This window comes from Amblyomma maculatum, chromosome 9 (genome assembly GCF_055883805.1).
Source record: "Amblyomma maculatum isolate TAMU_Amacu chromosome 9, ASM5588380v1, whole genome shotgun sequence".
NCBI classification, from domain to species: Eukaryota; Metazoa; Arthropoda; class Arachnida; order Ixodida; family Ixodidae; genus Amblyomma; species Amblyomma maculatum.
In genome coordinates, this window is record NC_139352.1 from 94,728,679 (window position 1) to 94,861,440 (window position 132,762).

At 44.8% G+C, this 132,762-nt stretch overlaps 2 protein-coding genes across 2 annotated transcripts; one reads left to right on the forward strand and one right to left on the reverse strand.

Annotated features, from left to right (window-relative positions):
• The first annotated feature begins 6,246 nt into the window (after positions 1–6,246).
• Positions 6,247–80,746, forward strand: LOC146179763 (putative sodium-dependent multivitamin transporter). The gene is made up of 16 exons (XM_084580272.1): positions 6,247–6,624; positions 9,484–9,549; positions 10,934–10,985; positions 17,195–17,262; positions 22,335–22,492; positions 33,651–33,791; positions 35,044–35,173; positions 41,306–41,394; positions 41,471–41,580; positions 45,188–45,255; positions 51,679–51,765; positions 56,792–57,000; positions 68,176–68,282; positions 69,954–70,036; positions 76,821–76,970; positions 80,687–80,746. The coding sequence occupies exons 1-16, from the start codon at positions 6,247–6,249 to the stop codon at positions 80,744–80,746; spliced, it is 1,956 nt and encodes a 651-aa protein (XP_084436398.1).
• Positions 80,747–113,883: 33,137 nt separating this feature from the next.
• On the reverse strand, positions 113,884–116,836 carry LOC146179764 (uncharacterized). The gene is made up of 3 exons (XM_084580273.1): positions 116,829–116,836; positions 116,360–116,484; positions 113,884–115,495 (listed from the first exon to the last, which is right to left on the reverse strand). The coding sequence occupies exons 1-3, from the start codon at positions 116,834–116,836 to the stop codon at positions 114,774–114,776; spliced, it is 855 nt and encodes a 284-aa protein (XP_084436399.1). The 3' UTR covers positions 113,884–114,773.
• Positions 116,837–132,762: the final 15,926 nt, after the last annotated feature.

Sequence of the window (132,762 nt, forward strand, 5' to 3'; positions counted from 1 at the left end):
ATCTCCGCTTGGCGTGCACGTAGCGCCATCATGCGTGTGGCGCACGGAATAAGATAGACAGGGCATGGCCTCCGAGATCTTCATCGCGTCTGCTCGGATCGGTATCGACATTGCCGACGAACTACGACTGCAACTTGAGGCCCGCGCGTTTCGGCAAGGTGGCTGGCAGCGCTTCTTCGTCCCAGAATCACGCTTCAGAACAAGTAATTACCAAACAGTCGTGCTTTGGACAAGTTAACGAGTTTTATCATGTGAACTACGTCTTTGTGTCACTCAAAAGCGCGGCAAGCAAATGAGGACGGTGCGAACGGGGCGCGATAACGCTATCGCGTTCCATTCCTAAAGGCGAAGCTTAAGCGTCCTCCAAATTTTTTTCTTCGCTTTCGTCTTTTCCACAATTTGATCAGGATAAAAAAATGTCTTCACGTACCCATTTTACTCATCCCACAATGCATCGTGCTGGTGTAGTCGTTAGGGCGCTCGACTGCAGTGCCCAAGGATGCGGGATCAAATCGCGGCCATGGCGCCCGCTTTTCGATGAAGGCAAAAGTCAAGGTGCCCCTGAGCGGTGCGATGTCAGTGCACGTTAAAGGACCCAGGTGTGGGAAATTTCCAGAGCTCTCTACTACGACGTCTCTCATAACCTGAGTCGCTTTAGGACGTTAAACTTTACAAACCAACCAATTAATCAAACTAATGCTTCGTGCAGGCTTATTCGTGCTTCGTGCCGCAATTTGATCGAAACACAAGCAAGGATGAAAATGAATGTCTCATTGCTCTTACGGTTTTACTTCGGGTGATTTCAGTTTCACTGATGATATTAAGTGAGCTTTAGTGGCTGCAATTGATCTGTGTGTCAAACCCTATGAGGTTGAGTCAAATGTCGTTCCAGCGAGAACAGTAGTGAGAGATGATGGTTTGAAATAGTGCAAACTACGTGCGCCTTGCACGGGTGCAGCCATTGCAAACCTCTTGTTAAGTTGGCATTTTTATAGAGATAGCTTGCAAGGATTCCTTCACCAGAAACAACAACATTGTCGTCGGTGTCGGTGTTGCGAGCGAAACATCACAAGCGTGGCGCTTGCCGACGATAGCTGGCAGTTGACATGGCCGCACTCTGAATAGACATAGGGTAGCCCAACGTTACGTTTATAGGAGCTGCGAAATTAGGCCTCTGCTTTTATATGGGATGGTGATATCAGAAGCAGGCTGCCAGTACCCTTCCATTCACGTTACCTCTAGGCTACGCAGGCACATTGTACATACGTCTTTGTTAACGCTGGAATTTATGTGGGGGGTCATAGCCTACAATATTGCTCCATATTATTAAAGGAGGACGTTAAGTTAACCGCATAATTTTCTTTTTTTTCAACTGCTTTTTCTTGAGCCCAGAGGACCTCAGTAGACCTTATGCAAAAGTGCTGGCATCTACCGGAGCAAAACCGAAATGAGTAATTGGCCCCATGTTGGAGGATCGTGTTCGAGTGATTGCCTGGTGCGGAACTTATGAGCGGCTATTTCGGTTTCGCAGTGCTTTTATTTTGAAGATTAGGAGAGAAATAATGGCTGACATGTGATCCGTAGACCTTTCAGGATTGTCCACGTTTCCGAGTGACTTCGCAGGTACCAATCATGCATTGAAAATGCTAACGGAGAGGCACCACGGCTGCGAGGATATTCGCAGTGGTGTCGTACGTTCAAGACGAGGAAGTGCATTGGGGCAGGATTATCTTTTAATTCTGAAATGTCGGACTTACAGCGTTCTTTTTGCCTCGATGATTATGTCTTTGAGGTTCAGATAATGTTCCGCACCCGCAATGCGCTTAGAACGCCATATCACGATCACACACTCGGTTGCGAGTATACACTTTGTTGAAACTTGCCGACTGCTAGTGCGTTTAAGGCTGATCAAAGACGTAGTGCCTCTGAGCCAGAGGATGCAGTCGGTATCTCGGACAAAGCGGCCAAGTATTTATGGAAGTGAAAATTAAATCGCCTGTGTGTCGATATTTTAGTGCTGTTGAAGATCCCAAGGTGCTCCAAATTATTCCGCAGCCCTCTACTACTGCGAGGTTGATCACCTGGTGCTGTTTGGACGCGCTAGAAAACGAATGGACTGACAATTTGCATTTCTGCGTGGATTTCGATGTCAGGATAGCTGGTGATAGGCAGAGTGACAACCTAACAATACTGCCGGTGTTGCACTGTGGGTGCACACCGCAGAGTGTTCAATTCTGCTTGGAAGATTCAATCTGCGCACAATACGCGGGAAGACCGATCAACCGCCAGTGGTAAAAGACGAATTTACATGGCTTACTTCATGCGCAGGGCTATCTGCAGGATAAAACAATTAGTTGTAGTTTAGCTCTAGTTAACCCTAGCTGAATTGCGAGAGCGACGGCGGGAGCTTCTTTTGCCTGCTGCGTTATTCCCCTATCACTCCATATCAGTGTAAGGTGGGGACACTTAAGCTCATCATTTAAGGGTATGATGGGAGAGCGTAAGCTACCAGCGCACATGTAAAGTCACGCTTCAGTCAAGCCGTATAAGCCTGCTTGCGTGTCTTAGAGGTAAAGAGAATGAAAACGGTTCTGGCAGGCTGATTCTGATATCACCCCCCCCCCCCCATATGAAAGGAGCTACCCGAGTTGGCAGCTCCTACCTGTGGCATAGGGGCAACGTGAATTCAAATGTCATGGCAGGGTGATTTATTTGTGAGGAGACTGTAGCCGCGCCTCTTTACAGCATAGCTGCGGCCACCCGTGGTCTCGCTTTGGCGGTCGTAGTATTGGTTTCGCAATTAAAACTCGGCACATGAATTCGAAGTGCCAGGCGCAAAAGTAGTACCGCGTGAGATACTACTAGCTGACTGGCGGAGTGTACCGTAACGTCTAGCATACCACGGAGTGCTCCTTGGCAAATTGAAAGCTAAGCAAATAGCTCACATTTGGCCTTATAGAATTATAGAACCTTAACTATAATTACCCCCGGAGAAGAACTCAACATCTGGTAGCGGTTTCCCGCTGACCAAATATCGTGATCCCAGTGAGAAAAACCTACCGAGGCACCTCAGTCTCTTGCGCTGGTAATGCATAATATTACATTTTACAGTTTCGCTTCCATAGCGTGATTTTTTAACAGAGTTAGATAAAGGCTAGCCCTTTTAACGCGTGGTTTTGTCATTTTGAAATCATTTACGCGTAGTTTAGCGTTTCATTCTAGATTCTGCTCCTCGATGCCTTTTTAGTTACATATAGCTGTATGTTTTAGCCTAAAGTTAATCACATTTAACTGCTAAATGTTTACGAACTAAAACTACAATTAGTGTATTGTAGTTGTACTCAATATAAGCTATCCAGCACTATATACTTGATGTTCAAGTGTGAAGCTCAATTTAGCCATATATACCTAACAGTATTTAATTAAGGTATACAATCAGTGCAGTGAGATTGTACTCGACATATGCTATCCAACGATATATGACATATTGCTGTAGCACAAATTTCAATTTATTCCATTTAACTAATTAGCGGAAAGTATTTGAGACCTAAATTTAGTGGCGTGAAATTACACTCGACATAAACATATCAAATATACACCACTTATGGCTGTTATACTGAATATAAGCTACATAGCCACTGCTGACACATTCCGTATTGATTCCATACATGGCGCCCATGAGCTAAGTAATAGTGCTCATTAATTCAAATGTTTAGGGAGCTGGCAATTTATTCCAATTAACTAATTAGCGGCAGTTACTTGAGACCTAAATTTAAGGAAGTGAAATCATACTCGACATAAGCTAATAAAATATATAACACTTGTGGCTGTTATACTGAACATAAGCTACGTAGCCACTGCTGGCACATTCCGTACTGATTTAATACATGGCGCCCATGAGCTAAGTAATAGTGCTCATTAATAAAAATGTTTAGGAAGCTGGCACTGTATTCCAAATAACTAATTAGCGGCAGTTATTTGAGACCTAAATTTAAGGAAGTGAAATCATACTCCACATAAGCTAATCAAATATATAACACTTGTGGCTGTTGTAATGAACATAAGCTACACAGCCACTGCTGACACATTCCGTACTGATTTAATACATGGCGCCCATGAGCTAAGTAATAGTGCTCATTAATAAAAATGTTTAGGGAGCTGGCACTGTATTCCAATTAACTAATTAGCGGCAGTTATTTGAGACCTAAATTTAAGGAAGTGAAATCATACTCGACATAAGCTAATCAAATATATAACACTTGTGGGTGTTATACTGAACATAAGCTACGCAGCCACTGCTGACACATTCCGTACTGATTCCATACATGGCGCCCATGAGCTAATAGCGCTCAATAATAAAAAACTTTAGGGAGCTGGCACTCTGACGTTTGCTTGATTGTCCTTAGCTTCTTTTTGTGTACACACTAAGGTACAGAGCAATATTCTGATACGTTAAGTAAATGATAAATGCCAACTTGCGCGTTGCTAATCCTGTACTGCCATATACTGCTGTAGGTATCCACAATCCTCTAACATGGCGAAAAAGTGCGAGGTCACCGAAAGGGGCGCCACTTTTAACTTAAGATCTTTACCATTTAAGTTTTTCACATGTCAACAGCACATGGGGTGTCGTTTGTGGTTTCCGTAAGCCTTCCAAGGCTTGCATTTGATGCAAGGCGCTTTAGGATGCCTCCAACGGTGTCACAAATGCTCTTGTCTTCGGATTTGGAGAAACATTTCCCACTTTCGTGGGAGATAAAAGTTATCTGAATCATGAGATAAGTCAATAAAATTATTTTTATCGTTAAATTGGGATGAGGCGCCATCAGAGTAGCGCATATTTTTCACTGTGGGTAGATTTGTCTTTAATTTTGTCTCATGCGTATTCAGCCACTGCGATTAAGCCGTCGCGACAGAAATGGTGTAGCCCTAGGACGATTTTGATTTTCCCTCCTGCTACACACAGGCTTCGTTGACGATTCATAAAATAGCACTCTTATCTTTTAATGTTCCCTACAGCGCGCTATCAGATCAGCGTGTGAATTTCTCCGGGCAACGATGACTTGAGGTGCAGGGTGATTTTCAAATTTTTATCGCCTAAATTAAGAAACACTCAGATTAAAATTGATGAGCAAGTTATAAATTCAGCTACTTATCAATTCAGCTACAATATATATTTATTGCTAGAACCGCCTCTGTACGACATTTGTGTCCACAAATTCTGCACCGCCCAATTTTAAAGTCGAACTTCTTTCTGAAATATACTGTGTCGTACTATAATTTGAACCAATTATATGTGACAGTATATATTGTAGAAAAGCGGCAACACATTTGACGTGGCTCGCTAACGTTGAAAGAGGGCATGAAAAATCGTAAAGACGGTGTTTTTGCGAAAAACATAGAAATAAAACAATATAAACCATGGCGCTAGAATTCTGTTTCACTGCGTACAAAAACCGCAATTCTTATTCATTATCTGTTAAAAAGTTCACAAGCGTAAAAGTTAAACATTTGAGTTTTGCAATTTATAGTCAGACCAAGTTTCACACTCTTCTGAGATATTCGGAGGGCTGTCGTATGACCAGGAACGTTTTTCGCCAAAGTTATTAGTGGAAAAAAACTTCAGATCGAAGGATATCGAGCGCAAGCTCTGGCACGTTTGGCATGACATGATCCACTATTAAGAAGCTGTAAGTTCAGAGCAATCGTTATTTCTTGCAGCTAGATATATACGGGCATTTCCTGCGATGCAGAACTTAGTGAACATTACAAGATGCTGTATATAAACGCCACTTAAAAATTGTGTAAAGTAAAATTTAACTACAAGCACTCTATTCATCAGGACTTTGAGAGTGAATATTCAGTATAATAAATGATATTACAAATGAAACTCAGACTGTTTCAAAAATTTATGTGTTCTGACACATAATATAGTCCCAGGGGCATGAAATATTATTGCAGGCGCATCATAAATCCACTTTCCAGCGATGATATATTTCACCATTCGCCATAGCACGCAAAGCTGTGGAACGGCTTATGTGGGCTTGTCTCACCTATGAGGAATACTGCTTTTTTTTTTTAAACCTGAATCTAGCCTACGTGCAAGTCATTCCCTAATCATGTTCTGTTACGTTTCCCCGCTCTTCAAATGCAGTGCCTCTTCAGTGAATGCAGCACCTGGTCCGTCGAGGGTGCGTGTTTTGTACTATCAAATTGTTAGGAGGAGAAGGAACGAGTGCTTTAGGAATGTCGCTACAAGTGGCCGACTATGCCATCTTCTGCTCTCTCACGACGCTAAGCCTAGCACTAGGACTTTACTATTCAATACGCAAGGCTTATCAAGCAGGCCACCGAAGCCTTCAGGAACAGCCTGCTTCTGTCACTACGCAATCACGGCAAGAAGAGGTGTTCTTGGGCAGCCGAAGCCTTCCCACCTGGTCTCTTGCGTTGTCCATGCTGGCATCAGGGGCATCTGGAGTGGGAGTCGTGAGCATGGCAGCGCATCAGTACGCCTATGGCATGCACTTCCTCTGGGACAACGTGGCTATAGCGATGACGACGCCGTGCATCGTCTGCTTCTTTCTACCAGTGCTTTATCGGCTAAGAGTGACTTCAGTATTTGAGGTAAGCTTTGTGGGGATGAGTTTGATACAAAGCCTCAAAATTTTGTGATGTTTCAGTGAAGCCTCGAGCAACGACAGCAGATATTAGAGACCTTTATTTTACTACTGCCGCATACCGCGGCCGTCTACCGCTACAGCGCGCTGTCCGCACAGTACGCGCTGATTGGTCCCTGCGTGCGGAGACCGCCGGAATTTGTCAGAAACGTGGCGCCATCTGCCGGTCTCGGGGTTATCTGCACAAGCGAACTGACGCTCGCGCGGTAGCGGTAGATGGTAACGGTAAGCGGTAGCGCTAAGCTAAACATATCTATTATGAGGGTGGTGCAAACGTGTTCTGGTCAATTTGTTTTACTTTATGCCTCATATTAAAATAGATTTCCACCCGTTGGAGTAAGTCGTCATGCCCACAAGCCGCAGCACCGTCGTAATCGATGGCAATTTTGGACTTGAGTCGGTTCCCAGGGGCCAGTTTTCTTGACATAGACGCGCCAGACATAAGGTTTCTATTTCTTTCCATTTACCATAATGAGAACACTGTGCAAAGGAACATGAACACCTTTGTTTCTTCATTAGTGATGTTTAACGTAAAAACAAAATTAGAAAGTTCTTAAGCTTCGCTTAAGAGTAAGCGCGACTGCACAGTTAATACCAAATTTTCATTTCGTTCATTAAAAAAATATTGAATACCTTTTAGAGTAATACAAATTGTAGAATAATTATTACTGCAACTTTATTACATACCCCAAACCTATATTAGTAAGTCATACCAGTGCATCATACGCATTATACCGCGTTAAATAGGTGACCTTATAACAAGTGTCGTATCGTAGACCCTTCGTGTCCTATGCGTGGTAAGACCACAGGGGCATGCAGTGGGACTGGATTCCAACCTGAATGTGACAGATTTACTGTATTGAAATATTTCTATTTTCTGAATTATCTCCATCAATAACTTCCCTCTAATTGTAGTGTCATTTGGACCCACCCACACTTCGTTAGCTTTATTTAACAGCTGGGTATTTACGTACAGGCTTATTCCAGAAGCACGCTGGATTACGTAAAAGAATTCAACAAGTGTGAAGGCCTATCTGGTTACGGCTTGGGTTGGATTGTGGGGTTTGACGTCCCAAAGCGACTCGGGCTAAATAAGACGCTGCAGTGGAGGTCTCCGGAAATTTCGCCCACCTGGAGTCCTTTATTGTGCACTGACATTGTACAGCATACAGGCGCCTTGCTTTTGGTCTCCCCTGGCTGGATATAAAACATAATCCAGATCCCAGGAGGCGGAGACGGCTGTGTTACCTCCCATTGCTCAAAGTGTAGGTATGCCATTATTCACTAGGAAATATGCAAATGAAAAATTTCGGAAACTCGTGATAGGTTACGTCATTTCGATAAATACAATCTAGCCGTCTCATAACGGCATTGTGAGACCGTCATCATTGTGCTATTAGTTGTTTGCATGGCGCTACACAGTAACGGAGATTTTAATGAATTTGACTTGCCGTGGATCACTTGAAGTGTTTCGTGTCAATGGATGTCGGTGAAGCAGTTGCCTTCTTCAGTAGTACGCTAAATATTCAAGTACCCCTTTTTCACAAACGCCAGAGAAGCTATGCAAAGATAATGTCAAGCAGCAAACCGCGTGTTTATTGCCACAATAGTATACATTAAGACATGCGCCTGGTGAGAATTCGCATCTACTTGAGTCTGGGAAAGGAGGTGTGTATTTAAGCGAAACATGCAGGAAATTAGATTAGCTGCACAAAATCCTAAATTCGCAGAACGTTAGTTCGGATTACACCGGAGCGGCATGTGATCGTTAGCAGAGCATAGATCTTATGCGCTCATTCGATGCTCCAGCCGCGTCGCCGCTGGCGCCAGTGTAACCGAGCGAAGGGGCGTCACGAAACTCAGAACAAAATATAAATTCTGAGAGCAGAAAGAATAGCTCCTCCCTCGAGGTTCTTTTTTCTTTTCTTCCGAGAAATGTTTTTTGGATCATGAGAAAAATAGAGAACAATTTGCAGCTGCACATGCATGAATACATCCCAGGATGCATCTCGCTAATTCTTTAACTCGATACATCGAAAACACGCATAAAGAGATGTGAAAAAATCTCGCATTAGGGAGTATCGTTATGATGAGAATTTTTATTTTGCTTTAAAATCGATCATCTACATAATTATGTATTTCTTTCACGTTGATCAACAAATACACAATAAAATTTCTGCTGTGCTTTCTGTCGTGTTAGAAGCTGCTGGCTCGTTTCGTTTCTATCACTCCTGGCAGTTGAAATTCGTATGATTACTGTAAAAAATACTCCACATTCTTTTGTTTTCCACCTTTCATCACAAGACAGATGAGAGCCTGCTGCCTATCAACCATGCTTGATGTTTAAACTACACGACGTTGCACCCGGCTGATGACATTTTCACAAAGTTTCTCTAATTTCATTCGTTGAATGTCTCGCAAGCAGCTGTGTAGGAGCGACTGATATGAGGAAGATGTTACTTATGGGACACCCTAGGAGACGCAGCAGAGTCAGCTTTGGTTCACGATAAGTTCTGGGGCCCTTGTTCATATTTTTAGAGATTTTTTATTTGACCAGTTGCGAAAAATTGGGGGTATTAATATAATCTGCAGAAAGTTTGGGGGTGTCCATATAGTTTGCAATCATAGTGTTTGGACGTCAATACATATGTCATTTTCTTAAAATAGTCGTGGACTAAGCCTTCATACAACACGCGACGCATGCGAGTATGGGAAGTATGGGAAGAAGTCAGCACCTAAAAAAACATTTCACATGGACTGCTAAGACAAGCACATGCTTCTTCTATTTGCCTCACGCTATTTGCAGTACCTGCGAATGCGTTTTGGAAGCGGCGTGGGAATATCGGCTTGCCTCATATATTTCTTCTTCAGCGTAAGTATTGGCCTTCCGTCTTTTTCATTTAGTTTCTCTTGAACCAATCCAGAAACAAGCTCAAGTATAACAACATTTATACGTTCGTAGTTTTAAGCGGGTACTAAATTAGGGAGCGCGCTGAGTCAAACACTTAAGCAAGCGCATGACACTTATTGATACCTTATAAAGAGTGCGGTGGTTTTTTTGATAGGATACTGCAGGAATACGCAGGAGGTAGCGTAAATGCCAGCAACCTCACAGTTCTGACACATCTGTCTTGCCACCTAGTTATTGAGTGGATATTCTGGAAGCAGGTCAGGTCACGATGGAGCTACAGGTAAATATATGGTTCAAAGTCTAACCGAGCCCGACAGGTGCTGGGCACTGTGACACTATAGATCGACAGCTTAAACAAAGGAGTGTTCAACACAAAGCAGGAGCTATCCGCTACTCATAGTTGCTCAGAACTGCCAGATAATTGATGACAGACGTCGCGAAATAAAGAAAACAAATATGCAAACGGTTGTCCCAACGTAAGTTCATCGCATGTTTGAGACAGTCATATCGAAGAGTTCAAAGCATCCCACGCTATGAGGATCTAAGGCCTACATTTGGCGGGGATTTCAGTAATCGGCCTCCGGAAAATAATAATCGCAGCTTGGGGGGACCGTTATGAATATGCAAACGTTGCTTGCATTTGTATCCGCATTTATTTAACTCCATATATGAGGTATTTTTGTGAAGATAATGCTGGGTTGGCCGTTTGAAGATGCACCGGTGGTTGCTATCGTAACTGCCATATAAGCCAGGCAACCCACCACAGGACACATGTGGACTGTAGCGAGGCAGATTTAATATCTACGGTTAAAACAGGCGAACTAGAAAAGGACGTCCAATACTGGGATATCAGCGCAATCTTGCAGCAGGCGGACGCTTATGATACAATCCGCCTAGTAGTGCACAATGCTGACAGAAAAATAATCACATGTAGGTAAAGTAATATTAATATGAAAATAAAATGACTGCTTATCGCACCACATTACACATCGTAAACGCGTTGAACCCGATAATTTTAATTACGTTCTGCACAGTGCTTTTAAATTATGTATTTCTCATGTCGCATTGAAACTGAATTATTTGCTGAATTATCAATTATCCTTAGGCATCGCAGCGGTAAGAGTCCTAAACTTGTAGAACTGAGTCCTAAGCAGTTACATATTTTCTAAATATACCACTGAATACTACAGAAATTATTTGTAAAATTTCAGTTGAAAGTTAGCCCTCATTCTTGTTGTTGGTTCAGTGGTTGTCATTACGCGTTTTCACTGACCGCTCATTTAGATCCTTTTCGACGCTTGATCTGATCAATGATTTTGCTGCACCCTTTTTCCACTTCTAACAGCAAACATTAGGGGCCGTAAGCATCTACAGTGCAGCAGTCGGATTGTCTACAAGTAAGTAATTTACACAATCTATTTTAATGCGTAAGCCTTAAGTGGCTATATTTAAAACGTTTTTCACCAAACGTTTTTCGGCAAGGTTGGGTCATAGTGAGGGGAGATAAGAAAACCGGAAACGTTTTATTTGATAGAGGATGGAAAATGTCACCAAGAAAAATATTTGGTTCACGTGGAGCCATCAGTTAATTAACGTAGACCTCGAAATAGCCAAACGGGGTAATGTCAGAGTCCATAGCGGTCGCATATGACACCTCACGTTTGGCCACGTGACCATGACGACGACGGAAAATCGACGTAGTTATGTCGAAGTCGGATGTCACGTCAGTGTTTGACGTCATAAAACCGGACATTTATTTATGTATTTATTTAACGGACGTGTTTGGACGCGAAAGATGCGAACAAATGAGTGAAAGTGATCAGAAAGTGTTTAAAAGTTGCTAATTAATCAGACTAAGTATAATTGAAGCATACATAAAAAAAGAAGGCGTCCAAAAATTCTAGGGGGCACTTTCGACCGCCAAAGTGCAATGTGGCGAAAGCCTTTGCTTGAAAGCCCGCTGATTCCTGCTTTACTGCGCCTGCTCCTGTATGCTTTGAGGCAAGGTGTTCAAGGAAGCGCCTAATAAAAGGCGCAGTAGGGGCGCCTCGATCAAAGGCGCTGCAGGGTCAACTTCATATATGCGTGAATGACCTGGTGAAATCATTGGTCATGACCAGACCAGACGCCATGACCACTGGAAGGTTTCTTGGCTAAAAGCAATCAGAGCAGCTTGGCTGCCATGAATGCAATAACATACCAACGATATAGTAAATCGCCACATCAATCAATAATTCTAATATAGACACATAGAATGCGAAATTTTTATTTATTTATTTAGTAATACTGCGGAGTCGGTTGACCCCAAACAGGGGTGAGCAAAGATACAATATAAAAAGGTACAACAAAGTTACACGAGCTTCATGGAAGGGAAAACAGATGATTTAAAAAATAAACAAGGTTTCACATGTGTGAGGCTCTCAAGTTATCAATAAACATGTCTACATTCAGGCTGTTCACTACACACATCGGCAGATTATTCCATTCTGCAATTGTCTTCACAAAAAAAGAATGCTTAACTCTATTAGAGTATGCTCGCAATTCTTCTAGCATTTTTCCGTGACTAAAACGCGTACTTGCGCGCGAAACAGGAGTGATGTAATCATGGGAGTTAGTTTTAATCACATTGTTGTATATTAGGTAAAACAATTTCAACCTTGCTTCAGTGCGCCTTGCCTGAAGGGATTCTAAACCTAGGGAGTTGATCATGTCTGAAACACTATCTGTGCGCTTGAATCTGTTACAGATGAAACGGCTGCGATCCTTTGCACTCTTTCTAATTTTGAAATATTCTTGGCTGCGTAAGGGTCCCATAGACAACATGCATATTCGAGACGAGGACGCACCAAAGCCTTGTACGCTGCCAATTTCACGTTTGCTGGGGCCTCTGACAGTTTACGCCACAAACACCACAGAGTCGTCAGAGCTCTCCCGCAAATAACATCGATGTGAGCGTTTCAACTTAGGTTATTGCTTATCTGGAAGCCGAGATATTTTACAGACGCGGATTCTGGAAGTTCTACGCCAGCTATACAATATGGATGTGTCAGGATAGTTTTCTTTTTACAATTTCTGAGGACCAAGCATTTATTAATGTTAAGAAACAGGCCCCATTGGGTGCACTAATTAGAGATCGTCTGCAGATTACTGTTGAGCTTAATCTGGTCCACTCTGGAGTTAATTATAAAGTATGGAACGCAGTCATCAGCAAATAATTTACCTCTAACTTCTGGGTCAACTATATTCGTTAAGTCGTTTACACTGATCAGAAACAGAATAAGACCTAGAACAGATCCTTGTGGGATACCAGATGAAGCCGGTAGTGGATCAGAGTACTCATTGTTAACATTAACATATCGAAATCTGTCTTCTAGGTAGGCTTTAATAAGGTAAATAATGTTACATTGATTCCGGCAATGTAAAGTTTTTCTACGAGTTTAGGGAGCGGAACCTTATCAAAGGGTTTGGCGAAATCTGGGAAAACAGCGTCAATTTGTAGTTTGTTATTAACTGCGATAAAAAAAACCATGACAAGTGGTAATCAGTTGTGAGACGGTTGATAAGCCACGCTCAAACCCATGTTGTTCATTAGAAAGAAAATTGCTGGTTTCCAAAAATTCTGTCCAGGCACGGCAAATCACATGTTCAAACATTTTACAACCGATCGAGAGCAAAGAAATAGGGCGATAATTAGATACACAAGTTGGCTCGCTTCCCTTAAAGGTTGGTACGACACGTGCGGTTTTCCATTCTGGCGGTACTGCGCACTGAGCCAAACAGGCATTGAAGATAGCAAAGAGATAATGGGACAACCATTCTGCATAGCGGCGAAGAAAAGCTGGTGGAATGTTATCAGGCCCACTGGACGTTTTGGCGTCAAGTTTCAAAAGCAGGTTAAAAATACCTTCGCGGGAGACGACAACATATGGCATTAAAGAGGAATAGTCGCCTGGCTTAGAAGGAAAACTCGAGTTTTTATCAGCATGCACCGATTTAAAATACTCATTGAATACGTTAGCAATGTTTTTTGGACCTGTGACAGGTGAACCATTGACTATTAGTGACATATTGTGTTTCAAAGAATTCAGACAGGAGCGTCATCTAAACAACGACAGTTTCATTACGGCAACCCAATTTATTTTCTGATCGGTTTTAGAGTGAAGACAACAAATAGCTGCATTGTTTTCTTGCTCCTCGCTAAGGCTTCCCAGCACAAAATAACAAGTGCTTGAGAATGTATCTAAGCCTCCTAATCAGATTTCAGTAGGAAGTTAACTTTACAACGGGGTTGGTATACTGCATTTGCATCTCATGCTGGGCTTCATATATGTTGGCTGAACAGGCTGCTGCTATAAGGACATGCTACTGAATCACCTCAAAGTGTACATATTAAGGATAAAATTACAAATTTCGGGGGGCACGTTCATTCATGACGCGCAGAGCAAGATTTGAAAAAAAGGCACCAGTATTCTGCCGAATATGCGATTTGATACTCGCTTTGTAATAACTGCTTTTGTTTGTTTTTGGCGCCTTTTCTGCCCTTTCTGCGCACATGCTTGCTTTTAATTTCATATATGCACTGTAAGACGAACAGTATGACCTCTTGTTGGTAGGAGCATCTGTGTATGTTTATATATTTTCTCTTTCTTCCCTCGTCTAAAATTTTCGCTCAATTTTTTTACATCCCTGAGCACGGTCTCAAACTTGTGATATGTTTAATAATTATATCTTTTAGCTCGCAGGCATTACAGCGGCTGGGTAATTTTGAACAGAATTCATTTTTGTTCCCAATTTGGGGCTTTTTTCTTAAACTGCCTTACTTATCTTATTGTCGTCATTGGAACTGAGAGCTACATTTAGAGGAAATTAACAATTTTAACAAGGACTTGCCCAAAATACTTAATACCAATCCTCGAAAATTCTGGAACATCACCCCTAAACACAAAAACGATGTCACTATCACAAAGAAGCGGGAGAAGTGCTTAGTCATGCAGATTGTGCTCACATGTTTAATATTGCATTTCAATCAGTGTTCACTAACGAATCTGACGTGCCATTTCCTGTGCTAGACAACTTTTTTTTATAATATTATGTCACCTGTTGAATTTAACACCTCTAGGATTCTATCGCTGATTGATAAAATGAAACTTTCATCCTCAGCCGGCTTTGATAATATCAAAGCTAAATTCCCTAAGAGTACTAAACCTATCAGTGCCGCATATTTATGCTTGCTATTCCAGCAATCACTTACTACAGGCCAACTTCCACGTGACTGGAAAGTTGGGAAGGTCATTCGAGTATTCAAATCCGGTAACAGCAATTCTCCATTAAATTATCGGCCCATTTCTTTAACAAGTGTGCCTTGTAAGGTCATGGAACACGTCATATTCTCCCATATCATTGTCTTCCTGGATTCAAACAATTTTTTTTCATTCCGCGCAGCACGGGTTCCGGAAAGGCTTTTCTTGTGATACTCAACTAGCGCTTTTTATACATGACCTGCATGCCAACCTAGATCTTAACCTACAAACTGAGCTATCTTTCTTGATTTTAAAAAAGCTTTCGATAAAGTTCCTCACAAACGCCTGTTACACAAGTTATCTCACATTAACCTCGATCCAAATGTGGTTATATGGATTACCGAATTTCTAACTAACCGCACTCAATCCGTCTTCGTAAATGAATATAATTCCAGCTCCCTTCCTGTAACGTCTGACGTCCCTCAAGGTTCCGTACTAGGTCCCATTCTGTTTTTAATATACCTAAATTATTTACGCTTTCAAGTGTCCTGTAAAATCCGCATGCTTGCTGATGATTGTGTTCTTTATCAAACAGTTAATAATACCTCTGATCAATTATACCTCCAAAACGACCTTAACAAGATTCAGGAGTGGTGTGAAATTTTGCAAATGGAACTAAACCCTCACAAATGCAGTGTACTGTCTTTTCATCGCCGCCGCAACCCGCCCATATCCCTTTATCAAATTGCCTCCGTTCCCGTGGAAAACTCATATAACTAACATCATTTCTTCAGCTAACAAATCCCTTGGTTTTCTAAGACGTCATCTTCGCGATGCTCCCTTGCACGTCAAGTTACTAGCTTACGAATCACTTGTGAAATCAAAGCTAGAATATGCATCACCCATTTGGCACCCACATCAAGCTTACCTCACCAATGCACTAGAACGTTTGCAGAACTGCGCCGCCAGATTTATTCATTCGTCATACCAATACAGCACCAGTGTATCATATCTGAAATCCGTTTATGGTTTACAACCACTCGAGATACGCCGCCGGATAGCCAGTCTTTCACTGTTTCACTGTTTCACAAGTTTTTTTACAGCCATCTACAAACTGCACCATATATGGTCCCACCAGCACGCATATCTCACCGCACATTCCACCATCTCCAGATCAGCCGTCCACCTGCACGAACCGTCACCTTCGCAAACTCATTTTTTTTTCACGCGCCGCTGCGGACTGGAATGGCCTTCTCGAAGAGATTGCAACAACAACCTGTCCAATAATATTCGCACAAAAAGCCTACAGCTATTTATCATCATAGCACATGACTTTGTACCATCTCATCCAAAATTTGTATCCACCCCTTATGTAATGCCCCTCAAAAGGGGTCCTTAAGGAAATAAAAATGAAATGAAATTTCAAGTCGCGATCAGCAGAGTTCGAATAAGCAAACCTTTTATAATGTACCAGGCTCCGTTATGCTGCTTTTACCATACCTGTTGAAACAGGAGTCAGTAATATGGCTGATAGCAAACAAATTACAACTGGATTGCTGCACGTGCACTGTTGGGAATATAATACATAACTAACGACAACATTAGGTTCCAAGTTATGACCAGTGAACTTGCGGTGTGTGCATGTCATGACGCGCCATCGCTCTCGTTATTTTGCCGTGAAGGTTATAAATCTTATCTGTCCTTTTCAAGACCCGTTGGCATGTGTCCTTAAAACTGTTATTTTAAAGGGATGGAACGATCTTGAGCTCTCTGTTTGTTTATGCTGGGTATCTGGCTTCACTTTATCAATTTTCTTTGTAGCCCGATATGCACAGTGATCAGTCTGGAATTACTGCAGGCAACTACCGTTTACGTGCAGTTCCAGAAGTTTCGAATATAATTTAAGCTGTTTGTCTGCATGTTTCTGCGCAAGTTTTTAATTGTGCACAGCCGAATGCAGTGCGCATTCTTAATTCGACGACCGACGAGCACAACTTCTGACACCGACGCTTTCTGGTTTCTTAATTCTCTTGCGAGCGCAATTTAGCCCAATCAACAGCTTCTTTCTTCAGTAAAATGCTAGTCTCTTCGTCTGGCGCCTATGGCACTGTCACCACCACGTGATAATGCCCAGAGATAGTGTCTGAAAAGATAGTTTTGCTATTGTCCCTCTGCATAATCACTCCCACGACACTATCTTTCAAATTAAAAAACACACACATGACACTTGTGTTATAAAAAAGTAAATAGATGTGACAATTTATTTGGCATCGAATTTCATCCATAGTTACACAAAAGGTATAAAAACTTGACGTGCACTTGTACTCAGAATAAAGATCGGAAACTACGCTTTCTCTTTCTTCCAGTGAGTGGTGCTCCCCTGCTTGCGTGCAACTTGATGGTCGGCGTTATAGGGACATCCTACACAGCTCTGGTAAATATTTTGAATTTTGTCTCGTCGCATCGTTACACTGAAGCATCTTGCTGGTGAGGATTCTTAGTGAAACACTAGAACAACATCCGGCTGTACAGCCTGCTTATTGGAAACGTTAGCGTAAACAGGCTTCCAAACGACCTTTTTCGACACTTTCTTGTCGCCATTCGCCGATAAGGTCCAGTTTAACCAACATTTATATATCGTCTCCTAAAAGCCCCCTGTTGGAGTTCGGAATATTTGGCTTTGCGGTGGAGATCCCAAGTTCATGGGATTAACCCCGTTTATGGCCACCTCATTTAGACGAAGACGTGATGCATGGAGATAGGTTGGATGTCAGCGCAAACTAAACAAAGGAAAGGGGACAAAATAATCCGCAGTGCTCCGATACAGCGTCCTTGGCAGCTCGATTTCATCTTCGCGACATTTAAGTCCGGATACCATGCTGGATTTCCTCTTGGCAGATGGTTGAAGTTGCCCATGGAACAGTTGTATAATGTTCAACTTATGTTTTTCGTTATGTTTCGCTCCTATTCTTTATTCAGCATGTTAAAAGAATGCTAAGTATATTTGATTACCTCTCCTTAAATGATGCCTAAGTACCCTTAAGGAGAAATCGAATGAAATGAAAAATGAAATTATTTTGTATAGAGCGAAATCATGCGATGTTACCCTGCAAAATTCTCTCTAAATATATTAACGGATGAAACGGACGAGCCGCAGATTAAGTAATAGACAGAGAGTTTGTTTGGAGAATAGATCAAATTTGGATCGGCGGGACGCTATAGGAAGCTGATATTGCAGCCTAGCGCAAAGTTGCTTTCAGGAAAGGGCTTGAGCTCGGAACAATATATAGGCCTTGGCATAAGATGAGACTATTGTGCAAGTTTGTATTAACTTTGAATAATTTTATTGCATCAAATAGTCTAGTGCTATCACGGAGTGAAGCACTGTAACTTTGCATACACTGCGATGTATTTATTTGATTCGTTTTGCAAATTGTCGTTTTCCCAAAACTGTCCGCCGGATTTTTTTTTTTTTGGCGGGGGGGGGGGGGGTGTGCTAGCGTTGCTCAATAGCAATTACAAATAACGGTCCTGGCAAGACTGCTTGAAAAGTTTCAATCAGCGGCCAATTCTTCCTAACAGAATCATGCAGCAAATGAGATTTACAATCATTTGTAAGAAGACCAAAATGATTGTTCATGTTGTGAAAGCCGCACGTTAATGATCCCATAGGTATTGCGCCCGAACACAAAACATTTGGTCGGTCGGTCGGTCGGTCGGTCGGTCGGTCGGTCGGTCGGTCGGTCGGTCGGTCGGTCGGTTGTACAGATTTTATTTCCACAGGAAAGGGACGTCCTCTTCCCCGCCTCCGCCATGCATTCCGGGAAAGACGGGTAGTCGCACGCGCGCAGATTAGAGGCTGCAAGGTAGCCGTTGGCTTGTTACGGCTTCTTCCGCCAGATGAATGGTGCGTCGCTGGATCGCAGGGTCCGCGCTTCGCAGCAGGAGATCCCGGGCTTCTCTACTGTAATATTTTGTCCTGTCCCTGGAGATTGTGGGCACTCCCAAATTATGCCGTTGAGGGTCCTCTCGTCCCACAGTTTTTGCACAGATCATTGTCCTTAAGGTCTGGTAGCGCGTGAAATGCCCAGACTGGGTTCATGAAGCTATTAGTTTGTAGCCGCCTCCATGCGACAGCTTCTCAATTATTTAGGCTAACATCTGGTGGAGGTACCAGTCTACGTCCTAACCCATAGTGGTCGATGATTTCCCCGTATTTTTGCAGACGCTCGTCATATGCCCAGTGTTCAGGGGGCTCGACAGCTACCCGGAAGTAGAGAGCTCGGGCTGGCTCCTGAGCCGCCTCGTTATTAAAGACGGCAGCATGAGCAGATGTACAATTAAATGAATTTTCCTATTCAGCGTTCTTTGGGCTAGGATTTGGCTACCTCTTGCGACATCCTCCTTGTTCCAATATTTCGGATGGCAGTTTTGCTGTTGTTAATATGAAATTGGCTTAAATTTCTACGCAAGCTAGCGCTATCGAAACTTCCTCCGCAGTATATAAGTTACGGCCTCTGATGGCTGCCGCGGATACCGGCGCCCCTCGGCCATCCACTACCGAAGCTACTGCCACACCTGTTCTGCCAATGGCCGCATCGACATAGACTACTTCCTACGCTCTGATGTTATTGAACCATCGCTCTGGAGCTTCGGCTCGTTTGGCCCTCCTTTAAGCGTTAAATTCTGGATGCATGTTTCTAGGGAAGAGGGATACTGCCAAGGTATTCCTGCTTTCCTTACTAATTGCGACCTTTTTTGAATTCTTCTGTCTGGTCTGAGTCCTACTTTTCCAAGTATCACGCTGCTAATCTCAGTCGTGCTTAGTCTCTCTAACGGGGAGACTCGCGCTGCCTCCACCAATTCTGCCTACGTGTTGTGCACCCCGAGTTCGAGCAGCCGTTGCTCGAGCTGCCCAAGGGCAGTATAGCGCCGTCCTAACGCTTCTTCGGATTAGGCCTTGATGTCAAGCTTGAGAATGGCGTAAGAGATTCTGTTTATTACGTAGGCCTGAATTAGTTTTAGTAAGTTTCTCTCCTTCAGGCCTCTTCCTTTAGTTGTGATCCTCCTCACGAGTCCGAGGGATTGCTTCGCGTAAGTTTCTAATTTCCTCAGGACTTCTCCGTTATGCACGTGCGATTGAATGGCCAATCACATGATCGTGATCGGATCTACTTTGGGAACGGTTTGCACACTTCCTGAATAAGAAACTCCACGCTATTCTCGAAGCGGCAGTGCTCTGGGTTATATACGAACAACTCAGACTTTTGCGGTGAGCCCGAAAGTCTCCTTTCAGCCGTTTAATCCACAATGATGTCGGTCGCTGCCTGCAGGCGTTCCTCCGTACTCGCATTGCTCCCATTGTTAATTCAGGGGTTGATATCGTCCGCATACATGCTCCAATGCAAATTCCTTGATTTGGTTAAGTTTACCTTGGAAGCCTTTCTTTGCCACGCTGAATAGGAAGGCGATAGCACAGAGCCCTCCGGTGTTCCTCTGCTTCTTAACTCTATCGTGGGAGATCATAAAGGTTGAAATCCAAACAGGCGTTTCTTCTCGATAAGAAGACTTGCGTGTAATTGTACGTTCGCTCCCCTACTCCGAGCGCTTCGAACCGATCGAGTATAGCCTCGTGTCTGACATTGTCGAAGGCCTTGAGGAGGTCTATATGCCCAGGACCACTTTGGCGTCTTTCGATCGCAAGTCTATGATATCCCGTCTTATCGGAGCGTTACGTCTGCGTGCATAAGTGTGGTCGAAATACGACCATCTCGTGCGGTCACAGGTCGGTTTGCTCCTTGAAGCACGTTAATCTAGTCTGGACTACATGCTCCAACAGCTTCCCTACGCATGAGGTTAGGGAAAACGATGGGGATCGCAGCGAAACGGAGAGGCTTCCGTGTGCTGTGCAGTGCAAATGCACGTTAAAGATCCCCAGGTGGTCGAAATTATCCCTCCACAACAGCTCCTCTTTCTCTCTATCTACTTTGACTCCGCTTTCCTCCCTTCTCTTATGGCGCGGGTCAGGTGTCCATGGACCAAATGTGACAAATACGGCGGCATCCCTTTCCTGATAACAAATTAATTTTATTATCAGATCTAATTTTGCACTAAACGATTTTTTAGATATTTACAAGGCAGTATGGCATGATGGTGTCCAAAGTATATGTGAGGCTTGATAGATAGCACTGCCCCACTTCTACCCTTCACTTGCAGCGAATAAAAAAAACTCGAACCCTTTCAACTTTAGTAGAATAGGAGGCAAACGTTGTAAACGTGACAGCCGCACGCACGGCACGTAGCGATCTTTCGAATCAAAATGAAAAGCTTCAAGTTCCAAAAAGAGCGTAGTTCTCACCAGTCTCTTCGCAGACATGTACAGGTCAACGCTGCTAAGGCATCCGATAGACCGACGGTAGTGGAGTGGCAACACGACGGCCCAGAGTACCGTGCACACAATTTCACAGAAAGGTGAAGGGCGCTACCATGTTGAGGCGCTGGGTTGCTCTCGTAGCACAGGAAAGAGTCGATGACACCCCCCCCCCCTCCCTTAACAACCCAGTCAAACAGGTTTCTCCAAGGGTCGTAAAATGCTCTATAGGCGGCTCTAAGGTGGACGACGTGTAGTGGTCAGCAGTGAATGTTTCGAGGGGATGCAGGATAAATAATTTTCGCTCAACATGTACTGCCATAAATCAATTTCTTGGTCGGCGTTTAGTATTGGAAGAACTGTTTCACGAAAAATGTGTTAGAAGTGTTAATCTAATTGGTTCACTTTAGTTGTTCGTGTGCTGCGCTACTTCTAGTGCACATATTAAATCATCTTGCCGCATCATCGACGTTTCGGGGTAACACATGCATTGCATAAATATAGCGCAGTGAATAAAGTAAAATGAAGTAATATGCATAAGTAAACTGCACAGATTTACGCATACCATCCATGCATGGCTCTGTAGGCACATAAAAAAAAAACGTGAGTACGGTATCTTCAACTACCACAAGAACTGGCGAAGCCATTTGCAGTTCTTAAGTACTACACGAAATAGAATGAATTAGTTTTCACGCTTTGAACCTTTTATTGAACAGGTGCAAAGAGCATCAAATGTTCAACAGAAACTAGCTTTTAGCTTCTATAGTTCGCCTTCTCAGGATGGCGGAGTTATTTTTTCGTAGAAAGGGCAATTCAAATACACGTGTTAACAGTGCGTAGGGAATATAGTTTGCAAGGAGATAGGCTTTTTTCGTTTTATTCATTATCTCTAATATCTTTTCCATCATTTTCACTATTACGTCATTCCATAACGAAGACATATTTCTCACCAGTGCCCTTTTTGTCCACTTAAATAAACAGTAGTAGGAGCTGCCTAAATAATGATTGCCCATGCTAAATATGTTGCTGATGTTACTTGGTGTAAGTATAGTAGGCTCGCTTTTAATAAATCTCAGCTGCTCGTCAACACTCGTCTCCTGCCTTGTGACCATTCATTTGTGATCGTTCATTTACAGGGTGGGCTGCGAGGCGTCGTGTGGGCTGACTGTGTGCAGGGCGTGGTGCTGTTCGCTGCACCATTTGTCATAATCGCTAGGATCATATATGATTCGGGACACCTGGCCGCCCCCCTCAGGCCTCTGAGCGATATCAGCATAAGGGACTACCTATTAAGGTGAGCGACTCAATGTGCAAAACTCGTCCTAACTCCTAACTCGAAACACAAAGTACAATACTAATATTACGTTTGTCTTAACAATTCCGTGTGCTGTATATTCTTTGATGAATGGAAGAAAACGCTTTCTATCCGGTGATTTTCCATCGTCCTGTTATTGGGTGAGTGATCCTTGCATTCCAAAAAGACGGTAATAAATGTTTTTGGGCAGTGGGAAATTCTTGCCGATATTTTTCAGTGAGAACGCGAGAAACATAGCTAGTTTGCGCCCCTTAACTTTGCAGCTGGTTAAAAAGTATCGTAATTGCTACCGCTAAACGCTAAAAAACACCTCGGAGATTAAAGGCTTTTGAGAGGAGGAGCAAGTTTTGGGTTGCAATCCAGGTACTTGAATATAAGTAAACATTGATCAAGAAAATTGATCCTGTGATACTAGACGCTTTAAACTCCCTCGCCCATTTGATATAAGTAGGCGACTTAAATTAGCACAATGCAAAAGAATCACGGTTGGCAAGCGCTAGACTTATTTCTTCTCTTCTTTCCACAGTTTTGATTATATAGCACTGGAAGGCATTGTAAGCCTAGCGTTACAGAAATAACAATGTAAATAATAACTGCGCAAAGTGGCAGTTTCCGTCTTGTCTTTGAAGTAAGGTCTGCCATAGCGAAGGAACCGACAGCATGCCTTTTAAGAAAGCTGATAAAAACCACCCCTTTGTATTCGGTTGAAGGCGGCTCTTACTTAGGTGATGCTGCCATCCTATCACGAATATTGTGTGGCGCGGAATGAGCAACACGATTATATTACCGCGAGTTATAGGTTTACGCTGTTCCTTCGGTAAAGGTCGGTGCAAACGAATAATTCATCCATTGCTTCCTAGGAGGCAATGAATATTAGCCCGCTATGTTTACTAATTAAAATCTGCATGTCATGAAGTACAGCTCATTGCAAACCAGCGAGAACGTTTTGCGGCAAAGGTGACGTTAATATCACTTATGATGGATAAAACTAGGTTCTATAGGTCATATCGAGAATTTTTTTTTTATCCCACAGGCAGGGTTATATTCTAGTTACTGTTGGGAAAACTATCAGGGGCTTAATTTCTGTCGAAATGGCAGGAGCCAGCCAGAAACACATAGTTAATATGGCAGTCTACAAGTGTGATGAAAAACGGGTCCTAGCATCAGTTTATTTCTAAGAAATTGGGCACCAAAAGCAAGTTTCCCATTATCACAATGGATAAGAATTTTCAACCATTTTCCTGCTGTAGTGAAATCTAATGTTTGATGAAATTTCGTCTGGTCGGATTGTAGATTCATAGGTCAGAAGAAAGCGTAACGCCGAAAGGTTATTGTTAATAGATGTTAATGACATTTTGGCTTCCAAACGGAAATCATTGTTCACTGAGCAAAAAAGCCCAAATTTGCTCTAGGCATCCTGCATAAATAGGTAACGGATTGCCATTATTGCAATTTAGGGCTTGTGGGTAGTGTGCGTTATCAGAAAATTAAGATAGTGCATGACAGCCAATTCTTTTCTTTTCCGATAATCACGCCCTGTTTCCTGGCGATCTTGTGTGCCGTTGTTCCCACGTTTTTCGCAAGTGCTTTTGAAACAATTTTCGTGTTTATCACATCAATTTTGTTGTTTTTAAACCGTCTTATGAAATTTATGCTCTCGTCATCGTACCACTAGTCGCAGTATGCGCAGAAAATTTTCTACTACACCAGCAAACATTGTTTTCTTTTGTTGGTGATTTACGGCCATCAACTCATGACTCAGCTTGCACGTATGTAGAGCTGAGCGACATTCACAGTGTAAGTGCGCAGAACACGAGCAATGACTCGCTCACGTCTGGTACGTATGGCATGGCGGCTTGTGCTCAGCACGAGGGACCAACCGGTAGCGATGACGTAACGGCTGCTGTAGAACATATTCCACAAAGTATTTAATGTAGCGACACTCGCCAAGTTCCCGGCGTACTTGGCTAGGTCTGAAGCAAGATTTTCTGGTTCTGAGCGGATATTTCTGGCACGCATAGCAAGAGAGATCACGACAGAACGTGTTGTGACACGCCGCATGAACAGGACTCAAATGTAGTAAAGGCCTGTGTGCGTTTCATTTCAGCAAACCTTGAACAAAACGCGGTCGCCGCGTCAATCAACTTACTTGTCCTTGGAAAAAATACGGCCCACAGACTCCTACTCCGCATTGAATTTTTCCTTTCCTTTCCTGCACACGTTAATTGAGCGAAACGGCAATCGCCTTTTGTTGAAGATTTCCAGACATGCTGTTCATTCGGCGTGTCACAAACGCTTTGTCGTCACCTTCCTCGCTAGTCGGGCCGAAAACATTTGCTCAAAGCTATAGATTGTCCAGCTTATGACCTACGCCAAGTCCACCGGGAGTTCAGCGAGCTACCTGCTGCTCCCTCGTGCCGAGCACGAGCTGCTATCCCATACGTGCCAAGCATGCATAAGTTTTGCTGGTTTTCTGCGCACTAACTGTGTGCATGTCGTTAACACTTCTACGTGCAAGCTCAGGCATTAGCTAGTGGCTGTAAAAAACCAACCCAAGAAAAAAATGTTTCCTGGTGTAATCTATAAAATATCCGGCGGAGACTACTATTACTTTGGTGAAAGCGTGAATTTCCAAAGTGACAAACGATACGATTGCTCCCAACACACTTACGGAAAACGTTGAAGAAACGACGCACAAGCTCACTTGGAAACAAGCAGCGATTATCGGAAGAGACGCTGTCACGTCGCTAATTGGAGTCTGGTGACCCAGACTACCGAGAACACCCTAAATTGCAATGACAGCAATCTACTGCCTATCTATGCAAGATGCTTAGATCGATTACAGCGACGCACTTAAACTTAATACCTTGGGCTTTTTTGTTCAGTGAACAAGACTTCCCTACGGAAGTTGAAACGTCATGAATATCTCTTCTTAGACATTTTTGTTTAACATTTTACCATTTTTTGGTTGGAGTTATTCCTTCCTCATGTCAGCGAATTTGGACAACCCTGCAGTTAATCAGAAACGAAAGAACGACTGAACTGAACTTAACTGCAGTGGCCACAGGATCGGAGGAGGTCAGTTTACATCCCCATTCCGAAGAAAGGCAGTGCCAAAGATTGTTCCAACTACCGCTAGATCGCGCTTATTTCGCATGCTAGCAAGGTGATGTTGAAACTCCTCCAAGGTAGGCTGCAGCAGTATGTGGATCGGGAGCTTGCGGACGCGCAAGCTGGGTTTCGCAAGAGCAGAGGAACTAGAGACCAAGTTGCCAACCTTCGCTGGATCATGGAAAAAGCAAGAGAGTTCCAGAAACCCATCTACTTCTGCTTTATTGATTACTGCGAAAGCGTTTGACTGCGTAGATCACAGCAGATTGTGGCAAGCTCTCCAAGAGGTGGGAGTTCCAATTCACCTCATCTGTCTCCTCAGGAACCTTTATGAAGGGCAACAGGCCACAGTCAGAACTGGGCATGGTCTTACTGATTGGTTTCCGATTGAGAAAGGGCTGAGGCAAGGCTGCATACTGTCGCCCTGCCTATTTAACCTATATGCAGAGTGCATCATGAGGAAGGTCGGTCTGGACGAGTCTTCAGCTGGAGTGAAGATTGCTGAAAAACGTATCAACAACCTTAGATATGCGGATGATACCACTTTAATGGCAGAAAGTGAAGTGGACCTCAAGAGACTTCTGATGCGCGTACACGAAGAGAGTGAGAAGTTTGGGCTTAAACTGAACATTAAAAAGACTAAGATCATGGCGTCTTGCCCTATCAAGTCCTGGAGCATCAATGGACAAGAAGTGGAAGCTGTGACAGATTTTCTGTTCTTGGGCGCCAAGATTACCTCGGAAGGAGACTGCAGCCATGAAATTAGGAGACGCCTGCTTCTGGGAAAGAGAGCAATGGTTAGCCTTGACCGCCTAGTAAAGAGCAGAGACATTAGTCTGCCAACCAAGATCCGTATAACCCGTGCTATGGTCTTTCCAGTTGTGATGTATGGATGCTAGAGTTGGACTGTGAAGAAGGCTGACCCCGGAGTAATTGACGCGTTTGAATTGTGGTGATGGCGGAGACTCTTCAGAGTTCCTTGGACTGCCAGAAGATTAAATCAGTCGATATTGTCGACCATAAACCCTGACTGCTCATTGGAGGTTCAAATTCTAAAGTTGAAGCTCGGCTACTTTGGTCGTCTAATGAGAAGGGAGGAGTCGCTAGAGAAAGATTTGATGTTTGGAAAGGTTGAGGGTCACCGGAGAAGGGGTAGGTAGCAAACGCGGTGGTTAGATGGCATCCTCGAGGCGCTGCAGATAAAGTTATTGTGAAGATAGAAAAATAGTGAGAGACCGGAAAGCGTGGCGTGATATGGTCCGGGTTACGAAGAGTCGGAGACGACTGACCGATTGAACTCAACTGATTCCTTCTTCAGACATATTTCCTGCCCTGTCAACGAAAAACTCAAGTTCGGCTATTAGTCGAACCACTAACGAATCGATAACAATGTATATCCTAAGATGTTCACATTGTGATTGCCTGCTAGCTAATTCGGCAATTAGTAGGTCTAACTACAACTACATAGAACTCCGGTAGGAAGTGATTCTGCTGTAGTCTGCAGAGACTGTTACGCCGCCCAAAATCAAAATTCGCAAGGGCACGTGTCCTTGTGGTATTGTGCAAGAGAAACACTATGAAACGAATCGATATTCGCTCCTTTAGCGGCAGCTTTATCAATTATTCGCTCCTGCCTTGCTGAAAACGTAATGTCTTTATGACACAAATTTCTGCTGTACTTTTAACACTATGTTCGCTTCAATATTTCGGTATGTTTCCCATTGCAATCAAAAAGGTTGGAGAAGAATATTCTGCAATATGTATCCCCCATTCTTAAAATCGCCCTTAGCTATGGCGGCTGCGACCTGCATTGTGTGACTAGGAAAGGTTTCACAAACGCAATAAATATGCGAATTTCGTTTGTAGCTTGTGGATGTTGATTCGTTATTTTCGTCTATATGAAGTCACATCAATTGCAAATATTCCTAGTTTATTTTCAGTCAGTTCAGGCGTTCAGTCGTGTCCGACTCTTCGTGACGCTATGGACCATGTCACGCCACGCTTTCCGGTCTCTCACTATCTTCTTAACATCACATAGCTTCATCTGCAATGCCTCTAGAATGCCATCTAACCATCGCGTTCGCTGCCTACCCCTTCTCCGGCGACTCTCAACCTTTCCCAACATCAAATCTTTCTCCAGCGACTCCTCTTTTCTCATCAGATGACCAAAGTAGCTGAGCTTTAACTTTAGAATTTGACCCTCCAATGAGCAGTCAGGGTTTATGATCGACAATATCGACTGATTTGATCTTCTGGCAGTCCAAGGAACTCTTAAGAGTCTTCGCCAGCACCACAATTCAAACGCGTCAATTCTTCGGCGGTCAGCCTTTTTCACAGTCCAACTCTCGCATCCATACATCAGAACTGGAAAGACCATAGCACGGGTTATACGGATCTTGGTTGGCAGACTAATGTCTCTGCTCTTTACTAGGCGGTCAGGGCTAGCCATTGCTCTCTTTCCCAGAAGCAGGCGTCTCCTAATTTCATGGCTGCAGTCTCCTTCCGAGGTAATCTTGGCGCCCAAGAACAGAAAATCTGTCACAGCTTCCACTTCTTGTCCATTGATGCTCCAGGACTTGATAGGGCAAGACGCCATGATCTTAGTCTTTTTAATGTTCAGTTTAAGCCCAAACTTCTCACTCTCTTCGTGTACGCGCATCAGAAGTCTCTTGAGGTCCACTTCACTTTCTGCCATTAAAGTGGTATCATCCGCATATCTAAGGTTGTTGATACGTTTTCCAGCAATCTTCACTCCAGCTGAAGACTCGTCCAGACCGGCCTTCCTCATGATGCACTCTGCATATAGGTTAAATAGGCAGGGCGACAGTATGCAGCCTTGCCTCACCCCTTTCTCAATCGGAAACCAATCAGTAAGACCATGCCCAGTTCTGACTGTGGCCTCTTGCCCTTCATAAAGGTTCCTGAGGAGACAGATGAGGTGAATTGGAACTCCCATCTCTTGGAGAGCTTGCCACAATCTGCTGTGATCTACGCAGTCAAACGCTTTCGCATAATCAATAAAGCAGAAGTAAATGGGTTTCTGGAACTCTCTTGCTTTTTCCATGATCCAGCGAAGGTTGACAATTTGGTCTCTAGTTCCTCTGCCCTTGCGAAACCCAGCTTGCACGTCCGGAAGCTCCCGATCCACATACTGCTGCAGCCTACCTTGCAGGATTTTTAACATCACCTTGCTAGCATGCGAAATAAACGCGATCGTGCGGTAGTTGGAACAATCTTTGGCACTGCCTTTCTTTGGAATGGGGATGTAAACTGACCTCCTCCAATCCTGTGGCCACTGCAGGGTTGTCCAAATCTTTTGACATAATGTATGCAGTGTGTTAACAGCGTTGTGGTTGAGGTTTTGAAGCAACTCAGCTGGAATACCACTTTGAAATTTCCAGAAAAGTATTCCCAATACCAGTTTCGTTTGAATTCACTGTTGAATTCTTTTATTAAAACCATGTCTTTCCTTCTCATTCACCGAAAATAAATTCGCTGATTGTTACATTATTGTAAGTAAACCAAAATAGAGCCTCTCGGTCAAGAAACATCAGCACAGAGGAGAAATGGCCAACGAAAAGCGTAGTATTCTATGCGCGATTTAAAACTACGGGGCTGCGAAAAGGCTAGAGACAGTAGTTCAAGGCTGGTGTTCGTTTTACCTCCTGCGGCTCTGTAGCGAGTACTGATAAGCTATATACCATAGGCTACCTCACGTTTTTCTGCTAAAGACGTGCAGTCGTCAAAGCCAGGATTCGAATCCGGGGATTTATACTTAGACGTTGCAGGATGTGGAGCCATTAAGCTATTGCGGCGGATGCAGAATAAAAATTGGTTTACAGAATGCCGTTACAGTTAGCCATTAATCCAGAATTCTCGTCACTATAACATGCGCATTGAGACAGCAGTGATACAGGGGGCGTGCACTAAGCTACCGATGTGCAGTTTAGTTTCAGCAGTCGCAATGGCACTGCAGGGGAAAGTATACGCTCCATCTATCCATGAGCTGAATTCCTGTCTGAATAAAACAAAACCATTTGCACAGATAATGCTACTCTCTGCCGCTTCCACAACAGGTGCGGTTGGATTGCAATGTGCGCCGACGAGTAGACAAAAACACGCCGTAAAGAGCACCTGTTTTCATGTATCAGTAAAAGGAAAAGTTTTGATGTTTCTCATGTGCGGGTTGGAGCCACACTTTTAAAGGCTTATTTGTTGGTACTTCAAGTCGAGAGCACGTGTCTCTCATTTTTTTTATACTCGAAATGGGACCAGACTTAACTCAGTAATCACAGCCACACAGACCTTTTTGTACATTGTTTCAGGTTGTAGCAGGTGGGTGCCGCGCTTTATCGCAAAAGGTCACCGCGTGTAAAACGAATGCGGCTGTCAGCCGCGGTGCCTGTGTTGCTCGACTACCTGCAGTCGAGCGAGCCAAGTTCTTGTATATAAGCACAATCCGGGATGATGGGCACTACTTCAGTACCATACTAGTTTATTTGCCTGTCGCCTACTGTTGCCACACCTTGGTGACATAATCGGATAGAAAACGCTACAGATACACCCGTCCATGCCATTTGTCGCACTTCATACAAAAAAAAAGGCTACACAAATGGCTAAAAACTAGACCCAAGGAATGGAATAAAGAGAAGTGTAGGTGTGCGACTGACATAAGGAAATCCAGAATATATATAGAAAAGTGGAGTTGGAGATATTTCAGGTGAAATGAAAAGAAATAGAGAAAGCTTTATATTTGAGCGACCAAAGATTGCAAAATTCTTCAACGTTTATGGCCTTTATATCCTCAAGACCACAACGCTAGATCCGGCTTGCTTCATGAGTTAACGCCAGGGATCATCGGTGATTTTTTCATACTAGCATATGCGCCAAGCCGTATTCGTTTTCTGCAGCATGACAATGTCTGGCTTAGCGAAAACTGCTAATCTGTGCTTCACGTTAAGGGCAATTTAAAACCGCACCAAGGGTTACTTTGCCCAAAAATTGCTGTTCTTCAAGCTCGAATGTTGTAGCAATCGCAGCAAGAAATATATTTCATTTCCCGTCCGAATGTGCTAAGATGTTGAAGTCCGTCTGTGTATTGCATTTGCATTTCAATGAAAGAAAATGCTACGAAGCGCGCACGTGCACAAACGATTTACGTTTGATGTACTACATATATGTCACAAAGAATGGGCATTCTGTTAGGTATTTGCGTGTTTATTTCAGATATTATCTGACAGGAATAAACAAAATATATTATTTTTCTACAGTTGCCAGCGATTTCTACTTGGCGATGAAGTTGTCAAACCCTACGCAAAGGGACCACAGCATTCGTAACACTCGCATCTGTTTCGAACGTGTACACTATTTTAATGCTTTGAAGTTACCACGAAATGTAAAACACAAGTCCTTTCATGTGTTATCAATTATTTTCAGAATTTTTTGCTTATTGCAAATGGCGCTGCAGTCATTTAGAAAAACTCTTGAACCAATGCATGGAAAAAAGTTGCATACTTAATATAGCCAGTGTTATTCACTGTATTATTAGTAACCTCAAATGTTGGGTTATGATGTTTAAGTACGCTAAATTGGTTCGAAACAAAAACTTCAATAAGGAAACTTCCCACCCAATGTTTTATATAATGGTCGAAAGCAGGACAAAAGGTAAGAAACTCATTTAGCCGAGAACAGGATTATAAAGGATTCGCGATGAATTAGCGCGGAAAAAGTATGTGGACGTTATATGGAGCTCCGTAGAGCATATTTCTCCTAATAAATGTGTAATGTAATGGAAGTCCTTGTACAGGGCGCCGCACCGTGAACAGTCAAGGGAAAGTTCGGCGATCAGTTGTAGAGCACAGCACAGGCTCACAGAACAGGTCAGCACGGGCGCGAACGTCGGAGCGAGCGTTGTCGTCGCTGTCCTTCCTGACCTTCAGGTGTTGAACATGGTTGTCGTCCTCTTTCTTCAGCATCAGACGCTGAACATTTCAGAGCGGAATAATTATCTTACAACTTCCCCCGGGCGAAAAGGCGCCACCCTGGCGGCTTACGGCGATATGCCGTTGGCAGGATTGTAATAAGGTTTCAGGCGGTTATTATGTATTATTTCACGGTTGCGGCGACGGTGGTCAGTGGATGGTGTAAAGGGGGGACATGAGGTAGTTGACGGAGGTCGTTTGCTTGACAATACGACAGACACCCTGGTACTCGCTTAAAAGTTTTTGTGAAAGGGCCGGAACTGGATGAAGGTACCCATAGCCAGACCAAATAGTCTGTACGGTAAACATGGAAGAACTGCAGATTGATCTCGACTGGTTTTTTGTTGCTGCTACTGGGCGTGAGAAGTGAAGGACTGGGAAAGCTGGCGGCACTCCTCAGCATAAGTTGCAGCTTGTGAAACAGTCGTGAATTCGGAAGAATCCGGTCGGTATGAGAGAATTGTGTCCATGGTACAAGAGGCCTCTCGGCCATACAGGAGGAAGTATGGCGAGAGACTGGTAGTTGCTTGAGTGGCAGGGTTATTAGCGAAGGTGAGGAATGGAGGAACGCGGTCCCAGTTGGAGTGGTCGGAAGCAATATACATTGCCAGCATGTCACCCATGGTGCGGTTGAAACGCTCGCTCGACCATTCCATTTGTTTGCGGATGGTACGCAGAGGTGGCGCGGTGAACGATTTTGCACTCTCTATGGACAGCTTCGACAGCTTCAGAAAGGAAGGCGGGACCTCTGTCACTAAGCAATTCTTTGGGAGCCCCGTGGCAACGAATGATATGATGGAGGATGAAGCAGATGGCAAAGGTGCCGTTTCGGCGTAGCCTGTGAGATGATCAATTGCAACAATGAGTTAGCGATTGCCTGTTGATGGGCTGGGAAGAGGGCCGTACAGGTCAATTCCAACGCGCTCAAATGGCTGAGCTGGACAGGTTGACAGCTGCAGAGGAGCGGCGGGCTGGCGAGGTGGGTTTTTTCGGCGCTGACACTCTGGGCAGGAGTGGACGAACCTGCACACATAACGATACATCGCACGCCAGTAGTACCGCTGTCGCAGGCGAATGAAGGTTTTCAATAAGCCGGCATGACTACACTGGAAATCGTCGCAGTAGTGGGAGCAAAGCACAGAGGGCAGATGGCTCGGAATGACAAGCAGCCACTTTCGACCATCCGGAAGGTAATTTCTACGAGCTGGGCTCTGATGGCGAAATGGTGAGACTGGCGACGGAGAGTGCGGCAAGGAGGTCGTGACGAGCGACCAGATAAAAGATCCAGGATTGAAGCAATCCATGCGTTGCTCGGATGTCATATCGATTGGCATGTCGGTGGGCATGGGATATAGGACGGATACAGCAGGAGTGGCTTCAGATGGCAAGGGAGAACGTGAGGGGGCATCAGCATCAGCATGTTTACGGCTACAGTGATAGACGACGTTAATGTCGTATTCTTGGAGCCTCAGAGCCCAACGGGCCAGTTGACTGGAAGGATCTTTCAAAGAAGACAGCCATCAGAGGGAGTGACGATCGGGGACGACATCAAAAGAACGGCCATACAAGTATGGGCGAAATTTGGCTATTGCCCAGAGGATAGCCAGACAGTCTTTCTCCGTGGCGGAATAGTTTTCTTCAGCTTTTGTCAAGGTCCGGCTGGCGTAAGCGACAACGTATTCACCAAAGCCAGACTTCCGCTGAGCGAGGACAGCGCCGAGGCGGACGCCGCTGGCATCAGTGTGCATTTCTGTGAGAGAAGGGTCGAAATGACGCAGGATTCGCGGAGTCGTCAGAAGGTGGCGGAGTGTCATGAAGGCTGCATCACGGTGTGGAGAACAGGCTGAAAGATTGTGGCTGGACAGAATCTTGCTCAGAGGGTCTTAAAAAGCGCGAATAGCGCGAATAGCACTGCGAAATATGTGCACCAAATATTTATTCGGAGCATGATAGCAGCCAGTTCTGTTCGAAACATTTGTCTTATTTTAAATTTGTTGTGTAGTACTGCGTTTACAATTTTTAAACGGGTGTCTTTGCTCATGCAGACTTGACACCGACTTCGGAAACGACGAGACGGTGTGGGCTCACGCCATTGCCACGCTTCCCTTTCACCTGGTACGGGACGGCATGGACCAGATGGTCGCTCAGAGATTCCTGGCGGCGAGGAATATGAGTAGCGCACGCAGGCGAGTGTTCACTTAGTTAAGGTGCCATGCTTTCCCTACCACTTCACCACTTTCAAAGCGCATTACCTCCTATTTTTTTCAGCCAAAACGACTGCCTTGTCTAGGTGTAATGAGGATAGGGAGCTTCACTACCCATAGGAATATCCATTCAATCACACTGACTCAAATGAACGTTGAAGTGAACGCTTTTAATGGCAAATGTGGTAGACACAGATATTATTTTTTGGTGTAATTTAAATTTACCAGTAGCCATATATACCTTTGTACCAGCACAACACAAAGCTGATGTTGTTTGGCTGTGCTCAGTAGCAATTATAGAACTGTTTGACATATTCACGAAAGTAAAATTATCTAAAGAACTGTATTTTAAAACAGAGATTGCTGTAGAAGAATGCAGCTGAAGAAAAAATACAACAAAACTTCTTCGCTAATTTGAAAAAAAAAAACACGTAAACCCTTCTTTATTAAACATTTGGCAGCAGATTAGTTTATATGGGCTGAAAAAAATGAGCTGCAATGTTAGAAAGTAATTGTAAGTTAACGTATTAGCTACGTCAGTTCGCAAAGACAAATATTAAATTTATTGTTCGTTAAAGAAAGGAAGGTAAATCAGGCTACTCTTCAAAGTGTATTCGCGAATGGCGCATGGAAACTTTACCTGCGTCAGTGTGTGTAGCTGCAGACGCAGAACTATTTGTTATTATTATGACGTTTCTCTCCTGAACCGTGTATAACATCTGCGATAGTTACGCCTCTCTTTTTTGCCTTGCTTTCTGCATCTCGAATATTTCATGTTACTACAATTCTAGCGCTAAAAACAAATCGTGATCTTTCAGTGTAACTTCTTTGCAAAAACACTTGCTCCCTTTAATACCTTACTCTGCTTCGGGCTAGTTAGGCTGAGTAACTCTTTCATTTACGCGCTGCAATGCACAATTCATTTTAAAAGTGGCTTCAGAAAATTCGAACGCATGTCAAATATATGTGCAACGGGCAGAACTAAACCCACTGTCCTGCAGTCAGTGCTGTGTTATTTGCAGGAGTAAGCATAGAATATGAGAACATTGCTTTTTGCATTTTGTCGTGCTCAATCCGAGCTAATGATTCTCTTCGGCCGTATGATATATAGGCAATTTTCTCTTGCCAACTTTTTTTGCAAATTATTTGTCATTATAGCAGCACAATTAAATATTTTTAATATCGTGCCTTATGAAAACAGTTGGGGACACTAGGGGCTGCTTCCTTTATGCAGGGTTGTGTGGACTGGAGCTGCAATGCTGATGTTTTTCATTTCGACGATATCATTGACGGCACTGGCTCTAACCTACTGGTATCGCGACTGTGACCCTATGCTAGCTGGCACCATCACACGCCTTGATCAGGTGAGTTTACGTGAACGTCCTGCATGAATTTCGAGGGAGCTCGGGAAAAAGCAGTTAAAAAAATGGCAAAACGTTTCCTGACATTGACTGCGGATTTCACAATCAATCAAATATTCAATCAATCAATCACTCCAACGATCAGTGTGCTGTGCTTAATGTGTGCGCCTCGAATCTTGAGGCAGTGCAACCGCCAATGCATAAAGTGCGCTTTAGTTGCATTGTGGGGTGATCAGACGCCCAAGAAGGACCAAGAGTAGCCGATAATACGCGCGCTCTGCTGTCTCTTTTATTTAAAATTCAGTCATTCTATTCATGAACTGATAAAGCACCGGTAACAATATATATGGCGCTAGTACAGCAAGTTCTCGATATTACCCTCAAGTACAGTCCTAAAACGTTATACGCACAAGTAAAGAATAAAGTGTTCACGAAGGCTCCGAAAACAGCGCAGTCTATGGTGGCTCCAGAGTAGACCGGTAGGAAACACCACTGAGCAAAGGTAGAGGGAAAACTCCAGTTCGCGAGTTGAGCCAAAGTTTGGACAAGTGAACTTGTCTTCTTTTGGGGACTCGATCATCACTGGCAGGGGTTTAAATGCGCTTTTGCTTCGGGAGAAGAAAAACTAGGGAGGCGGAGGGAGGAGGGGGGGGGGGGGGGGGCAGAAGAAAGTAGGTCAAGGAGTGGAAAAAATGTCTCTTCAGTATGTATTTCTCAGCCTCGAACCCCTTATCCAGTGGCCTGAAAAATAAATTAAAAAGCGGCAGCATGCAGACGGAAAACCTACAATGCTAGGGGATGACGAGTCAGCTCCTAAAGAAAGGTAGATGCTGACACACCTATCTTTTAAGGGGACAGGCATTTTAAAAGGTTCTAATAAAGAATACATCTGCAGGGGAACCGTTGTCAAAAGCTTTCGGCAAGGAGGGGAGAAGGATAAAGAAACAATAATAACAGGTCAAGACAACCACACTTGCCACGTCCGAAACAAAAAGGGTTCAAGGGCCAACCAAAGTAGAAAATTATAAGAAGGAAACATGTTTTGACGAACACTTGGAGTTTATGCTACGGCGGAGGGTGATAAAGTGTACCCGTGCTGTGAATAAACTGCACAACTAACTCTATATGGGATTGTTTTACCGACTAGTTAGGGCGCAGAGGGAATATATTGAAGGGATTCTAGCGTTCTTTCCGAGATATTTGTTCCTGCTGATTCCAATTTTCTTCATTTATGGATTAGATATGCGTCAATATGTTTTCTCTACCCGGCGTGTCTGATGTACTGTTTATGACAGAAGGAACATTTGAGAAGTTAGACAACATTTGAAGGTGTGCAATTAAAGCCAGGTTTTATGTTATAATAGAAACCGCTTGCAGTGAGTTTAACTGTGGTGTCTTTTTGTATATCATTGCACGTATTACATCTGGGCGGAGAGCTAGGATGTGGTCATGTTGGATGCTTGTTGTCGAGATTAGAGTGTACTATAATATCTGTGAGGTTGTGCTCCGTTTCTATTTTACGCTTGGTCCTTCCGGGATTATTTTCTACAGACGGTAATTACACGTTAGCAAGGAGTGGCATTTCCGCAGAATATCGTTTATGTATGTGCTGGAGGCTCTGAATAGGTTAGATGCTTTCGGTACATTATTTGTGTTTTCGGCGAGGAATTCCTTATTACGCATTTTCGTCAAGAATTCAGTCATATCGCGGTGAAATCCATGTTTGTTGGGCAGAAGGTTAGGCCTTTTCTTAGAATCTTTTTGTCACTGTTACTTAAATATTTAGAAATATCAGTGACTTTGCTATCTTCTACGTCCTATCTCGTACGTGAAACACGTCGCTGTTGAGAAGCATTAGGGTGTATGTCTGATCTCCTAGGTGCGTGATTATCTAGCGGCACCTTATCGGTCATGAATTTACGCTGTTATTTAACGAGGAGTTTTTCTGCTTTCTTTATCACGAATTTACTTAATGCTCGATACTAGTCCGCGGTTAATGTTTTTTTATCCAATTGGTCGGTAAGTTCATCTTCTTGCTCCTGACAGCAATATTTTAAAATGGCTATCAACGCTATTGTCGCATCATCTATAATATTTTTTCCAACGAATGAATAGCTCACGTCGGAGCGTGCGAGAGCGGACTTTACATTAATCATAAGTCCTTTCAGTATCATTGCTTTGTTTAACAATAATACCATACCAGTAACAAGTTGCTCTTATCGATCGCAATGCTACACTTGTCAACAACTGAGTGTGCTCTGTGTACAGCTATGGCCCTTCGCATATCAGTGTCGTGCCTGGTTGATAATAATTTGCCTTTACCTTCGGGGCATGCACCGTATTGCGTCTAAATTTGTAGTAACAAGGAAGGGACGACTATTTTGATGGGAGATTTCTGTTCTAGCTATTACTCATTTTCTTTTGTTCCGTGTAAACTTCAAGATAGTCGTTACGTGTTCTGGGCCGGCTGACTAGGGCTGGTGTTGTGATGTAGTCCACATCGGTGTCCGCCTCGCAGCTGGAGTCTTTCCTAGAATGTGTGGGTGTCTGTGTGAATGTACTGCGGTTTGTCTGCGAGTCTGTGGATGCGTGTTTTTCCGCCGGTCTGGACGAGTCTTCAGCTGGAGTGAAGATTGCTGGAAAACGTATCAACAACCTTAGATATGCGGATGATACCACTTTAATGGCAGAAAGTGAAGCGGAACTCAAGAGACTTCTGATGCGCGTACAAGAAGAGAGTGAGAAGTTTGGGCTTAAACTGAACATTAAAAAGACAAAGATCATGGCGTCTTGCCCTATCAAGTCCTGGAGCATCAAGGGACAAGAAGTGGAAGCTGTGACAGATTTTCTCTTCTTGGGCTCCAAGATTACCTCGGAAGGAGACTGCAGCCATGAAATTAGGAGACGCCTGCTTCTGGGAAAGAGAGCAATGGTTAGCCTTGACCGCCTAGTAAAGAGCAGAGACATTGGTCTGCCAACCAAGATCCGTATAACTCGTGCTATGGTCTTTCCAGTTGTGATGTATGGATGCGAGAGTTGGACTCTGAAAAAAGCTGACCGCCGAAGAATTGATGCATTTGAATTGTGGTGCTGGCGAAGACTCTTGAGAGTTCCTTGGACTGCCAGAAGATCAAATCAGTCAATATTGTCGACCATAAACCCTGACTGCTCATTGGAGGGTCAACTTCTAAAGTTAAAGCTCAGCTACTTTGGTCATCTGATGAGAAGAGAGGAGTCGCTGGAGAAAGATTTGATGTTGGGAAAGGTTGAGGGTCGCCGGAGAAGGGGTAGGCAGCGAACGCGATGGTTAGATGGCATCCTCGAGGCACTGCAGATGAAGTTATGTGATGTTAGGAAGATAGTGAGAGACCGGAAAGCGTGGCGTGACATGGTCAATAGGGTCACGAAGAGTCGGACAAGACTGAACGACTGACCTGACCTAGTTCCACGACCTCCGTTTGTGTGAACTGCCACGGGTCCTGACAATTGGAGGTTATTGGCGTTCTGGAATGTTGTTAGTTTCGTTATGTGGTCAGTTGTTCCGGCTAGCCAGAAAGGTGCCAGTGATAGGCTCACATGGCTGCGTTCATTAAGATAAGTTCCACATTCTATACTTGATCATGTTTGCCATTAGGCGCACACCTCGAAAGATGAGGTGTAGTCCATCTCTGGACGGGTGTGACAGGACTATGTTGGATATCTGCGTAATGCGTGACTTCGAAGTGTTCATGGCTGAGTTCCATGTCAAGCAAGAAGTGGTTAACTTCCAATACGTTCTGTGCGTGTGCCACTAGGGTTCGCGACTGCGCAATTGGTGCTTGTGAGCATTTGGTGTTTTTGAGCCTAGGTAGGTTGGTTGTCACTGTGAGTCTCGCGTCTGGTCTAGTGGCATGAACATCGTATATGAGTGTTTGCAAGGCTCGAATCGTCTGTTCTCCGGTGCTATGTTTCAAGTGACTAGAACCGCCGTGAACGCTGAAGTGGGTGATGTACCGTGGTGCTGCGGCTATGGAGTTTACTTATGGCATCATTCTCGGCACCACTTTAAAATCTGATGTAATTTACGTGTTCTCCAGAAGGGAAGTGATTGTGAATTTTTGTACTAGTGTTACCGATAAGCGCTACATGTGCCAGTGAAAAAAGAGGAGGCTTACCTTGTTCCGTCATTATTCGTTGTTGAGGATCTAGGCTAGAACGAGGGAAAAAATGCTGCATGGTATGAAAGAGCACTGAACAAGGGTAGATGGAGAGCATCAGTTCGCATGTCAAACGAACGTTTGGACGTGTGGAGTTGTCTTCGTCCAGCCAGCACGAACTTCAATGGCAGGGGTTTAAATACACGCTTTTCTTCCGAGGACGAAAAGCTAGGCAGGGGGAGAGACGAGGGCCAGGGAGAGGCAAGTAGGTCAAGGAGTGAAAAATATGTTTCTTCGGCATGTATTTCCCTGCTTGGAGCCGGTGATTCTGCGCCCTGGAAAAGAAATTAAAACAAGGCAGCAGCAAGAAAAACTAAAATGCGGGATGGATGATGACTCAGCGACTAAAGCCAGTTTGAGGCTGACGCCCCTTTCTTGAAAGGGGACCGGCATTCTAAAGGGTCCTAATAAGGAATACATCTGCAGGGGAACATTTCTCAAAAGCTTTCCGCAAAGAGGGGAGAAAGACCGAGCAACAATAGTAACAGGTAAAGTGAACCACACTTGCCACACAATAGTAACAGGTAAAGTGAACCACACTTGCCACGTCCTGAGAAAAAAAAAAAGTCAAGGGCCGACCAGAGTAGGAGATGATAAGGAAATATGCTTTGAAGAACAGGTGCAGTTTTGCTCCAGCGGAGGATGATAGAGTGTACACATGCTGTGACTGAACTGCACAATTAACTCTAAATTAGATTGTTTTTCTGTCTAGTTATGACGCGGGGGGAATATATTGAAGGGCTTCTAGTGTTCCTTTCGAGATATTTGTTCCTGCTGGTTTCAATGGTCTTTATTTTTAAATTAGATATGCCTCGCTACATTTTCTGTTCCGCGAATATTTAAAGCCTGACTTGAGAAGATAATTTATTTCTTCGAACCTATTCTGTTTCTGAATGAAATGCTGAGAAATTGCTTTCGGAAGGCGTTTGCCTGTGCCTTCCCTGTGGCCATTAGGCCTAAGGTTCAGTTTATGCTCTATACTGCCGGTGTTCAAAAGGGTTATCAAGCCATTGAAGTGGACTACCACATTGGTAGAAATAGGGCTGCATTACTAACGACTTTCTACCAAATAGGTTTTTGACGACCGGTGAAGCGACACTTTAGGATCTCCAAGTAGAGTAATCTTGAATCCCATCAATAATATCCACAGATCGATGGTGTGGGTATTAGTATTAAAATTTTGTTCTGCTTTGTTGCAGCAAAAAAAAAAAAAAAACCAACGCACGATCCATTATGTTCCATTATGTTTTTGGGACTCTAATCTAGGATTCACACTCACGCCAAATATCCAAAACATTTAAATGAGAACTGTTCCTTATGCCCATTCCTAGGGCCCGCAGCAGACTGAAGCTGTTGAGCGTTGCAATTCTTGTGATTTGGTCATAATTATGTGCCCACCACACTAGACGAGCACTGATGAGATCATTTTACCTTTATTCTTGATTTTGAATTTTCTGAGCGTGCAATTACTCGACGCGGACATGACTATGTATAGTACTTGGTACTGACGATTGCGGTGCGTGGTGATGACGCACTCCTCGTGGATGTGGTTAAACATTGCTGATGCGGTGCAAAACAATGAAGTGCGAGTTGTTTCCGCTGCAGTCTTGCGATGATGCACGGGAAGCACTCTTAAGGGGTGTCTTAATGCTGTCATTGTGCACAAGTTAATGTACTTCACGAGGAAAATTATCCTGTCTAAATATTGTGAAATCAAAATGTCCGTATCAGCCTAATTTGCGCAGTTAAGAGGTCAGTTTTCGGAGAGGTACTCTGCTGGTGACATGTACTGAGCAGTCTGCGGCAGACACAAAACTTTGTCAATAACTAAATCCAGTTAGACTTCAAACGCGTTCTACTTCTCTCGCTGGTCAATATTGTGGGCACGATGAGCGGCGAAAAGAACTATTTTCTTCAGATTCATGTTTCTAACTTTCAGGTGGTTCCCCTATACGTCGGTAAAAATCTCGGGAACGTCAATGGACTTCAGGGATTGTTTCTTGCTGGCCTTGTAGGTGCTTCCGTAAGGTACAACTCATAAAGCCACATAAAATCTTGTAGGCATACACGATGAAAGGTTATACGCGAACTTTTGGTTTTCCAGCACAGTTTCGTCCATCATAAACTCACATGCGGCCACGTTCTACGTCGACATCGTAGCACCACATTTCGAGCTGAACAGACGGCAAACCACCATAATGACGCACTTTCTTGGTGAGTAGCGAGTAAGCGCAACTGCCATCCGCGAGTTGTTGTGATGGTCCTCTAAACAATTCACGTCTTCAAATTTGTCCATGAAATCCTTTCTCCAAGCACTGAAATATGTCTATCCGAAGTGAAACTTGCTTTAATATTTTCATGCAGTATTGTGTGCAGAAGCGTGTTTCTGTAAAACTTGTTATAAAAAGAGATTTTTACTTTAGTTACTACATTGTCTTTAATTCCCTATATTGCGAACATTTGTTCGTAATCTCGCATATATAGCAAATATTTAGTGGTAGGAAAAACTATTCCCAATATAAATTTTCCACCTAATGCGCGCTTTGCAGGTAAGGGCATCTTAGTTCTCATATCTAGTTCAGCACGAATGCCCTGATAGTAGATATAGGAAGGCTCATTCATAATAGCAATAGTAATAACAAATGCGAAGATATTTTCGCAAGAGTATTGGAATTTAGATGAAAAACTTTCGATGGGTTTGTGTTCAAGCATGCATGTATTGTATTTATAGCCCCTGGCTATTGCAGATGAAGGTAAGAAATATTGGAGAAACTTCAACCGTTTATTTTTCTGTAACTGTATTGAACTAGTGCCTCTTAAATGACTAGTGCCTCTTAAATGCAGAATAAAATGTTTTGGATGAATATTTTACAATATTGTTTACAAAAAATGAAATAAAATAGCGCAACGAACGGGACGAAACATGAAGAAAGGGAGACAAAGACACAGGCGCTGACTAACAACTGAAACTTTATTCCGAAGCAGGACACATATATAAGGTACGAAGAGAGGGGGTGTGGCCAAATGCGATCCTGCACAATCACCGAAACAGTGTAGTCATGCCCAAGAGTAAAATACGATAAAAAGGTGAAAAGCCGAAAAGACTAAAAGCGATAAAAACCACGGTGTAGGAGGCCGGGACGGAAAGTAAAATCGGTAAACCAGATATATACATAGCCAAAAAGGCAAGTAAAAGCATTAAAATATAACGATAAAAAACAAAAACACGGGACTAAAATCGTGGCACAAGGTGATTAACAAAAGTAGCGGAGAGGGGCATTCAAGAAAAAAGTTAAACATTTACCCTGCCTCTGAGAAATTCCAATTCTTTTTGCGACAAGCACAGGGAGCGTGCACTCACACATTGCTCATTTGCGCTGTGGATTTCGAACGCTTCTGCGATTTCCCTGGATATCCTATTCCGTCCTCTAGCAAGATATCCTATCCCGTCCTCTAGCAAGAATTGTGCTTGCTAGAGGACGGAATAGGATATCCAGGGAAATCGCAGAAGCGTTCGAAATCCACAGCGCAAATGAGCAATGTGTGAGTGCACGCTCCCTGTGCTTGTCGCAAAAAGAATTGGAATTTCTCAGAGGCAGGGTAAATGTTTAACTTTTTTCTTGAATGCCCCTCTCCGCTACTTTTGTTAATCACCTTGTGCCACGATTTTAGTCCCGTGTTTTTGTTTTTTATCGTTATATTTTAATGCTTTTACTTGCCTTTTTGGCTATGTATATATCTGGTTTACCGATTTTACTTTCCGTACCGGCCTCCTACCACCGTGGTTTTTATCGCTTTTAGTCTTTTCGGCTTTTCACCTTTTTATCGTATTTTACTCTTGGGCATGACTACACTGTTTCGGTGATTGTGCAGGATCGCATTTGGCCACACCCCCTCTCTTCGTACCTTATATATGTGTCCTGCTTCGGAATAAAGTTTCAGTTGTTAGTCAGCGCCTGTGTCTTTGTCTCCCTTTCTTCGTGTTTCGTCCCGTTCGTTGCGCTGTTTTATTTCATTATGCAGTACCAACTAGCCCGGCATCTTGCACTTCTTTACAAAAAAATACAGCTCTAAGTGAGAGCGCACTTTCACCCATATTACGGACCCGAGCTTATTGTTGGTCATAATCACTTAAATTTAGACTAGGAACTGATCTGCAAAAATCAGTTTTCTTTGCGCCGTGTTTAAGATTGAGAAGCCTTGTCTTCGTCTGTTGTTATTATCAAAATTAGGTGTTTGCATAGTTAGTAATAATGAAGTTTTGAACACATTTTCATCTATTTTTTATACTTCTGCATCCCCCCCCCCCCCCACCTCTTTCTTTAACCACGAAGGACGTTGTGAGCATCACATTGTATTCTTGACCTGCCTGCAGTCTTGAGGGTGCAAGTTTAGGCTAGTCAGAAGTGTGGTCGGAAATATACGCTGATTTTGTGCTCTTAGAAGAGCATTTCCAAGGCATGCGTAGTTCGTAGACATGTGTAACTAACACACGAATGCATAAATTTGAAATATCCGGTTGTCGTTTTTTTCTTCACCTGCGTTTTAAAATAAATGTAGCATTAACGTTCAGATTCACTTAAATATCCATCATCACTAAATTGATGTGTGAATATGTCGACTAGCTTAAAATATGTTTGGACATACGCACAACATCTCTTCCTCCCCAAATCTTGAATCAAGTCTTACTTCCGTTCATTGATTCATCCCTTTTACCAGCCTAGGTACACGCACTGTACAAAACAGACCTCTCCGACATCTCTCCGAATTACCCGGCTCTGTACCAACTGTATCCACTTGATTCCTGCAAACGTCCGAAATGAAAATTCATCCACTGACGTGCTTTTGTCCCCCCTCCCCCCCCCTCCCCCCACACACACGCAGCTACGCTTGACTTCTGTAGCATCGGTTCGCTCATAAAGGAAGAGAAAATGTTTCAAAAGCAACAAATAATTTACTCCTGGAAACAGCAGCTTCAAAAAATCTCTGCTTTTTACTCAGCATGCACGAGAATGCTCTGTAAAGTAGTAATATAGGCTGTACTCGTGTAGTACGATACTCTGGCAACTGCTTTTTCCCCAATTGTCAGACACTGGAGCCTATGTATGCCGAAGTCTAAAACCAAAAGCGAAAAGCAGGCCTCGGATGCACTTTTGTAAGCACTTGAGGTGGCTGTGTTCAGCGGCACAATACTACATAGTTACTAAGCATTTCACTGGACCACTGCTCTGCTGTTAGACACAATGAATCATCATACGGAGGGAAAAATATATGCCCATTTATTAGATATTAATTCAAATGAACTTAGCGATAGACATTACATAAAAAGAAATTTAGTGCCCAGCCTTCACAACACTTCTGAAAAGCGATCCTGAACTGTTTATTGTGATAAGAGCTTCCCCATTCGTCTTAAAGTACGTTTCACGTAATGTAGAAAGAAGGAGGCTATCACGCGCGCATGACAGAAATAATATTTGACAACAGTAATTGTCGACATGCAGCGCTGTTACATTTTCAACTGCTTTGTTCGGTACCATCTGCTGACCAAAGCGGATGTTCTGGTTTCCTATGCGGCTCTACTTTTCGAGCTAGCATAAGGCAACACACGTCGCAACGGTAGCAGTTGTTTGTAGGCGCACTTCGGATCCTTTTACGTAGGCACAATGCTTTGAATGGTGAATTGAGGCAAGTGAATGCGAAGTGATGAAATAAAGATTGGCTTCAACAGCTGACTGAGACACTAGTAAAACGTGCACTCGGCGGCTCCGCACCCTCGTGGCATATCTCCAAAAACTTTTCTCTTTAATATTTCCATCTCCAGAGGTCACCAGCGGTACTCTGATGACTTTTTTTGCCGTCCTGGTACCCTACATGGGATCAGCAACCAGGGTAAGAACCATTGCCTTCCATGCATTTCTATAAAGCGTGTCAACAGGTTCATGTTTCCTTCCCATTCAATTATCTGGCATTACATCATCTGTATTGGTTGCATAGCTGCCCAGTAGGATTTGGTAACCAATATTAGCTCCCGGCAAAAAAAAAAAAAACACGTATGGCTGTCTAGGTTAATGCCTATCATACTTTTATTCAGTTCAGGGCCGTATTTTGGACAATGAGCACTCATGGCTGTATACTGACTCTTTGTGAATTGAGCCTGAATTTTACGAGCGTGGATAAGATTTGCCTTGAGCGGCGCGGTGTAGAAGGTGTATTTAGCGCTTGTCCACTTTGTGGTTTGGTAATCGAGGGGCTTCTCTTCAGCAGGCGTACGCTGCTCTGATAGGGTCTGTTCAACCCAGCCTTTTTATTCACCAGTGAACAAACCAGCCGGAAGAAGGTTATGAACGGAGCGACAGTTCAAACTGAAACTTAGCTGTAATCGGCTTCAAACCGCAAAATGTTATATTCTTTACAAGGAACACAGCGCATAAGTGAACGTATTCAGAACAGTCACAACGTGAGGTGTAAACACGATATTCTTTATAGTTTTGCAGTCAAACTATTATTTTGCGTTGCATTGAGTTACGCGAAAACATTATATGCGCAGTCACATGGTGGAGGCGACCATGACACCAATATCATTTTGCTGCTACTGCCAATTGCAAACATTTTCAGCATACAAAACAGGCCTCTTCATTAGCCTGCCTATTGCAGTGTGTAGATGGCTGGCAGGTAGGGGGCCAGGTGAAAATTGGTCGCCCGGACCTCGTGCCATGGACGCTGCCGCCATTGCCGTTTCTGCTAATTGGGGCCACTTTTTTCGCAGCCCACACTACATGTATTTGGATAGTATGTACAAAGTTTGCTCACAGTCAAAATTCATAAGATATTCATATCATTACATAAGCGCAGTGTTAGGCGATATATTGAGGAGCATCGTTCCCGGCGCAGGTGATATCAAATTTTGCTCAAATGACCTAGAAACCCAACAGATTGGACAGACATCATAAGTCACATGAATACTGCATTCAATTACCTACAAATACTGCACTTGTAGAAACCAGAAAAAGCCTGAAATTTGTGGTCCGGTTTCAGTCACGTGGTCAGCACAGTTCCGCACCCAGGTATTTACAGCAGCGAAAATTATTTGTTCGAAAATTTCGTAGTTGACCTCGCTGGACTGACTCATAAAACGTGTGGGTTAGGAATGGAGCATAAGCTTTATAGAGCAGCGTCGATGACGGCTCCCCCTCCCCTCTTATTTATGTGTAAGCATTGTATGGCGATATGTAGGCGAGTATCGCATGGGCGTGATCTTGTCGGAGTTGTAAAAGAGGAAATAGTTTCTATGTCAAACAGAGCATCAAGGAAAGGTTCGCAACTAGCAAATAAAGTGATCCAGGTAGAACGAGAGGGAGAAGATTGTTTACACGGTATGAAAGAGCACTGAACAAGGGTAAATGAGTATGCCTCAGTTCGCAGGTCGAGCCAACGTTTCGACAAGTGGACTTGTCTTCGTCTGGGCAAAGCGATCATCACTGGCAGGAGTTTAAATACGCTTTTGCTTCCGAAGAAGAAAAGCTGGGGAGAGAAAAGTGGGTGAGGAGAAAGTAGATGTGAAGGAGTGGGGAGGGGAGGATGGGTGAGAAGAAAGTAGGTCATGGAGTGGACAAAAAAAATAATAAAATCTTCAGTATGTATTTCTCAGCCTGGAACCAGGGATCCTGTGGCCTGCAAAAGTAGTAAAAGTGGCAGTACCAGGAAAACCTACAATGGCGCCTGATGATTAGTCACCACTTAAGCGGGTTTGGTGCAGATACATCTTACAAAAGGACAGGCTTTGCAAAGGGCCCTGCTAAGGCATATATCTAAGGGGGATAATTCTTAAAAGGTGAGGGGAGAGGGGCGGAAGTACAAAGTCACAGGATAATAAACGGCCACTGAACTACAAGTGACATGAAAAAAAAAATCAAGAAAATATATCTTGAGTATGTATTTCTCATCTTGGAACCCAATATCGATTAGTTTAAAATATATTTGCACATATGCAGGACATCTCTTGATCCCCAAATCTTGAAGTAAAAGCGACAGTACCAGTGTTTCCTGGTACTGCTGCTATTACTTCTTTTGCTGGGTACAGAATCCCTGGTTCCACATGAAAGAGAGGGGCGTATGACCAGTGGTCTATCTTACAGTCGTGAACGTGTGGTCATCACGAGAGCTTTTTGAATGTTCGCAATTATAAATTTCTGGCTGGTGGCTTATGACATTGTGGTGGCTGTAAGGTTCACCACGCATCCACAAAGATCGTCCGCTTCCTATAGATGCGGTGAGATATAACCTGCTGCCCTCTCTAGTCAAGTATTCATAATGTGCCATTTCGTCTATTCAGTGTAAGGGTATATTGTCACATTGCCGAAACGTGTAAAGGCCGCAGAGTCGGTAACGCAGAGAGCCGATTTCGGCGTATTCGAGGGACATCCGGTCCGCGCATAAGACGGTAACTTAGTCTTTTTTCTGCTCCTCGTCATTGTCCTCTACACACTGACACCAATGTCATACGTGATTATGCGTAATGCGCCAGATTTGTTCCACTTGTTTGCCATAATTGTTAATGAGAGCGCAGACTCATCAGCTGACCTTTTACTTAGGAAAATGAAAAAAGTCAAGGAATGCGCTGTGTGTGTGTATGCAGCAGTCACGCTAACACGGGGTCGTGGCCACTTCCGCGTTAGGCTTTTGCCCAGCGTAAGCGTAACCCCTGTCTTCGATGATAGCTGAGGACTTCTGCGTATAGATGGGGTAGTTGGTAGTGCTCATGATTGCACTGGTTTGCTCAACTATACGCGACACTTTGCGTACACAGGCTTGGCTAGGCATTGACATGCCTATTTAAAAGTGCAGACTGTTGTCCGGGAGTCCAGACAAGCTTGCTTATGGCATTGGGCCATCATGGTGGTGAGTATCATCATAGGAGAGTGAGCTGGCTGTGACTGGAGCGTCGTAGGACTGCTCGAGACCCAGAAAGAATTATTGTCTATCCAAGTACTACGCTGTAAATACGGGACGGAAAAGAAGATGACAGGCAGCCCATCCTTGTATTCTTGTCTATGTTTGTACGGCGTGGTTTTTGCTATACTATCCCCTACAGACTCGACTGACAGGGGGCATTCTTAAAGCTATTGCATGCGTTTTTTGCCTGTGATGACAGCTAGAGCGATGGTAGCTTCATCATTTGTCGTTCTCGTAGGGCCAGTAACGAGCGGCCAGCATTCTGAAATCATATGTTGACAGTCGGCTGTCATATGGTGCTCCGAGTACATTGCACCGTCCTGCATGTGACAGTGATCATTAGTGCCACTCATGCACTGCAGAACACGCACTTTGGGAACATGGAATATGGCCCACAAGGCATGCTGCATTCTAACGTCAGCTCCTACTTGGACGCTGGACGCAGTCTTGGATGGCCTACGGCGGATTGATGCGCCATTGATTTATTTTGCTAATGAGGTGCTCAGGTTTCGTAGCAGATTGTGATCAGCTGGATCTAGAGATTGACGTTCGCGCTAGCTCGATAGGTTTGCCTGAATGCGCTCCTGAACTGGGCTTCCTGGTCAAGGCCGTATTTCGTCCGTCTTTCATAGCATCTTAGCCCGCGACCTTCAACCTTTCGCCTGAGAGATACGCCAGCCGCAACCGCCTCAAACAATTCCACAACCTAACAGCTTGTGTGGTGGTTTTTTGCTAGAGTGTGTATATGTGGTAGACTTTGTGACTGTCATGCTTGGACGATGGTTGTGTTGTACCGGTACGATTGTGTTACTAACTGCTTGGCAAAAAAGAGTTGTGTGAAGATGTACTTGGGTGTAGAATTTGTGACTGTTATGTTTGGACGATGTTTGTGTTCTACTGTGATGAATGTGCTACTATCTGCTTGGTAAAGAAGAGTTGTGTGAATAAGGTGTACTTGGGTGTAGAAGAGGATGTTGTAGTTGAGTGGTGAAGAGGAAGTGTGTGTTCAGTTCCATATTACAGTTGGTAGTGTGCGCCTGTGTTGTGTTTTCTTGTCATGTGATTGTGTTTGTTGCGGCCCCTTTCTGGGTAATTCCACAGTTACAATAAACAGAATGCCTGATGCATTGCAAAATAATGGCAAAAACATTTTTACCGACTTAGGAAGCTGAAACATTAGCAAATTTTCTTAGCAAACGTTTTCAGGCTTTAGATTCTGTAGTGGTAACTTTTCGCTCTCTTTTGCCATGAACTAATGGTACATATATTTAAGAGCCCACGCTTGAGCCAGTTGCAGGCTGCACACAACTTAAGGCGGTATTAGCGCAGGGAGACTATGTCAAATAAACAATTCTGGGTGAGTGCTCGTTTTTGTAATTATTTCACAATGTGCCTAGTATCTCCCGTTGTGTGCGCATGCGTGTGCAACGTGATGGTAAAAAAACAGACAAAAAACTTAACGATATCTTTGCTGTCTTGCAATCCTCAACTGGACGAGCAAAGATTGACTGTGTGTAAATGCATCGTGTCATTACCGAATTCGGATGTCAGCACCAAATTCAACATCATTTTAAAGATACCTAGATGGTCAAGTATTTCAGGAGTCAAGCCACTAGAAAATTAAAGCTAATTAGAAAACATGAACATCTGATCTTCAAACGCTTTAATTGGTATTTGCCAGTAAATAGGGGCTCTCTGTCGCATGAAAATGAGGCGACAGGGCACTGATGAAACTCGGAGGACACTTAAGCTCCACCTTATCAGTACGCGACAGCTGAACTGTCTAGCGAGGTCTCCTCTGCAAAGGTCTCCCTCTGCAGTTCAACATATCTGCCCATGTAGGTTTTTATTGGTCCTAAACATTATGCCCATCACTTGTGCGTCTCTTATTTTAGACATTCTAAATAGAAAAGAGTTGTAGCATACATCATTATCCTAAATGCAAACAATAATAGCAGTCCGCATGAATTTGCCGGCTAGTTCTCGGAGTAGCTTGGAGGGGGGGGGGGGGGGGGGGGGGGGGGGTCAAGATCCAAAGGTTTCCACTGTGCTGTACCCGCCTCGCCTTAATATTTCAAAAAAGAGCTCCGAGTTTACAACGCTTCTGCATTCGTCGATAATATTTGCTCTCATGGCCACCCAATAAGCGTGTGGCCACGCCACCTGAAAAAAAAAAAAGCAGCTGTCATAGCCATCCTCCAAAGTTTATGCTCACAGCATCGACTTCGAAGACGTTAGGCAAGGAAATATGATTTCTGCATAGATATGCACAACTTGATTAGAGGAAGTATTTAGGTTGACATGGGAGGATTTAGTGACAAGGCTTGATGAACAACATACTAGTAATCTGTGATTCACTGATTATATTGCTTTCCTAAGTAACACAGGAAATGAAGTGCAAAAGTGATTGATTGATGACGTACACAGCAAAAGCAGAAATTATTAAAAGTATTATGCAGAAGACTAAGTTAAGGTTCAAAAACCTGCAAAAGAAAAAAAAGAAGAAGTTTACAAAATGTAGCGAAACACCGAAAAAGGATAGCTAATGTGTATACTGAGGATAGGTGTTAAACACCGTTCCGCACCGCAAAATAAAAATAACTAGGAGAATAAGATTGGGGTTAGCGCATTTGGTAAGTACTCGCAAATTATGACTAGAAGCTTACCGGTATCCCTCGAGAGAAAACCATAAGGAGTCGTATCTTACTGGTTTGCATATCGGGCTAAAATGCGGAGGCTGAGGAAAAGGGTTCTACTCACGTTGAAGGCAACTCAGAGAGCTATGGAAAGGAAAGTGATATGCGTAACCTTAAGAGACAGGAAGCATGCAGAGTAGGCCAAAGAAATACCTCAAGTTATAATATTCTAGTCAAAAGCAACAAGAAATGGGCATGGGGAGGACATGTAGTGCGCGAGGTGAGGATAATCGATGCTCGCTAAGAGTAGCAAATTAGATTCCAAGGGAAGGAGTGTGGCAGGTGGTGGTAGAAAATTAGGTGGGATGATGGGGTTAGGCAGTTTGAAGGCTCAAGTGGAGTCAGCTAGCATAGAGCCGGATTAATTGAAAAAACAGGGGAGAGGCCTTTGTCCTCTAGGGGCAGCTGCTGATGATGATGACCGACTCAGATACCGCCCACAACAGCAGTGGCGATGCGGGAATTCCTCGAGGATTTCGCCTTCAATGATTTCGCCCTGAAAACCTGCTAGATCTTTAAATTGGTCCTCTCATTTAGCAGCATGAATCTAAAGGTGTTTTCGGAGCTATTTATTCTGTGCAATGTGTTTCAGCTTTGTTGTGTGTCTTGTCTTTGGTGGTATTTCGCAAACGATAGCCTGAAATCATTTTTATTTTTTGGGCAGGTGCTGATGGCCCTCTACAGCGGTGCCTCCGGACCGTTTGCCGGCATGCTCGCAGCGGCTGTTTGTTTCCCGTGGGCGAACACGAAGGTGCGTCTATGTCATCCGAAATATAGGAAAAGGTGAATTCCTATATGATGGTTAGAAAAGCTTAAATTATCAGATCAAGGAGCTGAAAAGGAAGCCTGGAGGCATAGTGTACCCCGTAATCACCTATTCATCCATCTACCTCTCTGGCAACGAAAACATTTCAGCACCCAGCACAGCTTTCTCCTAATAGATTATCCGCATTCTCCTCATAGGCTAATAGGTGGCGGCCATTATTTCAGGCATTTTTGACGGTTCAAGAACTCTTTCTGAAAATGGAAATTTTCCTTCGCTACACGTGGCGCACTAATGCTTCTTCAAAAGGAGGGGATAAAAGAGCTGCTGCTTAGGTTAGCTGCACAAAAGTGCTTTTTACCGTTGGCATTGCTGCTTCAGAATTTATGAAAGCGTGGTAGTAGGCCAGCCGGTGGGACTTCGTAAGAAGCAAAAGCACAGAAACGAGTTGACTGAGGCAACAAACCAACTGTGGGCCATTGTGATGTCTCATATGCTGTCTCCTGGCCTCCATCCCGTAGTTTCCACGGCTTTATTTCTTACGATGCTTTAGTATTGGGGATTTGATTTTTTTTTTCCTTTTAAGCTTTAATGTTTTTTTGTGATTTGTATTTTTGCAAATATTTATATGCCTTTATCTGTTTTGTTGTTTCTTGTAATGGTTGTTTATTTTTTTGCTTTTGATTACATGCCTGTATCAGCCCCCTTCCCTCCCCGCCCCCCCCCCCCCCTATGTAATACCCTAGAACTGAGGGCCTTTAGGGGTATTTTGAATAAATAAAGAAATAAATTTAGGCAGAATAACATTCGCTCCTAATGCTGAGCTGAACGCAAGGGAGAACACAGATAACGTGTTTATAAACTGACGCCAGTTTAAAATTTTTTCGGCATAATTTAAGGACCGCTTTCTGCGCTGAAAATTCCGAACAGAGTAAGCCCTAATGCTCTCATTACACCAGCGCAGTGTTGATAAAATACTTTTTCAGCCGTTGTTATTAGAAACAGGAAAAAAAAGAGGACAGCTTCGGACAAATGTGTACTATTATGGAATGAATTACACAGGACGCGCAGGCGCCCATATAGTCTCAATTGATGGTAGTAATAAGCTTTTTTGTGTTTTTGCAAGAAACCGGGTTTTTCTTGTGCAGCTTCATATGTTAAGAAACAATGACCGAGCTGCTCGCATTAGAGTTCTCCGAGTAAAATTGGAAAAGAAACTCTGCTTGCCGACGCCTTATTAGAATGGGCCTTATACAAGAAGCGTGCGTAAAGTTTAGACTAATTTGGGGGCTTCGTCTCCCACAAAGGTAGAGACACGAAGAGCAAGCGCTTCAACATGTCAACCTGTGAACCCAAAATGAATGCTGTGTTTTCTCACGGGTTCTGTATACTGCTGGGAAAGGAGACTTAGAGATTTGCTTGTCAGCACCAGTACCAAAAATGATGGCCTAACTGAGTGTCGTCCACTCACAAATCCTTGCAGAAAGCTCTGTCCGCCATATTAGACACCAAAGACACCAAAATATCCAAGTGCGATATTTTTTTGTTTCACATAAAGAGGAGTTAAACTCTGTCTCAAGTAATGTGGTTTCTATACTTCATTGTGAGGATTGTGGTCAAGAGTATACCGGTCAGACAGATATTATTTTGCTTCGGCTTAGCAAACACAAGGCCCATATGTCAGCTTTGTCCGATTCGCCCTATTCCTAACTCCTGCGTCCGCCATCTCATAGGTTTTTGTTATTCACATACCCTAAAGGCCCTTTACGGGCATTACATAGGGGCCTGAAAAGTACATAAATTCGTTATATTATATAATAGTGGAATATAAAATATCAAACCGTAAAGACACATGCGCTGACAGAAGCAAAGAACATAATTAACTAAAAAAAGAGAAATACACATACACACGTGGAACACAATGCTGGATGTACAGTATAAAAGAATACAACTCTGACAACAATCTCTTATATATCGGCATAGAGTAAGCACTTCAGTTTGGTAACAAATGCGTCGTAATTTCTTTCAGAAACAAAACCACCTGCGGTAGTTTATTCCAATAGCAAATCGCCAAGAGCATAGCTGAATGCCGCCTAAGTTGGGTGCTAGCAATCTTGGGTTGCACTTTAAAGCAGTTGTCTAAACGGGGGGAAAATGCGATGGGCTGGCTTGATATGAGATTCAGTGAACGGCGATGGATTGTGATAAAGCCTGTGAAAGTGACATACAGGTTTTTAAGTCTTCGCTTTTCAAGTGAGCTTAAATTTAGGGATGATTTAATATCTGTGATGCTTTCGTATCGGGCGTATTTCCTTGCAATGAACCTAGCTGCCTTATTTTGAAGCGACTCCATTTTCTCGGCATGATAGGTGTGATGTGGTTTCCACATGAAACCGGCATATTCTAGCTTCGATCTTACCAAAGTTGTGTATGCTAACAGTTTGGTTGCATGATTAGCAAAGTACAAGTGGCGCCTAAAGAAACCAAGGGTTTTGGATGCTTTAGTGGTTATGTAATCAATGTGTTTGTGCCATGTCAAATCTGAAGAAATATGTACACCAAGGTATTTGACTGCAGGAACATTTTCAATGGGCACGTTACTCACAGAATAAGGCATGGGCTCAGTAGTTCTAGTCGCCGTAACTGTTATAGCTTTCGTTTTTGAAACGTTTATTTCCATATGCCATTGTTTGCACCACTTAGCTATTTCAGTAAGATCTGATTGCAAACCATTAGTATCACGAAGGTCAGTAATGGTTCGTGTCACTCTTCTCGATAACATTCGTGTCACTCTTCTCCAGTCTGGCTTCGCTGACACCCATTGCAGTTAACAAAGGGTACCGTTATTAATTCATAAGTTCGTTACGTTCACCCATGGCATCAGCCTTACTGCTGGGACATTTTCCTACTTATGGAAAGCAATCCAAATTCTCAACCAACGTAGGCGTTAAGAATGCGAATACGCCGAAAGAAGTGGCTAAATAACTATAGCCACGCCCTTAATTTTCTCAAATTTCTTTTGTCGCAGTATCTACTCTTGTGCACCTTGTGGTCAACATGCATCTTCTTTGTCAATAAAATACTAGTCGTCCACCAAAACTCTAGAGGACAGGGATCTCGCGACAGCTCCGTAGGCTGCAAACCTTGTCAGCAGTCAAACTATTTTGTATTTAGCTTTCATATTATCTACTTCTTATTTATGCAATATTTACGCAGTATTCTCATTTATCTCCCAGATATGTTTTCAGATTTTATTCTACTGTTATTTTAGTTTAAGTAAACTGAAGGAAAATAATGATTGGCACTAAGACGACCTAAACACATGCTTACAGCGCCATGCCTGTAAAGCATGCGGAATGACTAAGTGCATGAAAGCGCGGATGTAGAGGGAACCTGAGGAAGAAAAGTTAATAACGTCGGTAGTTCACCTATGGATAATAGCAAATCCTTAAGTGACAGTGAAAATAAGACTGGCTTCTTGTAGCGTGGCTTCTGAAAACGGTACTCATAAAATGTAGCTCTGCAGAGTCCACGGTGTGCATGGCTTATCAAATAAAAGTGTTTGACAGCGCACGACGTAAGCGTCAGCAGGAAGACTACAGCTGGGTAGCCGCTATAAAATTGCGCACTGTTCGCCTAGAAATGAATTTTTAGCCCCTGATTTTCACCTTCGTGCAAGTGTCTGTTAGTTAAAAATCAATCTTTTCTAGCAGACAGCCGAGTTATTTCTTCGCAGCTCGCCATGTAGTGCCCCATACAGCCCTATTGCACCACGCGTCGTTGAGTGGTTCGCTACATTCTTGGTACCTTTTATAATTTTGTAAAATGACGCAAATGAAACAGAGTAAACCTACAAGTATTTACAAGAAAAGGGCCATTTCTCTTCGCATTGCACCAAGAGCTGATTCTCCCGAAAAGTGCCGGGCTGTGATGCCAAGCCGAGGCTGGAACGTTATTTAGGCCATATCTCGTCTCGTCACTATTACTACCACTTCTGTACATATGCTGTTTCGAACACAGCTTGAACTTCATAGTTGCCTCCCAACTCTATACCTGTCCAACCAAACTCATCATTTCATACTGTTTGACATTTCTTTAACGCCATGCGGCCCCGGAACTTTTTCATTCACGAGAATATCTCCAACTGAACACAGAAAGAAATTTGTGCTCAAGAGTGTTTTCGTCGTGGATTTTTCAGTCCTCGGTCTCTCTCTTTTGTTTGTCCATTGGCTAAGAGCTCACCGGTAAAGTCTACCTTTGAGCACAGTCGCGAAATGCCCTCAAGCTTTGTTGAATACAGGGGATGCTACACTTTTTCTTGTGCAATGTTCTGATGTCACTTTGAGCATGTGTTTGTGCAGGTTTGAAGAGAAAGATAACCAAAACGCGAGGGCAACGAATATACACAAAAAGCGCTCGATCGCTTGAAAATCACTCGAAGAAAAGCTACCGTGAGGACGAATAGTAAAAGGCTTTGAAATGTTTTATCAGTACATAGACCAAAGGTTTAAGAAGGACCCACGCCTGCCAAAATCGAATACTCGGCAAGAGAGGCGATATATTTTGGCCTTCTTTGTCAGTAAACCTCAATTTCGCATGTCCGAGTCGGTTGTGATGCATTGGTTATTCCTGTCCAGTACACATTTCCACACTCTATTGTCTGGCCATGCTACCGCACTCTCGAGATTTTAAGTATAAAATATCATCTTAGCTGATGCGGAGCTGTGACATCCAATACATTATCAAACAAATATGAAAGAATACACTGCCTGTGGTATTGAAAAACGCGGGTCGCAACACTGCAGTTTACAAAACTTTATATTTGTTATTCGACTAGGTAATCCTCCTTTTTTTTTTTGTTTAGGCGGTTGAAGTAGTGTATGGGTGTTGGTACACCTGATATCACTAAAACGCATTTATATCCCGCCGAAGTGAAATGATTTGTTGGTAGCTACATTTGCGGGCTCATAATCGTTCGTAGGAATATTTCGAGATTGATTGTTCTTGATTTTAGGGCACGGCAGCGGCAACGTCGCTCATGTTCTCGCTGGTGCTCTGGCAGACCATGGGAAGAACATTGTCTGGAGTGGAACCAGTCAGAATGAACACTACAATCCTGCGGTGCACCGACAATGGGACCGAAGCCCTTGCGGTTCATGCGAATGACGAAGATTCATATCAATCATGTGTCAGCAATGGAACTTGTGCCGTATATGATACTAGGTTAGTGACTTTGCACTTCCAATCAATCTTCAGTTTCCTTTAAAAATAAAAATTACTAAAGAATTATTTCAAATAGTCTTGGTAATTACGCGTGAAGATTTTTTGTGCTGGTTGACTTTCTTCTGCTCACGCGGATATTATATGACAGACTATGGTCGCAATTCAAATTAAAAACACCTTTCTTCTTCCAATGTCTCTGAAATAGCTGCAAATATTTTATCGCTATAGCTCTTCTGATGAGAGAAATATTTGCACAGCGGGCATTAACTGCGTATAGCATACTTTTTTACTCGTATTAGAGCAAGCACAAATCACGGCACTGAGAAAATAAATGCTGAGATATTGATAGCATCAACATCTGTTTTATGTAGCGCGACAGTTAAATCATGCCTCCTTAATAAAGTTATCTAGATGCCATGTCTCCTGAACCGACAGTCCCGGTACAAAAATGCCACATTAACTAGGAATGTTTACTTCCAAGCTCGGGGTATCAATCACTCTAAGTATTCTAATAAAAGCTTTCTCATTTGTTGCGAAAGTTATGTTCAGGACTACATAGTGACAGGAGCCCGCTGTTCGATTTTGTTCGGGCAGCGCAGAAGCTCCGCTAAACTAAACAGCTTTCGGGAATGAAACACCGTGCCGGCTGCCATATTCACTTAGGCTCTGAGCCCATTCTGAGTGTAGGGTTCGTGCTCCTACAGGCGATATTAAGCGTTAAACCTTGCCACAAGCTCCGTAGCTGCTCTCGAAGCAGCAGTAAGAGGTTTAAACTTGAATCTTCGTTTTGTTTCTTGCATTTAGCTACATAGTGAAGCACATCCCTACGCAAGGATTGTTTGTTCGTTCGCCTCTTTCGCGAAATATTCAACGCGTAGGTGTTAAAGCATGTGTTGGAGGAGCTAACGCTTTTTGTAAATGCTTTTGTAAACGCTTTCATATGTGCTTTCGAGGGCAGTGACCTAGATACCTGGATGGCCTTTGCGAGCAGAAACGGCAACCAAATCTTGCCAAAACGAGTGTAGCCAAACGCTTTCATCCAGGCAAGTTGCACTCCATTCGCAAATAGCATCGATTGACGCGCGCCTCTTTTGTATACCTGTAGTGTTACAAGCACGGCAGGAGATAAACATACGCGAGGTATCTCGGGCTCTCAGGTAATGCCAGGAGGGTGTGTGGAACGATCGAATTGGCACAGGCAGACTAGCACTCTAGCACGTGACGAAACTGCCTCTCAGCGTAATAGTTGTGAGCCTTAATTGTTACGTGCGCTACAATGTTTAATGAATTTTGTTCCTCGGCTGCGCTATTTCAAGAGTGAGCTCAATTTGTTCGTGTCAAACATACACTGTAAAACAAATATGTGAAACTTTATCAACGTATTTAAATAATTACCCAGGTAAAAAGTACTTAGGTAATTTGCCATTCTGCCTCTTGCCTGATGCCCGTCATAGCCCCAATACAGCCTCAACTGCTAAAAAAAGATCTAAAGCCAGACAGCTATTTTTTTTATTGTTACATTGGACCTTCTAAAAAACACCCGTAAAATATGTGGTGTTCATTCACATCATCTGATAATTATGACTTTGTGCCAAAGAGTTTGAGAGAACATAAGCAGGAAAAAGGATTCGTGATTAGGATCTAGAAAGGGATCCAAGGGCGGCGCTGCCAACGCTGTCGCCACCATAGCCTAAAAGACGGTGCTCAAGTGTGCCTACAAGTATGCTGCAATCAGGTACATAGCCGAAACGTTTTCCATATGCAGATCAGGGTTATTTTCTGTCGGCAACGGTTGGTGGGCGCGTAAGACGATAAATGTCAAGAGAATTAGTGAATTAGTGACATAGGGGTCTGTGCTTGGTTTCGGAAGATCTGGGACCCGCCTCGGCTCCTCAGAAATGTGTGGCTCTTAATTGTCAATGCCTTCATTACTGTTTTAGCATCCTAGCTGAAATTATTTGTAAGGAAGTGATATATCATTTTCCGTACGAACTGGAGAAGGCTCCTGTACTTATCGTTGTAAGTGCGTCACTTGGAGAAGTCCTCTTCTCTTGTTGCGGTTAGTCCCACTTCCTGCAGTATCTGTGTCCCTGCACAAGTCCACAGCAGGTGGCGAACATCCACTTCAGCAGCTGGTATGGAACACTTCAGGCATGTGGTGGGTCCGATGTCTTCTTGAAATTCCAAATGGTGTATTAAAAAATATTATTTACATGGGTTTTTATATTATGCCTTATGGCAAGCTGGAGTAATAAAAAAAGTGGTATATCAATAGAAAGAAAATACTTTAAAGTTTATTTATTATTACAATATTCAAACGGTTTATCTCTCAAACTATAGAGTAGTTCCTAGGGCTAGAAACAAGAGACAAACGAGGTTACGGGGAAAAGTGTCAAAGGTCGGAGGCCTCATGCTCAATGATGCATGATAGCCGCAAGTAGTCAATAAACTGTGGTGCAGTAGTGAAAAAAAAATGTTGTTGCCCATTAATCCCATTTGCAAATCATTTCAACAGTGCGACTTCAAATACAGACAACTGGGCAAACTACTTAGTGCCAGTGTGGAAAAAGAGCCAGTCGCACGTTTCTTCACAGAACATGCCGCACCGATAGCTGAGCAGCAGAAGGTGAACGGCTCTTCGGAAAGCCATTCAATCCACTGCTTTTGAGATTTTCGAAACCTCCTCTTTTAGTATTCGCTAACAGAGGAGGTTCCGAAAACCCTAAAACCTCAAAGGTGCCCCATTAGGTGAGTTGGATGACAAGTGGAATGGTGAATTTAGCTCCGCTTTTATACAAAGGCCTAGCTCCTCATGCAGACGCTAGCCCGTGTGCATACCCTTCACTATTCGCTTAATCTCTAGTTTCTTCATACGCGCCTCTGTTATATTCCGCATACACATCAGCATAGAAGTGAGATTCCAGAATATGTGGAAGACCGTCCGACATAGGTATAAAGATCGTGTCAACTAGTCTTGTACCCTTTACTGTAAACAAGAAACGGATTCATGCACTACATCTGAAATGTAACTGATTACAGCGGTCAGTTGCAGCCCAAGTAAAGTAAATAAATAATTACAGAACAGTTACCGATTACTATAGCTAGGTTTCACTACACTTAACTGCCATATCACAAACTGGCTCAAACTGCAATGAAGTAGTGTGGTTTGCGTGAGGTGGTTCTTTTTTTTTTGCCGGTTTTTATTTTTTAACAAAAAATATTTTCAAAGATGTTGCCCAGTTTGCAATATTTACTCAAGAAGACATCAGCCGGTACACTGAATTTTTTGTTAATGTAAGCTCTACAGGGCTAAGAGTGGTGTTATACCTCACTGACTCCTTGCGCACTAGGACGTAGCTACGCAGTGCATCGGCGCAAGTATTTGCGTCCCGCATGGAGCTCCGCGCATCGTTTCTGACGCTGCGTAAAGGTGTGCCAGGCAAGGAAGATGAAAAACAGACGAAACAGTCTTTAGTTGCGTTTAATTGGGAAAAACAGACGCGGCTTACTGCAATAAACGTACCACATCTTAAATACGTGTAATTTTGGATATACATACGTCTATCAGTAGCATGACTAACGCTAATATTGGCGACGGCTCGCATTATGAGCAGTAATTCGAGGGGCAGAACTTTGCAATGCATTCCATCTCGTTAATATGAAAGCTGGACCATGCATGGAGCGGAACATCCAGAGAATTTTTTTGAGGCTGACGGAGGTTCGTGGGATTAATAGGGACAATGGGAACAAAATATCAGCTGCGACTAGCAGGTTTTTTTTGTATTTGACGTGACAAAACACTAGACGAACACAGCTAAACATGAAAACTGCTTCAATATCAGTCCTTTATTCTCATTTCAGGCTTCAGAGGGACAAAGTGTACAACTTAAGCAGTGACCATTTTCTCTACTGCGTGTAGAAGACGTCCCCGTTTGTCTAATGTAACACGAGAAAAGTAGATTTAAACAGAATAAGTCATCATTATCATCATCAACCTCACTATGCCCACTGCAGGGTGACGGCCTCTTCCATATTTCTCCAATTAACCCGGTTCTGTGCTAGCTGCATCCACTTGACCCCTGCGAACTTCTTAACCTCATCCGCCCACCTAACTTTCTGCCGCCCCCTGCTACGTTCTCCTTCCCCTGGAATCCAGTTCGTTACCCTAAGCCACCATCGGTTATCCTCTCTTCGCACTACATGTCCTACTTGTCCAGGACATGTAGGACAAACAGAATAAGTGCTCCTATATAAAGCAATCCTTCGGATGGGAAAAGTTGTAGTAAAGGTTTGATTACCATGGGCACCACGAAGCGTATTATAGACCACTTGACTGGCCCAGATTTACACCATTATTTAAATATAAAAGTGACCAAATCAGTTTGTAAAAGATCCAAATATTGTCTAACTTGAACTTCACTCTCGACTACTATGCACAATAGGAGACTATTTATAGCCCCGCACTTTTAAAATTTTTTGCAGGACTCGTCATATGGAACGACTGAATTTATGGACAGTCCTTCTCGGTACCAAAGTGTTCATCTTAACAATGCACGACTGCATTTCTAACACAACGGCCAACAATAAACGTTTTGAAGTCACGAAATTATTTTATGAACAGCGTTGTTAGGCATGGACTTACTGGAAGAAGCATTAGTAAATAGTTCCAGCTACGACTAGAACGAAGGCCGTGAAGAGTGCGACATGCCACACGTTCATGCGCACTGTCGTGCGGTCGAATATTTGAGGCATTTGACGCACAGTCATGGACATTTCGCCCTTTGGCCTTTTTCTCGAACAAGTTCTCGATCACCGGCAATCAATGGCAAGATAAAAATGATTGAATTACCAAAATTGTCATTGGTTTAAAAGGGTAATGAATGTGTTAAAGTTTACACAAAATGTAAGTACTACGAATGATGAATTAGTGCAACCCAGGTGCATCCAATGTGACTGCGGGGAGTAGGGGTTGCGTGTTAAACTCAGGATTCAAGTGCACGAGATAAATTCTCTTTTTAAATGATCTGCCTTAGTTAGCAGAGTGTGCAAACTCAGGCCTGCCATCAGACGTCGCGACGTCCCAATCCCCATCCACCATTCAATGCAGGGCCATATCACCCGCCAGCTATCACCTTCCATGCTCATAGCCGCGATAATTCACTAACAGTACCGATATAGCAGATGTTATATCTTCTGGAGAACGGTGCCTTTTACGCTGTGGTATTGAAAAATATTCAGACGCTTTTCCACCCAATATGGTCGAAATAGTTGTTCAGTGCAACTATCACAACAATTTTCGAGGAAAGATAACATCTCACATTTGTGGAAGGCTAGAGACACGCAGCACAGCGCGTTTGTGTTATGTCACACAAAGTAAAAATGATTTTCACTTTAGATCAGCTACCTCACTTTCTCCACTTCTATGGGAGGGGTTGTCTCCTTAAATTGCTTAATTTATTCCTGGATGTTACGTGTAAGCTGACGGGGACCGCATGAGCTATCCTGGTTAGCCGACATTATTGCAGGTTTAACAGTCCTATTTGAAGCGGCGTCTAATGTAACTGTGGTTCCTGCATCTAATCAGGACTCACTCTCATCGTTTCGAGTATATTGTAAAAGAAGGCTAGGTTGAGACGGCAAGGTCGTGACGGCAAGGCCAGCGATGCCTTGTCTAGCGTTTTTAATCCGGTGACAAAACCCAGGCGCGTGCCGGAGCCGGCGCCGCGGGACGATGATGATGGTATGTACAAATGAAAGAGGAAGATCATGGCATATACAAATGAAATAACATCCACGGAAGGCTCACACAATCTTCCCGGGGGGTCGGAAGCGGCCAGCCTGGCCGCTCCTACCCAACCGATGCATCGCGGCGCACAAACGGTTTCAGGCGAGACACATGAACAATTTCAGTTCCACGGTGGCGTCGATCAGCTGGGGGATCAACAGGCGTCACTTTGTAGTTCACTGGAGAAGTTTGGCTTATGACCTCATAGGGACCTACGTAGCGGTGGTGGAATTTGTCACTAAGGCCAGCGCTGCGCAATGGTGTGTAAAGCAGTACTTCGTCCCCAGGACGAAAAGAGACCACTCGATGTGTAGAATCATAGCGAGTTTTGCGGACTTCCTGGCACGCTGCCGTGTTGACGCGGGCAAGATGACGGCATCTGGCCACACGAGATAAAAAATGGGTAGGTACTGATGTGGAGTAGTCGGGCGTAGAGAAGAAGGAAGCGTCGAGAATTGTAGTGGGAGGACGGCCGTAAACAAGGAAAAATGGTGAGTAACCGGTAGTTCGCTGTACTGCTGTATTATAGGCGAATGTGACGAATGGTAGAATAGTGTCCCAATTTCGATGATCTGGTGTGATGTACATTGATATCATGTCCGACAAGGTGCGATGAAATCGCTCAGTCAGACCGTTAGTCTGGGGATGGTAGCTTGAGGTTGTCTTATGAAGGGTGGATGAGGCGTGAAGAACTTCGGCAACGACTTTCGATAAGAAGGCTGTACCGCGGTCACTTAGGAGCACCCGAGGAGCGCCATGACGCAATACAATTGATCGCAAAAAGAAATTTGCTACTTCTTCAGCGGAACCAGTCGGTACAGGTGCTGTCTCAGCGTAGCGTGTGAGGTGGTCGACAGCTGTTATAATCCAATGGTTACCCCCATAGGAGAGAGGTAGGGGACCATATAAGTCGATGCCGACTACGTCGAATGGCGTGGAGGGACAAGGAAGAGGTTGTAGAAGGCCAGCGGGCGAAGAAGTCAGCCGTTTGCGACGTTGGCACAGAGGGCAGGATGCGACGTATTTGGCAACGGTAGAAGATAAGCCAGGCCAAAAGAATCGTTTTCTCACGCGGTCGTAGGTTTTGTCAAAACCAAGGTGACCTGCAGTAGCGTCATCGTGGAGAGCCGCCAGTATACGTGGGCGAAGCACACGCGGCGCGACTGGGATCCAGCGAGTTCCATCAGGGCAATACACGTAGCGGAGTAAGATGCCATCTTCGAGCTTGAAATTGCGAAGCTGTCGGCGGAGCCTAGCATTGGGAGGGTCCGAAGCGCCGATAAGGCGGTCGATGATAGGACGGCAGTAGGCATCGGCTAATTGCTGTGAGCGGAGAGCGTGCTTGTTCCCAGAGTCGTCAAAACAAACGATTGTGATATAAGTCGGGCAAAGAGATGCTCGGCTCTGGTCAGAGGTGGAAATGAATTGGGAAGAAAAGCAGCAAGTGGATTCCGAAAGGGGACAGCGAGAGAGAGCGTCGGCGTCTTGGTGTTGGCGACCAGATTTATAAGTGACGTCGAAATGATATTCTTGCAGGCGTAGAATCCAGCGGCCAAGTCGGCCTGTCAAATTTTTGAGTGAAGACAACCAGCAAAGAGCATGGTGGTCGGTCACAACTGTGAAGCGCCGACCGTATAGGTAAGGGCGAAATTTTTGGACAGCCCAGACGACAGCAAGACACTCCTGCTCGGTAATGGTGTAGTTTTTCTCAGCTGGAGTGAGAGTCCGACTGGCAAAGGCAATCACTTTCTCACGCGATGTTGCATCACGCTGCAGAAGTACAGCGCCAAGACCGTGACCACTGGCATCGGTGTGCAGGATAGTTGGAGCGCTGTCACTGAAGTGGCCAAGAACAGGATCTGATGTGAGGGCGTGCTTGAGGTCATTAAAAGCAGTTTCGCACTGCTCAGTCCACACGAAAGGGCTGCGTGCTTTTAGTAGCTCATGAAGTGGTGCAGCAATAGTTGCAAAATGCCTTATAAAACGCCGGAAATAGGACGCGAGGCCGAGGAAACTGCGCAAATCTGTAGTCCGTTGTGGACAAGCAAAGTTCAAGACCGCGATTATTTTTTCAGGATCAGGGCGAATGCCGTCATGGCTGACCAGATGTCCCAATATTCTAATTTCCTTCTGTGCAAAGTGGCACTTCTTGGTGTTGAGCTGAAGGCCTGCCGAAGCGAGACAGGTGAGGACTTCATTCAGGCGCGTGAGATGGTCATTAAAGGTTGCCGAAAAGATAACAATGTCGTCCAAGTAACACAAACAGGTTCTCCATTTTAGGCCACGAAGTACAGTGTCGATCATTCTTTCAAATGTCGCTGGTGCGTTACAAAGTCCGAAAGGCATAACGTTAAATTCGTAAAGGCCATCGGGTGTTGCGAAAGCGGTTTTTTCTTTGTCGTCCTCGTGCATAGGTATTTGCCAATAACCTGAGCGAAGGTCCAAGGTCGAGAAATATTCGGAGCCTTGGAGGGAGTCAAGGGCGTCATCGATTCGCGGCATCGGATATACATCTTTGCGGGTAATTTTGTTGAGTGCGCGGTAGTCAACACAAAAGCGTACCGAGCCGTCCTTTTTTTTAACTAGCACTACTGGGGAGGACCACGGGCTTGTTGAAGGACGAATTATATTGCGATGGAGCATGTCATTTACATTTTCTTCAATTACTTTCCGTTCAGAGAGGGAAACCCGATAAGGCCGTCGGCGAATGATAGAGTTACCTTCAGTAATGATGCGATGGTGTGCAACACTAGTCCGTCCCAGAGGTGTGGAAGTGGCATCAAAAATGGCTTGGTGGTGTCGAAGCAATGTCAGCAGTTCTTGGCGTTGGTTCGGCGGGAGTTTAGGAATAATAGTCTTTGCGAGAACAGAAAGAGAGACGTCTGTCGAAACACGTTGCTGAGGCGGAGGGGCGGTGAGCACCATCAGGGAAAAAGGTTGAGCATCCACCATACAATTCAGAGAAGTTCCTTTTGGGAGCACGAGGGATTCATGTGAAGTATTAGTGGCCACTACTGTCGCTGAGCCGTTGTGGAACCGGACAAGACTTGACGGGAAGGCGATGCCGCGTGGAAGATGACTATATGATGGTGCAATGAGTACGTCCCCGTCAGTGATGTGGTCAGAAACAACAGTAAGCAGTTTTTCGCACTGAGGAGACAAAACAGTATCAGCGGCGGCAACGAGGGGATGATGTCGTTCAGAAAAGTCAGATGAAAAATCGCTGTCTGTCATATGGATAACACGGTCACCACAAGAAATTAACGCTGAAGCGGTTGACAAAAAATCCCATCCGAAAATCATGAGATGCGCACGAGGTGAGAGCACAGCAAACTGCACATGATGGCGGATTCCGTCGATAACAACTCGTACGGTGCACTTCGCTGAAGGACGCAAAGGAACGTCATTGGCTCCACGGAGTTCAGGCCCATCATATGGGGTTGTCACTTTTCGCAAACGGTAGCACAAATCAGCGTGAATGACAGAAATTGCAGCCCCTGTATCAATCAAAGCTTCAACCGGTAAACCTTCAGCGATAACAGCAATCACGTTATACGGGCGATCAGGAGGACTTTTAGTTAGTACGCAGAGTGCAGTTTGACCTCCGGAAACTGCAACACTTAGTTTTCCGGATGGCGGACAGGGAGAACGGTTGCGGGGCGGAGAGGGGAAACTGAGCGGCGGTATGGGGATGTGGATCGGCGTCGGGATACATGGTTCCCACGAGGCTCAGAGGAAGATACTGGAGGTGGGGAGGATCGTCGAGGTGGGCTTGGAATAGACCGCCGTTGATAATATGAGGTTGAAGGCATGTCGCATTCGAAGGTGTCGTAACCACGGCGCTCGTTCTGGAGGCGGCGACGACAGAAGCGGGATATATGTCCTCTAATACCACAGTAATAGCAGACTGGTCGGGGGGGACGCCAAGGTGCGTAATTGGGTTGTGTAGGTTGAGCCATCGCCATTGCATTGACGTGATTGTATGTTGGTGCTGGTTGGGGCGGGGGAACCAAAGAAGGCGAGGATGCAGCGACGTGCGCGTAGGTCGGCGCTGGGCGGTTTGCAGAAGGTTCGGTTGTCATAGGGCGGCTGATGGTAGCTAACTCTTCTTTGATCATGTTACGGAGAACGGCGTCATTAGGAGGTGCGGAAGAATGATCGCAGCCATGTCGACAGAAAGGATTGAGGGCTTGAAGCTCCTCGCGGATGATTGCTCGTATCATTGCCCGCAGATCAAGGTCAGCAGAGGTCGGACCAGTTGCGAAGCCGGGCTGTAATCGAGAGGACTGCAGCTGGTCGAGGCGTTGACAGGTCGTAATAATTGAATCAACACTTGAAGGATTCTGGGCAACTAAGGTGTGATATGCCATAGCATTGATCCCTTTTAAGACGTGGTGCACACGTTCAGGTTCCGTCATGGTGGGGCTAATGCGCCGACAAAGTGCAAGAACAGCCTCTATGTAAGACGCATATGATTCATCGGGACCTTGAAGGCGGGAAGCGAGCTTGTTTCTCGCGATCTCAGACCGAACTGCCGGGTCGGCGAAGTATTGGCGGAATTGCTGTTTGAAAGTGGTCCAGTTAGTAGTGTGGGGTTCGCGATTAATGAACCAGTTTCTGGCGACCTCAATTAGATAGAACGAAACGTTGAGGAATTTTAAAGCATCGTCCCACCGGTTATAGGCACTGCAGCGTTCATATGTGTCCAGCCAGTCATCCACGTCTTCGTCACGACGACCAGCGAACAGCGGTGGGTCACGTTGACGTGTGGGCAGAGTCGGAGGCATCGGTGCAGCTGAGGTAGAGGGTCCGGCCGGGTCGGGATTGCTCTCGGTGGACATGGTTATGGTTGTAGTTGCCAAACGGCGACCGGAACGTAGCTCCAGCGAGAGGCAGCAAGGGGATCGAATTCGACCTCCACCACTTGTAAAAGAAGGCTAGGTTGAGACGGCAAGGTCGTGACGGCAAGGCCAGCGATGCCTTGTCTAGCGTTTTTAATCCGGTGACAAAACCCAGGCGCGTGCCGGAGCCGGCGCCGCGGGACGATGATGATGGTATGTACAAATGAAAGAGGAAGATCATGGCATATACAAATGAAATAACATCCACGGAAGGCTCACAATATATTGAAAGACTCCACTGGAATCTTGAATATCTTTGGACTAGGTCTTCAGCTGCCTTACCTGGAAACTCGGTCAGTGTGCAGTATTTTGCACGTGAAAGATTTCCGTTCCTCTGGAAACAAGAGCCGACCATCGAAGCCTGATACCAGAAAGGGAACAAGGAAAAATATTACGGGAAGAGAAACGTTTTGTGTGCATGAGTGTCATCGTATATAAATCCCGAATAAATGGCTCGCGTCTATCACAATGCTTTCTTTCATGTTGCAGCGATGGGAAGAACCTGTTCCTGCTGTATCGTCTCTCCTCTTACTGGTGCTCTCTGTTGGCCATGGTAGTCACTGTGCTGCTCAGCCTCCTTCTTAGCGCCATTGCTGGTGAGCATAATCATAGTGCACCTTTTTCTAAGCCCTTTTTTTCACACGCTCTTAACTCCACTTTGTCTTTCTGCGCGAAAAAGTGTAATATGGATGAAATAGAATAGTTTTCTATACTTGTTGATGTAGCCCCGCTTTTGATCACCGCGTTAGGCAAAGGGACGCAAATAAGTCAAAATACATTTATCTCTTGAATCCAAAAATGTGGCATCTGCCTTACATTTTATTTATGTCTGGTGTTATTTTGTGCTGATTCAACAGAAAAGTTTCAATATTCTTGGAAAGGGCATTTACTTTACACGTTGGCAGCGGCGTACAGAATTACGTATGCTAAATATTCAAGCGTGGGAGTAGGTTGCAAATAGGGAGGCAAGCTATGTGTTCGTTTATTAGTAATTGTAAAAACTGGCTGCATATACGAAACTAGCTATTTTTATTCATCAGTGCGGATGATGATACAGAAAACTGCGATGATGGAAGTGGGGACTATCACTCGACGCCAGTAGGTACTGCACGGTGACGCGAGTATAACTAAAACATTTTGTTCATGGGAATCAATGGTGAAAAATAATAAAATAACTTATTGAGCTAAATATGAGTCGCAAATATATACAAAATAATTATACTTTTCAAGTATACTAAGCCCACAGTAGGGTTAGAGTAAACCGCTCATTCAGTGCTAGGACAGAATTTTACCATAAGCCGCATATGCGGATATGGTGTGGTATTTTGTATTTATTGCCTGGAATTGACACATCATGCGTCAACAAAATGAAATCAACCAGAATCACACAAAACGCTGTTTACTTGTGCTATTCACATATGACACGTCGTGATAAGGCAGCATGGAACGGGCTTTATCCCACTAAAATTCTCCCATGCACAACAAAGGCTCTAGTCTTGAGAGCCACTCGGGAGATTCCACAGCAGCTTTTTGAATAGCCAAAAAGCTGTCTACGCTTTACCGAAAATTGTCAGGCCATGCATCATTGTCACAATGGCAACCAGTTATGCGTAGAAAGTGAGCTGGGGCATCACCTCATTTAATTATGCTCATAGGCCTCTACTGTATATAGCGGATATGGTATGGTATGCGCGCTATATCCCGATGAAGTAATGACTGAAATGAATTTTATTCACACCTTAGCGTTATTTATGTATTAACATCTGCTCTGAATTTCGTGCTAGGGTACCGAAGGTATTCTATCTGTAATATTTGTCTAGTTGTGAAAGAACACACACAAACTTTCGCGCTTTTCAAGAGTACATGACAAAACAATTCATTGTTCCATTTTGAAATAGGAAAGAAGATGGCGCTCTCTCAGTATGGATGCCAGAAATTCCAGATAAAAAGCCGCCTTTGAGCGAATATAGTGGTGCTCACTACTTGTGATGCAGCATTATGGTCATTATGTGCGGCATCCAGAAACCTAGGCAGTTCAGGCGCTACCTAATGGTGCCAGGAGGCGCCACTACCCGCTATCGCAGGCACAGCAAGACTCAATGCATGCATTCCATCCACCCTGAATACTTCTAACGTGGACCCTTGGAAGTTTAGGATCGCCTCACCTCTTAACCAGCAAAAATTAAATTGAGATCATGTCTCTGCATTAGTCTGTCTGCCATTTCTCATTTTGTGTGTCACACTTTTTTTGCTTTGTTAATTTTCAGCTACTTGCCCGGGTTTCTATATTAACCAAGTGAACACTTACACAATTTACGTTCCTGGAGGCACCAGCAAATTTTGGTATCCAGTAAGTCAAAACCCATGATGCAAAATGTAATGGTTCTACACTACTATTACCTGGGTGCTGAGCCCTTTTTGTTGTCGGCATGGCTGAAGAGCGGCATAAGCTAGTGCACAAGCTAATTGCTATTAGGCAGGAAAGAAAGCATGCTAGTTGAATACAAGCGTTGTATCCAAGCCTACTGATAGCGTAGATCAAAAATGGCACATTTTGTCTACTGGTAAGCTGCCCTCAAGAAATTGTGCCCTTCTTAGCTACCGAGTTTGCGTAAGTATTTGGCTTTCTAATAGTACATTCAGAGAATCAGACTCTAGTCAATTACGCTAAATACTTGAAAATGAAAACTTGCCGCCTTTAACCTTGTTCTCTGAACTCTCGTCAGGTGGAAAGCCACACTTGGAAGGAAGGATGCGGTTTTGCAGCCCCATTTTTGTGCGTATGTGGAGGTGTCTGGGCCTCCTTCCTGACCAAACGAAGGTGCGTTGAATTGCAGCACTTTCTCTTAAACGTCGGCGCAAAACGGGAGTAATATAACCCTATCAAATAGAATTACGTTCTTTTCTTCGCAGTAAACTTTTCTGGCGCCATATAGACCATCCAGTAGACCATGCAGTAAAAATCCCTAGGGACAAAATATGGCACCTGCGTAAGTAAAAATAAATCAGCGGGGTTCAATGGTGCTGAACAGAATTGGTAGCGAAAACTTTGGCTGGGGGCGACCGAGCGGCGCATTAAATACAACCAGCGTTCCATTGAATGCATCAAAGTTCACCGGCGTCCAAGACAGAATCCACATTCATGCCCTGTGCTTGCGATACTAGCAGATGCTTTCTTGCTCCACTCGGTCAGTTCTCCGCGGCGGCGCGCGCATGCGCAGTGAGGAAACTACCATTCTCCTCTTTTGCACACCGGCTCACGCATCTGCTGGTATGCCGCTACCCAGCTCCTCCCCTCCTCTCTGTAGTGAGTGTAGCGAGCGACGAAACACCGCTAGAACGGAGAAGTTGGTTGCCATGGTAACAGCACATGCGCAGCAGTGGCGTCAGCCTGGCTCTGCAAATTTCGCTTCTACAAGCATAGTGTAGCGTTCGCTACAAAATCGCATTTTATTAGAATGCCAGAATATTGAGCTTTCTGGACATCTTGTCCAGTTTTCACTGAGAGAAGTAATGGGTGGGATGGCGACAAATCGTTTTTATTTGTTTCAATGACAGAAAGGAAGTTGCGAAGAAATTTTTACCTTCATTCAGAGTTACTTAAATAAACATTAGGACAGGCACAAAATTCATCTGAGAGCATATTTATTGTTAGATGAATAGATAAAGATGAGGACGGTGGGCAGAGATATTACTTAGAACGGTGACCTTGAAGACACTCTGTGTAGCTTGTCGTGAATACGAGGTCGCTTTCACGGAACTGCTGGTCACAAAGCTGTAAAGTAAATATAAAAAAAAGCTTGTTTGGCTGGGAGCAGCGATTGCCATGAGCATAATAAAGCAGCGAGCAGCTAATTTGGCATTAAACAAGTCATTAACTACGGTAACTATGATCACGTGGCCACTAGCGAAATAAAATTGTTTCCATAAAAAAATAAATCACGCTCCAAAATAATTTTGTTCCGCATTTAAAACAGGGCGAATGCTACTCGACTATTAGTAGCTGTGCTGTCCAAATTGTGTGCTCGATATGGGCGCGCCTTCAAAGCAAAGGAGTGTATTTTAACGGTATATCGAAGCGCTTGATGCCGTGGCTGCTATTGAGAATCATATAGATTATGCTTTCGTTGCCCCTTAAAATTAAGGTGGCAGTCGGGAAACTCCTAAGTAAAGATCAGAATAATCGCCAACAATCAGTTCAGTTCAGTCGTTCAGTCGTGTCCGACTCTTCGTGACCCTATGGACCATATCACGCCACGCTTTCCGGTTTCTCACTATCTTCCTAACATAACAGGACTCCCCTTCGAGAGTGTCCTGTCTGCTACAGCCCAATGCGGATCCCAACCTGAGATGCAATTTCACGAACGTAGGTTAATGGTGAAAACGACTAGGACACCTTGTTTACTCGCACTTACATGCAGTACTCTCTGTACAAAACTCTTACTGCGCATTGCTACATCTGCACAGGTAGTAAAAAAAAAAAAAACTCGCGACAGCAGAGACCGCATTTAACAAGACAAAAACTTATGCGATAACTGCAGAATGTTCACTCGAGAAATGCGAAGCCTAAACGTTGTTGCTGCGCATGGTGCATCGGGTGCCTTTCGTATAGACCGTATTGACTATCAGGTATAGCAGGCGTCAGTTGTGGCAACCCTGTGTTGTGGAGACATCGTAATGTTGGGTGGTTTAGCGCCGGTCTACCGGCCCCTGCAGCGCGCCGCTGATATGTCGGGCACTTGAGACGCCATTTGTAACGCTGTCCAACCAGACCTCGGATTTCACCGCCGCCGTGTTATGATTTGCCGTAGAACCTCTCTCTCTTTCTCCCTCTCTGATCTTGCATTGTGAGTGCCATGGTTTGCCAGTAAAGCTGCAATGACGCCACTTGAATAAGCTCTATAGTTTTTGCTAGCAATGTCAGTAGCAGTACCGCACAGTGGACATTTCCGTTCCTTGGCGAGCGTTAAAAGCACTGGCCGTGAAAGTGTATAATTGGAGGTATTCCGCCCTTCCTGTCATGTGATGTTTCCATAGCCACGTATATTCCTAAGCAAGTTTACAGTCACGTGACCCCATGCGATACTCTCATATCTACGTGACATTGTCATGCAAATTGACTGCCACGTAAACATGTCATGTGATACTCTCATGGTCATGTGATATTTGTATGCCACTTCATGGCTCATGCCTTTGTCACGTGATACTCATAGTCACATGACATATTCCTGCAACTTGACTCCTACGTGACGTGGTCAACCAACGAGGATGTCACGCGGTTGAGAATTGAATTATTCATAAGCAAATCGTTCTTTAAAATAATTCAAGTACCTCTTGCTATTTCTCGTATGGTGCAGTTGCCGGTTCATGACCTATACAGCTGCAAGAATGTATTAATAAATTAACAATTATTAGGTTATTCAAAAATTCAATATTTATTTCATAAATCACAAATTTTCACTCTACCTGCATTATGTACAGTGGAATGAGGAATCCTAATATTTTTCATCAAAACATTCACACAAGGCGCGGTTTCGAACGAAAGAAGCAATTCATTGATTAACTAATAACAGTTGTCCAACGTATACAAATTACACAATGAATAATGTACTACTCATTACTATTATATTGTCACAATGGTTCATAAGGGGCGACATTTTCGTGCAGATAAATTTTGGCGACATTTTTGCAACTGGGAGATAGCCATAATATGATTGTGCATAAATGCCGGCATTTCTTCAAACATTTGCTGTGCAATTTGGAAGCTATTTGATTCTACTAAAACATAACAAAGGGTGACACTAGCATTAGTCATGTAATTCGGAAGATCATTCCGTTAAATTTGGCATCTCTTTGGCACCGCTCTTTCTCAAAAGCATGCATTCATAGTGCTTAAGCCCATTTACGATGTTTGGTAAGCTAAAGTTGTTTCCGGATGGTGGTTGTCTGTGCGGGCAGACTACTATTTAGGTCTTTTCACCCATGAACTTCTTAGCATGGGCCTCATTAGGTTTTCTTGCCTCAGGGAGCACAGTATGATGACGCCCATAACTACTAGACTATAGTACCGAGAGGTAAGAATTTGTAAGGTTAACGTTCCAAAGAGAGTCAGGCTATGAGAGATGCCATATTGGAGAGCTCTAGAAATTTTGGCCAACTCTGTGAGTCCTATGTAAATGAGTTATTTCCTGGGAAACGTTAAGAGAAAAATATTAATCTCATGTAACTGTTCCGCGGCCTAACTTATACAGTAACTGTGGATTTGTCAGTGGTGTTTACACGCACCCACAGTTTTTTTTATTGATTCAAACTACAGGGTATTCAAAATTTGCACAAGGAATATAGAAAAATCTTCTTTCCTGCAATTACAACCTTTTATGCAACAATAACAGAGAGTTTGCAGTGTATGCCGATTGCAACAAGTGCCCAATAATTAAAGTTTCTTTCTTTTGTAATAGACAAATAACTATGCGTATTGATGCTGAGGACTTAATCTTTCATTGCATTTACGTAAAAGCATGGCATGGTGTTATATACTATGGTATAGTATGGAAATGAATGGTGGCTTGGTTCCCAAAGCGAAATCAGTTCTGCAATTCGCTTCTCTAATATCTATTATGTGATGTTCTTAACGCGCTATGAGATTGTACAACATATTTACATATTCTATTGCCCTTTCATTGACACAAGGCCACCATGATATGCTTGAAAAAAAAAATTTCCGACAGTAAGCTACCTCCGAACCGTAGTATTTCCCCCACAGTAGTTTTCTGAGCACAATATACAATATTTTTAATCCCGATGCAGTTTAGCACAAATGTCGGAACCAAATGAACTTTATATATACTGTTCTAAAACGTTTTCCTAGAAAATATAACCTTAGGTTGCTGGCCAAATCACCATGCAAAAGCAAAAATAAGACCCTGCAAGAGTGATCATCGTACCAAACAATAGGAATACTAATACACATATTATTGCCACTTATTGACACATTATTGTTCAATAAATACTGTATGCTTTTAGGCTAAACATTTCGCAGGGCTCTCTTTAAACTTCAAGGGTGTAATTTCTTACTTCCCTAACACGAGGAATTTGCAAACCATTAGCCATGTATATCTAAAGAATATGAGTTTTGTGGACACGAGAGTTGATACGTTCTTCTATTTTTTTTTCTCACAGAATACTCTAAACGATGCCACTGCAGACATCAAGGGCCGCACTTCTGAGGAAGAACTTTCGTCAATGCTATGCCTGAAGGAGCTATCTTGCAGCAATAACATATGCATTTCTAAAGACATAATTACATGACCAAACACTAAGCACGCTTATTGTTTATAGACGTAAAATTCTCTATCGGACACAAGTTAAATATAAATTATATGCTACATAATCATCAGCGTATGTTACCCCCTATGTATGGGCGGGACGAGTTGATCTTAACCAAAAGAAATGTGGAGCTCGCACGGTCAACTAAGGCAAGAGGAATTAATCGAGATTTCATGATACCGTTCCTAACCTTTGCTGACCTCAATTATATAGCTTACATATTAGTTAAAATTTACACTCTAATATATTCTTGCATTTTCACAGCCTTAATTTGGTTTATCAGCTTCAGGGCAGTTGCTCTGACAAAGACCGATTCGAGCAAAGTGTGCTTAAGGATAAGCTCACTCGCTGAGAATAGCCCACCAAGGTGCTTTTCGCTACTCCATCCCGGAAAACGCTTTCCGCCGGCAGTCGCTATACATAATAAACTGATTCGAATGCACACATATCATGCGCGTTGTACGCGATTTGCCACCTAATAAAAATTAGCACGCACTGATAACTAGTATCAAATATTAGGTTGTTATATTACATTTTAAGCAAGCAAGCTGACACTGGAATGAAGCTGCTGTTTAGGCGTATGCTTAAATAGCAGCTTGTAAGTCATGAGCTAAAAAGAAAAAAATATGCTATTGTAATAGAAGTCATTGCACTGGGCGCTGCGCCATCAACAGCGAACGGAACGTTCGGCAAACAGTCGATCAGTCCTAGAGCTTGTTTCATCACACGCGGGAGTGTCAGTGCGAGCGTGGTCTTCGTTGTCTTTCATGTGTGTCATGAGTTGAACATGGCTGTCGTCGTTCTTTCTTAATCATCAGGTGCTGAGCATTTCAGAGCCGAATACTTCTTTTGCACTATAAATAAAAATGAATATTGAGCTAGTGTGTCTTTTTTTCTGGTCGTTCGCTGCTTGTTCGCTATGTATATGGCGTAGCAACTCTGTATCTCTGACTAATTGACCATAGTGCCGCGTGCCTGTCCGCAACCGGGAAGAACGAGAACGAACTTGAGTGTATTGTGTGGTGCTAGTCAGATCATACAGTCAAATCGATATTATAAATTATATTATGTCACCTAAAATGAATTCTGGCCAATCCCGCACTGTGGGTATGTGCCATTATTACTAGGGAGAAGAAGAAGTCTGATCCCTGCAGAGTCATATGCGCTGTATTTGTTACATTTTTGGTGGAGCCACCGTGTACGATTACCATCTTGCTGGGTTCCACCCATCAAGGGTAGCCGAGAGTCACCATGTATTTGAACCCGGTGCCCGCATTTCGAGCTGGTGCCTCCGAGGTCAGTCGCCCAAGTTTGAGCCTTTGTCCGGGACACCTTTGCCTACCATGCACAGATCCAACACGAACACTGTGGTTAGCGGAGAGGGCTCACCCCATCATTTCATCGTCCTCCAGTCCCGAGCGCCACCCTCCTTCCATGGCGAGCTTTGTGAAGACGCTGAAGACTAGCTGGATAAAATTCAAACGTGTCACCAACTAAAACGGCTGGAATTGACAAAGGAAGCTGCAAAATCTCAACATTGCTCTCGAAAATTCAGCGTAAATGTGGTTCGTGAAGCATGAATTGACGCTACTATTGTGGGACCTCTTTCGCCGCCAGCTGTTGTGGACCTATACGTCGCAGAACCGAAGGGAGCGTGCGGAGTCGGCACTGCGATCTCGCTGCCAAGCGCCGGACGAGAGTGTTACCATGTCCAAATCACGCCGAGGAGAACGTGCGCCACCTAACGCATGGTGTAAAGCAGGAACTATTCGCTGGGCTAGTTCACAATCCACCTTGCACCACATCAGAGGTTTATGCTGGAGGTCACCACGATAAAACAGACGCTTCAACATAGGGCCCAGTACAATAACCGTGACGTATCCGCCATGTCACCAGCCGTCTTTGCTTACGGCTTCAACGGTTCTGCTGGTGCCTTAAAGGACCTTGTTCGATCTCTGGTAAGAGAAGAACTGAGACACATACAGCTACAGGGTCTGCAGTCGTCTTCGATACCTCCGTCACACACGGAGGGTATTCGTGGGGAAGTTAGGCAGCTGGTCAGGAAACCGGATGTGCTTAGTGTGCAGCCACCGCCACCGAGTGTGCCGACATATGCTCCCGTGCTTCAGCAGCATAAGGGGTATGATTCTACAAAGAGCTAACATCACTGTATTTCACCCACTCACGCGGCATAATGGATACGACTCTCAAGGAGCCACTGTGGCACAACTACGCTTGATTCAAGCCGACGTCGTTCTCTTCTAGCCGAGGCACAATGTCTGGCGTGTTCCTAACCACCGGCTCCTTTGTTATCGATCGGCTGCGGCGATTTTCGACCTAAGCGGTGGAACAATGCGTCGGATCCCAAAACAAGGACCATCAAATCATCCGACACACAGGGAGACCACTCTACAGAGGGAGTATATTTAAGGGATTTTAACTTTCCTTTAGAGATATGTCTTTCTGCTGTTTCCTAGTGTTCTAAATTTGTGAGTTAAATATGCCTCTTAATATTTCCTGTCCGTTGCTGATATAAAACCTTACTGAAGAATATATAATTTATTTTTCTTCAAACTTATGGCCTTTCTGATTGAAATGCTTTCAAAATTTTGCATTAGAATCCCTTCAATATATATTCTCTGCACCACAACTATTCGGGAAAACAATCCCATATAACAATCCCATATCCACAGCACATGTGCCCTCTATTCCCCTACACAATAGCATAGGCTGCATGTGCCTCTTCAAAGAGGTTTCCTCCTTATCGCTTGCTACTTGAGTTTGCCCTCCAACTTTTTTCTGGCATTTCAGTTGTGGTTCACAGTGCGATTATTATGCTGTTTATTTGTCCTTATCCCCCCCCCCCCCCCCCCTTTGCGGAAATGTTCAGGAATTCTTCTGTGGACATGCCTTATCAGGGCCCTTTTAAAGGCCTGAAACTTTTTAAGAAAGGTGTATCTACACCAAACCTGCTTAAGGGGTGACTAATCATCCACCCCATATTGTAGTTTTCCCTGATAACGCCAAAGCCTTTAATGACTCATACTGTCGTGGACAAAGTGTGTATCACTTTTGCGGCGGCTGTCGCGTGGCATTCCTTAGCGCGCGTTTAAGTGTGAAATTGTAGATGGCAGGAACGCCAGACAAGATGAGACTTCTGGAGGAAAGGCGCAGAACCTATCAAAATTTCTCCTACAAGTGTGCGTTTGGATGGTACGCCATCGCTCCGGTCGCGTGGCGTTCCTTGGCGCACGTTCAAGTGTGGGATTGCAGATAGCAGGAACGCTACACAAGATGAGACTTCTCAGGCTTCCGCCTTTCACTACTTTAGTCGCTAAAGTCCCTCGCAATTATTTATTTTTCAGGCCATAGTATCCCTGGTTTCAGACTGAGGAATACCTACTGAAGAAAATTTTTTTCATATTTTTTTTATTATTTTAACTCCATGGTCTACTTTCTTCTCACTCATCATCCCCCTCAACACTCCTTGACCTACTTTCTTCTCACCCACATTCCTCATCCCCAACTTTTCTTCTTTCACTCCCGCCTTCCTCCCTTCCCTTACGGCGTGGTTGCGGTGTCCACGGAAAACAAGTGAGACAGTTACCGCGCCTTTCACTTCCAATAAATCAATCAGTGTTCGGAAGCAAAAGCTTATTTAAACCCCTGCCAGTAATGATCGCTTTGCCCAGGCGAAGTTGGCGTTGTTGTGGCCATAGGAAGAAGGAAAAGAAAATGCACGGGCCTGCTACTGGCTCTGTAGCTGAGCCACCTCTCTACTTGCCGAAACGTTGGTACGACCTGCGAACTGCGCCTTCCCCCCTACCCTTGTTCAGCGCTCCTTGATATGCCCCGCCGGGGTGGTGCAGTGGTAAGACGCCCGACTACTGTGCCGGAGTTCCCGGGTTCGAACCCGACCTCGGCGGCTGCGTTTCGATGGAGGCGAAAGGAAGAGGCGTCGTGTGCTGCGCGATGTCAGCGCACGTTAAAGATCCCCAGGTGGTCGAAATTACTCCGTAGCCCCCCACTACGGCTCCTCTTTCTCTCTTTCCAATTTCACTCCCATCTTCCTCCCTTCCCTTACGGCGCGGTTGCGGTGTCCACAGAAATCAAGTGAGACAGTTACCGCGCCTTTCCCTTCCTATAAATAGAGAGTTTTAGAATAGGGGCCCTTAAACTTTGTGGCCCCCAAGGAGCTTGGGGCGTCGAAATGCGCATGCGCAGAACGTAAGGCGCGCTTGGGGTCTTGGGTTAACGCTAGGGGCGGCCCCTATTTTTCGGAAATAGCGTTCGCCCCAAGCCGCTGTTGGGTCGCTTGGGTTACGGCAACATGGCGGCGACCGGCCAAGCGGCGGCCGCTCGCCTCGGCACACATTCGTCGTCACCGCTCCATGGTGTCACGCATTCATGGCAAACGAAAGGCCAACAAAGCTTATGCTATGTCTCATGATGCCCGCACCATCAAATTTTAGCAATACAACGCCCTATATTTTCTGATTGCTTCCAGATTTACTGAGCTGCTATGCCTAGCGAGTTCGCCTCGTTCGGTTGCCATGGGGACCAGACGGCGGAAAGCGCGGAAGGTTCAAATGAGTTTTCCCTCCCTCGGCCTGGATTGACAATTGGCCGATTTCGTCTTGTATGACAAAAACAGTTTGTATAACTGGTAGTTTTAATATATTTTTGTGCAATAGTAGCACATTTTGATTAACAAAATAGCGTTGTTGGCTCTTTTATATTTAAATGCTTTTTCTTGGTTTACCGTTGCGGCGCTGCAATCGACGAACGCAAGCCCGGCTCCGCTGCCTCGGGAACACCCCTATTCTAAAACTCGCCGCTCGGCTAGCACGTTGCGCCGCCGCACGCTATTTCCTTGGGGGCCCCAAGCCTTGGGTCCCCCTATTCTAAAACTCCCTAATAAATCAATAAATCAGCCCCTTCACCTGGGGATCTTTAACGTGCGCTGACATCGCACAGCACACGACGCCTCTTCTTTTCGCCTCCATCGAAACGCAGCCGCCGAGGTCGGGTGCGAACCCGGGTACTCCAGCACAGTAGTCGGGCGTCTTACCACTGCACCACCCCGGCGGGGCGGTGTGCTGTTCCATGTCAGCGCACGTTAAAGATCCCCAGGTGGTCGAAATTACTCCGCAGCCCTCCACTACGGCTCCTCTTTTTCTCTTTCCACTTTCACTCCCACCTTCCTCCCTTCCGTTACGGTGCGGTTGCGGTGTCCACAGAAAACAAGTGAGACAGTTACCGTGCCTTTCCCTTCCTATAAATAAATCAGTTTAAATCAGTTTATAGTATCACGACAGGTAAAGCGATGACGGTTCGCAAGTATGCAAACACAAGGAGACCCACGAATCCCCGACCCTCAAGATGCGTATAGGTGCTCAGTGAGGGCGAGAAGCTGCAGCTCCTACGCCTTCAGAGGTCTCCCCTGATGGGGCTGGGACAGGTAGGTCACCGCCGCTTGCGGCGGGTGCTAGCCTGTCCGAAGTTGTATCTGTTGTAGACCGTCATTGCACCCGCCACCGCTTCGGTGGCGGACGACGGCTGTTGTTGCGGCGCGTGTCTTTCTCTCCCTCTTCCTTTTCTCTTCTGTCTGCACGAGGCAGCGGAGGTGTAGCCAGTAGCAGGCCCGTGCATTTTGTTTTCCTTCTTCCTACAGCCACAACTACGCCTCCAGAATAAGAACAATCTCCAGGCACAACATGGCGGGACGAACTAAAGATAACCCTATAATTTTAACGTAGTGGAATAGTCGAGGCTTTACATCAAGGACTACGAGAGCTGACCTTAGAATGCACCTTTCCGATTACGAGCATACTCCGGCAGTGGTGGGCATACAGGAGCAAGGCGATAATGCGAGCCTCACAAACTAAACAACATTCCAACTCGACCCCCTAACATGCATCTTCGTGCATAAAATGTTCGGAGCAAATTTAATACATATGGAAAAACAGATTTTCACACGCGATGGTGGCTCTCATTCCCACAAAAAAGGATCATCGTCCGCTCCGCATCCTGAACGTGCACTGCCCACCTAAAGCAAAAACCGTAACCTTCTCACTCCTGAGCAGGGCTATCGGGGAAACGGGACGAAATTCGCTATTAGTGATAGATTTCAACGCGCAGAGCCTCTCATGGGGCTATCACGGCTATCACCGAGAGGGCATACAAGGACGGAAGCTAGCGGAGGCAGCGTCCACATTTAGGTGTAACCCTACACACCGACTCAGCGTACCCGATGCGGATTGGGAACTCGGTGAAGGGGGTCACTTGTGCGGGCTTAACCTTTTCGAAAAACGCGAGGCGAGTGGAGTGGACGAATACAGAGGAAACACTCTGTAGCGACCACTGTCTGACAACATAAAGATCCTTACCAGACAGACGGGGCAGATAGGCTGCCGGACTGGACAAAATTGAAACAAGAATATAATAGTTCTATCCACGAGCAGGGATACCAAGCCTGGACCAAACAGCTGCTTACCAGCCTGCGTTTGACAGAAACGCGGGTAAAGCTCTCAGAGGCGGTGAAGGATGTGGACACCCACCTGCTACACCTCTGGGAAGCCAAACGCCGCATGGGTCAAACGATGGCGCAGGCAGAAACATAACCCAAGCTAAGAACCCGGATCGTGGCGAGAACTAAAGAGGCGGCAGAATACGCGGCGCTACTCGCGGACGCTAACTGGGTAGAGGAGGAGGAGGAAAAACGTTTAGTCCTATATTATTTGGCGGTTTTTAGGCGTCTTCAGAGATGTCTGCTTGTTGTATCCACAAGATTCTTCTCCGTCGACTTCGTCCACTTTTTTACAATGGTCGGTTGCCCTCAGTCCAGGGCTCCGCTGGTTGCTGCCGCCCGTTGGGCTCGCTGTACCAGACCTTGCTGGTCTTCGCAGCGGTCGCTGGACAGCAGTCTCCCATTGCTCCGCACTCGGGTTTCGAATTTTGGGGACCACGTCTATGTTTTGACATGCCCATGTGATGTGATATAGTGTTGGTTTTTCATAGCACCACGGACATCTGTCAGCGTATATGGTAGGGTGCATTTTGTTTAGTATGTGTAGGTTTCGGTATGAACCCGTCTGTAATTGTCTCCATATGACTGTTTCCTCTCTGGTGAGAGAACTGTGCGGTGGGGGATATCGCATTCTTCTTCCTCTATAGTTTTCTAGTATGGCCGAGTATGCCTTGGGTGCTGGCAAAAGTTCCGCGGACGCGTCGGATGCTCGGAAAGTAGTGTATGCTCGAGCTATCCTGTCAGCCTCTTGGTTCCCTGCCACCCACATGTGCCCCGGTACCCATATAATTTTGTGTCTGGTCTTGTTTTCTTCGTGGTTTTTAGAAGTGCAACGCGGAAGGTAGACTGATGTCTGGCAAAAACGCATGTTTCTTCCGAGCGCTCGTAGATCCAAACCAGACATGCATCGAGACGCAGAAACACCTGCAGAGAGCAATACGTGGTTACTCATCGACCTACCTGTTTTTCAAAAGTGGGATTTGTTTAAGCAAGAGACGAAAAATTTAGCTCTTGAAGCTTCAGCGAGGATTGCTTTCCTGAATAGGCATCACCTTCGTGTGCAAGTATGCCCATTAATTAAATTACGTACGTTATGAGAAAATGCCCCGCTGTCTTTCCAGAAGAAATCATTGTTGAAGCAGATGTTCAACAATTCAAAATTGAGAGGAATAGAGGGGCTACCTACGAGACTTTTCTGATGGAAGAAAGACTGCGCTGGCCAAGGAAGGATTGGAAAAACATATTCGTAGTTTCGTTTACAATGAAGTGCCTGTAATTCTTGATACTTTCTTTGACTGTTATCGTAAGCTTTGTGTAATGTGAGGGCCAATGTGAAGTGCCTGCCAAGAAATACCCTGAGCTGGTAGGTAATATTAGCAAGTTCTATAATACATTTTTGCTGGACCTGGTTGCACCTGGTTTGCTGGACGTTTTGGAAACATATTATGATGCCGTTGGTTTTCTGCCTTCATCTCTCTATTATGGGCATACTATATTCATTTCAAAACACAGAAACTAATCGCTAGAAGAATGTGGAAGAGTACGTACCATTTCCCTCTGCATTGTTGACAACATATTTCTAATTAATGTTTTTGTGGTGGTATGCAAAATCTTGTCACAACCTTAATTGTAATGCACCATGTATGTGGCATTAGAAACCGCAGTTCACAAACTCATATCCATAAAGCACGTTCAGTATTACAGAGAATATCAGGGGACACCGGCCAAGTAGCTCTAATTACGATTTATTTTGTAGAAGCGTTTGATAAAATCTTTCGTGATTTCTTCTTTGCAACCTTTCGACATGTATATGTATGTGATATTTTGCTAAAGGAATAGGGCTGTTCAATGAGGAGTCCTATATATGGGCAATTTTTTCCCGAGAGCTGAACAAACCCATTCCCCTGAAATCATCTCTTCGCCAATGGTGTCTATAGTTGCCTTTATGACCCTTATACTGTGTCACTATTAAAAGTCTTACAGGCTTACAAAAAGGCCCAGTGTAAAATTGAGATTTTGGACACTAAATGACGTTGCCCTTTCTTGTTCTGACATATTGTAGACGAGACTTGGCATTTAACTAAACGGTTTTGCGCTGTATTGTGGGCGGCTCTCAATTTAGTAGACAAATACAAAGAATTCTGGCTGAGCCAGTCGGGTATGAAGTCGAGTCTTTTTGGAGGCGTAAGCTGGAATTGTGGCCCCCAAATCTACTGGGGAGTTCCTCTGCATCAGGTTCAAAACAGTGGGCATTTGGGATTCAGAACTTTTCAGTGTTAGGTGACAAACTCAGGCGTGAATAGGTTGCGAACTTTCGGTCTTTGCTCGAGCACAATTTTTAAAAATATGCTTGATTGAAAAGTTTCCTACGTCCTGCAAGTTTTACATTGTGCGAGAAGGAAGGTGCTGACAACACACAGAATATTTACAACTTTTGTGTGGTGCTCTCAGTAGGTACTCACGCGTGATGAAAAACTGTTCCTTCTATGATTATAGAGATTATGCCTTGTTGCCTTGTTCGCGCTTCAGCTATATTCATTTTTTTCTTATTTTACGCATTCGATATCAGCCAATTATCTCTTTCTATTATTTGTGCTTAATAGGCTCCTTAGTTCTCACTAGTCGTACCTATTTGCACCAACTTGACAGGCCCATAAAGGGAATCTTGGCATTTGGTAGAGGTTGCGGATACGTTCAATGTCTTAACCAGCGCTTTTCTTTCGAATACTGTATAGCCTACCCGGGATTAGGATGACCGAGGTTTTTACTGAGTCTTTGTTCCCAATACCTTTGCATTTGCAACCTTATCAGGAGTTTCTCGTCGCTAGCTTTTAAAGCATATTACACGCATGTGCATTCAACAGGCTGCTGCAAAAACCTTTTTTAATGTAATGCAAAGTACCGATACCAACACAAATCGGTCGCCGCGGTAAAGAACGCTGGAGGGAAAGAAATACGCAACGCAACAATAAACAACCAAAGCATATAGGAAGCTGAAGAATCTATGATTGCTTTAGTAAAAGCGCATGGCGGTGCCACTGGACAGAACCTCTACTATAGAGACGCACTCCACACACGCGTGCCGAAACTACACAAGGGGCAGAACTGATAAAATCACCAGTCGTATCCTACAAACGACGACAAGACATATAGCGAACACTAAGCACAGTATGTTATGGGTTTCGGGAAATGAGGGGATAAATGGCAGCGAGGCAGGAGATGAGTTAGCTCTAGGGTACGTCGACCGAGCGGTCTGAACGCATTTCACCACCTTGGCCATGTTATCCCCACCTACTCCAATATACTAGATCATTACACGGGCCAGCGAAAACGCTACCTAGCCTCACACAAAAGGCTAACCCAAGAGGAGGCAGTAGACCGGCGCAGACTACAAACCGGCTTTTATCCCACCTACTTAAATTACGACCGATTTTCCATACGCAATATGAAGATGAGTGCCACCGAAACTCGAGCACGTCACCTGAATCTGCCCTGAGGCCGACTTCGACCCCAAAATAGCAACCCTAGTGCAACGCAGTGGGAGCACTTGCCGACCAGTGAGGACGAGGCAGAGCAACGATTTCACGTACTCCGAGCCACAGTGGCAGCAGTGAAGTGCGGCATCATGGATTGATCACGGCGCACAAATGACCAGCAATGGTCACAAACACATATAAACTGCAGAAAATAGTTTTTTGTCATCCATTCATTCATTCACATTAGTTGGGCACATCCGGTTGCAGCATGGCCTAGCAATGCTGCCGCTTTAATAAATAATGGTGTAGTGGCAATCCTTCCTTTCATAATCTCTAATACACACTATATACTATACGCAATGTCCAACACTATATTAAACAATGATATACAAGCTGCAGGTCCGTCCAGCCTAACGACCATTGCACTGATGACAAGCTAGAAAGCACACAACATAGACATGTTAAGACTTCAACATCCCTCCCCAAAAAAGGCGAAAAAGAGGGAGGGGACGTTCGGAAGAAACACCACACAACACTTGACAACTCATCCTTCGGGAACCCGTAACGCGAAAGCAGACTGCTGCTTGAAACAAACTGACAAGCATTACAACTCACATGATATATTTAGGTGCCCATGTAATGTGATGCAGTAGATTTCAAATTATTGCCCATCTGTTTTGCAGTTATGCACTCAAATCTCGCAGAATGAATGCACGATGTCTTAGTTTAAGACCTCCTTGAATTTTCTACTCGAAATCGTGCTTTACTGAAGAGAACAAATTTACAACATGAGCCTGCAACAAAATAAGCACGTAAGCGAGTTCTAACTAAAAATACAATTGGTTCACAGGTTGGGAAACGCACACTATCTGTCACACTTATTTCTGTGGACACCTGAACCGCGCCACAAGACAGAATTAATGTGGGATTGAAAGTGGAAAGAGAGAAGGTTTGGTTTGGTTTGTGGGGTTTTAACGCCCCAAAGCAACTCAGGCTATGAGACGCCGTAGTGGAGGACTCCGGAAATTTCGACCACCTGGGGTTCTTTAACGTGCACTGACATCGCACAGCACACGGACGCCTTGCTTTTCGCCTCCATCGAAAAGCTGCCGCCGAGGCCGGGATTCGATCCCGCGTCCTTGGGAACAGTAGTCGAGCGTCGTAACCACTGCGCCACTCCGGCGGGGTTCCGTATTGGAGAGCCACGGAGTAATTTCGACCACCTGAGGATCTTAATGCGCGCTGACATGGGGGAAGGTGAAGGGTGGTTTTTCCTTGCCCTACGGGGCTGGAACGGTAGGTCAACGCCGCTTATGGTGCGGGCTAGCCAGCCACCAAATTTTTATCTCTTGTAGGCCGTCATTGCACCCGCCACCGCTTCGGTGGTGGATGACGGCTGTTGCGGCGCGCGTCTTCTTCTCTCCAGTCCGCACGAGGCAGCGGAAACTACTCCGTAGCCCCGACGGGGGGGTGCAGGGGTAAGACGCCTGAGTACTGGGCCGTAGTACCCGGATTCGAACCCGACCTCGGCTGCTGCGTTTCGATGGAGGCGAAACGAAGAGGCGTCCCTTTGCTGTGCGATGATGGTGATGATGATGATAAACTCTTTATTTACCTCCAAAAAAGGGGAACCAGCTGCAAGACTGGTTGCACTGCTTAGAGAAGGTCAGCATATCACGCGGGATGCGTGATTCCGTTCTCAACCGTAGGGTCCAGCGTCCCCTGGCGACAGATAGCGGAAATATTGTAAAAATTAGTAAGAGCATATTTAAAGCCTGCCGTGCTCGTTGCCTCAGTGGCGCAGTCCATACGCATTACTAACCTAATCAGTCAGCGAATAAAATATACGTTCGAATCCTGTGTTAATAACACTTTTTCTGATTTTGTTTTTTAAATTGCAGAATTAAAAGAAGCTACCAATATCTTTCCTGGGGGGTGTTTCCCTTTAGGTTGCATCATTTGGTGTTTTTAATTCTTAATAGCCACAAACCCAGTCGTGAACACAGCCACGAGACGAAAACATGACAACGTTAACACTATTTAATTATTTTCAACGTAATCCTTTTCTACTTTTACTGAGTGTATGTTACCTTTAGGTTGCGTTCAGACACACCTCTCGGTAACAGTCGCCCTTTAACCTGCTGAGAGGCAACCAGTGACGAGAAAGAAGTTGCGGGAGCCAACCGTTGAGGAGACGGAATTATGCAGCAGGGATCCCTTGGGACTCCACGGCCTCCAATGCGCGCAAAATGAGCTGGCGCAGTTGGGCGAGCTCGCTGGTACGCAGGAGGGACTCCCACGCATCCACTGTAGCTGATTGTCTGCGTTGTGTCGTATACATGTCCACACCATGTGAATGAATGTGGCCGGTTGTGAGCAGTGTTTGCAGCTAGGTGCAATAACATTTGGGAAAATTTTGCTATATAGCCATGTGTTTGGAAAGGTTCCTGTTTGTATTTTGCGCCAATGGGCGGCCTCGCGCCGGGATAATTCCCGGTGTGCAGGGGGGTATAGACACCGTTCGAGCCGATAATGCTGGAGGATGTCCGTGTATGTAACAAGGCGTGATGTCAGCGCAGGTTAAAGGCCCCCAGGTGGTCGAAATTACTCCGTAGCCCTCCACTACGGCTCTTCTTTCTGCCTTTCCACCTTCACGCCCACCTTCCCCCATTCCCTTACAGCGCGACTGAGGTGCCCACAGAAAGCGAGACAGTTACCGCGCCTTTCCCTACCCATAAATCAATCAATTAAACTACTCCGTAACCCTCCACTACGGCTCCTCTTTCTTTCTTTCCACTTTCACTCACACCTCCTTTCCTTCCCTTACGGCGCGGCTGTGGGATGTCAGCGCACGTTAAGGCGCCCGTGTGCTGTGCGATGTCAGTGCACGTTAAAGAACCCCAGGTGGTCGAAATTTCCGGAGTCCTCTACTACGGCGTCTCTCATAGCCTGAGTCGCTTTGGGACGTTAAACCCCACAAACCAAACCAAACCTGAAGATCCCCAGGTGGTCGAAATTACTCCGCAGCCCTCCACTACGGCTCCTCTTTCTTTATTTCACTCCCACCTTCCTCCTTTCCCTTACGGCGCGGTTGAGGTGTCCACAGAAAACAAGTGAGAGTTACTACGCCTTGCCCTGCCTATAACAATCAGGTGGCTCAGCTACAGAGCCAGCAGCCGACCGTGCATTTTCTTTTCCTTCTTTCTACAGCCACAACAGCAGCGCTGACATCGCATAGCACACTGACGTCTCTCCGTTTCACCTCCATCGAAACGCAGCCGCCGGCAGATCGTAATAAGCGGCACATAGCAGCAGCAAAGCGAGAATAAGTCAGAAGGAGAAGAGAGCGGCCGAAACGCCCGAACATGATTGCCAAACGGTCATGCCAGACTGCCGAGCGTAGTAGACGGAGCATAGCCGCCGAGATGGGGCCTATGCAAGAGTTTAGTCAACGGGAACCAACAGAAGAGGACCTAACTTTCATTGCTAAACATAGATGGCCACAAGCTCAGCCAGGGAAACATACCTGTCGCTACGTATATCCTGGCATAGCTAGATCAGCCACTGCCATTTTCCTTTATTTCAAATACTTCACATATAGATAGAGAAAAAACTTTCTTAGACGCAGGAATTCAGGTTGCGCAGGTCCCGTGGTCCCCGCACGACCCCACTGAATTTCAAGTGTTTATACCTCTCAGAAGCATAATACTCGCAACCGAGCCGGTGGTCGACGGTCTGCACGGCCGGACCCTTCGAACGCAGCAGGGTCTCCCAGTCCTTCCAGGTTTCCAAGTGCTATAGGACCCTCGGGGGAGGGTCCATCGGGCAGAGAGAGATATGGAGGGAAGAGGCAAAGGGTTCCGGGCAAAGGGTACAAGCAGGAGTGGGGAAGGAGGGATAGTAGTGGCAAAGGGCAAGGGGTGAACGAAGAGTGTATGCTTGCAGTCTGCGCCATAGTGTTGCGTGTTTATTGTCTAGGAAGGGGTGGGGGGGGTAGAGCTGGCGCGAGGCTCTGTAGGCCTGCGTCAGCTCGCTAAACGAGTGCATGCGCTCCTTCGTAAATCCCGGATAAGGCCACCTGGTTGTAGTAGAAACATTTTATTGCCATTGGAACAAATAGGGGGGGGGGCGAAGCCCCCTGGATGGCACTTGGGTGCTCCCTTACTGCATGGGAGACACCCTTATAAGGCACAAGAAAAACCTTGAAGAGCAATCCTCCTCATAGCACTGGAAATTATATTCCGTTGGTCTTCACTTTCAGTGCTCTTCTTGAGAGACTCTCAGTAGGACTCTGCGACGTTCGGTGATGGCGCATGAGGAAAGGTGGGGCATGTAACGAGGATGTGTAAGAAGAGTCCCGGTTTTCGCAGAGTCTGCACGATGAGGAAAACTTGTCTGGGTATCGGGCGTGTAAAGTGTAGGGTGTGAAGCTGTCCGAGTCTCCAAGAGACAGGGAGAGAAAGCACTTCATTTTCATCTGTCAGAGAGTATGGATGATAGGGTGTGACGCAGCTCCCCCTTTCACCGTCTATCTCCCCCCTAGACGTCGATCGGAATCAGTTGGCTTCCGGCGGCGGCCTGGGCTTAACGGATAACTTGGTTTTCTATTGGTTCTTCCTGGCTGTGAAGTGAGCATTCCTATGACTTTTTATTTCCCTGTATCCCGTTTAGCTCTTTGCAAGCCAAGAGCATGTTATTTAGGGTCGCTATGCCTTCGCAGTTTTTAGATTTGGAAGAGTGCGCCTCAGGATGCCATTTGTGTAGAATATGCGGGTTTGGGAAAGTGCCCGTCTGCAACTTTCTCCAGATTACTTCTTCTTACTTTGTGAGAGATCTATCGCGGGGGAGGGAGGGTTCTCCTGGCCATTCTGTAGTGTCCCAGAATTTCTCTATATATGGTTAAGTCTCGCTTTTTGGTCAGGGAGTAGTTTGGCCGCGCTGGGGCCCGGTGGGTGAGGCCTCGGGCGATCTCGGTGGCGATCTCGTTCCCTGTTGGTCCACTATGGGCGGGTGCCCATATTATTTTAATTAGGTCATTGGGTACGTTTTGCGCCCTCTTTGGGCACCTTACCATTATCATAGGCTTTGATTGCTGTTTTATAATCTGTGATGATTATTCTGCTTAATGGATTTGTGATTGCCAGGAAAATAGCCGCCATCTCTGCCTCCTCTGGTGGAGAGTGTGTTACGCTACTGCTCGAGATTAGCTCGCCTTTGTTGCTGACTACTACTGCAGTGTAGTGCCCTTCTGTGTAGTCTGGCGCATCGGTGTACACTATTCATTGTTTTTGGAGGAGGGAGCTTTGAAGTCTTTGGAATCTGCTTCTCCTGCGTTCCTCATTGTGTGTGGGGTAATTTTTCTTGTGATGGTGGTATTTTTAACTTGATGACAATGTTTTTGAGAATGGCGGTTATCCCCTCTCGCGATTATGTGTTTTGGTAGCTCAGCTTCCTAAGGATGCATCTGCCCGCTTTGCTACCAGTTAGTCTGATATAATGGGCTGTACGTTTCGCCTCGCACACTACCTCCAGGTGTTTGACACTCCTAGGTTGAGGATCGTCTCGATTGATGTGCACGCTGGTAAACCTAGGGCTGTTTTGATACTTTTCCTGATGAGGATGTCTACCCTGTCTCTCTCTTCTTTAGTTGTCTTTAGGTACGGGATAGCATAGGTGATTCGGCTAATGATGAAAGGCTGGACAACCCTAAGCAGTTCGCCTCCTTCATCCCCGCGTTTTCGTTGGCTGTCCTTTTGAGAAGCTTGCAAGTTTGGTTGGTCATGGCTTCTAATCTGCTTATTGTTTCCGTGTTTCTTCCATTTTTGTTGTATCCACTTATTCAATATCCTAATCTTGTCAACCCTTGGGACCGGGATGTTGTTGACCAGGAGCTGGATATTGACCTGCGGCTTGCTCAGGATTAGCATCTCCGATGTTTTCGGTGAGCATTTTAGCCCTAAAGGTCTTAGCTTTTTGTTTCCCAGATTGTCCTTTGTAGAGTGCCGTTGCAGTCGGGTAATGTTTCGGTATTTGTTTCTCCTATGTACCTCTCTATTATCTTTTTGATCATATTGTTACCGGGAAACGCGGGACCAAAGTGTGCTCACTGACAAAGACGACGATCGAGGAACGCGGGCACGACGAAGCGTTGAAAAAGAGAACGACGCTGAGAGAGTAGATTCTGTACGGCTACCGAAGTCTTAGCGTCGAGTTCAGCCCATCGCAGTGCCGTCACATTAAGCACATCCCCGTAACATCTTGGTGGAGGTCGCGGGTTCGACACAATCTGACACTGGATCTCCGCAGCGGCCGTCACCTCGGAACCGTCACGATGACAACCGACGCGGCTCCATCAACCACCGCAACTCCAACTGTCGTCGTAGCCCACCCCCGTGACCCTGGCACATTCTGCGGTACAGATGAGGTCGACGTCGAGGACTGGCTTTCGCTTTATGAGCGTGTTAGCCAGCACAACAGGTGGGACGCCACGCTGATGCTGGCCAATGTCATCTTCTACCTTACTGGCACGGCACGCGTGTGGTTAGAAACACACGAGGCAGATATACCCTCTTGGGATGTTTGCAAACAAAAACTCCGTGACCTGTTCGGAAAACCGGTTGGCCGTCAACTCGCCGCCAAGAGGGACCTCGCCACACGTGCCCAGACATCTACCGAGCCTTATATTACGTATATACAAGACGTTCTGGCCCTCTGCAGAAAAGTTGACAAAGACATGACAGAACCTGATAAGGTGGGGCACATCCTCAAAGGCATAGCCGACGATGCCTTCAATCTTCTACTCTGTCGAGACTGCTCTACGGTTGACTCCGTTCTGCAAGTTTGTCGACATTTCGAGCAGGCCAAACACAAACGCATTGCACATCGCTTCAATCGGCTCCCCAACACTGCCCCTAGCTCCACGTGCGAGGATCTGCCGACCCTAAGGCAGACTTCCAACACTGACAATGTGACCCGCATCGTGCGTCGTGAACTGGAAGCGCTCGCTCCTGCTGCACCCGACCCGCCCTCCTCGGACAGTAACCTAGCGACGATATCCCTCATTCAAGCCGTCGTCCGTCAAGAGGTTGCTAACTTGGGCGTCCCCTATAGCCACAACGTGGAACACCACAGTTCGAGCCCCATCCCTCCCATGGTCGCCCACGCTGCGCCCCGCAACACCTACACGCCGCGCTACCGATACCGCAATCCTGAGGAGTGGCGCACCCCTGACGACAGGCCGTTCTGTTTCACGTGCTCAGGTGTTGGCCACATCTCTCGCCACTGCCGCAGCCGCTGGACATCACCACCTCGACGTTTCCCTTACGTTGATCGCTACTCCGATTACGGTCACCACCGTTTCACGCCTCGTTCTGAGCCGCCCCGCACCGATACCACTCCGCCTCCTCCTGTGTCCAGTCGCTCTCCTTCGCCGCCAGCCCGCCGTTCCCGTTCACCTCTTCCTAGCCGCAGTTCCTCGCCGTCCTCTGCCGGCCGCTTCACGGGAAACTAGCCGATGCAGCTCCCGGAGGTGACGCTGCATTGGTATCCCGACCTGGAAATCCTCGGCCCATTTCTTCGCCCTGTAACCTCCTCTCCCTGCTCGTGGATGGTGTTCCCGTCTCTGCCCTCATTGACACTGGTGCCCAAGTCTCGATCATGAGCTCATCATTTTGCCGCCGCCTCAAGAAAGTACAGACCCCCGCCGCTTCGCCCACCGTTCGTGTTGCCGATGGCAGTACTGCTGCCGTCACAGGGCTGTGCACTGCCCGAGTCACCCATGCCGGTCATCACATCCCTGTTTTGTTCACCGTCCTCAACCAGTGCCCTCACGATGTGATCCTCGGCCTTGACTTTTTAACGGCCCACTCTGCCCTTATCGACTGTTCCAGCGGCCTTCTTCGTTTGGACCTACCTGTCTGCTCAGAACATCCTCCATCTACACCCCGCCTTCGCTCCACCGAGTTCGCTCGCCTGCCCCCTGACTCTGCTGTTTACCTACCTCTGTCACCTTTCCCGCCTGTGCCTGACGGTGACTATGTTGCCTGCCCTATCACCCAGGTCTTTCTTGACCGCAACGTCGTTCTTCCTCATCTCATCGTACGCGTTACACAGAACAACACCTACTTTCCTATCCTGAACTTCAGTCTGTCACCTCAAGTTCTCCCCGAAGGAATATCCCTTGCTGCCTTGTCTCCTCTCACAGACTGCACCATTTGTGCACTCAACCCTGGCCCACATTCAAGCGTCCTTCCAACATCCGTACTCCCCACCACAGTTACCGACCCGATTTCCGCAATGATTGCCTCTGACCTCAGCCCCGAACACGCTCAGGACCTGCACAACCTTTTGTTATCCTTCTCCGACATTTTTGACTTTGCTGCCGGTTCTCTGGGCCAAACATCAGTTGTGACTCACCGCATTGACACCGGTGATGCAAAACCTGTACATCGGAGGCCTTATCGTGTGTCCATATCTGAGCGCCAAGTCATCCAGCAGGAGGTCGACAAGATGTTGGCCAACGATATCATCGAACCTTCGAACAGCCCCTGGGCTTCTGTCGTGCTCGTTAGAAAAAAAGACAACAGTTGGCGCTTTTGCGTCGACTATCGACATCTGAACAAGATTACAAGGAAAGATGTTTACCCGCTGCCGCGAATAGACGATGCCTTGGACTGTTTACATGGAGCCCGCTACTTTTCCTCTATCGACGTTCGTAGCGGCTACTGGCAGATTTCTGTTGACGAACAAGACCGCGAGAAGACAGCTTTTGTCACACCCGATGGTCTTTACCAATTTAAGGTTATGCCTTTTGGACTTTGCAACGCCCCTGCTACGTTTGAACGAATGATGGACTCCTTACTCCGCGGCTTCAAATGGACGACTTGTCTATGTTACTTGGATGACGTGATTGTCTTCTCGCCCTCGTTCGAAAGCCATCTTCGTCGCCTTTCTTCCATCTTCGCACTTTTTCGCCGTGCCGGACTTCAACTGAACTCAAATAAGTGCAGTTTTGGTCGCCGCGAACTTAAAGTGCTTGGCCATTTGGTGAATTCCACCGGCGTGCAACCCGATCGCGACAAAGTTCGTGCTGTCAGTGCAAAGGTAAGTGTGGCTGTGTGCTGGCTGAGGGAGTCTCGGACGTAATGTACAACCTGACGCCGACTCCCAATGTTGTAAGATTCTGAAGGATTGCTAAAATGTGTAGCATTATCAATTGCTTGTGTAAGATCCACATCTAAGATGTCTTTGGTGTAATAGTTTGACTGCCGGGAATGTGATGTTTTAGCTGTTAGAAACATCCTGTGCTGAAAGGCCAGGACGAAATCCAAACATGCAGGTGGGCATGAGATTTTTGCCTCTAGATATACTCAAATTCTGGTCTGGAGTACATGTTTCATTAGTTTTCCCACCGAAAGGGTGAGAAAGATGGGCCTAAAGTTTGAAATTAGCAGCGATTTAGGCATAAACATATCTTTGGCCTCTCTATAGCGGCGGAACGGTTTCCACTTGCCAGCACTCGTTAAAGTATTCGGTAAGGGTGGGAATCGATATTCCGGAGTTCCTTATTATGTACCCCATCCGCACTGGGGGCTGAAGATGTGGATCTTACCCAAGCATTTGATAATGTTACACATTCAGCAATCCTTCAGAACCACAACCCTAGGAGTTGGCGCCAGGTTATCTATTATGTCCGAGACTTCCTCAGCCAGCGCACATGCATGCTATTTCAGTGCATGCGTGACCCTCGAATGGTTAGACATCACGTCAAACGACGTTTGAAACTGTTTAGAAATACTGCATGTTTATTCTTACTATGCTGCTCTTCTGTGACATAGAGTTAAATCGCGGGCCAAGGAATGCAGATACATTAGAAAAACAGGTTGCCGGTCAGAAAAGCATAACCTTAATTTAAACCAAACAAGCTTTGTGGAAGCACAACTTGGAGACTTGTTCAACCAAGCTCAGGTCATAAAAGAAAAGTTTGTACAGTTTGATAACCTGCATCTAATGCTGTGAGAGTACAAAGAAAAATGCGATCGCCAACAATACCAGATAGAATCCCTATCTTCCCGCTTAAAAGTTCTTGATAACCGTGATCGCCGCAATAATTTACTTTTTTCGATTCAGTGAATCAGAGGGACAGAAAAGTGCTACTGACTGCGAAAAGCTGGTCGTCAACCTGTGCCGTACTCAACCTGGAATTGAAAACATTAATGTAGTGAAGGCATATAGGCTGGGTAAACCTTCCACTAATCTCAATAGGCCAGTAATCGCAAATTTTCGTAGTGTAAAAGATAAGATGGCTGTTTTTTCTCATGTTAAAAACTTAAAGGCTCAAATGTGAGTATCTCCGAAGATTTTCCCGTATCGGCTTGCGATAAAAGAAAATGCTTGTGCGAGTACGCTAAAGCAAGCAGTCATTCAGAGAGCAAGGTACACTTGAAATGTGACTCCTTATACATAGATGGAGTAAAGTTCACCTGGGATGAAGGTAAAATGTAAGTGGTTAAGCAATGACAACCTAATACTCTTAAGCAGTGTTCATTAACGTAATGGTTATAAACTGCAGTAGTATAAAAAAAAAGGTTGATGATTTTCACCTAAGATAAGCATGATTAGACCTCATATCGTAGTAGGAACAGAATCGTGGCTTTGCGCTGACATTTCAGATCACGAGGTGTTTCCTGCAGACTACTCTAGCTGCAGGAAAGATAGAAAATTCTATGGGGGCGGCGTATTTATTCTTGTTCATTCCGGCGTAACTTCTTCAAACATTCAAGTTGAAACTGGCAGTGTTGAAAACGTCGGGTGTGAAATTTGTGCCACAAGTGGTGGACGAATCGCAGTCGGAGCTTTTTAAAGACCCCCAGATACAGATGTGCTCATATCATTGAGAAAAAGTGTTTCTGCTATTAGGCGTAGAAAATTGTTTATAGCTGGTGATTTTAACCTGCCATAAATCAGTGGCAGCGGCCAGAACTTCCGGTCAGGAATGGGTGGTCAATTATATACCGAATTTTTCAACCTTATCGACTTTTACGAATTTGACCAGCATGTGTTAGAAGCGACACGTGGTAAACACACACTAAAGTTCCTTCTGTCCAATTCACCCGATATGATCTCGGGTAAGCATGTCATCACCGGGATCAGCGATCATGACGTAGTCGTTGCCAATGTTAACGTAGCAACTAAAAATTCCAGTCGTCACAAAGGAAGGGAGGTTTTTTTCTACAGAAAAGCAGATTACGATAGCATGACCAGCGCCCATGATTTATTGTTTCCAACTTTTGAAACCGTAACATACGATTCAAGAATTGAAAACCTTTGGTGCATTTTCAAGCAGAAAATTGCCGAATCGATCAATAGATTAAGCGAGCTCGTGATGAGCCATGGATGAATCGCATGTTGCGCGCTCTTATCCAAAAGAAGCGACAGGCTTACCAAAAATATCGCGCTACAAGATTGCCAGCGCATAAGGCCAAACTTTGTGACTAGAAGCGCATGTCAAAGCTAAAATAAACAGGCTAAAGATTCGTTCCTTGCAGCTCTTGAGGAAAGGGTAAAACGTAATCCTAAGGAATTTTGGAAGTACGTGTGCTGTAATGCTTGCAGTAATCCGTCTATACCGCCTTTAAATTATGATAATACAGTCGTACACGACGGTGCAGAAACAGCCGAATTACTTCACTCTTTCTTTTTCTCTGTTTTCCATTCACCATCTTAATGTCATATTTATTTCCACAGACCCTCCGTTAGCGGGGTAGTGCCCCCCATAAGTATTGAAGTTCAAGGTATATTTAAAATATTATGTGAACTTAATGTTAATAAGTTAGTCGGTTCAAATGATATCCCTGCCTTGATACTGAAGTAATGTGCTTGTATAATTTGCCTGTATTTTCATGTACTGTTTGAAAAATTATAAGTTCCTCTTCTTTGCCTGTGCACTGGAAAACCGAACGCGTCGTTCCAATACATAAAAGCGGCCCCAGAAATTTTGTTTCTTTGCATGTAAAACACTTGAACACATAATATATACTAACATCATAGCTCATGTAAACAGATGCAACCTTTTGGATAACTCCCAACATAGTTTCCGTCATGGTTTTTCATGCGTCCCCAGGTAGCACAAAGTGGGCTATGAAGTTGGGGCCCCGGTGGGTCCGATGTAGGCAATGCAGAACAGCCCCGGTGGGCTCAATGTGGGTGCTGAAAGAGGGGCCGACGTAGGCCTGAAGGTGGCTGTAGACAAAGCCCCGATTCAGGGCCTCGGTCCCACTAAGAATCGATGCAGGGGGCTGCCCACATTTTTCCCGCATTGCCAAAGCGGCACATCCCGCCAACTCCCTACGATGTCCTACTTTGGACAGATGCAGGCAGCCGCTCTGGATGAACATTTATTTTTTATTTTGGTTAGCTCCTCAGATAACGCAAGCCGCACTTGGGCTTCCCATATTATTCTCATAGGGGTCCGACGCAGGTAATTGATGGGAAGCCCTAGGCCAAGTTCTCCTAATCAGTGTGTATGTACATAATTAAGTAATTATTTTATACATGTCTACCCTTTCTAAACAGCCACAATAATAAATTTTACAATAATTCATAACATTATTCTAGCCTAAATGGCTTCATGTGCATCTTGTTCAGGCTAGCCAGATGTGTGTTCTGAACAGTAATATTGTGCTGAGAGTTTCAGGCTGCCCACAGCAACCACATAGGAGCAACAGTTAACAATCAGCCCGTTTTAATATTTTTAGCGCAATTTGCATGAGCGCGAGAACTAAAGCCATGTAATATTTCCAACCGACTAGACATGTCAACAACTGTTATACAAATCATCTATAATAGTAATTTAGAGCAACATCTAATACAAATAAAGGTGGGAAAGGTTGATTGCATAATTGCACTCACGCCTTCTAGCCCCATTACGGCCGATGTGGGAACTACAGCGGTTTTGTGTGGGCAGCCCCAAAAGGGCTGGGTGTTTTTTTGAACTTAAACCCCACTTGCTTTTGCACGTGCCTTCAAGTTCCCCACAAGGGACCGATTTTTGTATTATGCGGACCTGCCCGCCTTCCAGACCCATTACGGCCCATGTGGGATATAAAGCGGTTTTGTGTGTGCAGCCCTAATCGGGTTGGGGATTGTTTTAGAACCTATAGCTCACCTGCTGTTGCACGTGCCTTCAAATTCCCCAGAAGGGACCGATTTTGCTACTATGCGGGCGTGCCCGCCTTGCAGCCCCATTACAGCCGATGTGGGGCCTAAAGCGGTTTAGCTAAGGCTGCCTTATTTGGGCTTCAAGAGGGCTTGCCCAAATTTAGCTATTCACATTTCACCTGCCCTCAAGTAACCTACGAGGGGCCGATTGGGGCAGCATGTGGGCATGTCTATTTTTTTGCCCCACTATGGCCTATGTAGGTCCCACAATGTTTTAATGGGGGCGGCCTCATTTCGGATCTATGAGGGCTTTCCCATAAACAGCCCACATTTAGGTTGGATTGCCCTCGAATATCCGACAATGGACCCTTGTGGTCTGGATGCAGGAATGTGTTCTGCATTAGCCCGAGCAACGCCGCTATGGGACCCATGCCGTAAGAACCGGGACAAGCCCAAATGGGGCTTGCCCACTTTTGCCCCATCGGGGACCGATGCAGGTTTTATGATGGTTGCCTCAGCCCCACTTGCCTACATCGCACCTACTGGGGCCCCACATTCTGTGCTGCCTTGGTCACTCAATTAACGAGTTTGTTCATGAGATAGCGCTGCTCTTGATGACCGAAACAGCATTGATTGTGTTTTTCTTGATTTTAGTAAGGCGCTTGATGTTGTCCCGCATAAATTGTAATAGAATATCTGCATGACTACAAACTGGATAACAAGGTTATATGCTGGATACGGGAATACCTATCCTTTCGAAAACAGTACGTTGTCCTCTACGGCTACCAATCCGCATGTGCGATGTCACGTCCGGAGTCCTTCAGGGCTACGCGCTTCATCCGTTTTTTTTTTTTACTTTACGTGAATGATATTATTGACAAGGTGGCCTGCACTGGGGGTCTTTTTGCGGGCAATTGTGTCTTGTACAGAACAGTACGAAACAGTGATAACTCCAGGATTCTACAAAAAGATGTTGATTTAATTGTCCATTGGTGCCGGATGTGGAAAATGGACATTAACTTGAAGAAAACCGTACACATTCCCTTTCAAAGATATATTCAAATTTCTGACTGTCCTTACTCCATTGACGGTGTGTTAATGAAAACAGTGTATGAATTTAAATACGTGGGTGTAATCCATACATCAGAATTGTCTTGGAACAAACACGCTGACTACACAGCATCGAAAAGTTCAAAAATGTTTGGGTTTCTGCATCGCAACTTCAAAACCATTCCCCGTTCTGTGAAAGAAAGACTTTATTTTTCGAATGTTCGCTCCATTTTGGAGTACGCGTGTGCACGGTGTGGAATCCTGACACTACAATATTAAGAACAAAACTTAACTTGTCCAGAACCAAGCTGCTTGTTTTGTTTTAGGTAATTATAGCGGAAATCTAAGCATTGCCAGTGCTAAGCAAAGCTTGGGATGGCAAAAGTTGAGTCATAGGAGAAAATGCCTCCGCCTTAAGTTATTACATAATATATTTCACGATTGCTCTGGTATCAGAAAATAAATCACCTTCAGCCCCCAAGCTATGTATAGCAAAGAAGAGACCACCCGAAAAAGATCCGCCATTCGAATGCAAAACTAATAATATTTAACATTATTTCCCTGAACGGTGGAGGAGTGGAATAATTTACCAGTTTCTGTGGCTTCTATTTTATGTAATGACGATTTCTTTTTAGCACTTAACGCTTAAGGTTTTATATTGCTTTGTAGTCTCCTTTCTTGTTATTTACTTTAAAGCAATGTCTTAAAGCTTAGCTGTCCTGTGTGCCGCGATATTGAGGTGAAAAATGTGCACTATTGTCATGTATTTTTAAGAGGAACTGTGCTGCATATACGATTTTGCTTGCATATATCCCCCCCCCCCCACTCTAATGCTAAACGGCTCTGTGGGATTATGCATAGATAAGCCTCTGAAGCTAAGTCTGTACCTCTGATATCGCGATGGGTTGATCGAGGAAGTCGTTAGGAGAACCTGAATAGTCCGAGTGTGTTGATGAAGGGTACTTGGGGAAGTAGTGATCTCCTAGTTCTTGGAGAAGTTTCGGTGGAGGTTTATCGCAGTTATTTATTAGATTAGTGAGGTTGTCTCGTGAGGTAGACCTAATCTTACCAGAGTCTATTAAGTGCCAAAAATGTTCCAAGTCTGACATACACTCGTATTTCGATCTAACGTGGTGCACAGCCATTCCCAATTCTGTCTTGAAAGAGTTGCTACATGCGGCTATATCTCTGTTAAGACGGGTGAGGCGGCGTCTAAGTGTCCGGTTCTAAGCGGCCATTTCCAGCGTCGTTCTAGGCCGCCTTTAGCCTCCCAAAATGTAGGAGGCGGGAGTCAACTGTGCCGCATGGGCAGTCATCGGGTGGGGACAAGTTACTAATTGGACATCGCTTTGTAGTTGTTTCGACCATTCGGTTATGTCATTAATGGGAGTGTAGGCAGGGCTGCTCTACACCTTCGAAAATAATCCCACTTTGGGAAGGTTCAACCTCTGGGAGGCCTACAGGTCAGCTGAATGTTTAGAAGAATTTCTATGCTGAAATTATCACTTAATTGATTATCTTGTGTATCGTACGACGACGCGTGAGGGAGACGATGTGCGAAAGGAAAGTCTGGTGTAGTGTCTCTACAGAGACTGGTTCCCATGCGGGAAGGAAAGGCAGAGTCAGTGAGAGGAGAGAGACCGGTTTGCTGCGCGGCTAACCACACGCGACGTCATTTAGGTGTCATGCGGGTAACTCCAGGCTGTGTAGCCTTGTGTACATGGACTCGACAGCACCGGGTCGAGTAAGCGTCGAGTAAGTGAGGTCACCATTACCTGACCCGATTGGTGTCTACATGAACTAGCTTTCTAGCGAGTAAGTATCGCAGCGGCGCGTAGCGTCGAGATTTGTAGTTATTCTGCAAGTTTCTTACTCGTATTTGATTCCGTTGCCTTTTACTATTGAGAGCTTCGATTATTCTTTTTTATCGTTGATGAGGGCTAAAAAGCATTCAACTTCGCTGACGCTCCTCGCCACTCCGGTTGCTTTTTATATCAGAGTTCGCCATAACTCGACTCGCTTACTCGACAGCGTCTACATGCTTTTAGACAAGCGGGTCAAGCGAGTTAACCTACCCCCTACAAGCGAGTTAACGCGACCCGCTCCGCGGCTATTTTACTCGACCCGACTGGGTATGCGTGAACCCGACAGCTGGTTTTTTACTCGACAGGCTTACTCGACCCGACTCTGTCGAGTTCATGTATACAGGACTTATGAGGAGCGTTAGTCTCCAACAGTGAGTAAGGGGCACTTGTTATAAACGCGCTTCGCAAGTGTGCCGTTCATAGTTGTTTTTATGGCACGTAGGACGACTGTATAAATTTAAGATAAAAACACTTTTCGCTCGAGTGCGTTGTGGCCCAAGTTCAATTACGCAAAACAGCGCTATTCTTAATTATAGAGGCCACCTGAGCTCGGTTTAAAGAGCTTGGAGCCTAAATGTCGGCAGCCTCGTTTCCGAGATTGCCGGAGTGCGCTGGCACCCATATCAGCTCCAGATGGCGGGGAGGGGGTGCATCGGGTGAGTCCAGTATGCTAAAAGCAGGAAACTAGAATCGGCCTCGTGCAAAATTCAGAAAAGCTGGTAATCAGTTAAAGGTACTACGCTTCCCTGCGGGTTATGGCTAATGCAATGGCATTTTCCACTGCAGCTTCTATTGAGGTATCTGGGGTGAGAGGTAATGTGATGAGAAGGGATGAGGAGGAATCCACTACGGCTGCGGTCGCCTCATGCAGCAACCGCAGCGTCCACCCATCGGTGTCCAATTTACCGCCATAATATCGGTAGAGCGCCTTTGCACGGTCTCTGCGGCGTTGATCATGGTATGATGGATGCATATTTTTCGGGAGTGGCTTGATAAGTAATCCTTGGCAGATGTGTTGAGGGATGGAGAGAAGGGTTGGGTCGTTTGCCGGTATCCAGATTTCAAGAGAGTCTAGGATATACCGTCGAGAGGATGTTTGCGTGCGTCTAATGTATTGGGCCTTCCGGTGGGCCTCCACGAACTCCCCAATCGTGTTGTGTAGACCCAGGCCTAGCAATTTGTTTGTGGGTGTGTTGATGGGAAGGTGAAGTGTGACCTTGTATGCTTTGTGGATCAAGGCATTCAAAGCGTTTATGTCATGTTTGGACAGTTCTAGGTAAGGAGTAGTGTAAAGAAGCCGGCTGAGGATGAAGGCATAGATGAAGAGAGAAAGACCGCACTCCTTCATGCCCTTGTGGTGGCCCGACACTCTGTGGATGAGGTGCAATATCGTGCCTGCAACCTGGCTGAGTTTCTTAAGGGTAGTGCTGTTTTTATCGTTGTTCTATATGTGTAGTCCCAATACACGGAGGGTTTCCACCTTCTTTACTGGGCTCCCATTCAGTTCATTAGTAATAGGGGAGCGGGGGGAATGGCGGTTCTTGGAGCGGATGAGCTGTTTTGGACTTAACTGGAGAGCAGGTCAGTCCGATGCTCCTTGCGTAATTTTCGGTCTGGGTGGCTGCTTCCTGTAAGGTGTCTTCTATACCGCCATCACTGCCTTGAGTGATCCACAGCGTGATGTCGTCGGCATAGAAGGGGTGTTGCAGGTGCGGGATGTTTAACAGTTTTCGGGCGAGAGGGATTTGGGTGACGGTAAACAAAAAGGGGGAGAGGACGGACCTTTGCGGGGTGCCGACACTTTGAAGCGTGTAGCAGGAGGCAGAAAGAGGACCGAAGTGTACCTCAGCCATGCGGTCAGTGGGAAATTCTCGAATATAAGTGTACGTTCGCGCACCTACATTCAATGTGGATAGGGCAGTCATGATCGCCTAATGTTCGATGCGATCAAAAGCTTTGTAAAGATCCAAAGCTAAGACTGCCTTGGTGTGACAAGGAAAATGTTGGTCAAAAATGTCGTGGGTTAGTTGCAGCATGGCGTCCTGTGTGGATAGATGGGGTCGGAATCCCACCATGCTATGCGGATATAGATTATTGTCTGCCATATGTGTTATAAGTCTCGCTACACAACATGTTCGAAGAGCTTCCCGAGGCAAGAGGTTAGCAAACTCGAGCGACGGTTTTCCAGTGTAAGTGGTTTTTTAGGCTTGGGTATAAATATAACCTTCGCATGACACCAGGACTGCGGAAGGATACCTTTCACCCAGCCCTGGTTAAAGTATGCCGTAATTTTGGTGATCGTCTGGTCTTCCAGATTACGGAGCATGGTGTTTGTGATTTGTCCAGACCAGGTGCGTAGATTGTTCGCAGACTAAGGAGGGCTGCTCTGACTTCCGTCTCCATGACCTCTGTGTCCATTGTCGAATTGGACTGTCCTGTATACGGGGGTAGAGATGTGGGGGCTCCCGGAGAGGTGTATGTGTTTAAATGTTAAGTGTGCCTAGGAGGGCGCGGGGGTCTTCAATGGTTCATGTATGAGGCGGGTTACGTAGTGGTTTGTTGACGTGGTGAGGAGTGTAGGGTCAATTAGATGTCGGAGAAGCTGCCATGAGTATTTGGTGGGCAGTTTTCTGGCAATGCTATCACATACCTGTCCCCAATTGATTCTGCACAGCTCCTCAGAATATTGTTCTATTTGTGTTTGAGGCGCGGCCAGCCGCTTCTTAAGTCGTCTGTTGTGTTTATTGTGTTTTCAGCGTCCCAGGATACTTTGATAAGCCTCCCAGAGGTGGGCTACGCGTGCGTCAAGGATAGGGTTTTCGGTTGTAGTTTCTATGACAGATTTGATACGTGCTCCAAATTTTTCTAGTTATCATATCATGCATGGGCTTTTCATTCTGCGTTTTTCGCGCCTGTATAGTTGTCTTTTTCGAATTTGCTTGTTTTCTCTGCTATTGCTAATACTAATTGATTGATTACTCGCGATAAATTTTTTTTTGCCATCATCTAGCATTGCCTTTTAATTCTGAGTGTTCTGAGAATTTTCAACTCCCCTTTTCAATATTTTGTGACTTCGGTAATTCATTACATAATTATTTACAATGATTTAATTCATTTGTCGCTGCATCTCACACACTATTCAATCATCAGTCACTGTAACAACAGATTGCGACGACACAATTTTTACATGCCACGACTACTTCCGGCACGTGATAGCCTAATTTAAACTAAATAGTAGTACAAATATGACACCTACGGCTCTTCGGTCGAACTAGATGTAAAACCTATCGCTTAAAGGGGCGGCGGGACATTCTCCACGCCGCTAATTCTGGCCGGCCTCTAGGTTCTTCGCGCTTACCCGATGCCCCAAAGGCCAATAATATCGGCAAATTTGTAGTGCCACATAGTCTAATTCGCTTCAGTAATCAATTTATTGGCGCTGACGTGACCGACACACGATGGCAAAGTTCGTTAACAGATATGACCTTTCTTTCTCGCTCTCGTTCTTGTTCTTCAAGTTTCTATGCAGGCAAAACAAAAAAGGTGCTTTTGTCCCGCGTGTGCTTTTGAACAGCTTGTAAACATATTGGCTGTAAACTCAAGTAAATGCGGTGTTGCCAACTAGGTGCGTTGAGAAACTGAACAAGTTTACTTCAAGATATAGCAAGATTATGTGGCGTATTTTTATACTAGTTTCAAAACGCCTCGTGTCAAAACATCTCTACAGTTGTCTCTCGCCCCCGTCCGTTCTGGTGCTCCATTACTAAGGCGGCTTCCGTTCTTTCCTTGAAGAATTTCAGCCTGCCCACTGAGATCGCTCTTACTTCATATCTGTTATGTATTCGCGTGTCATGGCAAAAAAACGCTGCGCAGCTGCACGCTTCGGGAGCACCTAAGTTTGCCCAGAGATAATGTTTCATCTCTTCTCCACCGTCAGAGAGCAGCGGAGACTGGCTAGAGACACTTGGTTTGCCACACGACACCGCGCGTAGGGTCATTCATTCATTCACTCTATTTGCTGGTACAATGTTCAAATATACATTGTCCTTTCATTATGAGCAAATCTTCTTCGAGCACAGTTCTTCAAGAAACGTTGGCACGAAGCGCCGATGTTTTCGTTGTGACGCTGTGTCAACGCGCACCTGCTGAGCAATGTACTGAAGATGTGAGCCAAGCGAAAATCGTTTTTTTTTTTAGGGAATATTACTCATTGGCTACCACTATACGCGCAGCCACGCAGCTACGAAGGAAAGCTGTAGAGGTTTCTAGGAAGCTTTGTAGTTAAAGAAAAATTCATCCTGGTCCGTGGTTAGAACACTTGACTGCCGCTTTTCCGGGAGAGTCACTCTACCAACGAGGCTCAAAAAGACGGTTAGCAGATCAGGTTATAAGGCAAGAGCAAATTACTCTAAGTGGGAAATTTTTCTAATCCATAAACGTTTAGTCGAATCCCACAGTGTTGCAGCCTTTCCTATTTGTGGGAAATTCGCCTAAACTTAACACTATTGCGTTAGAACGAAGGGCGTTTACCAGTCTGAAACAGGAATGATTCATCACCAGCTAGGTTGCAATAACGAAAGCAATGCACATATAGTAGCCACAAGATGTTAGAACGGAAGGCCTACCCTCAAATCCATCATAGCGGCGGCCTAGCGTTACTGAATTCAGCTCGCATTTGGGTGGATCTTGGAGGTGTAGGTTAGACGTGGTGAGCTCGAAGGGTGAACGATATAAGAGTGCAAGAAGCACTGAATGTAAGTGCACCGAGCGAGGAAGGCATCCAATTGTAAAAGATATCGAATAAATACAATTCCTGCGAACATGTTTGATCTAGCATAAGTAACAGCAGGAATGAGGGCAATGCAAAAAAGCCTCCAAGATCTATACCGTACACTGTTCATGAAAGCGGGTCTAGGTAGTCCTAATCATATGTGTATTTATCCACCGCTTGCTCGCCGACCACGGTTGGCAGTAAATCCCTGAAACAAGGGAGATGATGCTCCTCCCATGGTCTCTTGCATGGCTTGCCCCAGTTTTCTTCGCTGTGGTCTTTGGGGAACGAACAACTGCTTCTCACCTGATGACGTCATGTGGACCTCTTCAGACTCAGTTGCGGAATTAGCGTTAAAGGTTCCCGGTGCTCGTAACAGCCGATGCGAGGGACCAGCAACGAAAAGGTTTCATGGTGAAATGTGCACGGTCTAAGTATTCCGCTTTTTACTGCTTTTGTGACTGCTCGGTGTCGATTATTTGCAATTTAAGGTTAATGAGGTCGTCGTTTGTTCACTTGAGGCGCCTGTTCTGCGCCGTATCTACATATGTGCTCTCTCTCATTTGGATTTATTCTACAAGTGCCTTTCAGCTACACATAGAACGCAACTACTATGTCGTTATTATATTTCCAAAAGGAAGGAAAAGATGTTTTCCAGCCCCGGTATCTGCTATTTGATATCTGAAGCACCTGAACTGGGGCGACGGAAATAAAGGGATAGAGAGGAAGGGGTAGAGGATATAAAAAGTTACCTTTCGTGTACTTCGGCTTAAGGCCAATCGGTAACATTGTTGTTTCTCTCTGTAGCAATCTTTCGCACTTTCTGGCTGAGCCAGTCATATTCGCCATGCTTGTCATGGTCAAAGAAATTATACATGAACTCTGCGTCCTATTCTATCGCTCAATTTAGCCACCTTATCTCTATTTGATGCTGGCTCCGCCAGGGCGAATTTCGCTTACTACCGTGTTGATGGTGAGTACTGCACTGAGCAATGGTGGCTGCATTCTAGTGCCAGGTTACTTCTTTCGTGTGGTTATGTTCTTCCACATAAAATACCAACTTCGCTCTACACTTCGAAGTTGAGATACATTAATCAGTGTTGTGGGAAGCCCTCAGAAGGAAAACGCCTTGCAAAATTCTAATCAGCTGTTTTTTTGACACTACCTGAGTAAGGCAAGTTTATTGTTACATCTCACAACTCTCAATCTATGGAAAAAAATAAAGGGGCCTAACTGGCCGGCGCAAGGCTTTAAACTATAAGATCTCACTTTTCGAAATTCTATAAATTCAAATGTTTATCCATAGACACTTTTTTACATGCGATATCATGCACACTATACGCTTACAGGCTATGTATATTGTAGTGCGGCATATTACTAGAATAGCAGATATAATAAAAGAGCGTCCGCTTCACGATTACAGGCATTGCGCGAGTACTTCATTTAAAGTTCGCTTTTGTATATTCACTGCTCTGAGAAGCAGGCGTGGAACGTCCTGTGAAACCGCCAGTGTCATGGACAACGTAAAACTCAATAAGTGTAAATGAGCGATGACGTCAAGAGTGTCATATTCAAAGCCTTCTTTAAGCTAATGGACACACAAATGCAGGGCAAAGGAGGGACTTCACAATGTCATATAGAAGGAGCCAACAGCCACTCACAGTAACTAATAACTAAGGACGATTTGTCTTCGTGTCCTAGTTAATTATTACTGTCATTAACGAACATGAAAAATGTCGCGCGAGGAAAACAATGAATCAATGCGTCCTCGGTAATCACAAGTTGCGCACAACTTTTTAATGCGCTTGTGTGGCTGATTCCGCGTCATGATTTTAACTTTTTTCTTCTATTTCTTTTCTTTTCTTTAGAAGTATTTCCTTCATGCGCAAAGGCACGGATGCTCAATTGGACCGACATCGATCGCTTCGGCGCATGACCTGCTTCCGTAAAATAAAGAGTTGTTAGTAGCGCTTCATCGTATGTGTTGTGCGTATAAATCCAGGTGAGTAATATTCCCGGTTTATTAATACCAATGTCATTCAAAACCACTTTATGGTCGTGAAACTTCTCCATCACCCCATTGCAAAGCTGAGATGCTGGCCAGCGCGATCACACAGCAGCGCTGACGTAGATCGAGGGATATGATATTGCTGGCGGCTGTCGAACCGGTCTTTGTGGAAAGCAATGTATTTACGGTATGCGGTTGTAACGTTTTCATTTCGCAGTGCTTTAACAAGTACACAGTCGGAGGATGAGAATGCGCTTGTTTTCGTAAAGCCATTGCGTTCTGTGAGTGATGTTCTCAGCTCGTTTTTTGTGGGACTGCCGCTACGGCATACGGCAGCAGCGACGAAAAGGTGTCGCCTCATTGTTTCCTGTTTGATGCCGAACTACGACAGAAGAAGACACGCTCTCCGCCGAAAAGACATTAGTGGCCTGTTGATTTGATTCCACAAATGTCCTTATTTGTAAAAAGTAGTTTTAAATCACTGCGGTTACCCGCTTTGAAGGAATTCGTACGCAGGCGATGCACTGCTAGGCTGTGCTAGTGCTTATTATAATTTTCTTGATTAATTATCCCCGTTTACATTGTGTCTACTTACTTTCACGCTTTTATTGGGCTCTTTCAAGTCTAAATAATAATAATTGGTTCACAGGAAGGGAAAGGTGCAGTATCTGTCACACTTGCTCTGTGGACACCTGAACCGCGCCGTAAGGGTAGAGAGGAAGGTGGGAGTGAAAGTGGAAAGATAGAAAGAGGAACCGCAGCGAAGGGTTACGAAGTAATTTCAACCACCTATTCCCTGTTTTATGGAATCAATACCGTCACATCCGACGTCGACGTAACTACGTCACTATTCCAACGTCCTCATAGGTCACGTGGCCTGAAGTGAGACACCACGTGATCACTTTGGACGCCGACATTATCACGTCTCGCTATTTTGAAGTCTAATTGACCTATTTGGATATAAGTTAATAAATAATGGCTATACATTCACCAAAATTTGTTTCCTAACAATATGTTTCATCCTCTATCAACAGAAGTCGTTTTTCTCTTATCTCTCCTGACCTCGACGCAATCCTACCGACAATGCTCTGGTGACAAACTCCGAAAACGCAGCTACACAATCCTTATGCATTAAAAAGATTTGGGCGCCATGGATACCATCCGCTATGGTTCGTATAGTTATAACGGGAAAGTTATGATTCCGAAAGGCTATCGTACCTAACGCGAGCAGCTATTCCGAAAATATTCCACGGTATTTTTCGATGAAAAAAACAAGTGCGGGACCATCCCCAAGATAACGCCAAAATTCATTCCTTATAAAATGTCGCCTCCATATTTTTCACTCTGGTAAAACTGGAAGCCTCTATAGCGATTCTTCATGATAAATCCCCAGGTAACGGAGGTAAAAGGTTGACAGCATATATACCGTGACCTCCTCCATTTGTGCCTTTGTTATATATTGCAGCGCAGTTTCACTGTTTGCCTCCGCTCAGTGTCCACCGGTACGATGCTTGTTTCTAAATGATGTAGTTGCGTTGTTGTGTTGTGTTTGGTACATAAGCAACTAAGGCTATCATGTGCCAAGAACAGAGGGGTTTGTTTATACTTTCTGAAAAGGACTAATCTTTTTTTTTTTTTCAAGTTTTTATAGCTTATTTAGGAGCATGGTTTCCTTTAGGAATCCAAAAATGTGAGAAATATCAACGAGCACATCATCTCCTAAAAGCAGGCTGAGATGGAAAGAGATCTGTTCATTGTAAAACATTGCAAAATATTTTTTCTTAATTTCTCTAGTTTAGTGTATGACAACAAAATGTGATTTATGGTTATCTCACCTCTACACCTTTCACGTAGAGGTTGTGAACTTTCTGTAGGATGAAGCCATGTGTTAGGTGCGTGTGTCCGATGCGCAGACGACATAGAAGGTCTTCAACAAAGCGTTTCGGATGGCTGCACGATGTCCATTCTTCGACGACTGGTTTAACATAGTGTAATTTATTGTTTGTTTCGTTGTTCCGTGAAGCCTGCCATTTTTCTCTCAGTTTTTTCTTAATAAGTTTCATGACATCTCTATGTGGTATGTTTACGAGTTTTATTTCAGCATTACGGGCTGCTGCAGCACATGTGTCAGCTCTCTTGCTGCCGTGGATTCCAACATGACTTGGCACCCAGCGAAATTTTATTTACTGTCCCTTTGTTTCTGCATTTACTACATTGTGTATTATGTCTCCAATTAAAGGTTCCCTAGCATCTCTGTGATGCCGTGCTGTGATTATGGTCAAGGAATTTGTATAAATGATACCTTTTCCTATGCTTTTCTTTAACGCTTCTTCTACAGCCATGAAAATAGCATTCAGCTGTGAAAACCGATGAACACTTGAGTAACCGTACTATTTTCTCCCAGATCTCTTGTAATACAGCACATCCAGTGTAAAGCGCTGTCTTTGAACCATCTGTATAGAATGCTGTATATTCTTCGTATTTTTCATTCAGTGCGAAGAACTCTTGTGCTATGTGTTCATGCGGTGTTTGCTTCTTATGAAAGTGGGTTAATGTGCAGTCGCACACAGAGGGGAAATGATACCAGGGTGGCAGTGGGCCTGGTCTCCGGGCAATATTTGGAAGCGTATTCAACATATTTAATTCCTGGAATGCCTGTTGAAAACGGAAGATTTTTGGTTTGATTGCTGAGGTTTGTTGTTAAAGAGAATTCTAGATAAGCAGTTTGTGGCTATTGAGTAACATAAATGTTTCGGTAAGGACCTTATTTTCAGGTACATATGCACATGTCAGCATTGTTCTTCTGTCTGCGAGGGGTGGCTCATTTGTTTCAATATAGCGGCTATTTATCGGAGATGTTCTATATGCACCAGTAGAGAAGCGCAATCCCATGTTGTCTCCTGGGTCTAAACGCTTCAGATACGAGGGTCTCCCTGAACTATAGACAATGCTTCCGTAATCTCCTGTCGGACCCCCAGTGTTTCCTTGAGAGTAATTTCAGTATGTTTAAGACTGAGATGCTTTCTTTTTGCGGTCGTTTATGTAGGGTAATAAATTTATTTTTTTTATCAAAGGTAATGCCCCGAAATTTATGTTCATTTTTCACAAGTACGGTTTTCTTTAGGTGTAGGTTTGGGGCGGTAGGTAAGCCTCGTTTCAGCGAGAACAGGACAGCGGCTGATTTTTGTGGAGAACTGGAAATCATTTTTATCTGCCCATGAAGTTAGTCTATTTATGGTTAACTGTATTTGCCGCTCACATGTTGATACGTTAGTGGATGTGCATGCGATCTGGAGATCATCAACATAAAGTGAGTACATAATGGATTTGGGTGATTTCTCTTTACAAAACAAACAGAGTAGTACTTAAAATACACCCTTGGGGCACTCTGTTTTCTTGAATAAAGCTCCTGGACAGGGTTGATCCCAGACGTCCCTTAAATGAACGGTGTGATAGGAAATCTTTTTTTTTTTTTATTTCTCCTTCGGGCAACATACAGGTATTGCCCACGAGGCAAGACAAAAGGAGGTGCTAAACCTCCTGACTGGGTCTTGTCCTCGCCTGGGTACAGCAGCAGGAGCGGTATTGCATTGTACAACAACAAAAGGCTGTCTTTGCCATCGCTTACAAAAACAGACGCATCATAAACAGTTCTTGTAAATATATACAGATAATAAAATAATAATACACACTAAATCATATACAAAAATGGTACAGTAATGCAATACATTAGGGTTGTTCGAACCGATACAGCATTCCAACAACCCCACAGACCATCCACCACAGAACACCGCACAAACTGCACGACACACCACCCCATCCGCACGGCATATCATACGAATTGTATGGCATATCATACAGACCGCACGATATGCCACACAGACCGCACGACATCCTACTATGAACAATCTATGAGGCCACCGCACCACAGAACCCCCCCCCCCCCCCCCCCCAGCAGGGTTACATCAAACGGAGCCAGAAGTAAGCATTTTGTTAGGACACAACGTTAGACAAAAACAAAGACGAACAGATGCGTTTAAAACCCCTGTGCGTGGAACTATTTTTAGCTGCATCTATTACAAACGGATGAGAATTACACATCAGCATGATCTGATGCTCAATTGATTGTGTTCCGTAGTTAGTACGAGGCCTATTTACTACAACAGAAGTTTGACGCAAGCTGTAACCAGTAGATCTGTTTAGGTACGTGTTAAAAAAATTAATGTAATTTGTTTTTATTTCGTTATAAATAAACACACATATTTTGAGTTCATACATGATTTTCACAGGGATCATTCGAGACTGTGTATTTGCCGAGCAACTATTTGTGTTGTTTCCTGCAGGTAAAAGTAACCGAGCTGCACGCGACTGGAGGGCTGATATTTTTTCTAAGTCCGTTTTGTTACAAGTACCCCAGATAAGAAGACAATAACTGATGCGAGAATGGATAAGAGAGAAATACAACTGTCTTTTCAGCGAGCAAGGTATAAGATCTCGAAGCCGGGAAAGCATACCAATAGCTCTCGCTATCTTGACACGGGTGTGGTCTATGTGGTCGCTCCAGCCTAGGTTGTGATGGAATTTAACTCCTAGAAAGGAATGGGAGCTGACACGTTCAAGGTAGCAAGAGCCGTAGCGAAGCTTAAAATCGTAATCTATTGGTTTGTTTTTTGCACAGAAAAGCATAAATTTAGTTTTTTTCTCGTTAAGTTCAAGACTATTTAAGTTTAGCCATACACTAAGATTTAATAGCCACGTGTTAGCAGTGTTTTCAAGTTCATTAGGATTTGTTCCAGAGAAGAATACATTCGTATCGTCTGCATATAATACTATGTCATCAGTTTGAGGAATGTTAACTATATCGTTTATATAGATCAAGAAGAGCAAAGGGCCTAATATAGATCCTTGCGGTACACCATATTTTACAGTCCTTGGGTTTGATTTGTAGCCATGTAGACATACGAACTGAAAACGCGACTCAAGGTAACTGCGCATGAGTTGAAGTGCTATGCCCCTAATTCCACATATTTCCAGTTTTCTTAGCAAAATATGATGTTTGATGGAATCGAAGGCTTTGCGAAAATCTAGAAATATTCCAACGGTGTACAGCTTATCCTCAATATTTTTAATTATTTTATTTTTTATTTGTACGAGAGCCATTTCAGTTGATCTTCCTTTCTGGAACCCGTACTGCTTTGTTGATATGATGTTTTTTGCAACAAAAAAGTTGTTGAGGCGTTTGTGTATGACACGTTCAATCACTTTCGAAAAAAAGAGGCAAAACTGAAATCGGCCTATAGTTGTTCAGGTCCTGTATTTTCCTCCCTTGTGAATGACGACGACACGAGCTATCTTCATTTTCTCAGGAAAGATTCCCGAAGCGAGTATGCGGTTGCAGATGTAAGCGAGTGGTTTTGAGATTAAGTGGGCAGTTTCTTTTATAGGTGCGGCTTTAATGTCGTCGTGGCCAGCTGCCGATCGGTTATCGAGCGAGTTTATTATAAGGTTTATCTCATCCTCAGAAGTGGGCGTTAAAAATGCACTTTCAAGCAGCGCCTGCCCTATATATCTCTCCAGACTGCTGTGAGGCAATGAAAGAGATGAAAAGTTTCCAGCACCTGCGTTAGCTAGATGATCATTGATAAGGTTAACTAAGTTTTGCTCCGAATAAGTGGCTCCATTTATAACTAATTCAAATGGTATACCAGAAACGTGCGTGGCGTTTAGTTCATTGAATTGTTTCCATGTTTTTCGGGGGTTATCTGCGCACTTTTCGAACTTATGTTGATAGAATCTACACTTGGCTTTCTTTAAGTCAGAGCTAAGTTTGTTTCTGAACCGCTTGAATTCTTGCAGCTTTGCAATATCACGCGTCCGCAGAAACTGTTCGAACAGCTTATTCTTGTGTTTTATACGCTTAAAAAGGTCATTCGTAATCCATTCTTTCCTTGCTTTCTTGTGCCGAACAATTGTTGTGAGGGGGAATGCAGCACCGTAACAAATTTGTAATTCGGACATAAAAATATCGTAGGATACAGATGGATCGGGTTCCTTATATACGTTCGCCCAGTTCAAGTTATCAACAAGTGAATGAAAGGTCTTTTTTCCGCCGTCATTGATGATACGGATAGTATTATTTGTGCATTGTGTACGTGTGGCGATCGGTAATGCTACAAAAATTGGTAGATGATCGCTCAGTCCTGAACAAAGTACACCGGAGCAACTAGCAGACTTAGAAAAATCTGTGAAACATAAGTCGATCAGAGTACTTGTATTCGATGTGACTCTCGTAGGCTGTTCAATGACGTTCTCACAACCATTTTGAAGCATAATTTCAAGAAGTTGAACTTTAGCAGGGTTATTAGAGTTAAGATCGATATTAAAGTCCCCTATGATCACTACATGCCTCTTCCAGGAATTGACAAAATCCATGAGTGATTCAATGTAGTTTAAAAAAATTGACAGCGTGCCCTGGGGCGGTCGGTAGACGCATACGATGGCAATGTTTTTGCACATGATGGCAACAGTTTCAAGGTCGTCACACATGCAGGTAAAGTCGTCTATGGTATCATAGTGAAAACAGTCGCGGATAAATAGGGACACACCTCCACCCCGTTTTTGCACACGATAAACAGAAACGTGACTGTACCCGGAAAAATTCGTAACATCAGTGACACTTGAGAACCATGTTTCTGAAAAAGCCAAGAAATCAAAGGAACACTGTAGTTGTGAGAGGTATGTACTAACGTCATCTTGTTTGTTCCTCAGACTGTGTATTTAAATGAAAAAAAAGAAAGCCCCTTTTCACGAAAACACTTGTTACTTTTCACCAGATCATTGAACGAAGTAGTCGTGTGGTACGCCATCTTGATTTCCTGAAATCGAAATAGCCGTCGTCACTAACCTAAAGAATTTTGCTCAGGTCATTTTCGGTTGCAATCCTGATAGCACTTGCTTTTGCTTGTTTTCTTACAAACACTTTACCCTCAGAAGTCCACACGAATTTGTAGTCATATTCCTTTGCCCTTATCTTCGCCAGCCACAGCAATCGCCTGTTCATTGCTGTCAAGTTTTCATAGAAGCTGATGTTGGTCAACTTTTCTTGCGCGCACTTGCGTGCTTCAAACCATTTGCGCCTGAGGGCTCGGTTGGAAAACCTTACAATCACCACAGGCCTTCTGTCCTTTTTGGGGGGCAAACGATGCACATGTTCAACGCTGCTATCGGATAAATCAGGGAGCTCCAATTTTCGGGCAATCTTGTTAATTTCAGCCATGAGGTCTTCATTTTCACTCAGCTCAAGCCCATGGATTTCAATGTTCTGGTGGCGGCTATACTGTTCGAGTTCATTTAATTCTTGTTTTAGTGTTTGGACAGTACTTTCACCGCTTCCACTCTCAACAGCCTCCACTCGACGCCGCAAGTCGCCTATTTCTTTGTCCTGTCGTTGTAGGTTCACTTTTATGTCATCATAAGTGTCAGACAGAAGCTGTACTGACCTCTCGATGTTCAACACAGTTTCCTGCATGTTCATTAGCTTGTCTAATTTGGTCTCCAGTACGAGCATGCCAGACAATTTTCTGTTTATTTCCGCTAGTTCTGCTTGGAAATTTTCCAAGACATTAGCTTAATCGGTCTGTCCATCTGCTTGCTTGCAAGCTGGGCATTTCAGCGCTTTTCTAGTGGTTTCTTTCATCATCCTAAACGATCGTTCGGTCACGCCGCTGCATTTTCCAATGTGGAAATTACAAGTGCAGTCGACGCACGTCATGAACGTGTCACCATCGGCAAAATTTGCGTTGCAAGAGGAGCATGCGTCCTTCATGGTAAACAAGAGCAGAAACCAGCATTCAATAGGCAATAACAGAAAAATGCAAAACAGCTAGATCAGCAGCAGGGGCGGTCGCGAAAAAAGGATGTGCTTAATAAATTGTCTATTACCAACCTGCAAGAATTCGATGACAGGTTTAAGCAGAGAACGTGGAACTGCGCCACCGCCACTGCTGCTGCATCGCTGAATGAAGACGGGGGTCGCTTGTCGCCGCTTTTATAGGAAGGTCCCGGCGCTTGGGTCCCCACGTGACGGCCAGAGTTGATATCAGCAGTGCGCTGATATGATGAACCAGGTTTTAGACGGCACCGTGCGAAAATTTCTGCAAGAATTCGATGACAGGTTTAAGCAGAGAACGTGGAACTGCGCCACCGCCACTGCTGCTGCATCGCTGAATGAAGACGGGGGTCGCTTGTCGCCGCTTTTATAGGAAGGTCCCGGCGCTTGGGTCCCCACGTGACGGCCAGAGTTGATATCAGCAGTGCGCTGATATGATGAACCAGGTTGTAGACGGCACCGTGCGAAAATTTCTGCAAGAATTCGATGACAGGTTTAAGCAGAGAACGTGGAACTGCGCCACCGCCACTGCTGCTGCATCGCTGAATCGGACATAAAAATGGCTGAATCGGACAGGAGGTTTAACATCCTGCCATAGATACCTACATCTGCTAGGTCACGCAGGATGCGGCACCTCCTGGCTTTGTCATAGGCCTTCTCTATGTCGAAGAAAACGGCTAGACAATGCTGCTCGTGGATAAATGCCTCTCGGACCACATTTTCAAGCCTAAGAGTATGGTTAATGTAGTTGCGTTTAGCATCTTGTCATAATAGAGCCGTGCCGATTATAAGTTGAGCGTGGCCATGTGGCAACCGTTCGGTTATTCGACGACTGCCAAACACTTTGTTGCTGCCAGCGTCGCCAAGTGCGCGTTTATTTGTTGGCCTAAGTCCACCCAATACATTGTGACTTGTAGACAAAAATTCGCTGCTTTCCTCAGTTATGAACTGCCATCATCATTGCGTCACTGTAGGTGAATACACCGTACGTATTGTATCCGGGGCTCGCTTTTTTATTGTGGTGCATCTACACCACCGATAAAAGCTAAGTTGATTAAGAACGTAACTTACGTTGCCATTGCAAAGACCGCGGTGCAGTGCTTTAATCCATTTCTAAGCTCGCAAAGACCGCAGTGCTGTGCTTTAATGCGTTCCTAAGTACGTCCACTTTAAGAACGATGTCATTTGATCGTGGTCGGAGAAGTTAGAGCAACATCGCGTCGCATCGCATTTTCACTTTACAAATGTTGAAACCATAGTGAGAACATAGCAAAATTGTACTTGCCAAAATGCACAATATTAAACTCAAAAAATCAGCAACGGAAAATGCTGTGTGCTGTGCACGTACCGCGAGCGATATCGAATGCATTGCGCCTGAACGCGGCGCACAACAGCAATCCGCGCCACATTTTTGCGCGTTCGTCAGGGTGAGACCTTTATTGTGAGTTAAACCCACACTAAAATACTACGCTCCCTAGTGCTAAGCGTTCTGCAATATGAAGCAAAACATTGTTAACTGTTTGTTCAGGTCGACCGAGTACCCTAATTGGACTACTTTCCGGCAAAAGTTTCCCGTCACTGACTGCACACCTATAGCAGAGCAAGGGTCCAACTGGTCCCAGTCACTTATGTCAAACTTTCGCACATATGAAACTCCGATCCAGCTCACAGAGGCGGTAATGGACGTAGATAACCACCTCCTTTACCGCTGGGAAGCTCTCCGGAGCCTTACACACCGCAAGCGTCGCCAAAAACACAACAGCAAACACAAAGAACGTAATGTCGGTATCACCCACTGAGCCGCCGATTACGCGGCCTAGCTCCCGGACCTCGAACTGGATGGATCGTTGCAATACAGCGGGCCGATAAATGTCTAGACGTAATGCAAGGAGGCTCTTCCGAGCTCTCATCAATCCAGCGGAGACCCGCACTGAAACTCAAAAACGTTTACACCCAGCAGTACACTCCTTTAAAAGGGTCTTGATAGCTGGAATTTGAGCTAAGCTGATTATTGCATTTCATTCGATACACGGTAAATTATAAATCGTCGAAATTTCAGCTCATTTGGTGCTGTAGATAGTTCTAAAATAAATTTTTATTAATAATACCGAAAGCAGCTTTCTGGTCTGGCAACCGTTGGCCACTGACGTCACAACGATATCACCCCCATGTTGTCTGCTATTGGTGGCGTTGGCTGCACTCTTGCATGCATGCCGCGGATGGTGGTCACTGAGACCTTTTTTTTTTCTTCTGTAAAAATAGTTTATTCGCCTATTCCCTTTATTTTTAGGAAGCCTTCACTATAATATGTGGCCTTAGTAATCCTCGGACATGTTTTGGGCTTCGTCTAGAGATTGTCGAGGAGACCAAAATGAATGGGCTCATGCTGTATTTTAAGCATACAATCAGGAGCATATATTATTCTTATGCTACAAGTGTTAGCCTGTTTTAGCAAGAAGCGCTTCCGCATATAAAAATGCACATGTCTAACGTTTCCTTCCACCGTCTACGTGCGCCGCCAAAGGTGGGAGGGGTTAGCTTTATGTTCCTGAATAATGAGCTATTGCCGTCACTTTTTCGGTCCAGGAAAACCCAATCAAGCATACGTTAACGTGAAAGCATACCTTGCGAAACAGAGGAACAGACAAAACTTATGAGCAAAGCGGTATACCCTCTACTTGCTCTTATATGTGCGTAATAGTCAAATGTAATTATTTTCGGCTGGCAAACCATGTCTGCAAAAATTATGTTAAGGCTGACCACGTCCAGCGCACGAAAGCGTGCACCGCCGCTGCCTCAGTTGCGTCATCGCAAAACCCAACGCGATTCGAATGCGCTTCAGTGCCCGCTCCGAACAAAAGCCTCTCATCCACCGCCGTCTGCGTCTCGCCTCACCCGCAGCCGCGCGCGCGACTGCGACCGACTCCCGAGCCTAACGTACCTTGCGTTTTTCTAGCGCTTGTCCAGCAAATGACTGATGACCGCTTCAACATAAATATGCACCATTTACTATTTAGTGTGTGAGGCCTAAACTCCCGCAGAAATGCGCCGATTCGCGGATATCAACTGCATCCCCGACATGTTTGTTTGCATAGCTTTTGAAATGAGAGGGTGTATGATGTTCGTTCGCGCTATAAAACACTAGCTGAGCTGGGAATACTAAAACCATACACTTCTTTTCGCACCAGTTACACCTCTATTGATCACAAATTACAATGGCACTGCAAGAAGCGCCGTGGATGTATACGTCCCCTGCCTTGCGCCGGATACCCAATCGGCGCCGACAGCTACCGCGCTCAATGTGCACGTGCTTTGTGACGTAAACAGTCGTCGATGTGGGGTCACTACTGTCAGAACTACATTCAATGGAAACATGTAATCGCTAAAGCTTGTGAATGCAGAAATGCGTAAACGTCTAAATTGCAGACACGAGCCCCCTCTACTCGCGCTAGGAATACTCGTCGCTTAACAGGCCAGCCGTTTGGCGCCGACTAACATTTCTGGCCAAGGTAATTACTGATGAGAAGGTGGTGCAAATAAAGTGCAACTGCTTGCTTTGCTTTTTCTAGCATGGTTAAGCTACAAACAAGCGTAGCTGTTCAGACTGTAACTCATCGGGTGTCAAGTTCTCGCTGGGCCTCCCATAAGACCAAAACAGATCGGGCAACCGTCCGCTAACCAGGTCCGACGACGTCACGGGGCCGAAAACCTCACACTACGGTCATAGGCGGCCGTAGGTCGTGCTGGCGTCGTCGCCGGTGTAATGCCATACTGCGACAGATGAGTGCATCGATAAGCTAAGGAGCCTAACGACCTAGCCGTGCAGCCCACTGACTGTTACCGTGCCTTACGCTGAAGGAAGATGCCTTACTCTATATCGCTTTTGTGCGGTTACTTATGCGTAAGGGACGATCACTGTGTCAATCGTCCAAAAAAAATGAGACGAGTCCTTGATGTTGCAGCCTGCACTGCATGCGACGCTCCACCGCGTATCCTCTGTGAAGTCACATGAGCATTTTAAAATGGCGGTCGGTCTCTGTGAAAGGAGCTTCCAGATTCCGATTTTTATCGCGTGTTTTTGTAATATGCACCACACGCTAGGCACAAGCTTTCGAGTAGAATCGCATACCTGTATATTATTCATAGAAGTATAAACGGCAATAAATCGAACGGCCCTGTCATCGCCCTTTTAATGACAACACTATGTAGCTGGCACAGTCATTCCAGGACCGCTACTTGTGCACAGCCCAAGATCCCCAAGGATCGGGCTACTCCGACGCAGGCAAGGAGAACTTGGAGCTGGACAAGCCTTTCCAGCATCACGATCTTCAGTCCAGACCAGCCAAACTGAAAAGAGGCACCACGTCGTGTCGGAACAAGGTCGTTGTCAAGCTTTTGGCGAACCAGCCTGACACGATGTACTAATGCCTACTCGAATACATTAACTCAATCTGGACCGGGGAATCCCCCTTACCCATCGATTGCAAAACAGCACTTGCAACTTTCATCCCAAATACCAGCAAACCAATCGACACGGATAAACTCCGCCCCATCTCTCTCACCTCCTGTGCGGGCAAACTAATGGAGACTATGGTGCGCGATCGGCTATTCGAGTATCTTGAACACAGGCACACTTTTGCGAACATCATGTTAGGATTTCGCCCACAGAGATCAGCACAGTATGTCCTTCTCCAACTTAACAGAGAAATTCTCAACCCATTCGAACGCCCCCACAATGACCGGGTTGTACTCGCCCTAGACTAAAAAAAGGCGCTTTTAAAAACGTCACACACGAAGTCATACTAAACCATCTACGTGAAACACACTATGGCAGCAATACTTTCAATTATATAAGACAATTCCTTACAAACCGACAATCCTACATCAAAATACAAGACAAGGAGAACGGAACAATTATGCTTGGCACGCGGAGCACACGTAAGGGCGCAGTTCTCTCCCCGCTGCTTTTTAACATTGCCATGATGCGTCTGCCGGCCCAGCTGGCTGAGGTCGAAGGCGTGCAGCACGCGCTCTACGCCAAGGACATCATTCTATGGGCAACGCAGGGCAGTGTGCGTGACATTGAAACCTGCCTACAAACAGCGGCAATCATAGCGGACCGCTATGTCCGGCGCGGTGGTCATAAACATATTTACGTAAAGAGCGGACACTTTCATAGGGCCCTGCGGCCGAGCAGCGCCAGCGCCCCGAGCTACTGGTCAGGCCGCTAATTTTGTCCTTAAAGATTTTCGGCACATTATTTGCTCTGTTTCGGTTTCGGTAGGAATGCTTACAATTCTGACTTACCTTTAGCTTTTAAAATATTCGACTACCTCGTCTAGGGTTGCGCGCAAATGCTTTAACGATGCCATGTATACGGAAGTATTTAAGTGGCGGATCGCAACTTCTTTACTGGAAATACCGGCAAGGTTCTCGCAGAACTTAAGCGTGGCTGACTTCGTTCATGAAGGTTAGAATAATGCGATCAGAGCGGTTCTTATTGTAATTTCTTGCCGTTATTGAGCCGCTTTTCTCAGTGGCACACAAGGAGGCAGTGGTTCCATACAAAAAAGTTTATTTTCTTGCTAACATATTGAATGGCACAGAAAGTATACTGGATCACACACTTTATGAAATGCATCATATTTTAAAGGGCAACGAGATTGAAGGTATGGTGAAGCACGCGGAACAGTGTCTCGATGACAAAATTTCTCATACCGGATGTGTGTTTTTGCTCTACAACATCACCCGTGAGAACAACAGAAAAGGAGTTGTGAACAGGTAGATACACGTAAGTAGGATTAAATGCAGGCACAGCCCAAGCGGAATATCTATAAATCAGCCTTGATCAGTAAGCTGCTGAGAACTTTAAACACACCACACTGAATACATAATAGTAACCCAATGCTATGCTTGTACTCATGATCGCAGACAAAATTGCCCTCTGCCCGTATGACAAATATATTACAGCGAGCCCACTTCTAGCGACTAATACCAGTAGATGTCATCAAAATGTATGCCACGAACAGGCAGCAGCGCTTTTTAGACTCCAACGAGAATGTTTTAGCCATGACAAGGAATTCGGCTTGTAAAAATAGTGCTTACGAAGCGGCAAAGGCCTATGCATTGTGCAAATACAGCAAAGTAGACACCATTCACAAAACGATCCCAAAAGCGCAACACACAGTTCTTGTACCGCCAAACAAAAGTTTGTTTTTAAATACATCTCAGGCACCGAAAAATTCTCGGTCTTAAAGCTGTCTTAGAAAATTACGCAATCGATGGAATGCACATGTTCTTAGAAAAACAACCCCAAAACATACAGTAACTGCACACTAAGAGTGCGTCACGGCTTCTATTCTATGTGACACGTGCAAAATACGTTCACGCTGCGCAACAAACAACTTGCTAAACGCGTTCTTGGCTCAAGAAACAACAAAATTATTTATGCAGACAAAAGGAAACAAGTTACCGGCCAAACGAGGTGACGCATTGAAAAGCACGGTGAGGTTGGCGTACCCGGCGTCACATGACCGGCGCAGCATCAACGTTTATATGGAAAGAGCAAATAAAGCAAACGCTTTGATGCAAGCCGGTGTACGTTTGATAAGTTATCTACCTTAGAGATGGAGTGGAAGCGAACATCGCTGCGCCGCCTCACGGGTGGTCAGACCCTTACTTGCTCTGCCACGAAATGGCTCGAGTGTCCGCTCTTTACGTAGGTACCGTCTGTTGCAGACGTTTGCAGCCGAACGCGCCGGGCGGAGGAGCAGTATCGCTCCCGAGAGGCGGCGCTGCGCCCGCCCGCGCTGCCTGGGGCCCGATCCTCGATATTCGCCTTCCCCTGGCGGCACCATATTGTCTTTCTGATTGGCTCAGAAAAGAGTCACGTGCTTCAAACTTGTGGCGCGAAACCATCAGTTGAGGCAAGCACTTTTAGCGGTTACGTCAAAATGACGTAGCCGTGAAAATTGATTTCAACCGGAGCTATCCTTGTTGCCTGGATGACAAATACGAATGATTTGGGAGTGGAAGCAAAGTTACTGATGGTGGTTTGGAGAACACTTACGCTCGATTAACCAATGTGATGAAAATAATGGCATACTGGGAAGGAGCGGATGCTCAAATTTGATTGGCTGGAGCTATGTCACGTGAAACACGTGATACGCAAGCATATTAAGATTACGTCAAATTGACGCGTCATGACGTAACTGACGTGCCGCCATTACCGAAAATGCTGACGTTTGGCCGCCATAATTTCGCCGAGTGGCGAGGTACCCGAATTATGCTAATGAGACTATGGCGACAGGCAAGCTGATTTATGCAGCCGTTAGCCTACCGTAGTTTCTTAGCTTGTTATTAAAAGTAAAAGGATAACTTTATATACACCTTGTATCGCTTTTTAAACGGAATAAAAAGGCAAATTATGAGCGCGTATGAAATAAAGGACGTTTGAGACAATCTCTAATGGGGGCAGAAGCGTGCGGCCGCGTGACGGCGCTAACTGCTTTCTTATTTCAAACCCTTTCTTCCCATTGTAAGAAATTATTGGTCTGCGCGGTTATAATAACCCAGCAATGGCGGCGGCCTTGGAGGGAGGTACGCTTACATAGAGGAAGGAAAGAACTTGTACGCTTACGAGTGGTCTTCGTGCCGTTCGTCGTCTGCAAGTAGTGATCGAGGATTTGCTGCAGCACAGCAATGCTGTCAAATTGTCTTGAAAGATAGCTCGTCAGTACAGTCAGATCTGAGGAGTGTAGTGTGGCGGCTTTGCAAGCTCCGAGGCGAGAATTGCCCTGCGCTCGGAGTGTTGAACAGTTGAGCTACTGGTGTTTCGGGTGGAATCGGCAGTGGTGAACGCCTCTGATGTAGGATGGCACGAAATGTATTCGTTCGGCCGAGCAACGAGCTCCTGGAATGTGTCGGGCTTCTCGATTGGTGTCGACCAGCAAGGCAACGCAGTCAATCTGCTGGAAATGCTGCAGCACGTCGAGCATCACAGAGGTAAGCGCAATAGGAAAACCTGCAAAGGTGACTGTTCATACAGCGTCATTCGCATTCAAGTTGTACACAGGCGGGAAATGACTGAAGATTAAAGGAATACTTACAGGACGCATGCAGCGAATCCGATATTTTTAATCATCATTTTGCGTTGCTTTTAGCTACCTATTTCTACGACGCATTATAATTTTCTTCAACTTCTCTACACTGCACGAACTTAAAAAAGAAAAAAACCCTGAGTGTGCTCGTAGTTGTCAAGATTTCTTGGCTAATGGTTTCGACGACCGAGAAAGGAAAAACATGTGAAATCGCCTGATATAAGTCGTTCCTTTAGTTGCAAAATAGAAAAAGTTAACCTTCGCACTACAATTTCCGCCACCAACCCGTCTTTACCTGTTACGGAAATGGTTCACTTAGGTATAGGTTTTGCACTGACCATTTCTTGTATCCATAGATTACACTTTACCCCAGCATAGCTTGCAGCTTTGATGATTTTGAATGTTCCTGTACCATGCGTGTTTGATATTTTATTTGCATATAATTTAGGCACTAAACATTTGCAGGTCATCGTGTGGACCTTGTGCAGCCGTTGCAGCACTTCCGATCTGAGTCATCATGTGGTGAGAAGTCCTGGGGCCACATTCAACATCATTAACCTCTCTGCTAGGCTTGTATAATCTGGGAGGCTACGCCTTGTCCCTGGACGGCCACATCAGATGTGAAGTGCTATGCAGATGGACAGCTCTTTTTGAAGATCGTTACAGCTTTTAGTGTGTGCAGATCACATGACATTGACGCCACCTGCAAATGGTAATCGCAGCAGGAACATCAACAAGTACAAGGAAGAGGACATGCAACATTTATATTAACTTGGACAGGAACAACTTGATCACCTGCACTTGAGATTTTGCCTCGTTGTCATGATTTTGATATATGCCACAAGTGATCAATGCGCACATTCTTACTGCTTCATGTTCGATAGCATACTGCTGAAAAGCCGTCCAAGTCTTGATTTTTTTTGTGGTTTTGGGATATAACCATCTCTTTGGTGTACATTTTGTTGATAGTATGTGCAAGAACCAAGTTCAGCTTTGGGGTGGCGCAGTGGTTACGGCGCTTGACTACTGTTCCCAAAAACGCGGGCGGCGGCTGCTTTTCGATGGAGGCGAAAAGCAAGGCGCCCGTGTGCTGTGCGATGTCAGTGCACGTTAAAGAACCCCAGGTGGTCGAAATTTCCGGAGCCCTCGACTACGGCGTCTCTCATAACCTGAGTCGCTTTGGGACGTTAAACCCCACAAACCAAACCAAACCTTTCTTTGGTGCTATAATTTTTTGTCTACCATCTGTAGACATACTGAGTGTATTCTACAAGTGCTGTGGCCCTGGCTGAGAGCTGTCATTCTTTGTTGTATACTTTGCTTTTTTGTGTTCTGCTTAAACTCAGTGTGCATTTTATTAAGTGCTTCATGTCAATGAAACGCAGGAAGGTACAAAAACGTTCTTCTACCTCCAGAAGTGCCATTCTGAGTAGGACGTGCGTGCACATATAGTTCACAATTCACTTTGGTGTTTGTGGCAAGCAAGCAGTCTGCGACGTACTACTTCAGTGAGAATATTTGACATACGTGTACCCTGGTGGATATGTCTGCAGTCGTTTACCATAGCAAAGTCCATTTCGTTACACCTATCTTGTGTGCTACTAGGGTGAAACGTGAAGTGCCCACTGTGTTTTTCCACAAACTGCAGAGTGAAGCGAGCTGTGCTTCTTTGTATTTGGTTGCCTTTATGCTTGTTTTCTATTGCTTCCTTCATATGCTGAATGTAGATGAACAGCAATCAACTAGTTTTCCCAAAGATAATTTTCGATGGAGGCGAAAAGCAAGGCGCCCGTGTGCTGTGCGATGTCAGTGCACGTTAAAGAACCCCAGGTGGTCGAAATTTCCGGAGTCCTCCACTACGGCGTCTCTCATAGCCTGAGTCGCTTTGGGACGTTAAACCCCACAAACCAACCAACCAACCAAAGATAATTTGTGCATCTATTTGGTGGTCATTGTCTTTCATTGTTGCATGCACGAAAAATGAGAGCCCCGCCAACTTGTCAACCCATCTTGGCAATTTTAGATTCCACTTTTGCAAAATTTGCCATTTTCACTTGGCACTGCAATTACCGATGCTTTTTAGTCATGTTAATCAAGATCCCAGATAACCTGTTTAATCTCTGCATCATTTGTGTGGCTCGGCTATCAATGAACATTTTTGTATTCATTTTTTTTTACAAAGGCAACTATTGACTTCTCTGTTTTGTAACTAGGTGATATTGATGTGCATGTGCACCCACTGGCAAAAGTTCTTGAAGGTGGCTTCGCAGGGGAAAGAATGCATTCATTTGTGTACGAGATAAATTGCTTGACATTTCATGTTGCACTATATAACCCATAGTCACAATAATGATGCACAAGCGCAGGAATGAAATAAAAACTTTTTGATAAGATTGTCCTTCATAAATTTTTGACTGCAGCTCTACAAAATGCTTTGCTCCTTTTGTACATTGCTACATATCTTGTTCCATAAAATATCTCCCTCCATAATAGCGTTGTGCGTAGACCTTCTATACCCCTATTATGAGGCTGCTATCTGGGCCAGTTGCTTCTTGACACATTCTTGCTGCTGCCACATGCCCTCCGGCACTCACATATGTTAAAAGAGGGTTGGTAAAGCTCACATATTCATGCTCTAAGCCACTGGAGCATGGCTTCATCACTCGAGATGTTTATCGAATGATTGCAGCTGCTTCATTATTTTTTTTTCTGTTAGTTGCTTTTGTAGCCTTATCTTCATTGTTCTTTGTGAGCTTTAAATTGAGAATTTTGAGGAAGGGGCATACATTTTATGCCAATCACTTTCATCTCATTTATGTGGAAGCACTTTCAAGGACACTTTTGTTTCATCATCACTTTTCAACATTTTGTACCATTGTGCTAGTACTGAGTTGTATAACTTTTTGCTCTCATAAGTGACAGCTTCACTAGCTTCACTTACACCTATCCTATTGTCACATTTGTTTTCTATGTTGTCTAGTATCCCTATGCTTTCCTATTATATCAGCTTCAGCAATCCTCTCTGCATTTAACCCTCAGAATGTGTTCCATATTTTGCACGTCTGCTATGTGTACAGCCTAAATTGAACACCACAATATATCCTTAAGATTGCATTCAAAAGATAACTTCCTGAAGGTACAATCCTATTGAACACAGTAGACGTCATACTATCCATAAGTGAGCCATTCTTTTTCATGATGTACTGAAGAGTTTGTGAACAAAGTGATTTCATTTTATCTTGACCACATTCGTCTGTTGTTTCTGTGGTACAGCCTCTGCCACAGCTACATCTATAACTTGGCTGTTGGCACCGTGGTCAAATGTCTTCTGAGCCAGCAGAGCCTAATGTAGCGTAGATGTTCAGGTATTGGCTTCTTGCTTTTTTTGATGCAGCAACGTTAAAGCCTCTTTTCTGCACAAAATGTGACGTTGTGAGGGGAAAATCTTGGGCACATTTCAGACAGGTGACATGGCCGAGTACTCAATGTGATGTCTCTGGCTTCACCTTTGAGATGAATGTGTGAGGTGATAAATCTTGCATGATCTTTGGGTAATAAGACAGGCAACCCTTAGGCCATGGAAACGCATCCGTACAGCTTGGTTACAGTGGGCTTTATAGGTATCTAGACAAGTGGTCTTCCACATAATTGGATAACTTACAGGTATACGCTACTGATATGTATCATAGAATAAATACTAGGTGTTAGCAGTAGCAAAGTCGATTCACACGAATGAGAGTCTGCAGACAGGAGCCATAAAAGCTGTTGTGTCATAGCGGTAAATGCTGAGCTTGCGTGTCCCCACAATTGTTTTTAGAGCATGAAGTTTTCAAGTGCTGTGCTGGTTTGCCTGATAGCCGTCACATTGAGTGACTTGCTGAAATAATGCTTAAGGCTTGTCTTCCTGAGACAAACATTTCTGCTTTTTGGTAGACTGCATAAAGGGAGCATTCTAGGTGTGGCAGGCATTTATGCACAGGTAAAATCATTCTTACACACACTATAACTACCTTTGCCCTGTCCATAACAGAATCAGGGAATACTTGCTCTGTCGCAGGTGCCTACTACCATTTAAATGACGAGTTTCATAATCTTTGATACTGGTAATACTGCGGAACGCATAGCATCCCTTGACTGTAGTTGCAGCCTAGTGGTTTGAGCATTTGGGGACCAATCCTCAGTGGTGTTGGGTACTCTTTGGTAAAACAGTGGGTGCTTGCTTTGCTGGTGCTGGGGTTATCTTGGGCCAAACACTTGGAGAATGGGTTTTTGACCCTATCTTGTGTTCCCTTGCTTTGTATAACTAATTTCTCTTCTTTGGTCTCCAAGGCCGTGCCACCTTTCAGATATGGCGATGAGCTGTACAAGTACAATACTGTAATTACTTGAATGTGTGACAGCCTTTCATTTTTTAGGCTGTGTATTGTAGAGTGTGGAGTGCTGTAAATAAATTTTGTATTGTTTTGTATATTGTAATTTTCAGTTTTCTTATAAGCAAGGCTTCATGTCAGGTGCATGTAAAAAAAATGCCAAAAAGTACCGAAAGCAAATGATACACCAATTGTTAGTCAACGACGAGCTGTTTAAAGTTACAGGGAATGTGTTGCGTGAGTAGCAGGTCTCTTAAAGTGTGCATGTTTTGCCAAAATAAAGGACAGAAGCTATACTGCAACCTGTTGGAAAAACCATGCATACAAGACACACTAGCTGCAAATCATACGCTCATTTAAACAAGCCATCACGTTTAGTTTTCCAATGATATGCAATCAGAATATCGAAAAAGTAAATTCCATGCTTTATTCCCATATTTATGCCCGTATTCAGGTGAGGTTCATTTGAGCATGTTTTTGAGTCAGAGTGTAGAGAGTGGATGTTAGACAGTTGCACGTTGGACATTATGCATTGCTGGAAGAGCACACAGGGGATGGCAAAGCCAATACAAATCATACAGTATTATCACCTGGCATTAATGCCCCTTTGCCAAAAAATCCAGAACACCACCCGATTGCGTTGCTGTCTCTTCTAAAAATTATGTACTGCAGGCCACATCAGCCTTGCAATTCATGCCTCTTTTTGGCTAATATTGTCCCCGTGCATGCTTCTGTTTTTCTTTTCTGTTGCTGTTACTTTTTACTCACGGTGTCCTTAAAGTCACGCTTGTTTTCCCCTTTGGCTCCCTTGCTTCACTCAGAGACAGGTTCGGGCTTTGTGTAGCATGTGTACTGGTTAATGTGTGCATGAATGCTACGTTCAATGACAATTGCTTCAAGAAAATGGTTTCCATACTGCATCTAGCTCATTGTAATTAGGCATCATATATCATATTCACTCTTCATGTCTGTTCCTTCACTTCCTGAGCGTCAAATAAAAAAAGTGAAGGCATTTCTCTAGCTGACCTCTTCACCCTTCTCTCCTCTGAAGAATCTTGCTGCACTGAAAGAAAGTGCCAGATGCTATTGCAAGTGCAAAACTGGTAAACAGTAGCAAAGGAACTAGGCTGTACCTGACAAATTTTGTTTCACTTGTGACATTGTGGTGTGATGTGTACCTGCATCAGACGAGCAGTGTTGCTACTTTTATAAAATGTTTTTATGCAACATGCTCAGAAACCAAGGAGAATAATACCGACAGATTTTTTATTTTATTTTAACGAGGTAATTTATACATCTGCCACAACACAGTGACACTCTGCATGCGGTGAAATGTGCATACGTACGTCTAATTCAGGGCACATTAAATGCCATCAGCGTGAAAGCTAACCTGTTGCTGCCAGTGGGCATCTGCATGGTTACACTTTTTATTGCATTTTCATCGCTGCCACAAAATCTTATCTGCTTATTTTTGCGGCTGCGTGAAAACGTCCCCGCCGCGATGGTTCAATAAAAAGTGTAACCATGCAGACGCCCGGCTCTCTGACCCGCAGTATGTGCGTAGCCCAGTCACGACGATCGCATTTCGATGGAATTAACACGCCAGCGTGTGAATTCCATCCTAAAGGTGGTCCGATGTCAGCGCAGGCTAAGATCGCCAGATATATGGCCTAATCGAGCTCTCCACTATGCGTGTTTTCACTACGCCGCTTCACCGGGCCGATATCCGCACGCTACGCCACTGAAGCCGACACGTAGCCGTAATAGACTTAGCATGATGGAAACGGTGGGCTGCCGCAGGCAGTTTCCAACGGCAGTGATACCTTGAGAAGGCCAGCGTTGTCGTCGGACAGGTGTGTCTCTTCTCTAGTAGCAACTGCAGCCCGAAAATCTGCTGGGCGCTTCCAATTCTCAGTATTCGTAAACAACTTCTTTATACTCACTAGCTGAGAAGTGAATGTGCAAAGCTCGATCCTGATACTCGCCGATTTCTTTGCGCGACTAAGTCCATAAATGAAACTTACGCACAGCTAGCCACATGCAGGCATCTCAAGTAAGGCATCGCTCACACTTGACGACCGGCTGTTTGTGGGGTTTGCGTCGAGTACCGCCGCTCGCTCAGCCTAGCTGCTGCTGGACGTCCGACAGCGTGTGTACTATGATTCACTGTGGTCGCAACGACCGTAACTAATAGTACAGTACAGCCGCAATGTATACGTAAGTATCTCACTATCTCCTCAGCCTTACCCTGCAGCGTAAACACGGTTCGCACCGACCCTTCAGCTTCTCGGCATCGCAGCGTTGGCATTTTTGTAATCGGCGCCAAGTAGCAGACGACGGCGTTAATTTTTTGTCACTTTTTTCCCTGTTTTTTAAATTTCGTCATCAATTTCTGTGTATACGCGTTTTAGCACCGCCCCAGTTTTCACGTCACGGGTACGTCACAACATGGCCGAAAAGGCGAATGTCGAGGATCGGGCCCCTGGTGATGCAGCTATAAAGAGTGAGGAGGCTTGTTCTCTTCCCCTCATCCCGCGGCTGAGAGCAAAGATGTGCGATATCAACCGCGGGATGAGGGGAAGAGAAAAAGCCTCCTCACTCTTTATAACTGCGTCACCAGACTACTGTAACCAGGCAGCGCGGGTAGAGTCACTGGAAAATTTCAGAGTACCGAATTCGTTTTCCACGCGCCGCCGGCTCGCCTAGTGGCTGATGCGCGTCACGTGACCTCACGTCGCCATATCCCTTCCAAGCGCGCACGCTGAATACGTGTCTTGTGCTGGAGTTCCTCTTTTGTCGATTGTTTCTCGCAGTGTACACGTGAGAGATTAGGTAGTGATTTTGGGTGCGGCACCGGGCCTGAGTTCGGAAAGGTGTGTTCTCTGTGTCTGAACAAAAAAAGTGATCTGCATTGGTGATCAGTTTGGCTTCACAGAACCGACCGGCAAAAATTCGTGCCCCAAAAAACACCTTGTGCTAGATACGCTGGTTCATTGGTTTCAAATTATTTTCGTTTAGCCGTGAAAGAAGCGTAGGAAATACTCAACGTGAACATATGGTGCGCCTGGTCGCAACATGTGTGTACCTTCCAACGCAGTATATCCAACTTCCAACTTGCGGAATTTTTGCAAAAGCTAGCCTCACAGTAAGGTAAATATCTAGCCAGCTGGTAGCAGATACATATCTTCAGTACTCGTGCATAAAAGCGTATGGGCGCGTGTTCGTGTGCGGACCGATGTCCTCGTGCACCTCTTCGTTTTTCATTTTTATTGTTAATGTAAACGTACATATAAAGCTTTATGCACAGATTTATTAGTTATTTCTAGTGGCACGCTAAAGAGACCCAGGTGGTGGAAATTTCTGGAGCTCTCCACAACGGTGTTTCATAGTCTATTAAACCCCATAAACTAAACAAATCAACCATATTTGTTGTGTGTTCGCAGCTGGCGACTTCTGGACAATGTGTGTCAACCATCAATGTACGATGTGGATGCCATTTCAATTTTTGACGGCAGTTAATGAGCGAGGTTCTGGCAAATAGGCGGCACAAGGTGTACGGCGATGAAATATTAGGCGTTACCATGAAACAATGAAAAGTGCAATATTCACAACCGCCCGGTGATAGCCACGATATAGTAAGCCATGTTTGTTTTTTTCACGCTGAAAATGGGCGAGACCAGTGCTTTAGTTTTTGTTAGATGAATGATGGCACCGCAAAAAAAGTATTAAGTTCGTGCAAAACAATATGCTTCAACAAAGCCTGCTTGGCGTTCTTGGCACAGCGATGGCGACACTATTAGTTTGCTTACGCTATCTCGGCGAACCTGCTGCTTCACTTTATGTTGCTTATACAAAGCGATTCATTGTGTCAGAGAGTGATAACGATCCGCCCCTCACTCCGTGTTTTACCATGTCCGGCCCCGCGGCGCCAACGGACGGCATTTTCCGCGACTTAACAATATACACGCACGTTCCTGCAACCTTCGCTGACATGCTATTTCACACTCAGTCATTTTATAATGTTCTCACACCTCAGCACTGCGCGTAGAAAACAATTCAATTCAAAGGGCCGGAGATTTGATATAGCAGGCGACCTGAAGTTTTCGTCGATCCACCCGCACACTTAATTTTTTCCCTCGATTTCTGACTACGGTATTAAAGTTAGCGACCGCACAATCAGTGTTGGCACTGTCTGAATAAACGTGAGAGAGCCTTTCCGTTTTGCCGAGCTTAAAAACACGTTCCAAGCCAACGAATGCGGTCACTCGCCGTTCAGACAGCGGCCGGGCCCGGCGGTCTGGAAGGGAAATGGCGCCCGTAGGCACCTTTGTGGTACCCTGAAAATTTTCCAGTGACTCTAAGCGCGGGCTGGCGCAGCGCCGCCTCTCAGGAGCGATACTGCTCCTCCGCCCGGCACGTTGGGCTGCAAACTTCTGCAACAGACGGTACGTTTCTGTATGTTGTGGTCTGCAGTGTTGCCCCCAGAAATCCGAATTTGTGCATCTTTGCCCCTCTACCTAAATCTCGCTCTCGCTT

Coding starts and splice junctions, on each gene's coding strand:
- LOC146179763 (XM_084580272.1), top strand. CDS start 6,247: ATGTCGCTACAAGTGGCCGACTATGCCATCTTCTGCTCTCTCACGACG. Junction 35,174..41,305: donor CCATCACACGCCTTGATCAG/GTGAGTTTACGT, acceptor TCTAACTTTCAG/GTGGTTCCCCTATACGTCGG. Junction 41,581..45,187: donor CATAATGACGCACTTTCTTG/GTGAGTAGCGAG, acceptor TTCCATCTCCAG/AGGTCACCAGCGGTACTCTG.
- LOC146179764 (XM_084580273.1), bottom strand. Junction 115,496..116,359: donor GCGTGACCTAGCAGATGTAG/GTATCTATGGCA, acceptor AGACCGATTAAG/CTAATGTCTTGGAAAATTTC.